The following is a 117500-nucleotide window of genomic DNA, read 5'->3' as shown; positions in this document are numbered from 1 at the left end:
GCATATAAAAAAGATAAGATAACACTTTCTTTATCATATGTAGTTTTATTCAATATATTTAATATAAAATATGTAAAAATATGGTTCCAGTTGGCTTTATCTGCTGAGAAACACAGACAAAATGGAGTGTTATTACTACTGAGAACTAGTGGTGTAACACTGGTAGAGACATCTAATTAGTTCAACTCACATCTGGTTTAGCTGAGGGGCGGCATGCTCTCTCCTGGACTCCACTCCACAGGTTGGTGCTGGCTTCATTTACTGAGAAATACAGGACAGAATCTCGCCGATTTCCGAGGTCGTTTTAAGCAAAAGTATTTGGCTATATGAGCTATAAACTTCACGGATGATAGCCAGGGGTGTTCTCTAAATTTCCTGAAAAGCACAAGTTGATAGGACACTCGTAGCCACTATGGCGAGTGTTTGTTTGACTGAAGTGGCTGGCGAATTCTCAAAATGGCTTCTGTGTTGATTAGGAAAGGAAAGGATTGATTCCAAATGAACCAGTAGCATGTGATTGGACGAACAAAATGTCAATCTTTCAGCCCTGGACACAATGCATGGTGAGGCCAGGCCTCCGTTGCCCACCCATTTTCAGTGATCTGGCCAATCACATATTGGCATGAAAAAGCATGCATTACATTGACTTCTATGAGAAGCTAATTTCCTAGGGGAGGCCTGGCCTCCCTTAATACAAACTGATAGGGAAATCTGGCCTGTTGCTTTACAATTGCAATATTGGGTTTTAGCCATGGGAACATTTAGATTTATGAACAAAACTAAAATAATATGAATATAAAAAATAAAAAATATGTTTTTTGTTAAAATAAATAAATAAAATAAATATATTTATTGTTTTTTTAAAATCTCTCTCTTCTCTCAAATTATTGGGGAGGCCAGGCCTCCTCCACCTCTATGGAGGAGCCTCCACTGCTTTAAAGCATAACCAAGCATGCATCTCTATAGCTCTTGTCTCAAAGTAGGTGTACTGTCACCACCTGTCACATCACCCTGTGACTTATTTGGAGTTTTTTTTTGCCGTTTTCCAGTGTGTAGTGTTTTAGTTCTTGTCTTGCGCTCCTATTTTGGTGTCTTTTTCTCTTGTTTTGGTATTTTCCTGTAGCAGTTTCATGTCTTCCTTTGAGCGATATTTCCCGCATCTGCTTTGTTTGAGCAATAAAGAATAATCCAGTTGTTTTTATCCTTCTTTGTGGGGACATTGTTGATTGTCATGTTCGGATGTACTTTGTCTTTGCTCCACAGTAAGTCTTTGCTGTCGTCCAGCATTCTGTTTTTAATTTGTAGCCAATTCAGTTTTAGTTTTGTTCTGCATAGTCTTTCCTAAGCTTCAATGCCATAGGGGCACTCACCTTTTGTTTATTTTTGGTTCAAGCATTAGACACCTTTTTTACCTGTACGCTGCCTCCCGCTGTTTCCGACATCTACCAAGCAATTAGCTACAAGCTGCCACCTACTGATATGGAAGAGTATTACACGGTTACTGTATTGCAGACTATAGTTACTGGTGTGCAAAAAATATTTTTAACCCTAATAGGTGAAATTAGATAATCTCCCACGGCACACCAGACTGTATCTCACGGCACACTAGTCTATAGGTCCCTAAGATATAAACAACATTAGATATCTATATGTTTCCAGTGAGGGTTGGACTCCGCCAAGGCTGCCCTTTGTCACAGATTCTGTTCATAACTTTTATGGACATAATTTCTAGGTGCAGTCAGGGCGTTAAGGGGATCCAGTTTGGTGGCTGCAGGATTAGGTCTCTGCTTTTTGCAGATGATGTGGTCCTGATGGCTTCATCCGGCCAGGATCTTCAGCTCTCACTGGATCGGTTCGCAGCCGAGTGTGAAGCGACTGGGATGAGAATGAGCATCTCCAAGACCAAGTCCATGGTTCTCGCCCGGAAAAGGGTGGAGTGCCATTTCCGGGTTGGGGAGGAGACCCTGCCCCAAGTGGAGGAGTTCAAGTACCTCGGAGTCTTGTTCACGAGTGAGGGAAGAGTGGATCGTGAAATCGACATGCGGATCGGTGCGGCGTCTTCAGTAATGCGGATGCTGTATCGATCCGTTGTGGTGAAGAAGGAGCTGAGCCGGAAGGCAAAGCTCTCAATTTACCGGTCGATCTACGCTCCCATCCTCACCTATGGTCATGAGCTTTGGGTTATGACCGAAAGGACAAGATCACGGGTACAAGCGGCCCAAATGAGTTTCCTCCGTCGGGTGGCGGGTCTCTCCTTTAGAGATAGGGTGAGAAGCTCTGTCATCCAGGAGGAACTTAAAGTAAAGCCGCTGCTCCTCCACATCGAGAGGAGCCAGATGAGGTGGTTCTGGCATCTGGTCACCTCCCTAGGGAGGTGTTTAGGGCACGTCCGAACGGTAGGAGGCCACGGGGAAGACCCAGGACACGTTGGGAAGACTATGTCTCCCGGCTGGCCTGGGAACGCCTCGGGATCCCCCGGGAAGAGCTGGAAGAAGTGGCTGGGGAGAGGGAAGTCTGGGCTTCTCCGCTTAGGCTGCTGCCCCCGCGACCCGACCTCGGATAAGCGGAAGAAGATGGATGGATGGATGGATGTTTATGTAGGATATACGCATGTATATATAACTTAATCATATTGTTTCTTGAACTTAAAAATAGCTGACTGTTTTTTCCCCCTTCTCTGGGATTATATTCCCAGTTTTGATCTCGGACGTCTGGTCACTTAGAATATTTTATTACTGTTAAGCAAACTATGAATAATAAAACATGTGTCCTTTATCATAGCTACACGTATGAGAAAAAAAGCGCGTGAAAATAAGCGGTATTCAGTGAGGTAAAATGAATTAAATGCGCTGACAGTTCATTGCTCCTGCCAAATGAATTGCACTGAGTGGAGCGGATCACCACTCCAAGATGGCGGCCCCGCGTCTTGTCAGCGCCAGTAGGTAGTAGCGCTCCATGCTGCGTACCCTTATAAGGTCAAGTGTCTTGTTTTGCTTCCGGCTAGTGCTATGTTGACGCATGCGCTCTAAAGCCCCGTGTTGAAGCATTCCGCATGGACGTGCCAGTGTTGCGCAGGGCGGTAGTTAGGTGACAGTCCGCTTACGTGAAGATGAGTAGCTCCATTTAACTAAACATGCTACATTGTTAAACATTTTTCTAAAACGTTGCTTGGTTCGTATATGTCATACGACATCACCCTCACATGCTATGTGTGCTCGCCGCTAAAAGCTAACGTTAGCTGCCATCACAACAACACTCGGTCTATCACAACAATACTCGGTCCGAATGGCGTTGTCCAAAAGTCAAAGTGCGGGTGATGAAGGTCATTTGGTTCCATCTGAAATGGAGATTGGCTACGGGGACGATGTGACGGAGGAGATTGGGGCCGCGGGGGATGCTGGAGATGTCTCCCTGAAAACATGCGTCCTGGAGGGCTTCAGTGAGAAGGACATGACCGCAGCTCTCATCGCCAGTCTGCCGGAGCTCCACGGGCAGCTGGCGAGCAGAGAGTCGGCCACGGAGAAGATCCTGGGTGAGGCCCGCTGATTATTAGGGCCTTCAAAACCACGCACTGACGTCATCTACGCCCCTGTCTTATAACTGCATTTCCATTTCCAGTGACACTCAACCAGTACAGAGACCAGCCACATCTTCTGGACCCACACTTGGGTATGTCATCATCTAAAGATCAACCTCATGTTTACGTCCTATTACCAGGCTTAGAACCATATTACCAGATGAGAACAAACCCACACTTGGGTATGTCCCCATCTAAAGATCAACCTCATGTTTACGTCCTATTACCAGGCTGAGAACCATATTACCAGATGAGAACAAACCCACACTTGGGTATGTTCTCATCTAAAGATCAACCTCATGTTTACGTCTCATTACCCATCATCTTTGCTTGATGTTTCAGAATGGATGGTCAATATGATACTGGAATATGTTCGGAATGAAGACTGCCCTTCTTCCCTGTTTCATTTGAGCTTCCAGTTTCTTTACATCATCTGTAAGGTCAGCAATTACTGCCATTTACCAAAAAAATGTTTATTGGAACTGAGCGGGTTGTTCCAAAATCTAGCATTATTGATGCTGTAATTTAGAGAGTGTAAAACACGGTTGTAAAACGTACGGCCCGAGGGCCAGATCAGATGAGTTTGCTAAATATAAAAATTAACCTGAAATTTTTGAATGAAAGAAACAGCTGTTCTAAATGTGTCCACTGGATGTCGCAATAGTAATTATTTGTAGATCAGTGTTTTTCAATCACTGTGGGAGATTATGTAATTTCACCTAGCTGGGTTAAAAGTAGTTTTTGCAAACCAGTAGTTATAATCCGCAAGTAATGTGCCGTTGTTGAGTGTCGGTGCTGTCTAGAGCTCGGCAGAGTAACCGTGTAATACTCTTCCATATCAGTAGGTGGCAGCAGGTAGCTAATTGCTTTGTAGGTCAGGAACGACGACGATGGTTTGTCGTGATAACCAATATGCAGACGACAGCGGGAGGCAGTGCCGCTAAGAAAAGGCATCGAAGCTTAGGGAAGGCTATGCAGAACGAAACTAAAAACTGAACTGGCTGCAAAGTAAACAAAAACAGAATGCTGGACGACAGCAAAGACTTACTGTGGAGCAAAGATGGTGTCTACAAAGTACATCCGAACATGACATGACAATCAACAATGTACCCACAGAGAAGGATAGCGTCCGCACAACTGAAATATTCTTGATTGCTAAAACAAAGCAGGTGTGGGGGGGAGGGGGGGTGCAACGATTCATTTTAACAACGATTCGATCAGGAATTTGTGGTTGCCGATACGATTCAGGGACAATGATATTATTTCAAAACGATCCGCAACGATTCGGTACGTTCAAATCGATTCAGTAACTTTTTAGCAAACAAAATTCAACTAGTGTGACTATGAAATAAATACTGGATACTGAACACCTAAGGCGAAGTTTCCTATATTCCTGTTATTTCCTGTAAGGTAATTATGTATGAATGAATTATGGATACAAAACAGCAAGTAAACAACAATTAATGGCCAATGCATTCACATCTTATTTGGATAAAGTGCAAACAACACTATCAGGCTGGATTAACAAGAGGAAACATTTTCTACTTTTTCAGCCATCTCTTGTATTTATTTATTTCTGATTAAATGACTTTTCCTTGGCTGTTATTTGCTGTGTTGTCACTACATGTGGTGTGCTAAAAGTGGGTGCGTGGTCGTAACTCGCTCCGCTGTCACTTCCGTTGTTTAGGTCTGATGGCTCAGACGGCCAGCCAGACTTAACGTTTAACATCTTTATCATTAAAAGTGCTAAACTTCCTATCAAGTCTGCCCGTCTTAAAGACAATATTTTCCTTTTTCTAGTATCAATAAAATCGACCAATTCCCTTTTTAAAACAATCTTAGAATGATAACTCTCGTCCGGAAGGCAAACCTGCAGAGTACAGATCCATGTAGTTAAATTTAAGGAATATAAATCGATATATCGATTAATCGTTGCATCCTTATTTTTTTACATATACTGTACACCAGTGTTTTTCAACCTTTTTTGAGCCAAGGCACATTTTTTTCATTGGAAAAATCCCGAGGCACGCCACTAGCGGAAAACATAAACAAATGAAACTCAGCAGCCGATATTGACAGTAAAAAGTCGTTCTCGCAATTGTTGGATATGAATTCAAACCATAAACAAGCATGCATCACTATAGTTCTTGTCTCAAAGTAGGTGTACTGTCATCACCTGTCACATCACGCCCTGACTTATTTTGACTTTTTTGGTATTTTCCTGTGTGTAGTGTTTCCTATTTTGTTGTTTATTGTCATGTCATTTACGGATGTACTTTGTGGACGCCGTCTTTGCTCCACACGCTGTAAGTCTTTGCTGTTGTCCAGCATTCTGCTTTTGTTTACTTTACATACCAGTTCAGTTTTAGTTTCGTTTTGCATAGCCTTCCCTAAGCTTCAATGCCTTTTCTTAGCGGCACTCGCCTTTTGTTTATTTTTGGTTTAAGCATTAGACACCTTTTTACCTGCACCCTGCCTCCCGCTGTTTCCGACATCTACAAAGCAATTAGCTACCGGCTGCCACCTACTGATATGGAAGAGTATTACACGGTTACTCTGCCGAGCTTTAGACAGCACAGACACTCAACAACAACACATCATTTGCAGACTATAATTACTGGTTGGCAAAAAATACTTTTAACCCAAATAAGTGAAATGACATCATCTCCCACGGCACACCAGACAATATCTCACGGTACACTAGTATGCCGCGGCACAGTGGTTGAAAAACACTGCTGTAACCTCTGATCTTGTCCATCATAATAGATACCAATGTAACATTAAGAAGTGGGACAGGAGGCACAAATGTGAGCAACACTAGCATAGCAATGTGAGCTACAGTACTAACATTTCACTCACATTTTAGTAGCAAGTTCATGCTAAGTTAGCCTACTTGCTGAAGATAAACAACATGATCAAACTTACAGCTCCCGTGTTTGTAACTGACAAACTGTTAGTCAGCTGAGCTCCAGGTTTTGTTTGAAGATAGTAGTGAAGCCTGCTTTTTAAATTTGAACCAAAATGTCCTTCATTAATGTGGAGGTTTGTCTTTCATGAAAACTGTGAACTTTAAACAAAATGACCCTTTTGATCAACTCTTGTCAAACGTCGAGCCAACAAGAGGGGAGATGATAGATGTTTCTCTTATTTGCTGCTGAAAAATGCTTTGGAACAGGGGTCTGCAGCATTTACTATCAAGAGAGACATTTTACTGCAATTTCAATTAAAGAAAAATAGGACAGAGACACAAAACGTAACACAGCTTATAAACTTTTAAACATTTTCATCTTTTACATTTTTATTTTACAGGAAATTAAACTCTTTTTCCTTTCTTTTTTGGAAAATATTCATGGTTAGCTTACCCAAACTGGAGAAGCTGAACTGAACACACAGGCTGATTGATTGATTGAGACTTTTATTAGTAGGTTGCACAGTGAAGTACATATTCCGTACAATTGACCACTAAATGGTAACACCCCAATACGTTTTTCAACTTGTTTAAGTCGGGGTCCACTTAAATTGATTCATGATACAGATATATACTATCATATATACCAGGGGTCACCAACGCGGTGCCCGCGGGCACCAGGTAGCCCGTAAGGACCAGATGAGTAGCCCGCTGGCCTGTTCTAAAAATAGCTCAAATAGCAGCACTTACCAGTGAGCTGTCTCTATTTTTTAAATTGTTTTTATTTACAAGCAAGCTGGTCTCGATTTGCGCGACATTTTTAATTCTAAGAGAGACAAAACTCAAATAGAATTTGAAAATCCAAGAAAATATTTTAAAGACTTGGTCTTCACTTGTTTAAATAAATTCATTAATTTTTTTTACTTTGCTTCTTATAACTTTCAGAAAGACAATTTTAGAGAAAAAACACATATACCTTTTTACCTTTTAAATTCCTTCCTCTTCTTTCTAAATCAATGCTCAAGTAAATTTATTTTTTTTATTGTAAAAATAAATTTTAATTTCATTCTTCATTTTAGCTTCTGTTTTTTCGACGAAGAATATTTGTGAAATATTTCTTCAAACTTATGATTAAAATTTTAAAAAAATATTCTGGCAAATCTAGAAAATCTGTAGAATCAAATTTAAATCTTATTTCAAAGTCTTTTGAATTTCTTTTAAAATTTTTGTTCTGGAAAATCTAGAAGATATAATGATGTGTCTCTGTTAGAAATATAGCTTGGTCCAATTTGTTATATATTCTAACAAAGTGCAGATTGGATTTTAACCTATTTAAAACATGTCATCAAAATTCTAAAATTAATCTTAATCAGGAAAAATTACTAATGATGTTCCATAAATTCTTTTTTTAATTTTTTGAAAAAGATTCGAATTAGCTAGTTTTTCTCTTCTTTTTTTCGGTTGAATTTTGAATTTTAAAGAGTCGAAATTGAAGATGAACTAGGTTTCAAAATTTAATTGTCATTTTTTCGTGTTTTCTCCTCTTTTAAACCGTTCAATTAAGTGTAAATATCATTAATTATTAATAATAACATAGAGTTAAAGGTAAATTGAGTAAATTGGCTATTTCTGGCAATTTATTTAAGTGTGTATCAAACTGGTAGCCCTTCGCATTAATCACTACCCAAGAAGTAGCTCTTGCTTTCAAAAAGGTTGGTGACCCCTGATATATACTATCATCATAATACAGTCATCACACAAGATAATCACAATGAATTATTTACATTATTTACAATCAGGGGTGTGGAGGGGGTGGGGGGGGGTTAGGATATGGACATCAAGTAGTGGACATAGAGAGAGAGAGAGAGAGAGATCAGAAGGCATAAGAAAAAGTATCTGCATTTGATTGTTTACATTTGATTGTTAGCAATCCGGGGAGGGTGTTAGTTTAGGGTTGTAGCTGCCTGGAGGTGAACTTTTATTGCGGTTTTGAAGGAGGATAGAGATGCCCTTTCTTTTATACCTGTTGGGAGTGCATTCCACATTGATGTGGCATAGAAAGAGAATGAGTTAAGACCTTTGTTAGTTCGGAATTTGGGTTTAACGTGGTTAGTGGAGCTCCCCCTGGTGTTGTGGTTATGGCGGTCATTTACGTTAAGGAAGTAGTTTGACATGTACTTCGGTATCAGGGAGGTGTCTCTCTTCCGGTCTCTTTTTCTTGCCTTTCTTGTGCCTCCGAACTCACTCTTTGCGAATTCACGGCCTGACAGACAGTCAGAAATTATAGATTTATTTCAAAATATGTCAACTTTGCTCACTATGGCGTTAAAAAAAAATCTGAGGGAGCCACCACAAGTTGTAGACCTCTGCTCTAGGAACAAATGGCCTAATAGGAGACCTCAAACATTGTCACCATGAAGTTGTTTGCATGTATGCAACAATCCTACGTACAAATACAAATGTGTACGTCTGCCCAGGTGAGAGGCTATAAAATCTTCATGCGGCGTTTCCCTCATGAGGTCGCTGACATCCAGCCGGTTTTGGATTTGCTGTCCAGGCAGGACCCGACAGACACAGAGGTATGATCAACACAAGAACAGCGTTGTAGTCTTGTTTATCAGTTGCTAAACAAGATAGTTGTTGCTTTGTAACCATGTTCTTATTCCAGACATGGGAGACACGCTACATGCTGTTACTGTGGCTGTCCATGACGTGCCTCACACCCTTTGACCTTTCTCGCCTCGATGGTCATTTGGAGTCTGAAGGTGGCCAAGCCAGAGAGCCTATCATGGACCGTATTCTGGCAATTACAAAGGCAAGTTGAACTGATCCATCCATTTTCTACCGCTTATTCCCTTTGGGGTCGCGGGGGGTGCTGGAGCCTATCTCAGCTACAATCGGGCGGAAGGCGGGGTACACCCCGGACAAGTCGCCACCTCATCGCAGGGCCAACACAGATAGACGGACAACATTCACACTAAGTTGAACTGATGCTAAATTTAAAAAATGAAGTGGAACCTTGAAGGTCGAATGTTTAACTAATTCAAGCAATTTCGATTTCCACCAACATTTTGTCAGCAAATATGCCGGCAATATTTTACCCGAGGAGGCGCGGCTATAGGATAGAGTTGCCAATTGGGAAACGTTTTCGGACTTCTTTGCATGCATGTTATAGAGTTTTACTTAACATTTTTAGTGTTACTAATAATAGTAAATTAACTACTGAAAAAACAAAAAATTATGTGGTACATTACATGGGACATGTAAGTGTCGAAAAGACAGCCAAAGTACTTTAGTAGATGAGAATAAATCTAAAGGTAAAATACAATATAGAGCAGGGGTCACCAACGTGGTGCCCGCGGGCACCACGTAGCCCGTAAGGACCAGATGAGTAGCCCGCTGGCCTGTTCTAAAAATAGCTCAAATAGCAGCACTTACCAGTGAGCTGCCTCTATTTTTTAAATTGTATTTATTTACTAGCAAGCTGGTCTCGCTTTGCCCGACATTTTTAATTCTAAGAGAGACAAAACTCAAATAGAATTTGAAAATCCAAGAAAATATTTTAAAGACTTGGTCTTCACTTGTTTAAATAAATAAATTAATTTTTTTACTTTGCTTCCTATAACTTTCAGAAAGACAATTTTAGAGAAAAAATACAACCTTAAAAATGATTTTAGGATTTTTAAACACATATACCTTTTTACCTTTTAAATTCCTTCCTCTTCTTTCCTGACAATTTAAATCAATGTTCAAGTAAATGTATTTTTTTTATTGTAAAGAATAATAAATACATTTTAATTTAATTCTTCATTTTAGCTTCTGTTTTTTCGACGAAGAATATTTGTGAAATATTTCTTCAAACTTATGATTAAAATACAAAAAAATTATTCTGGCAAATCTAGAAAATCTGTAGAATCAAATTTAAATCTTATTCCAAAGTCTTTTGAATTTTTTTTAAATTTTTGTTCTGGAAAATATAGAAGAAATAATGATTTCTCTTTGTTAGAAATATAGCTTGGTCCAATTTGTTATATTTTCTAACAAAGTGCAGATTGGATTTTCACCTATTTAAAACATGTCATCAAAATTCTAAAATTAATCTTAATCAGGAAAAATTACTAATGATGTTCCATAAATTATTTTTTATATTTTTTCAAAAAGATTCGAATTAGCTAGTTTTTCTCTTCTTTTTTTCCGTTGAATTTTAAAGAGTCGAAATTGAAGATAAACTATGTTTCAAAATTTAATTGTCATTTTTTTCGTGTTTTCTCCTCTTTTAAACCGTTCAATTAAGTGTAAATATCATTAATTATTAATAATAACATAGAGTTAAAGGTCAATTGAGGAAATTGGCTATTTCTGGCAATTTATTTAAGTGTGTATCAAACTGGTAGCCCTTCGCATTAATCACTACCCAAGAAGTAGCTCTTGGGTTCAAAAAGGTTGGTGACCCCTGGTATAGACAAATGCACCCAATTGCAGGAAATATAGTCTTGGTTTTCAAAACTTTCTTTCAGGGCTTGCATGGCAGCACTTTGTGCTGATAGAAATGTTCCTCTTTACTCAAAACTCAATTTAATACGTTTTAAAAATAAGCTTTTAATTTATCAATGCACTTATTTTATGCTAAGCTTTGGTCAGGTCAAAATAAATGTACTTTATTTTGGTCTTCTTTCCTGTGGTTGATGAATTTTTATACATGCAATGCATCTAAATGGGAATTTTTTGGAATTTTGCCTATCTTTCACAATCCTTTTCTAAGACAAGAACACATGCGTATTTTTTTGCATTGTAATTTGTAGGGTTGTAACAGGACACAAAAATTTCGGTTCGGTACGTACCTCGGTTTAGAGGTCACGGTTCGGTTCATTTTCGGTACAGTAAGAAAACAACAAAATATAAATTTTTTGGTTATTTATTTACCAAATTTGTAAACAATGGCTTTATCCTTTTAACATTGGGAACACTATAATAATTCTGCCCACGTTAATCAACATTAAACTGCCTCAAGTTGTTGCTCAGATTAAATAAAATGACACAACTTTTCTTCTACATATAAAAAGTGCAACATTAAACAGTTTCAAGTCATCTCATCATGCTTCATTTATTACAGCATTTGGGAAGCCTGTAGTTGATTTTTATTATGTAAATGTTATATTTTTATCAACATGTGACGGCAGGGACCCTGCCATTCAAACCCAGGCTGCTACATTACTAATGATTCATGTAACTATAGCTGAAAAAATAGTACAATAGCAATAGGAGAGACTATTCATCCCTGAACACCATGGAGTTCATGTAGACTTAATCATGCAGTTACATTACTATATCAACCGAAACCCCCGTACCAAAACGGTTCAATACAAATACGCGTACCGTTACACCCCTAGTAATTTGTAATAATCAGCTCTTTCTAGGTGGTTAGCTATGCAGCTAATGGGAGTAATCAATTCTACCTCTAAATCCCTCTAAAATGCTTTCAAAAACCGCCAACAATACTCCATTTAAGTCCCATGACCTGAATATTAAGAAAGTACCGTAATTTCCGGACTATAAGCCGCACCTGACTATAAGCCGCACCAGCTAAATTTAGGGGAAAATACAGATTGCTCCATATATAAGCCGCACCCGACTATAAGCCGCAGGGTTTTGATGTGTAATTAGCGTAGTATATAGGGGTTCCTGCTACCACGGAGGGGATTGTCGGGACAGAGATGACTGTTTGGGAATGCAAAGCGTCCCATTTATTAACTATAAATCTTTCAATCATTCAATCAAACTTTCACATCTTTGACATGGCGAACAGCATTCGTGCAGAGTACAAATAATACAACGGTGCAAAGTAATACAAAGTGCTCGCCTGTACGTTATCAAAATAACCAGCCTACCGGTATATGAAAAGTCAGTCTTTAATCATTGTGTCATCGTCTTCCTCCTGCGTACTAAAACCACCGAAATCCTCTTCGTCGGTGTCGGAGAAGAACAGGCCGTATATAAGCAGCACCCTTGTATAAGCCGCAGGGACCAGAACGAGGGGAAAAAGTAGCGGCTTATAGTCCGAAAATTACGGTATTACAAAACATTGTTATTGTAAGCATTTACGCAGACAAACTATGTTAGAGAGAACTTACTGGCTTGTTAGTTCTGAGTTGTTGAAAGTTAATTCTAGATGATAAACGATGCATCTCATCTGGATAATAGAAGGTTGTGCCCATAACCAAGAAGTTGGCCGTCTGTGACATTCAACTTATACCCGGAGATGGCGAGAAAGACATGAAAAGACACCGTGGATTATGATTAATTCTTCGTCTAAACGGGATTATATGAACAGCCAATCGGTCGCCATCCTAGTAAGAGCAGACATTGTACGGTAAGTGATTATTTTATTTTAGTTGTTTCTAATGAAGTCTGCTGAGTCGTTAAAAGAAAAGCGAACATTGTGATGCGCCTATGAAATGAATGTGCCGCTGTATGCTTAAAATAGGTAAATATTACATGTTATGAATGTGCATGTTACTACACTACATGTATACTTACAACATGTACAGTATATCAAACCTTAATGGAGGTGTTTGGATGTTTTAAAAAAAAAGCTTTATAGACAGAAGAGAGCGACTCCCATTGGCTAGATTGTTAACTCACTTTTATTTACGTTTACTTACTAGTTAGAATGCATACTAAAAAGAAAAAAACATGTTCTTACATGGGGATGGATGTTGAATAATAGGCAACATTCCAAAGCAAGTGTAGTTTCCCTTGAAGAAGATTGAAATGTTACTTCATGATGGGAACATTTTGACCCTGGAACTAATTATTTTTATTTTCATGGGGGAAAAAAAATCTACATTTACACGAATCAAAGTGTTGGACTTTAGTAGTTCAAATGTATGTGTAACTACTAAGCATCCAGTAGCAGTATTACTTGCATGATTTTTTTCATGGAGTGTCTTTATTTAACAATGTTTGAGTCAACAGTAGCGTTTTCTCTTTGCAGTCTTATCTGGCTGTCAGTGATAGTTCCAGGGATGCTGCATCCGTGTTGGTATCCAAGTAAGTCATATTACTGTTAAAAAAACACATTCATTCAATGCAAGCAACTCTTACAGTTTATTATTACACTTATTATTACACATATTATTGCACACTTAACCACAAATAGTGGACGCATTAGTCACACTTATAAAAAGCTCTAAAAATGCCCATTTTTGTTGCTCCAAACCCTATGATATGCCTCTCATGGTTATTTAAGACATTGTAAGTTTGGCTTTACATATTAAGAAACAATGACAGGCATACAGTGATACTGTACACTGTAACACTGTATAAGTGTACAGTATTGTACTTAAAAAACGTACAAAGTAAACCTAAAAGTCCTGCTGGAAAAAGTTGAGTGAACTGACTTGGGAGACAGCGCCCTCTGCTGGGTACATAGCTACATATTTTTTCCCCCACATTTAAATGGTGCCAACATGCAACTGTCCATTTAAGATAACATACAAATAATGTTGTGGATCGGAAATAAAATGAATGGTATTACTACATTTGACATTTTTTGTGGGAAAATTGACTTTTTACACTGAGTTTTTATACACCGAGTTTTTGTACATTAAATTTTAACATTTAATTTCTGTACACAGATTTTTTTCTGCACTGATTTTTTTACACATAATTTTTTTGAAACATAATTATTTTACACTGATTTCTTTTTTAACAAAAACATTTTTACTGAATTTTTCAAAATTAAAAGGTTTTATTCTGAAGGTTTGTACATAAAATTTTAAACATTAAACAAAAAAAATTTCTGCACTGAATTTTTTTACACAGATTTTTTTACACTGTACCTTTTTTAAACTGATTTTTTTACACTGATTTTTTTTTAAATATTTTTTTTTACACTGAATTGTTTTATTCAAATTTTTTTCACACTGAATTTTTTAAACTGAATTGTTGTATTCTGAATTTGTATACACAGATTTTTTGTGCATTCATTTTTTACACAGTTTTTTTTTTTTGCATTGAATGTTTTTTACACAGATTTTGTTTTTACACCAAACTTATTTTACACTGAATCTTATTTAAACAGATTTGTAAAAAATGTAATCGTTTTATTCTGAATTTTTATACACAAAATTTTTGTACATAAAGTTTTTACACAGAATATTTCTGCACTGAATTTCTTACACATATTTTTTTTTAACACCAAATTTATTTTACACTGAAGCTTTTTTAAACTGATTTTTTTACACAGATTTTTTTTACAGTGAGTTTTTTTTTTCACATAATTTTTTTCTAACAATTTTTTTACTCAGAATTTTTTTTAAACTGAATTTTTATGCACAGAATTTTTCTGTATTAATTACGCTGATTTTTTTTACACCCACTTTATGTTCGTGACTCATGTATAATTGTCGTTTACAGGTTCATGACACGTCCTGATGTGCAAAAGAAGTGCCTTAGACACTTTCTGGACTGGAGCCTTACCACTATATTCCGAACAAATGACCAGTCTGTGCACTCCATTATGTTGCTGGATGGAGCTCTCCAGTCCCTGGTAAACACCCACTCAGGTCACATGTGTACATTTTTGTAGTCTATATTTAAAGGAAATGTAATATCCAATGCTAAAGTACTGTGATTCAATTGAATTGAAGCCACATGACACGTCTGATGTTTTTGTTAAGATGGAGGTCAAATGACTTCCTTTTTAGCTAAGGTGATGTCAGCCAAGCAAGTCATTGTATTTGTGGCACTGTGACATGTGGTAAACCTGAAAAATGTGTTTCTATTTCATCTCCCCGTTTTCTTATCCACATTCAAATCGGAGGCCTGCCCACAGAAACAATGTGTTTTTTCATAGATCTAATAAGTGATATTAATGTAAGAAGAAGTTTGAACGTGTCTTATCTGCATCTTGTCTATGTTCCAACAGGCGACACTTTTTAAACACGGAAAACGTGATGACCTCTTACAGCACGGTAGGTTCTCCATAGTATATTTGACGGGAAACATTCAAGATGTGATTCAAGTGTCGACTTTCAGCATTTAAAACAGGCCTGGGCAATTATTTTGACTCGGTGGCCAAATTTAGAGAAAAAAATGTGTCTGGGGGCCGGTATATCTATTTTTTGGATATTTTTCACTAATACAAAACCTCACAATAATGTCTGATTGAATGCTAAAAACTTTATGACAGACCGCCTTAAAAAACGAAATCGAATTTAAGATTATTTTACTGAATGAGACACCCAGAATGTACATGAAAATAAAGAATGTGGGATTTACAATATTAACTACGAACGATAAAAAACTGAATATTGACAACATATGAACGTCACACACCCTCTCGGTCGACATATTTTACAATCAAGCAGAACAAAACAAAAAAACCCACCTACAATCTGATATATCTGATACATCACTAAGCTTTAGAACTTTGTTGTAAAAATATCCTTCCGCCTCTGTCCCTGACACCCACATTTCAGGCTAGCCACTCTGGAAACGCTCCCCACCCACACTGCTTGGTGCCTCGTCTGAGCTGCTGTGACCTAGATTACCATAGTAACTAATTAGATTACCATAGTAACTAGTATATCATGCAAAAGCGCAGATTCCAACCATTGAAATACTTTGTATAGTTGAAGACTTACGGCCATTTGAAAACATCACCGCACATCATAATGGCAGCTACACTTTCAATTTTAAAGATCTACAAAAATAATTTGGGAATGTCCAGCGGGCCAGATTGAAAAGCTTAACGGGCCGCATGCGGCGCCCGGGCCTTAGTTTGCCCAGGTCTGATTTAAAAGGTATCACCAAATCAGCCATTTGTGGTACAGTGGTACCTGGGTGTTTGTAATTTAACCCTCAATACCAAATCATACAAAAACCAAAGCAAATTTTCATGTAAGAAATCATGTATATCCAAAAATATTAACGCAACACATATAATAGAGAATAATACAATGTCAAGTAAAAAGAGCAGTGTAGCAGCAGATTCAGTGCAAATAATTGTTGAGGGCACAGATGGCCCTAGCAAAGAAACTCCCTGAGTGTAGATGTATTAAGTTAAAGTTAAAGTACCCATGATTGTCACACACACACTAGGTGTGGCGGAATTATTGTCTGCATTTGACATCACCCTTGATCACCCCCTGGGAGGTGAGGGGAGCAGTGGGCAGCATAGGTGGCCGCGCCCGGGAATAATTTTTGGTGATTTAACCCCCAATTCCAACCCTTAAAGGCCTACTGAAATTACATTTTGTTATTTAAACGGGGATAGCAGGTCCATTCTATGTGTCATATTTGATCATTTCGCGATATTGCCATATTTTTGCTGAAAGGATTTAGTGGAGAACATCGACGATAAAGTTTGGTCGCTGATAAAAAAGCCTTGCCTGTACCGGAAGTAGCGTGACGTCACTCCTCACATCTGCACATTGTTTACAATCATGGCCAGCAGCAGCGAGAGCGATTCGGACCGAGAAAGCGACGATTTCCCCATTAATTTGAGCGAGGATGAAAGATTCGTGGATGAGGAAAGTGAGAGTGAAGGATTAGAGGGCAGTGGAAGCGATTCAGATAGGGAAGATGCTGTGAGAGGCGGGTGGGACCTGATATTCAGCTGGGAATGACTAAAACAGTAAATAAACACAAATGGTAAATGGGTTATACTTATATAGCGCTTTTCTACCTTCAAGGTACTCAAAGCGCTTTGACACTTTCCACATTCACCCATTCACACACACATTCACACACTGATGGCGGGAGCTGCCATGCAAGGCCCTAACCACGACCCATCAGGAGCAAGGGTGAAGTGTCTTGCTCAAGGACACAACGGACGTGACGAGGTTGGTAGAAGGTGGGGATTGAACCAGGAACCCTCAGGTTGCTGGCACGGCCACTCTCCCAACTGCGCCACGCCGTCCACAAGACATATATATACTCTTATTAGCCACAACACAACCAGGCTTATATTTAATATGCCTCAAACACCTCCCGTCCATATAACCCACCAATACAAATCAAACACCCGCACAGCACACTCAATCCCACAGCCCAAAGTACCGTTCACCTCCGTAAAGTTCATACAGCACATATATTTCCCCAAAGTTACGTACGTGACATGCACATCGCGGCACGCACGTACGGGCAAGCGATCAAATGTTTGGAAGCCAAAGCTGCGTACTCACGGTAGCGCGTCTGCGTATCCAACTCAAAGTCCTCCTGGTTGTGTTGCTGCAGCCGGCCGCTAATACACCGATGCCACCTACAGCTTTCTTCTTTGCTGTCTCCATTGTTCATTAAACAAATTGCAAAAGATTCACCAACACAGATGTCCAGAATACTGTGGAATTTTGCGATGAAAACAGACGACTTAATAGCTGGCCACAATGCTGTCCCAATATGTCCGCACAATCCGTGACGTCACGCGCACCCGTCATCATACCGAGACGTTTTCAGCAGAATATTTCGCAGGAAATTTAAAATGTCACTTTACTAATCTAACCCGGCCGTATTGGCATGTGTTGCAATGTTAAGATTTCATCATTGATATATAAACTATCAGACTGCGTGGTCGCTAGTAGTGGCTTTCAGTAGGCCTTTAAAGCTGAGTGCCAAGCAGGGAGGTTTTTATAGTCTTTGGTATGTGATCTGACTGATCTGTAGTGCCTGCCAAAAGGCAACAGTTGGAACCAGTGGTTTCCCAGGTTAGAGGAGCTTGGAACATTGTTGCTCTACTGAGGTAGCGAGAGGCAGCAATATCTTTTTTTTTTTAGCTTCTCTCGCCACTCTATTCAGGGCTGTTTTGTCTGCTGCTGCAGTGTAATGTACTGAGATGCAGAAGATCAGGAGGGCTTCAGTGGCTACTCTGTGAAGGTCGTCCCCTCCACGCTGTTCATCCTATGCACTCTCAGGCCCTCTAACGGGCTTATTTCACCATAGCAGTGGTGTTGCTTGACCCGTAGAGGTCCTTGGACAGCTTTTGCCTGTAGTCACAAAGATTTGTGAATACAAATAATAGTGTCTTTGGCAGATGTTTGCATGCTAACAGATTAGGTGTCTCTCAAAAAAAAACAGATCCTTCCATTTCATAGAAATGTGCTTTTATCTATTCATGTTTATCATTAGGGTCCGCATGTACCCTGTATCAAGGACTCCCACAGGGAGTCCTTGATACAGGGACAAAGGACCCTATTGAATTTGTAAGGTTTTATTATTATTCTTTCTTTATTCTTCCGCACCGTTGCACACTACTTTGCCCCCCTTAACATGCTTCAAAACTCACCAAATTTGACACACACATAGAAAAACTGTGCCAGCACACTTTAGTAAAAAAACCAAACCCTAAAAATCAAAACTGCGCTCTAGCGCCCCCTAGGAAAAAACAAAAACAAACTGCCTGTAACTCCCACTAGGAAGGTCATAGAGACATGAAACAAAAACCTGTATGTAGGTCTTACTTATACCTACAACTCATAATGACACATCCTTGGGCAAAAACCAACAGGAAGTTGGCAATTTCCCATTTAAGACAAACATTTACTAAAAACACTCATTTTTGCCTCTTTGACCTCTAATTTGACCCCCTTAAAATACTTCAAAACTCACCAAAGTTCTCACACACATCTGGACTGGTGGAAATTGCAATCTAAAAAACAAACCGAACCCCAAAACTCAAAATTGCGCTCTAGAGCAATTTTTGAATAAAACAGAGAAAAAACTGCTCCTCAGAGGAAAACTCAGACAAAACTGCTTGTAACTTCTTGTAGGAACGTCTTAGAGACATGAAACAAAAACCTCTACGTAGGTCCCACCTAGACCTACATTTCTTAGATTGACATCCTTCAGCAAAAATCAACAGGAAGTTTGCTATCACTCCTTCAAGACAAAATTTTTGTTAAAACCGGTCACCAAACATCAAACATTATCTCCTCCGAGCGCGTTTGTCGTTTCGGCTTCAAACTGCTACAGGAGAGAGATTGAACCCTTCTGATTAAAAGTTACCGACGGCGTTTTATTGAGTGCTACCGTTTTGATTTTACGTGCCTTCAAAGACCCGCAGCACTGAAGCTGCTCCGCTGCTGTTGTTTTAAGATGGCTGCTTAAAAGCAGACAGCACCAGCGTGAGCACAGAACGCAGAGAAGGTAGGTACACTACACAACTTCCTCTAACTCCCAGTACGAATATCGTAGAGACACGAAACAAAAACCTCTATGTAGGTCTCACTCAGGACTACCACTGGACAAAAGTATTGGGACACCTAGGACTAGCACCTGCCAAAATGCGGACCCGACCAACGCTGCTTGCAGCTTTAATTATTTTAAGTGTTTTTTATTACCGTGAATGCTATTGTCATCCTACAGCTTCCACAGTTTTGCAGTGTCTGGAACAGAAACATTTGTCAGAGAGCAGCGAGGCCATGCTAAGGAAGCTCAATGTCAAACTCATTCAGAGACTGGGCCTCACCTACCTGAAGCCTTGCTTGGCCCATTGGAGGTCAGACACAAACCGGATATCTGTTCATTTAACATAAAACATGTGCCGCTAGTTAGCTTTAACATGACAGACTCGCTCCTCCGTGTGTGTTGATGTTTTTAGGTACCAGAGAGGAAGCAGGTCCATAGCATCCACCCTTTTGACCAACGCTCAGTCAACAGAGCCCGGTGGGACACAAGCGGAGGAGGATTACGACATTCCTGAAGAGTTAGAGACCGTTATTGGTGAGGTTCTAAATAATACCTACATCTGACTTTACCTTTACCTTGCCTCTGTAGAAGATAAACCAATCTGTTCTTGGATGTGTTGTTAGAGCATCTACTGGTGGGGCTTAAGGATAAGGAAACAATCGTGCGTTGGTCTGCAGCAAAAGGGTATCAATGTTCTTAATAGTAAAATATTCTTGCTACATTTGCATGTCTCTAATGATTAAATTGTGTGTTTCTAACCCGTTAAGTGTCGGGAGGGTGACTGGGAGGCTACCCAAGGAGCTGGCAGATGAGGTGGTCGCATCAGTCCTAGATTGCTTCAGGTACTTCACTGCTTTCATGCTGTGCTGTTAGTTGTTAATACAGGATGTGTGTTCATGTTGAAGCTTCCAGGAAACAGACAACACTTGGCATGGAGGATGTCTGGCTCTGGCGGAACTTGGACGGAGAGGCCTGCTGCTGCCTTCCAGATTGACAGATGGTATGTGGCCGGTATTTACAAATCAGTGCATGCGCCATTGATGTGAGTATGTGTATTTATTTTGCTTTTTTCAGTTTTTCTTCAAACGACGTCACAAAAAGTGCCCATATTTTAATATGAACGTACTCTATAAAGAATCCTTGTCACCAATATACATTATGAATCAAATACAAGACAGTATTTCCCCCGTGGAAAAAAAGTCTAAAAAAAAAAGGGTTGACTTATACTTAGGGACAACAGATGTATACAAACCAACAAATATATTTTTAATGGAGTCTGAGCTTTTCTTCCTGTCACTTACACACTCACCTGAAGAGACCTGACAGTTTCAAAGGTTTGTTAGCAATTCAGCAAATATTAGTTTTAAAACTGTCGAGCAGCCAAGAAATATGATGCAAAAAATATGGTACATATGTCAATACATTAAGATATTTGTGTCAATAATGCTCAATTTCGAGTTTGTTTATTAGAGTAAATGCATTTGGTAGACAGCATTTTCTCTACTCTTATGGTTAAATGGGGTTCCCACAATATTAGTTTAGTTTAGTCTTTATTTGAAGGGACAATGTACAGAAACATTAAGCTCAAAGACAGATATGTTCTGTACCAGATAATAGCTAAATAGCTAATTTCCATCTGCATTAGAGACAGCCCTTTAAAATACAACCACAAGAGCAAACATGTTCATAAGTCGGTCGCTCATATTATGCAGGTCTACCTAATGTTGTGTCCAGTGTGTGTACAATTACAACATAAAAACATATTTACATACTGTACATTACAGGCAGTGCTTTATTTACAGTCTTTCAGTGCTTCAGTGATGATGTTCCACAGTCTGATTAGATCAAAGCTTTTCGCCAATTAATACAAAATAATATTATATGTTTAGCTGCGGCGAGGCCTCCTCCTCACATTCCGCTTTGTCACTTTAGCTCTCTTGTTTGTTTTATTGTTTGTCTTAGCTTGGTGTGCTCGTTTCACACCTGTCATGGTCGCCCTGGTGGTACGTTTTGTCTTTTGGGGACTTTCGTCGTCTTCCTTGAGTCCCTCTGCCGGCTCAAAGTCACATAAAGAGGCAGCCGTGCTCGCTACGTAGAGCTGACAGAGCGCGAGCGCTGCATTCTGCCTCTGGTCAAAGGTTTCTTCATCCGCACTCATCTGAGGATCATCTGAAGAGCTAGCCTGAGAAGAACAAAGGGTGAGGTTCAGGGGTAACTCTGCCCCCTTTGGCTGGTCTCTGTGGTCGGCTGAAAATCTGTCTTTGTCTTGGGTTCTTGTTGAGAGATTTAGCGGTGCTGGATCGTCTCTGTTGTCCTCTTCTTCATGTTCGGATGTAGTTTCAGGACATGACTCAGACACGGCGGAATATCTGCTGTTCTCAGATGATCTGTAAAATAGATGAAGTTAGCGCTCCAATGATTAAAGTTATCATGTTCCCAAAAATGTTGCAGTACGTTGACTCCCAAAATGACGCTCTGAACAGAGAGTTGTTTGTTTGTTCTAATGAATGTATCAATAGAAATAATCGGCTTGAGGTTGGTATCTTCTACTGAATAATCAAGAATTCAGTGTTTCTCAAAACTGATTTAGCTCTGAATTTTGGGGCTTTTGTGCAGCAGCAAAATACTTGCATGAAAACCACAAATTCAAATGCGCTGTTGTTACTGCATACCACTTGATGGAGCCTGTGTACCACCGGTGGTTCTTGTACCACAAGGATTACTCAATCCTAAAAGTGGAGTGGAGTACTTCACGTCATCCAACAGAGGCTTTGTGGATGCTTAAGTCGTTTACAAACTTGAGCTACATCACATATGGCACACCTCATCTGGGCAGCACTATTCTGATGAATAATACACTGGAACATTTAGAGAGAGCTTTGTTGATGACATAAAAAGATACTAAACATTGGTCATTTGCTTACCCTCTATCTACAAGTAGAGTTCCTAGCTGCAGCAAGCTCTCCGCTGTATCTTTATGCCTGGCATTGGTCGGTATATGCTGAGCCACTGTCGATGGCAGCCGCTTGTCCACGTTGGTGTCCTGTGGCGCCTGCCCTACGTCCTTCTGGATGACCTGTGCATGACTTGGTCTGTCAGGGGATCCCAAAGCGGAACATCCCTCCTTGGGGCTCAGCCTGGTTGCCTTGTCTCCACTTTGCCTGTGTTCTAGCTGCTCTTGTTCGATGGCGTTGAAATGACAGGGATGGGGTTGTATGTATGAATTGTAATCTTTAGAGCTGAGAGTTTGCTGGTACCAGTCCAAGGGAATATATCTTGATGCTGTGATGGGCATGGAGATGTCGTGGGGTCTGTACAGGCCATAATGAAAGGGGTGGACTGGGTGGCAGTATCTGTATTGGTATGGTGGGAAGAGTGAAGCAGGAAGTGGCGAAGCAGTGCCATGTGGCATCACTGGCCTTTGGGGATTTGGGACCTCTAGCCGGAAAGAAGAATTGAGCTCATTTGCATTTTGGTTGGCAGGGTGGTAGTATTGCGTGGAGAGAGGTTGGTCAGGTAAGAGATAAGGAGAGTATTCTAGACCAATTGGAGTGGGGAATGGCTTAAACGTTATTGGAAATGCAGGACGGTTGAAATGAGGAATTTGTGGATGGTCTGACTGCTGCATGGGTGTGTTGAAGGCTTCGTCACGGTTGGGTGTGACCAGTGAGAAGGCAGATTGGCGGCGTGGCATTGACTTAGTGTCTTTGCTGTCCTGGTTTTCTACTGCTGGACGTTCCTCTTCCTTTCCTTTTCCCCTTTCGATTGGACTTTCACACCCAACATTGACCTCTTCACTTGCATCTCTCACCTCGTCTTTGTTCTCCTTAGCCTGCTGTTTGTCCTGATTGAGGGATGCACCGCCTGGCAAGTTTGGACTGTCCATTGACTTTACCAGGGTGGCCTTTGCTGCTGTCTTGTCCTGTCGGGCCGTTGGACCATTTTTCTGTGACATCAGAGAGATGGAGTTCTTACACAGGTTATATTTCATGTGGTTAAAGAGGTGGGACTTCTCATTGCAGGTAAATGGACACTGGAAACACTGGTACTTGAATGGTTTCCCAAGCGGTCGAGGAATGTAGTGAGGCCTTTTTGGCTTGCGTTCTTGAGCAGTGTCCATCTCTAGCTTGTCTATAAAAAAAAAACAGTGAACACATTACTAAGATAAAAGCTTTACCCTCAACAATGTCCACATGACAATGGCCTCTTAGTTTTTCAGCATGACTTTGTGGTCCACCCTATTGGTTGTGGGCAAAACACTTTGGAAGACATGCTAGCATATAGAGGTGGGGGAAATACAATAATCGATTTTTAGGTGCATCGCAATTCGGATTTGCACACATTTCCATGAATTTAATAAGAGTGATGGACATTTCTTATTGCACTGTTTTTAAAAGTTGCAAGTGATGAACGCTTATTTAGAAAGACAAAAAGAAATGTAAAACTGAGTCAATATAAATAAAATAAAGATGCATCAATAATTGATTTTTAATCAAATCATAGCTCCTGAATCGTAATCGATTCGTGAGGTGGCCAAAGATTCTCACCTCTACTGGCATACATGTAAATATATTTATCCTCAAAGTTTTATGATCTTTGGACAAATGGTCAGTGACTTTTAGGTAATTTTTTGCTAAGTCTGACTCGTGTTACTGCAAAGATGCTTGATGGCGGGCATGTTTTTCAATTAATCGTCCTCACATTTTATAGACATGTGCTTTTCATTCCCCTACATGTATGTGTGTACCAAATTTAGTGGTGATGTGGCGCAAAACCTTAAGGCTACAAGTGGGTGTTTTGTAAAAAAATATGGAGTCAATTTGACTTTAATACCAACACAGTCAGTAAGTTAGGTTTAAGAGTAGAAGAGTTACCTCACACTAACAACTATATGCAAATATGCAAAGACATGGCAGCATAACTGCTAACTTAAATTTGAGCTAATCTCAAGTAATTTCTGTAAAAAAGACAGTAATAGCAATTGTCTGATTCCGTGGCGACATTAAATTAAAAAAACAATCATACACTTGAAAGGAACCCAAAATGGAAATGTTTTTCAATTCGCAAATGCTGATTAATTTCCCCCTGGTTATACTTTTGCAAATACTGGTAGTTGTGTTAAATGAAATACCAGAAGGCATTGGGGAAATATAAGTTTTTGCAAATATTAGCGCAAAATCTCTATCTGTCCAAAACAGTGCACCCTAGGGCTAATGTATTTCTACAACTGTTCCTGCAAACTGGTTAGATAACAAACAAGACAGGGTTGAATATGCAAAACTTATGCAAATAAATGTGCATGCCGACGCTTTGTATGCTGTCTGCTTGGGGGTTTGGTTCATTAGCAGCTGCGTAAAATGCCGTCACCTGTATCCACCAAATATCACTCATCCTAAAGCCGCTACAACGCAGGTGTTGGTTTAACTTACTGACACGGACTTGCTGTAACTTGCTCCTTTCCCCGGCTCACTGCTAGCTGTGTGGGAACCTGGAGCCACCTGTTTCCCATGACTACACCTGCAGATGCATCACTGACGCTCGCTAACACATTCGAGGAAAAGCTTCTTTACGCCTCAAAAATCTTTCCCTTTATGTCAAAAAAGAAGTGTCCAGACTATGTGGCACCTTCCTTAGACGTGAAACATCACCTAAAGCTGTGTCGCTGTTCTGAGAAACCTGCTTGTCATGCGCTGTCGCAAGAAGTTGTCCCTCAAGTTTCTGCCACTCCCTTACAAAGAACTCCAATTAGCTCTAAAATAGTTTTTTTAGGTTAAATGTTTGCAGTATATTTATCTATTTCTATCATATTTAGATGAATCTTCCATGCTGGGGAAATTATACACACGTGAACATTAGTGAGCACAATCATCACCAGTGACACAAAAGTGTCAGAATATTCTAACATAGTGTATCTTTCTTTAGGAATTGTTAAAATAGCTTTTACCTGCTCTAAGTCCAACTGGTAGTCGTGTCTGACGAGCAGTTCCTCGGTCTGGTCGGGATAGTTGCTCCTAATATGACTTGAGAGCGTGTTTGTGTGTGACCCAGCATGTGTATTGATATTAGTTGTGTGGTGAGTTCCTCTTTCTGATGTGTTGTCTCACCCAGAGGGTGTGGCCTGAGCTCAAACAGCAGGGCCCTCAGGCAACATCAATGTTCCTGATATTAGTCAAGCCTCAAGCCACGCTTTGCATGATGCGCCAAGGTGGGCGCCTTCAGTCATCTGGTCTTGCTTCGGGTCACGCCGTGTCTTTTAGCGGGCTGCAGTTGTCGCCGCAGCCGCTGAATATTCAAATGTGGTTTCGAGAGGTGACCAGGGAGAGATGCATGTGTTATGGTATTTCACCAAAATGAGTATGCCCCTTACATTTCAACAAACATTTAATTGTATCTTCTCAATGGACATTACTATAAAACTGTGATTCTCAAACTGGTGCGTGTATCACTAGTCATCATCGTGTATGAAGAGAGTATGGTCAAATAAACAACAGACGCCATCTTTGCTACCAAAGCTGATTGATTGAGACTTTTATTAGTAAGTTGCACAGTGAAGTACATATTCCGTACAATTGACCACTAAACGGTAACACCCAAATACGTTTTTCAACTTGTTTAAGGCGGGGTCCACTTAAATTGATTCATGATACAGATATATACTATCAATTATCAATATATACTATCATCATAATACAGTCATCTCACAAGATAATCACATTGAATTATTTACATTATTTACAATCTGGGGTGTGGAGGGGACGGGGGACGGGGGGTTAGGTTTGGTTGTTATTATCAGTCATCAACAATTGAGAACAGAGAAATGGATATTGGAACAGTATAGGTCTGACTTGGTAGGATACGTACAGCAAGTAGTGGGTGGGGGGGGGAGAGAGAGAGAGAGAGAGAGATCGATCACAAGGCATAAGAAAAAGTATTTAAAAAAGTATCTGCATTTGATTGTTTACATTTGATTATTAACAATCCGGGGAAGGTGTTAGTTTAGGGTTGTAGCTGCCTGGAGGTGAACTTTTATTGCGGTTTTGAAGGAGGATAGAGATGCCCTTTCTTCTATGCCTGTTGGGAGTGCATTTCACATTGATGTGGCATAGAAAGAGAATGAGTTAAGACCTTTGTTAGTTCGGAATCTGGGTTTAACGTGGTTAGTGGAGCTCCCCCTGGTGTTGTGGTTATGGCGGTCATTTACGTTGAGGAAGTAGTTTGACATGTACTTCGGTATCAGGGAGGTGTAGCGGATTTTATAGACTAGGCTCAGTGCAAGTTGTTTAACTCTGTCCTCCACCCGAGCCAGCCCACTTTGGAGAAGTGGGTAGGAGTGAGGTGGGATCTGGGGTGGAGGTCTAGAAGTAATCTGACCAGCTTGTTCTGGGAGGTTTGGAGTTTAGATTTGAGGGTTTTGGAGGTGCTAGGGTACCAGGAGGTGCATGCGTAATTGAAAAAGGGTTGAACGAGAGTTCCCGCCAGAATCCTCAAGGTGCTTTTGTTGACCAGAGAGGAAATTCTGTAGAGAAATCTCGTTCGTTGCTATGCGTGACTGTGCCCCAAAGGATGCAATTGTTGTCATATTGAGGTTAGTTTTCCTGACAAAATACACCAAAATACACCAACTCAGTGGACTGGTGGTTAGAGTGTCCGCCCTGAGATAGGTTGTGAGTTCAAACCCCGGCCGAGTCATACCAAAGACTATAAAAATGGGAGCCATTACCTCCCTGCTTGGCACTCAGCATCAAGGCTTGGAATTGGGGGTCAAATCACCAAAAATGATTCCCGGGCGCGGCCACCGCTGCTGCTCACTGCTCCCCTCACCTTCCAGGGGGTGGAACAAGGGGATGGGTCAAATGCAGAGGACAAATTTCACCACACCTAGTGTGTGTGTGACAATCATTGCTACTTTAACTTTAATAATGTCTAAATATAGTTGTAAACATACCCCAGCTCATATATTACAATAAAGCAAGCTTTTATTTCGTCAAATAGTAATTTTGCGGCCGTATGTGACGCTGCTACATTCAAACAGTGTTTAGTGACCAGCAGGCTCTCCGCATAAAATGTAAAAGAATACATAGAGCGACCAAAAAAAAAAAGGTACTACCCCAACTTTGGCCAAAATCTTTATCAGCTTTGGATCAACAATCACGGATAAATTATGACTTTTTCCCCATATTTCTGCACAATAAAGTTAAAGTACCAATGATTGTCACACACACACTAGGTGTGGTGAAATTTGTCCTCTGCATTCGACCCATCCCCTTGATCACCCCCTGGGAGGTGAGGGGAGCAGTGGGCAGCAGCGTAGCCGCGCCCGGGAATCATTTTTGGTGATTTAACCCTCAATTCCAACCCTTGATGCTGAGTGCCAAGCAGGGAGGTAATGGCTCCCATTTTTATAGTCTTTGGTATGACTCAGCCGGGGTTTGAACTCACAACCTACCCATCTCAGGGCGGACACTCTAACCACTAGGCCACTGAGTAGGTTTTTAACTCAGATATGGTAACACTCCATATAACAGTAGAGAATATGGAGTGATTTTTGGTCCAGAACATATTTTGCTTTATTCATTATTGATGTATTTCTTGCCACTTTATGTTGTATATTTTTATATGAGATTTCCAGTTCATTGTATCATTCATTATTACACCTCCAATATGATTTGGTTTACTCTTTAAATGTCTGCACAGTCTATTTATATTTGTGTTTGACTTTCTCCCATGCTTTTTTTGATTGATTGATTGAGACTTTTATTAGTAGATTGCACAGTACAGTACATATTCCGTACAATTGACCACTAAATGGTAACACCCCAATAAGTTTTTCAACATGTTAATCAATTCATGGTGCTGTTACCGAACAGCATTATTTTAGTTTTACTGAGATTCAAGGATAGTTTATTTTAATATACATCTCTTAAATTAGTTCATTTCTTCTGTTTGTATTATCTTCTGTGTGTTCTGGCCTGGACAAAACGCAGACGTTGCGTCGTGTGTTTACTTCGCACAAGACTCTGTAGTTGGTGGTTTTCCAGTGTTGACGGCAAACCTTCACTTCCCATACCTTTTTCTAGGTTATTCACGCGGGTGGTACATCCCCGTGCTGCACAACATGGCATTTTTACACAACGGAAAAGCACCGCAAACATAGCATCACGTCAAAGTTGGTAGCAAACATGGCGCTCTGTAGTCGTGTGCGTGCCTTTTGACCAATCATTGAGGAGATCGCCTGAAACCGGGTTGGCCATACTCTCTCCATACACGGCTCTGCCTCTAGTGGTATGCGGGCTCCATCGAATGGTACACCAAAGAATCACTTAATCAAATATTCAAACATAGTGTAACTGTTCAAACTTTGTGTAGGCCAAAAGTATTAAATATGCTTGTCAAGTAAAACTTCTGCTTTGTTTTTAATGAATACTTAGGCCTGCTACGCTAATGTATTTTCATGTTGGTCATTATGGTGATACGTGGAGAGACAAGTTCTTTCTGAGGTGGTACTTGGTTAAAAAAAAAAAGTTTGAGAACCTCTGCTATAAATCTAAGCTTGGATATACTTTAGAACAGAGGTCTTCAACTGGGGGTCTGCAGGGGGCTCAGGACATTTTTGATTGAAAGTACAATTAACATTGATCCAACACACATAAATAGCGGCAGAAGACGTCTTTCAGACACACTGGTTTATCCACCTTTCCTTCCAACGAGGAGGACACTCCCCTATCACTGTTGTGTCTGTCACAAGACTCGCTCAGGTTTCCTGTGATTGGCCGAGAGCCCATTATTAGCCAGTAAGCTTCTTATGTTTAAGTGTTTGGATCGGAAAAATTGATCGTTTTGTAACGCAACAAAAAAAAAACCACAAGTATCTGAGGGATAAGCAAACCCTATCTCAGAAACCACAATCTAACAAGGTACTTTTATGACCAGTTTAATTTAAAACACAATTTCATACAAGATATATAGGCTAAGTAAGGGGTGCCCCGCTCACTACTTCCATCAATTTGGGGGAATATGGCCTGGAAAACGTTGAAAACCCCTGTTTTAGAGTAGTGTCCAGTTTGTACAGCGGTATAGATTTTCTATCCACTGAAAATGAGTCAACACACAACCATTATTGTCTGAACAGCTGGCAACAGTCGTAAGCTGCTGGTTTGTGCTCTAATCAGCAAATGACTCGGCAAGGCTCGGTTATTTATACTTTATTTAAATAATATTTGTTCAGTATCTAATAAATGTAAATGTATTATGTTTGCAGATGATACAAATGTATATTGTTGAGGAGAAGACTTGAAGAAAGTTTTGAGGATAATAGAGGTTGATTTGATTCAGCTAAAAAAAGGGTTTGATATTAATATGTTATCATTAAATGATAAGAAAACTACATTTATGGTGTTTAGTGGTGCAAGGACAAATTGTGAAGCAAAATTAAATCAAGTGGAAATTGATAGAGTATATGAAACTAAATTCTTGGGAATAATAATTGATCATAGATTATGTTGGAAACCGCATATTGAATATATAAAGGGAAAAATATCCAAATCCATTGCTATTCTGTATAAAGTAAAACACATGCTGAATAAGAAATGTCTGCATATGTTATATTATTCTTTTATTTTTCCATATCTAACATATTGTGTTGAGGTTTAGGGAAATGTTTATAAAACAAACATAGAGCCAATAATTAAACTTCAAAAAAGGGTCATTAGAATAATACACAAAGCGTGCTACTATGAACATACCAAGCCATTATTTAGAAGTTCTAATGTGTTCAAATGTTCAGATATTGTGTTTTTAAAAGCAGTTGAAATTATGTTTGGAGTAAAGAACAACAGCCTTTTAGCTTGTATTCTTAGCTTATTTACATTAAGAGGAGAAAACTATAATTTACGGGGATATTGATTTTTGAAATATGTAAAGTAAGAAGGAATATAAAATACAAATGTATTTCAGTTTTAGGAGTTAAATGGTGGAACAACCTCAGTGATAATAATAATAATAATGCGTTAGATTTTATATCGCGCTTTTCTATTATTAGATACTCAAAGCGCTCACAGAGAAGTGGGAACCCATCATTCATTCACACCTGGTGGTGGTAAGCTACATTTGTAGCCACAGCGTGATGAGTTGAAGACATGTAGCTCTTTGTTAAGGTTGAAGAAAACCTTGAAAGGTGAAATAATTGAAAATGATAAAATATAGCAACTTTCATCCCATTGATTTTTTTGAACGTTGATGTTCCAGGTAATCTTATTTTCAGTGAAGGTTTAGGATAGGCAAATATAAGCTTTGGCTTCAGCCTATTCCTTTTTCGGTCATTCTTTTTCTTTTCTTTTTGTGTGTAAATGTGTGTGATTGTTAAATATGTATAACCTGTACTGTTAAACTGGTCATACAAAATGGTTGATTGTTGATTATATGACCCAAATAAACTTATTTCATTTAAACTTATTTCATTCATTGAATGAACTGCAAAAACTTCCTCAGCCTTTTAATTTCTTAGTGTGAATTGAACTCCTGAACTCTTATAATTCGCACTATATTTTAATTTGAGATGCACCTCTATACTGTCACCAACTACTTTGAATTGTATCCAGTTTACTTTCCATACTCTTGTCCTTTAAAAAGATACAGTACACCAGGGGTCACCAACCTTTTTGAAACCAAGAGCTACTTCTTGGGTACTGATTAATGCGAAGGGCTACCAGTTTGATACACACTTAAATATATTGCCAGAAATAGCCAATTTGCTCAATTTACCCTTAACTCTGTTATTATTAATAATTAATGATATTTACACTTAATTGAATGGTTTAAAAGAGGAGAAAACACGAAAAAAATGACAATTAGAATTTTAAACATAGTTTATCTTCAATTTCGACTCTTTAAAATTCAAAATTCAACCGAAAAAAAGAAGAGAAAAACTAGCTATTTCGAATCTTTTTGAAAAAATTTAAAAAAGAATTTATGGAACATCATTAGTCATTTTTCCTGATTAAGATTAATTTTAGAATTTTGATGACATGTTTTAAATAGGTTAAAATCCAATCTACACTTTGTTAGAATATATAACAAATTGGACCAAGCTATATTTCTAACAAAGACAAATCATTATTTCTTCTAGAATTCCAGAACAAAAATTTTAAAATAAATTCAAAAGACTTTGAAATAAGATTTAAATTTGATTCTACAGATTTTCTACATTTGCCAGAATAATTTTTTTGAATTTTAATCATAATAAGTTTGAAGAAATATTTCACAAATATTCTTCGTCGAAAAAACAGAAGCTAAAATGAAGAATTAAATTAAAATGTATTTATTATTCTTTACAATAAAAATAAAAAATTTACTTGAACACTGATTTAAATTGTCAGGAAAGAAGAGGAAGGAATTTAAAAGGTAAAAAGGTATATGTGTTTAAAAGTCCTAAAATCATTTTTAAGGTTGTATTTTTTCTCTGAAATTGTCTTTCTGAAAGTTATAAGAAGCGAAGTAAAAAAATGAATGAATTTATTTAAACAAGTGAAGACCAAGTCTTTAAAATATTTTCTTGGATTTTCAAATTCTATTTGAGTTTTGTCTCTCTTAGAATTAAAAATGTCGGGCAAAGCTGGACCAGCTTGCTAGTAAATAAATACAATTTAAAAAATAGAGGCTGCTATTTGAGCTATTTTTAGAACAGGCCAGCGGGCTACTCATCTGGTCCTTACGGGCTACCTGGTGCCCGCGGGCACCGCGTTGGTGACCCCTGCAGTACACTGTAGTAATCACACACTAAGTTTGAATTATTGAGGGAATTAAACCGATGAATTATTTTCTCTTTTAGTTGTGCCACTCATCATCAGGTCCCTGACCTATGACGAGAAGAGGGGAGCATGCAGCATTGGCTCCAATGTCCGCGACGCAGCTTGCTACGTGTGCTGGTCCTTTGCCAGGGCGTATGATCCTAAAGAGCTCAAGCCATTTGTCAATCAAATTGCCAGGTAAGGTACATCCAGAAGCACAAAGTAAAACAAAAAAGACCAAATCAAATCTTACGCCTTAGGAGTGCAAATGCTGTTGACATGAAAAGACATTTAATTGATACTTGGTTAGCAGCTCGTCGTGTCTCAGCCGCGCTGCAATGACAATTAGGTGTAATCCGTAACTGGCACAGAGCTGAGCTGCAAAATGACGCCACACTGTTGCGTCAGTCTTTTTCTCAGGAGTGACTCGCCGGCAGTGCATGTACCGACCTGAACCCTGTGACTGTGCAGACCAGCTCTGCAGTGTCGGTTAGATCCGCTAGCGTCGCGACGACGACACCCTCCTTTGCCCTCGCCTACTGGATCGCCAGGTTTCGCCTGTTGCTGTAGGTTTCGGTCACTGCTTGGCAGCGGGGATTTTGGCAAGCTGGTTCCTGCGCCATTCAGCCTGATGACATTTGAAAAAGGACGCGGAACTGTGGGAACGACACATTTTTTTTCCCGTCTCACAGACTCTGTGTTTACTCATTAACAGAGGTGGGTAGAGTAGCCAGAAATGGTACTCAAGTAAGAGTACTGTTACTTTAGAGATGTATTACTCAAGTAAAAGTAAGGAGTAGTCACCCAAATATTTACTTGAGTATAAGTAAAAAGTATGTTGTGAAAAAACTACTCAAGTACTGAGTAACTGATGAGTAACCTGTTCGTTTAATGATGACGGCAACAAATAATGCACAAAAACATAAAAATAGCAATGAGCAAATTTAGAGCCAGGAATATCTCTTAAGCAACTAAAACAATAATACATATTAAATAATGATACATTAACATAAAAAAATGAAGGCAAATTGAGCCACAATAACTTAACAGCACCATAGGCTCAGTAGACAGAGATTACAAAGGAAAATAACAAGTTAGCCTTTACGCAAACCATAAACTGATAGGTGTGGGCTGCACCTGGGAACACACTGCACTTCTGATTGGTGTTTGTATGCATGTGTGTGTGCGTGTGTGTGTGTGTGTGTGTGTGTGTGTGTGTGTGTGTGTGTGTGTGTGTGTGTGTGTGTGTGTGTGTGTGCGTGTGTGTGTGTGTGTGTGTGTGTGTGTGTGTGTGTGTGTGTGTGTCTTTGTCTGTCTGTCTATGAGGCTGCAGCGCGTTAATAAATGTCCCCACACGATGTACATTTGACAGTGATTCATAGCAGGGAAGCTAACATCAGCCTACGGTGACAGCCAAAATATCTACTAACGTTACTTACCGCCATGTGCTTCCTCAAATTTGACGTTGAGTTCATGTAAGCTTAAGCTTGTTGTTGTTCTGCCGCTGAAACTTTATGTGACCACCTGGCTCTGTTTGATTGGTGAAACGAAGTCAAGCGTCACCAGTGACTGCATCTGATTGGTGAAACGGAGTCAAACGTCACTCGTGACTGCATTTGATTGGTGAAACAGAGTCAAACGTCACCAGTGACTGCATTTGATTGGTGAAACGGAGTTAAACGTCACCAGTGACTGCATTTGATTGGTGAAACGGAGTCAAACGTCACCAGTGACTGCATTTGATTGGTGAAACGGAGTCAAACGTCACCAGTGACTGCATTTGATTGGTGAAACGGAGTCAAACGTCACCAGTGACTGCATTTGATTGGTGAAACGGAGTTAAACGTCACCAGTGACTGCATTTGATTGGTGAAACGGAGTCAAACGTCACCAGTGACTGCATCTGATTGGTAAAACGAAGTCAAACGTCACCAGTGACTGCATTTGATTGGTGAAACGGAGTCAAACGGCACCAGTGACTGCATTTGATTGGTGAAACGAAGTCAAGCGTCACCAGTGACTGCATCTGATTGGTGAAACGGAGTCAAACGTCACTCGTGACTGCATTTGATTGGTGAAACAGAGTCAAACGTCACCAGTGACTGCATTTGATTGGTGAAACGGAGTTAAACGTCACCAGTGACTGCATTTGATTGGTGAAACGGAGTCAAACGTCACCAGTGACTGCATTTGATTGGTGAAACGGAGTCAAACGTCACCAGTGACTGCATTTGATTGGTGAAACGGAGTCAAACGTCACCAGTGACTGCATTTGATTGGTGAAACGGAGTTAAACGTCACCAGTGACTGCATTTGATTGGTGAAACGGAGTCAAACGTCACCAGTGACTGCATCTGATTGGTAAAACGAAGTCAAACGTCACCAGTGACTGCATTTGATTGGTGAAACGGAGTCAAACGTCACCAGTGACTGCATTTGATTGGTGAAACGGAGTCAAACGGCACCAGTGACTGCATTTGATTGGTGAAACGAAGTCAAGCGTCACCAGTGACTGCATCTGATTGGTGAAACGGAGTCAAACGTCACTCGTGACTGCATTTGATTGGTGAAACAGAGTCAAACGTCACCAGTGACTGCATTTGATTGGTGAAACGGAGTTAAACGTCACCAGTGACTGCATTTGATTGGTGAAACGGAGTCAAACGTCACCAGTGACTGCATTTGATTGGTGAAACGGAGTCAAACGTCACCAGTGACTGCATTTGATTGGTGAAACGGAGTCAAACGTCACCAGTGACTGCATTTGATTGGTGAAACGGAGTTAAACGTCACCAGTGACTGCATTTGATTGGTGAAACGGAGTCAAACGTCACCAGTGACTGCATCTGATTGGTAAAACGAAGTCAAACGTCACCAGTGACTGCATTTGATTGGTGAAACGGAGTTAAACGTCACCAGTGACTGCATTTGATTGGTGAAACGGAGTCAAACGTCACCAGTGACTGCATTTGATTGGTGAAACGGAGTCAAACGTCACCAGTGACTGCATTTGATTGGTGAAACGGAGTTAAACGTCACCAGTGACTGCATTTGATTGGTGAAACGGAGTTAAACGTCACCAGTGACTGCATTTGATTGGTGAAACGGAGTCAAACGTCACCAGTGACTGCATTTGATTGGTGAAACGGAGTCAAACGTCACCAGTGACTGAAGTGGACAAGGATTAAATAAGCTTTGCTTCTTCCTACTCCTTTCGGGCTTGTTTTAAAGAGAAATGGAATATATGTGATGTATTCTTTTTTTCCTTTCTTCTTTCTTTCGTTTATTTGGAACATGAACACACTTACAGCATAACACATCACACAATTTCATATCATTTCACTTTACATCATGTCCGAAAAGGAGTAGGAAGAAGCAAAGCTTATTTAATCCTACCCCTTTCCCACTTCAGAGGGTTTACATATATATATATATCAGTGTTTCCCATAAACTGCCAAGATACCTGTGGCGGTGGGGGCGTGGCTATGGGCGTGGTCACCATGACATCATCGAGTAATTTGCATAATTTACTACAATGATATGATTTTCTCTAAAAAGGCTCAAAAAATGTATACTTACTAATTAATAATAACAGTTTTGTTTTAAACGTCCATCCATCCATCCATTTTACAATATAATTACAACACTTTATGTACATATTTATATACAGATTTGAACAATAAGTTATTCACTGAAATATATTTATTAATTGTGGTTCTTACAAAAAATATATCTTATAAAAATATAAAAGCTAAAATGTCTCTTAAAGCTCTGCCCCTTTAATTAGTGCATACTAAATCATTTCACTTTAGCCTACTACTACAAGCATATTATTTACCAGCAACATAAAGTGAAACAGAGGCAGAGGTGTCCTGCCACAGTCAGTAACAAATAAACAGAAAACAGTAGTGGTGGTAGATAGACACAGAGCTTCATGAAACATCTGATCCACTGAACAAAGAGCTCCAAAAATCTTGATCCTACACTTCTCTTTTGTAAAGTAAATGTGAACAGCCGATATGGGCATCTACATCAACTATATGATTTGCCTGAGAAGCTGGACAGGACAAAAAAAAAAACAAAAAAAATTTTTTTTGTGGCGGCCTTAATTCTTTCGTGGCGGGCCGCCATAAATAAATTAATGTGTGGAAACACTGTATATACATTAATTTACTGACTTTTTTATAGTAAAATTACATCCGTGAATGAGTAATACAACAGTTTTGTAACATATAATGAAGTCGGTCATTATTAACATACTGAGATGAAGAATATCTTATTTTCAATAAGGTTGAAAGTATTTCTCATAATTCTTCTTTGTACTTTTTAAGCACTATTCATTTGAACAACCTCTTAAATTGGATCATATCAGTACAATGTTGAACTTCTTTACTTAATCCATTCCATCCTTTAATTCCACATACTGATGTTATGTTATGTTATGTTATTTTCATTTATTTTGCGCCCCCCAACCAAGTGTTACATCAGCCCGAGTGGAGAAACAAAAAAACAGAAACAGAGACTGAGACACACAAAGGAATCTAAACTAAACATTTAAGACTCACAATGAAAACATCAAGTAAAAGTCATCTGCGGTAAAAAGGTGAGTTTTAAGCCGTGCTCTAAAAAAGTCCAGAGTGGTGGCGGACTTTATACTCAGGGGGAGCTTATTCCACAACCTAGGTGCCATCACTGAGAAAGCACGGTCTCCCCTTGTCACTAGGTTTGACCGTGGGACCTTCAGGGTCATCTGGTTGTCAGATCTAAGGCAACGACCCAGCCTGGAGCTGGTGGGTTGGTCCAGGAGATCTTTAATATAAGCTGGGGCGAGACCATTAAGCGCTTTGAAGATGAACATGACGATCTTAAATTTCACTCTACGCTTCACTGGGAGCCAGTGAAGGGAGGAGAGGATGGGAGAAATATGTTCCCTCATTTTTGCGCCTGTCACCAGCCTGGCAGCCGCATTTTGTACTAGCTGCATGCTATGGATGGTCTTGTCGGTGACCCCAGCATAAAGGGCATTGCAATAGTCCAGTCTAGTAAAAATAAGCATCAACACGACCCTCCGTAGGTCACTGGGGGAGAGGAAAGACTTGATCTTGGCTATGGTGCGTAGTTGGAAAAAACAGGATTTCACCACAGATTTCACTTGTTTGTCAAACTTGAGGTCTGGGTCGAATATGACCCCAAGGTTTTTGACATGGTGTTTTTCAAGAGTGGCCAAACTTCCCAAATTCTTTCTGATCTGACTGACCGAGGTGGTCATACTGATATGCTAAATGTTCTAAGTGTTGTACGAGCATACAAATGTTTTAAATGAGATTTTCCTCTAAGGTTATATTTCTCCTCTTTAGTTGAGAAGAATTGTTGTACATTCTTTGGTAGCAGGTTATAGTTTGCTTTGTACATCATTTTAGCTGTTTGCAATTTTACCAAATCATCAAACTTTAATATTTTTGACTCAATAAATAAAGGGTTTATTACATGTATTAAATACATTTTCGAAATCAACTTCTACCAACCAACCAAATGAAGTGTCTAATGTGTATGTGCTTTTCCACAGCTCTTTGCAGATCACCACCGTGTTTGATCGAGATGTCAGCTGCCGCAGAGCTGCCTCTGTACGTATTTGGCATTCGTATCAATTATCATAACATATCAGTTGACTTGTGACAGAATTCAATTTGTTAATGTCTCACTTTGTCTCAGGCCGCTTTCCAGGAGAACGTCGGCAGACAGGTCTGTGATTACACGATTGTACTACTTCATATTACACCTTTACAGTGATTTCTTTATAAGCTTATTTGCTGTCAAATTAGTGTCTAGGTCTTCATGATACAACTTGTAGTGCTCATGAAAACGTTTGAAGCTGGAATAGCCTTCCAGTACAGCTTCAGGGCAGCAGCGAACTACAGTTCCTAACTGTCACCCAGCTCTAAATCACTCTTCAAGTGTGTGGCCACGTTCCTTTGTGCTGAATTGCCGTGTTTGTCTGTCAATCGATAGGGGACATTTCCACATGGCATTGACATTGCAACTGCAGCCGACTACCATGCAGTGGGAAATCGCAACAACTGCTATCTGAAGACCAGGTAGGAAAATACATGCAGTAATACCAATATTCACACAAATACAGTACACAGGGCTCTTAGTAGGAGACAAAGAACGACATTCTGATTGACACATTTTACATATACACTGTAACTCTGCACTTGTCCAATGTATAATGCAGTATAACACAAAGGTTAGCAACACCAGCTTAGCTATGTGACCTACATTGCAAACATTACAGTCATGTTTTTAACCGAACATCTTGCGAGATTAGCCTATTGTTGCTTAAGAAAAACACAACGATCAAACATGCAGCTCCTATATTTGATTGACAGATACCGTATTTTTCGGATTATAAATCGCAGTTGTTTTCATAGTTTGGTGCGATTTATACTCTGGAGCGACTTATGTGTGAAATTATTAACACATTACCGTAAAATATCAAATAATGTTATTTATATCATTCCCGTAACAGAAGAAGCAAATGTCCGCAATCGTCACGCACACGTCAACCAATAGAAATTCGGCGGGGGCGGGTCATGGCACAAGTGCATTGTGGGTCATGGGGGAAGTGTATTGTGAAAAAAAAGATGCTACCTGCTACTAGTTTAGTCTTTATTTGAAGGGACAATGTACAGAAACATTAAGCTCAAAGACAGATATGTTCTGTACCAGATTATAGCTAAATAGCTCGTTTCCATCTGCAGTCCCTGGCTACCTAAATTAAAGGGATACAAAAATCATGCAATAAAATTATGACAATAAAATCATACACAAGTATTAAGAAAAAAGTCATAAAATGCCCTTTCATGGACACATACTTAATATACAATACAACCACACCTCATTTACATCATCACACAAAGACAATACATGCTTTTGTTCACATCTGTCATCATTTGTAAAAACAACCATGATTTTAACAGACACACCTCACAATTTACAATAAAAAGGCTCTCATGGATAAATATAATACCCATTAGGTTGATGTGTCAAACATAATGCCCACCTTAGTGACCGTGTGAGCAGCTTTGATTGCTCCAAAGCCACTTTTTAACTTCAATTGTGAATGAAGAGTCATCTGTTAGACTTTTCAAGTTTGTTGTGAGGTCCTTCCATTCCTTTATGGCTTTATATGAAAAGGCTGATTGTGCAAAAGAGGTTTTACTACGTCCGTACCTTTTGAAAATGGATCATTTCAACATTGGCGGTAACTTATAAGAACTGAGAAGGGCTGAACAAAAATGGCGCCGAAAAAGGAAATCATATACTGCAGATTACAAGCTGGACGTAGTGAAATATGCAGCAGAAAACGGCGATCGAGCAGCAGAAAGAAAGGAAGCGGCGCATACCTTTTGGAGTTGGCAGAATTGTTTAGAAACGACAGAAACGAGGAAGAAGATTTCATGGGATTTAGCGATTAGGAGTGACAGATTGTTTGGTAAACGTATAGCATGTTCTATATGTTATAGTTATTTGAATGACTCTTACCATAATATGTTACGTTAACATACCAGTTGGTTATTTATGCCTCATATAACGTACACTTATTCAGCCTGTTGTTCACTATTCTTTAGACATTTTAAATTGACTTTCAAATGTCTATTCTTGCTGTTGGCTTTTATCAAATACATTTCCCCAAAAAATGCGACTTATACTCCAGTGCGACTTATATATGTTTTTTTCCCTTCTTTATTATGCATTTTCGGCCGGTGCGACTTATACTCCGGAGCGACTTATACCCCTCTGTCTTCCTTTTTTTCATCTTTCTATCCCCTCCTGCTCCGGCCCGGCTGCACCAAATGATAATATAAATACATTTAATAAAGTCAAATACAAATAAGGCAACAAGAGAAGTATCCTACACTTTTCTTTTGTAAAGTAAATGTGAACAGCCTATATGGGCGTCTACATCTACTATATGATTTGTCTAAGAAGCTGGACAGGAAAAAAATAAATAAATAAAAAAAAAAAGTGGAGCAGAAAAGTGTGTGAGATAGATTTTTCTTATGTTGGTGTTCATAAACAGTCTCTAGAGCAGGCGTGTCAAACTCATTTTAGCTCAGGGGCCGCATGGAGGAAAATCTATTCCGAAGTGGGCCGGAATGGTAAAATCATGGCATGATAACTTAAAAATACTCCAGGTTGTTTACTTTGGCCGAAAATAGAACAAGCACATTATGAAAACGTACAAATCCTCTGGACAAAACACTTCAAGTTTGTTGAAAATTCTGAGAAAATTGGTGCAGCTTCAAGAACACAATGAGTTTAGACTTGGTCTCAGTGTATCCACAAAGCCAGGATTAAACTTTAAGTCACAGTCTTTCTGGGATTGGACAAAAAACACAACATGTAAACTCTTCGAGGTATCAAACACCTCCTTTGTCATGTCCACGTATCAATCCAGAGCTAACTCAACAAACCGTAAGAGATTGAGGTCAAACTATTCAAAAGGGTTAAGTTTTCTCACTATATTTTCCTACCTTAGTTGGTGCCGGTCGTGGCGGTAATCCTAGAACACGTTGGTGGAACACCTTATTTCACCAGTTTGGTCCATGTCTCGCCTCTAATGGCTCTGATATTCCGAAGCGTTTTGGGTGTATAGAAAAGCGCTTTATCTATCTATCTATTATTATTACAGATGTCTGATAATGGCTTTTTAGCCGATATCCGATATTGTCCAACTCTTAATTACCGATTCCGATATCAAGCGATACCGATGTATACAGTCGTGGAATTAACACATTATTATGCCTAATTTTGTTGTGATGCCCCGCTGGATGCATTAAACAATGTAACAAGGTATTCCAAAATAAATCAACTCAAGTTATGGAAAAAAATGCCAACATGGCACTGCCATATTTATTATTGAAGTCACAAAGTGCATTATTTTTTTTAACATGCCTCAAAACAGCAGCTTGGAATTTGGGACATGCTCTCCCTGAGAGAGCATGAGGAGGTTGAGGTGGGCGGGGTTGAGGTAGCGGGGGGTGTACATTGTAGCGTCCTGGAAGAGTTAGTGCTGCAAGGGGTTCTGGGTATTTGTTCTTTTGTGTTTATGTTGTGTTACGGTGCGGATGTTCTCCCGAAATATGTTAGTCCTTCTTTTTTGGTGTGGGGTCACAGTGTGGCGCATATTTGTAACAATGTTAAAGTTGTTTATACGGCTACCCTCAGTGTGACCTGTATGGCTGTTGACCAAGTATGCCTTGCATTCACTTCTGTGTGTGGAAAAGCCGTAGATATTATGTGATTGGGCCGGCACGCAAAGGCAGTGTCTTTAAGGTTTATTGGCGCTCTGTACTTCTCCCTACGTCCGTGTACACAGCGGCGTTTTAAAAAGTCATACATTTTACTTTTTGAAACCGATACCAATAATTTTCAATATTACATTTTAAAGCATTTATCGGCCGATAATATCGGCAGTCCGATGTTATCGGATATCTCTAATTATTATTGATGTTATTATTATGAAAAAGGACGACAACGAGGCATCTTGCAATGGTAAAAGTTGATTTTGAAGACAAAAAATGATTTTCAAGGTAAAAGTTGATTATCCGAGTGCACAAGATATTACCGTCAGTGTTTCCCACACATTAATTTATTTGTGGCGGCCCGCCACGAAAGAATTACGTCCGCCACAAATAAAAAATTAAAAAAAATTAAAATGTAAAAAAAAAATTTTTTTTCTTTTTTTTTTGTCCTGTCCAGCTTCACAGGCAAATCATATAGTTGATGTAGATGCCCATATTGGCTGTTTGTATTAAATGTATTTATATTAGAAACACAACATGTGTATATAACAAAGGGTGCAAAGTCTGCAGGCAGTAGGAAACACATGGCTAAGTGTGGGGAGTAAAACTGATGGCAGTCTAAAGTTCAAGATTTTTGGAGCTCTTTGTTCAGTGGATCAGATGTTTGATGAAGCTCTGTGTCTATCTTTCACTTTATGTTGCTGGTAAATAATATGGTTGTAGTAGTAGGCTAAAGTTAAATTATTTAGTATGCACTAATTAAAGGGGCAGAGCTTTAAGAGACATTTTAGCTTTTATATTTTATAAGATATATTTTTTGTAAGAACCACAATTAATAAATATATATCAGTGAATAACTTATTGTTCAAATCTGTATATAAATATGTACATAAAGTGTTGTAATTATATTGTAAAATGGATGGACGTTTAAAACAAAACTGTTATTATTAATTAGTAAGTATACCTTTTTTTAGCCTTTTTAGAGAATATCATATCATTGTAGTAAATTATGCAAAATACTTGATGATGGCCACGCCCCCACCGCCACAGGTATCTTGGCAGTTTATGGGAAACACTGACCGTCTATTCTTAAAACCCACACAAAGACATTATTGGGGAGTAAGGGTGCCAAATAACGATGTGTTTGAAGCAGAAGACATAAAACGGCAGGTTTTTAAGTTTCCACGCTTTACTTTGTATCTCTTGCTAGTCCTAACAGAATTGCTATTGTGACATCCAGTGGACACATTCAGAACAGCAGTTTCTTTCATTTAAAAAAAAAAATGCAGCTCATTTTAATACTTGGCAAACTCATCAGGCGGGCCGGATAAAACCTGTTGGCGGGCCTGATCCGGCCCACGGGCCGTATGTTTGACACCTCAGCTTTAGAGAGACATATTACTGTACATTATTAAAAAGTTAGTCTTGCATTGTCAAGTCCTACCACCACCACATTTTTAAAACGATAATCCAATTCCGGTGTTTTAATGTTCAGTTTCTTGTTTTGTTGTTTCTTTTTTCAGTGTTTACATTTCCAGTTTTCCAGAGTACACCAATGCAATGATTGACCACTTGGTAGCAATGAAGATCAACCACTGGGACAGGTAAGTACTTCTATACCAGGGGTCGGCAACCCGCGGCTCCAGAGCCGCATGCGGCTCTTTGACCACTCTGATGCGGCTCAGCTGCATACTTGCCGACCCTCCCGGTTTTCCCAGTATACTTAACGACCCCCCCGATTTTCCCAGGAGACTGCTTCTCCCAGAAATCTCCCAGGGCAAATATTATCCCATTTTCACTCTAATGACTTAAACAAGGGCGTGCCCTAATGGCACTGTATTAATTGTACCCTATAGCATTTACAAACAGCGTGCCAGCTCGGCCACATGTTATATGTTGCTTTTACTTGTACACGTAGGAGACAGCAAAGCATACTTGTTCAACAGCCACACAGCTTACACTGACGGTAGTCATACAAAAACAACTTTAACACTGTTACGTTACAAATATGCGCCACATTGTGAACCCACACCAAAAAAGAATGACAAACACATTTCTGGAGAACATCCGCACCGTAACACAACACAACAAATACCCAGAATCCCATGCAGCCCTAACTCTTCCGGTCTACATTATACACCCCCGCTACCACCAAACCCCCCCACACATCAACCCCACCCCCTCTCCGTGCGTCGGTTGAGCGGAAGAGTTAGGGCTGCATGGGATTCTGGGTATTTGTTGTGTTGTGTTTATGTTGTGTTACAGTGCAGATGTTCTCCAGAAATGTGTTTGTCATTCTTTTTTGGTGTGGGTTCAAAGTGTGGCGCTTATTTGTAACGTAACAGTGTTAAAGTTGTTTTTGTACGACTACCGTCAGTGTAAGCTGTGTGGCTGTTGAACAAGTATGCCTTGCTGTCACTTACGTGGGCAAGCAAAAGCTGCATTCTACATGTGGCCAAGCAGGTACGCTGTTTGGGCAGGCTGTAGAGGGCGCTAAAAGCAGTGCCATCACGCCCCGATATTCGGGGGTCTCCCGGAAAAAATGAGAGGGTTGGCAAGAAAGACGCTATCAAGCGCCATTCAATTAAAAGTCGCGGGCCGCACTAACATTAAATTTCCATATTGAGATGCGTGCCGGTGCGTGTGTCAGAGACCCCTGGTTAACATAGCGCAAAGCAATTTAAGCTTTGTATGCGGTGTTTTTCCATTTTAAATTTTCAAATTTTTTTTGTGGGTCCCATTGTTTTCTTTAATTTGTGAAACTTTCCAAAATGGCTCTTTGAGTGGTAAAGGTTGCCGACCCCTGTTCTATACCTACTGTGCATTTTTTTAAATTTTTTTTTAGATAATTTTTTATGTTTTTTTCTTTTCTTTTTCAGTTCCATTCGAGAGCTCACATCCAAAGCCCTCCACAACCTGACGCCTCAAGCCCCTGATTACATGGCGACTTCAGGTAAGCAATGTCACCATACCCGTTTACTTGAAAGTTAAATTCCCCAGGAAGCACATCTTTTACTGAACCCTAGAATTATTGAAAACAAATTGCGCTTTCTGTCTTGTTTGTTTGTAGTTTTGCCGCAGCTGTTGCTCATGGCAGTGGCTCCCGACCTTCACGGTCGCCACGGCGCCATCTTGGCGTGCGCTGAGGTCGTACACGCGCTCTACAAACTGGGCCTGCACACCAGCAGGTAAATGTTTTGTAGAGGACACTGCTCACAGCCACAGATGCATCACTTCAAAGCAAACTCCATTCCTAAACAGGACCGTAGTAGACATAATTCCCTCACAATGTGTGGAGGCGCTGAAAGATATTCATCAGAAGGTAATGCAAGCTCCACAAGGTATAAAACTGGGCTCAATAACTCACACTTTTGCTAAATACCATGTGTTGACCTACTTTCAGCTACAAGACAGGAAACAGTACAGGTAGGACGAAAAAAATCTAACATTCCTAACCTTTTATAGTAAGAAAACATAACTATTGTTTTTCCAATGTTGTGCAGGGGTTTTGGTGGAGAGCTGATGAGGCCAGCGAGTGAGTGAATCTTCAAAAAAATTAAATTCAACAACATTGAATTTTATGAGTTATGGTTTTTGCAGTGTGCAGACTTATAGAAAAGCTTTCACTGTCCAAAATGCCCTTCAAGACGGATCCAGTCATCAGTGAGTCACGTAGTTAAATGACAGGCTTGTATGTGCCACTGACCGAGTGTACTGGCTTGCAGCTGGCTGGCAGTGGCTTATTGACGACACCATCAAGACTCTGCATCTCGTCTCCAGCAGCGCCAAGGACGGCATTGTGGTAGGACCAAACATTACGGAATTTTATTCAGCATCTTTTTTCTTGATAAATAATTTGCCTTTGCAAAGTCAACAATGCTCAGTTGTTAGTGTAGGCAGGTCTAATGTGGAGCACGACTGTGACAATTGTATTTACTATTGTATGGGGGTGTAACGGTACACAAACATTTCGGTTCGGTACGTACCTCGGTTTAGAGGTCACGGTTCAGTTTATTTTCGGTACAGTAAGAAAACAACAAAATATACATTTTTGGGTTATTTATAGGGATGTCCGATAATATCGGCCTGCCGATATTATCGGCCGATAAATGCGTTAAAATGTAATATCGGAAATTATCGGTATCGGTTTTTTTATTATCTGTATCTGTTTTTTATTTTTTTATTTTTATTTTTTTTATTAAATCAACATAAAAATCACAAGATACACTTACAATTAGTGCACCAACCCAAAAAACCTCCCTCCCCCCATTTCTTTCTGTTATCAATATTCTGGTTCCTACATTATATATCAATATATATCAATACAGTCTGCAAGGGATACAGTCCGTAAGCACACATGATTGTGCGTGCTGCTGCTCCACTAATAGTACTAACCTTTAACAGTTAATTTTACTCATTTTCATTAATTACTAGTTTCTATGTAACTGTTTTTATATTGTTTTACTTTCTTTTTTATTCAAGAAAATGTTTTTAATTTAGTTATCTTATTTTATAATTTTTTTTAAAAAGTACCTTATCTTCACCATACCTAGTTGTCCAAATTAGGCATAATAATGTGTTAATTCCACGACTGCATATATCGGTTGATATCGGTTGATATCGGTATCGGTAATTAAAGAGTTGGACAATATCGGAATATCGGATATCGGCAAAAAGCCATTATCGGACATCCCTAGTTATTTATTTACCAAATTTGCAAAATCTTCCACCAAAACTATTTTTCTTAGTGTAATATTTGATGTGAAGTAATGGGAACCTTGGATAGGTCAATAATTCATAATAACATTGATTTTGATTCAATATTATGTTTTGAGCAATGACAGTTTGAGAGAAAAAAAAACAGCTTTGTTTTATTAGTCAACATTGCAACTTTTTCTAAATAACATTTAACCTTTAAGCTTTTTTATTTCACTTTTTTTATGTTTTTGTTGATTTGAATAGTATTTTTAGAATGTGCCGTGGGCCTTTAAAACATTAGCTGTGGGCCGCAAATGGCCTCCGGGGCACACTTTTGACACCCCTGCTACAGATAATAAAAAATTAAATGTGATAAATCTATGGATAAAAAGCAGAGCCTGGCGACGCATGCGCGTTTATCATAACTCTCTCTCTGTCTCTGCCCCTCCCTCACCAATGCTGCTGTTTGTTTTGTTTTTAACCCCTTCTTAACCCTGAACGTACATTGAAAATACACGCAACCCTAACTCAAAATGCCGGACATTTGAGGCATTTAAGAAACTCCGCCCTGACAGCTCCGCAAAAGAGGACATGTCCGGTGAAAAGAGGACGTATGGTCAGTCTATCCTAGCCCGTTAGCTGCTAGCATGCCGTGTGTTGTGCCTCGGTGTGCATTGTTTACACAACGTGCGTTACGCTACTTAATATGTCCGTGTGGAAACTCGTTCGGTACACCTCCGAACCAAACCGGAACCCCCGTACCGAAACGGTTCAATACAAATACACGTACCGTTACACCCCTACTATTGTAGCTTTTGTGTGCCGGCAGGCTGCTGTGGTTTGTGCCCTGACGGCCTTGTGTGAGGAGTACTACCAGGCCCAGACCGGCCAGGCTGATTCTGAGAAGCAGGGTGTGTTCTTTTTGCTTTACTACTGTACATTTAAATACAATTCCCTACATTTTTAAAGGGGGGGATGTCATTAAATTGGTTTCAGGGTCAGAATTTAGGAAATTCTGTGAAGGATCTGGTTCAAACATATCTGAATAATGTTATTATAATTCAAACAATACAAAGTATTAGGACCACAGTTAGAGATGTCCGATAATATCGGGCTGCCGATATTATCGTCCAATAAATGCTTTAAAATGTAATATCGGAAATGATCGGTATCTGTTTCAAAAAGTAAAATGTATGACTTTTTAAAAGGCCGCTGTGTACACGGACGTAGGGAGAAGTACAGAGCGCCAATAAACCTTAAAGGCACCGCCTTTGCGTGCCGGCCCAGTCACATAATATCTACGGCTTTTCACACACAAGTTAATGCATTGCATACTTGGTCAACAGCCATACAGGTCACACTTTGGGCGGCCGTATAAACAAGTTTAACACTGTTACAAATATGCGCCACACTGTGAACCCACACCAAACAAGAATGACAAACACATTTTGGGAGAACATCCGCACCGTAACACAACATAAACACAACAGAACAAATACCCAGAACCCCTTGCAGCACTAACCTCAACCTCCTCATGCTCTCTCAGGGAGAGCATGTCCCAAATTCCAAGCTGCTGTTTTGAGGTATGTTAAAAAAAAAAGCACTTTGTGACTTTAATAATAAATATGGCAGCGCCATGTTGGCATTTTTTTCCATAACTTGAGTTGATTTATTTTGGAAAACCTTGTTACATTGTTTAATGCATCCAGCGGGGCATCACAACAAAATTAGGCATAATAATGTGTTAATTCCACGACTGTATATATCGGTATCGCTAATTAAGAGTTGGACAATATCGGAATATCTGCAAAAAAGCCATTATCGGACATCTCTAACCACAATGAACGCAACAAAAAACTGACACAATACTACAGTGGTGGAAGGATTATTAAAAAAAACATTACAGGAAAAAAAAAAGTTTTAAGAGAATAAAATCATAATATTCTGAGATGTATTTTTTTTAATGAAAAGAAAGTCAAACATTTTAGAAAAACAAATACTTATGTATCAAGCATGGAAGTTGTAATTTAATGGGAATAAAGTTGTAATATTCATTGGGATTTTTTTTTTTTATGACAATAGAAACAAAATAGTGAAACCAATGCATTTCGATTCAACTGACGTATGACATACAGTACAGCCCAAAAAGGTGAAATAACTGAAAACATGTTTTATATTCTAGTTTCTTCAAAATAGCCACCTTTTGCTCTGATTACTTTTTTGCACACTCTTGGCATTCTCTCCATGAGCTTCAAGAGGTAGTCACCTGAAATGGTTTTCCCTTCACAGGTGTGCTTGAAGCTCACGGAGAGAATGCCAAGAGTGTGCAAAGCAGTAATCAGAGCAAAGGGTGGCTATTTTGAAGAAACTAGAATACGAAACATGTTTTCAGTTATTTCACCTTTTTTTGTTGAGTACATAACTCTGCATGTGTTCATTCATAGTTTGGATGTGACAATCTACAATGTAAATAGTCATGAAAATAAAGAAAAGGCATTGAATGAGGAGAAGGTGTGTCCAAACTTTTGGCCTGTCTGTATATGCGCCATAATTAAGCGCTAAATGTCCTAAAAAATATATATTTTTAAATCCATTCTTGAAGATTTTGAATAGATTCAGAATCGTAATTAATGTGAATTTATTTTTTACAGCCCCAATAATAAATAATAACACACATTTTATGAAAACAAAGCCATAATATTAACTGAAATTTAAAGAAACTTAATAGGAAATGTAAAAGATTGAAGTTGTAGTATTTTGATAAGACAATTTTATGACAATGAAGTCGTAATATTTATTGAATAAAAAAAAAAAAAAATTTCTGACAATAGAGTCAAAATATTCAGAGCAAAACAGTATTAAGAGGAATGACGTACACATTTCATGAGGGTAAAGTTGTAATATTAAGATATGTTTTTAAAGATAGAGAAGAGAAAATCATGTACCGTAATTTCCGGACTATAAGCCGCTACTTTTTCCCCTCGTTCTGGTCCCTGCGGCTTATACAAGGGTGCGGCTTATATACGGCCTGTTCTTCTCCGACACCGACGAAGAGGATTTCGGTGGTTTTAGTACGCAGGAAGACGATGACACAATGATTAAAGACTGACTTTTCATATACCGGTAGGCTGGTTATTTTGATAACGTACAGGCGAGCACTTTGTATTACTTTGCAGCGTTGTATTATTTGTACTCTGCACGAATGCTGTTCGCCATGTTAAAGATGTGAAAGTTTGATTGAAAGATTTATAGTTAATAAATGGGACGCTTTGCGTTCCCAAACAGTCATCTCTGTCCCGACAATCCCCTCCGTGGTAGCAGGAACCCCTATATACTACGCTAATTACACATCAAAACCCTGCGGCTTATAGTCGGGTGCGGCTTATATATGGAGCAATCTGTATTTTCCCCTAAATTTAGCTGGTGCCGCTTATAGTCAGGTGCGGCTTATAGTCCGGAAATTACGGTACATTTAAGAAAATAAAGTAGTACTACTGTTAGGAACTACTAATTGCATGAGAATAAAGTGGTAATAGTCTAAGGAAAAACTTAAGCAAATAAAGTGGAACCTAAACGGCTGCATTAAAGTGACAACTGTCAAGGATGTTATCAAGTTAGACAAACATTGAACAAGTAAATGTTTTGTCACGTGAACAATAGATGTATATTCTGTACTCTGTACAATAATAATGTATTTAATGATAATACCTAATTAATATGACTGTTGAGAAAAAGAGTGTGGTTGATGGTCTTTTTTTTAAATTATGAACATATTCTTGTAATATTATGAGTTATTTTGTTCTTTAAACATGTGTCCCCATACTGTAGTTATTCTCTTAACATTACAACTTATTTTGTGCTAAATTAAAATGTTTCCCCCAATTTACTACTAATCCTAATTTGGTACTGTACTTCTTTCTACTTTCACATTCAACCTTATTGTTCACCCCTTTGTGCTTAAAATAAACACTCCATCAGCCCTTAGGCAATTCTAGGCAGCAGTGTGATAAGCATTACAGACAAAGGTGACCTTCTAAATGAATGTGTGTTTAGGCGTCATAATGACTCAGTACATCGACGAGCTGAAGAGCCCGCAGATGCTCACCCGTTGCGGCTCTGCCCTGGCCCTCGGCTGTCTGCCAAGCTTCATGATCCACGGCAAACTGAAGCAGGTGCGCCTAAAGTCAACACAAGTCGTTGACATTCTCGTCACTGCAGTGTATCGATGTCAACTTATTGTCTACTGTATGCTTCTCATTAGATCCTAGAGGGTCTTGGGCAGATGCATGGCGCCTGCTTGAGAGAAGGGCGTTTCCCAGAGGCCAGGAGGGATGCGGTCCGAGCCGTGGCACAGTGAGCTTTTTCTCCTTGTGTATAGTTGTGATTTGTTTTTTCAAGTGTATTTCTCACAAACCCTTTTGTGTCACACTACCTGATGTGTGCAAGCTTCAGTCAGGCTGACTGACAATACCTGCAGGACCTGAATGACGTGTCAGTCCAATTGTACCCTACTCCTCACACCTCCTATTTAGTCACATCAGATTACTAAATATACTTTTTTTTTACTAACTCAAGAGTTTTGCTTTAGGCTCTCTTTAATGTTTTAAAACATGCTTTACATAATAAATATATACATATTTTAAATAATGTTTTTTACTGCAAATTGTGCTATCTTTTTGATTGATTGATTGAGAAGTTTATTGACATCTCAAAGAAGGTAATCCATGTAATGCTTTAAAAAGGCAAATGGATGGCACACAAAGCCAAAAGGCTTGTTTCCATTGTGATCCATTAAATATTCATCACATTTGATACATTCAATAATAAAAGACATATAAGCTGTAACATGTATATAAAAAAATATGTTTAAAAAAGGGATAAATTATGTACATATACACAGTATACATGTCAGGTGATTTGAAAAACAATATCTGACCTAATAGTGAGCTTGTTTTTTAAGGACAAATAAAATGGATACGCTATAGTAAGTAAAAACTACGGAGCCCCTAAAGGGACATGGGAATTTTTTTTTTTAGACATGTATCTCGTGCGCACGAGAAAGTATCTCGTGGCCACGAGAAACATTCTCGTGCACACAAAAAACTTTTTATAAAAATTAAAAAATTTTATTTTTTATTTTTATTTTTTTATAAAAAGTTTCTCGTGCGCACGAGAAACTTATTTAAAAAAAAAAAATATATATATTTTTTTTATTTATTTTTTATAAAAAGTTTCTCATGCGCACGAGAAACTTTTTATAAAAAATAAAAAAGTTTGCACGAGAAACTATTTATTAAAAAATATATATATATATATATTTATATATATATATATATATATATATATATATATATATATATATATATATATATATATATATAATTTTTTTTTTTAATAAAAAGTTTCTCGTGCACACGAGAAACTTTTTATTTAAAAAAATTATTTTTTATTTTTTTATAAAAAATTTCTCGTGCGCACGAGAATTTTTCTCGTGGCCACGAGATACTTTCTCGTGTGCACGAGAAACTTTTTATTAAAAAAAAAATATATATATATATATATATATTTTTTTTTTTTTATTTTTATTTTTTTTTAATAAAAAGTTTCTCGTGGCCACGAGTACAGTAGGTACTTGATGTTGATATGTAATGCACATAAGTGTATTCTAGTCAGATGTGCGTGTGTAAATATGCGATGTGTAAATATCAAAATATTACGTCGAATCACTTTTTGTCAGGCAATATTACATTTAATGACAATTTTACATAAATGAATACATCCAAACACGTTGTACATATTTATTATGTGCAGGAAGAAATAGCAGTTACAATTGTGAGTGTATCTTCCAAACAAGAAAGAAGTTTGATCACATCAACATGGGACTAACTGGCACACTCCGCTTCGCAGCAGGTCCGCAAGCCACGCCCACCCCCCACAGCCACAGAAGAGGAAAACTGGCATGATAAAGTCTTAAATAATGTCAAACACGTAGCGTTACAATAACCAGGAAGATAAAGTGTTTGTCTCACACCTACTAATCAAGCATTCACATTTTACCACAACACACATGGGGGAAAGTCCTAGTTGGAAATACAGCCAAACTAACTCCTAAACTGCCATTTTAACACACACCTCAAACCATGCGCACGCATCCAATGCTTTCTCGTGGCCACAAGAAACTTTCTCGTGCGCACGAGATACATGTCTAAAAAAAAATAAATTCCCATGTCCCTTTAGGGGCTCTGTAAAAAACAGTTATAGCAAAATTAATTACATTTTAAAAAGTAATGTAAGTAAACAAGTTAAATTATTATTTTATTTATGTACAGATCCTTGCTTAAATTTTAAAAACATGTTTTTTGTGCGGCAAATACTGTAGGTAGCTGGAAATTGCGTGGCACACAGAACATCAAATTCCACACTTCTATTAGCCCCGGGTCCAGTGGACATCTACATGTGTATGGTGTGTGGTCATTAAATATGTATTCTGATATAAGTTCTTCACAGAAAATGAGCCAAAGTCAGTGAGTCTCAGTTTGAAAAATGTATTAATTGTATCATTTTTCTTTGAATAAAGACCCGAACACCACAAGCACATCTTGTTTTTAGCATAAACTATGCTTGTTTTGTGTGTTTGTTTATATATACAGTATATTGATGTAAATATGTGATTAAGTACAGTACAGTACAGTGCTACACGACATTGACAAGCATTACACTTGTCTTTGCTTTATGACCCTTGTAATCAAACTCAATCATATGTGTTTTCTTCCTACATTAGAGTGTGTCTGAAGGCCGGCGTCTGTGCCAGCGGACCCCCCGACTCCGTTCTCTGCTCAGACAACATAGCTGAAGTGTACGCCGTCCTGCTGGACAGCATGAATGACTACAGCATGGACAGCAGGGGTGACGTGGGGGCATGGTGAGTCAATCCTACCAGGTCGTTTTCTATTGGCCTTAGGTATTGAGAATGTTCTCCTCCCTTAGGCCTTTCTAGTGTCTTCTTTTCCTTCCACCCTGGGACACACACACAATGATCTTAGCAGTAGCCTGAGGGGATGCTTACCTTCTCAGCAGGAATGCCACCAGGCTTGTTACTTGTGTCCCTCCTTGATACATGGGATGGGCTCATCATTTTGCTCTTTTATTTACGTAGAGATATACTGGAGCTATACATTATAAAATCTATCTACAGTACTGAAAAGCAAACACAACTAAATCTAACAAGGACCAAAGCATTTGTGTCCCATAAGAAATAATGTAAATCCAATGAATCTGTTCCAGACACCCAAACAATATGAACTATTGACTATTTTATTGATTATGGGACAAGCAGTAGAAAATGGATGGATGGTACTTTTTCGTCACTTATTGTTTGTCTTTGGTACACTAATGTGTATATTTTAGGCCATTTTATTTTTGCAAAAACATATATATCTATTTTTATCTTTGGTATGAACATTATTATATAAACTCAAAGTTGTTGTTTTTTTTTTGGTTCTTTGTTGTTGCTATTTTTGTATTACAACGTTTTATTATTTGATCGTGTTGTACTGCATTATAATCTTTTGTTTTGTGATTGTGTGATGTTTTTTGCCTGCACCTCAGGAAGAATAGTCTCCACTGCGGTGTAGACTAATGGGGATCCTTAATAAACTAAACTAAACACCAAACACATTTTATAGAGAATGGTTATAAATGTATGTGATAAATGGATAAGCGAACATTTGACATTTTATTTACCTTGATTGAAGACAGCGATGAGCGAGGAGGTGTGGGACACCCATGCAGACACACCTTAGTTCTTTTTTTAAAATTCAGTACTGTTTCTCACTTTCTTTATCAAAGTTGGGCGTAGGAAGGTACCACTGTAATGGAAATACAAAATAATCTGTTCCTGGGTCAAGCCGTCACCATCATCAAACGTTTAAGTACACCGCCAACATTTTGAAGTTCAATTTTACCATTCGTAGTTGTCGTACAAGTGTAAAAATAAGTTAAGCACAATGAAAGGTAAAAACAAAGCGAAACTCAAACGCCTTAAGAATGTTTGACGAAAGGATTTGGACTCAGCTTGACTCTTACCCCGGGGCGGCGTGCCAGCAACTTGAGGGTTCCGGGTTCGATCCCCGCTTCTGCCATCCTAGTCACAGGTGTTGTGTCCTTGGGCAAGACACGTCACCCACCTGCTCCCAGTGCCACCCACACTGCTTTAAATGGAACTTAGATAATGGCTTTCACTATGTAAAGGGCTTTGAGTCACTAGAGAAAAGTGCTATATAAATATATTTCACTTCATATTTCACGTCACCTTGGATTTCCACGACATGCATAAGGTCTGTGGAACATCTCCGCACTTTATGACATTTGCGTAAAAGAACTATCTGCCTTGAGTATTTTATTTTGAAAATAAACCCTGTGTTTTGTTTTGTGTCTGTGCACGACTTTTGTACCACACCAGCTGATTTTTTCTGAATTTATTCAAATTCAGCTGGGATAGGCTCCAGCCAGCCACGTGACCCAGAGAGATGCAAGTGGTACAAAATGGATGGATGGTTGTTTAATTTTACCCTCAACTCGGGATGTGGTGGATTGGTGGAGGGAATACTTCAAGAGGGGGGGAAGACCCCCTCAGTCCCACGTACACGTCTTCCTATGAAGAAGCAGTCCCGGGGGAATCTGTGGTAGACTCTCCTATTTCTGGGGTTGAGGTTGACGAGCTCCTCAATGGCAGAGCCCCAAGGGTGGATGAGATCCGCCCAGAGTTCCTTAAGGCTCTGGATGCTGTGGGACTGTTTTGGTTGACACGACTCTGCAGCATTGCCTGGACATTGAAGGCGGGGCCTCTGGATTGGCAGACCATGGTGGTGGTTCCTCTCTTTAAGAAGGGGAACTGGGGGGGTGTGTTCCAACTATCGTGGGATCACACTCCTCAGCTTTCCCAGTAAGGTCTACTAAGTTGTACTAGAGAGGAGGCGACGCCGTATAGTCGAACCTCCGATTCAGAAGGAGCAGTGTGTTTTGTGTTTTTTGTCTTGGTCGTGGAACTGTGGACCAGCTCCATACTCTTGGCAGGATCCTCGAGGGTGCATGGGAGTTTGCTCAACCAGTCTACATGTGCTTTGTGGACTTGGATAAGGCATTCAGCCGTGTCCCTTCGGGAAGTCCTGAGGGGAGTTCTCAAAAAGTATGGGGTATCGGACCGCCTGATTGTGGCGTATGATCGGTGTCGAGCTTGGTCCGCATTGCCGGCAGTAAATTGGACCCGTTTCCAGACAGTGTTGGACTCCGCCAGGGCTGCCCTTTGACACGAGTTCTGTTCATCACTTTTATGGACAGAATTTATAGACGCAGTCAGGGCGTTAAGGGGATCCGGTTTGGTGGCAGCAGGATTAAGTCTCGGCTTTTTGCAGATGATGTGGTGCTGATAGCTTCATCTGGCCAGGATCTTGTGCTCTCACTGGATTGGTTCGCAGCCAAGAGTGAAGCAACTGGGATGAGAATCAGCACCTCCAAGTCCAAATCCATGGTTCTCGTCTGTAAAGGGTGGAGTTGGGGAGGAGATCTTGCCCCAAGTGAAGGAGTTCAAGTACCTCGGAGTCTTGTTCACAAGTGAAGGAAGAGTGGATCGTGAGATCGGTGCGGCGTCTGCATTGATGCCGACCCTGTATCGATCTGTCGTGGTGAAGAAAGAGCTGATCTGGAAGGCAAAGATTTCAATTTTCCGGTTGATCTACGTTCCCATCCTTACCTATGGTCATGAGCTTTGGATCTCCCGGGAGGAGCTGGGCAATGTGGCTGGGGAGAGGGAAGTCTGGGCTTCTCTGCTTAGGCTGCTGCCCCTGCAACCCAACCTCTAATAAGCAGAAGAAGATGGCTGATTTGCTATCCTCCGGCGTCTGCCAAAAATAGAATCTGCATATACTGTATATGGCAGAGGGCTCTGGACTGGCAATGCTGTGCCGGTACCTTGACTAGAATGGAAACGCTTTGGCTGCATTCAACAGACATCATGCTTGCGGTAAAAAAAACAAGGTTAGGTTGAATCCCGATACTCCAGCTTTCGGACTAAATGTTGTAAACCGCAAAATACACACCCAGCGTTCAATTTTTGATCCTTGCCAAGCTGAGCTCTGGGGTGGAACCTTGTTGAAGAGTTTGAAGATGACGTGGACATTGGCTTCTTATTCAATCCTCCACAGGGTGAGGGAGGCAGCCATGAGTAGCCTGAAGGATGTGACTATCCTGGTGACCAAAACCGCTCCAGGAATTCTCCTACCAGACCAGTGAGTAGATGTTCCTCACACATTACTGTCTTGCTTAGTTGCTTCAAAGAAGGAGCAAGGTGTCTTGGCGATGATTACACATGATCTGCACTGCATCCGTCCTCCTTTAAGGGTGAAGAGCATGATGTGCGGCCTGGCCCGACAGGCAGCAGAGAAGATCGACCGCTACAGAGCGCATGCTGGCAACGTCTTCACGCAGCTTCTCCACTGCTCTGACCCTGCAGTACCGCACATCCCCCACCGAGAGGAGCTGCTGAGCATCTTCCCTCCGTGAGCATCTCCTGTGTCCTCTGCCACCTGTTTGTCACCTCATATTCACCTGTCAATTTCCTTGCCTTTCTAGGGAAGTCCAAACCAGTCTGAACTGGAACGCCCCGTCCCAAGCCTTCCCCTATATAACCCGATTACTAGGGCTGCCGGAATACCAGTATCATACCCTCCTAGGCCTCACAGTGTCAGTGGGAGGCATGACCCAATCCACTGTAAGTGGCTAACAGACACACACACTCATAGACGAGCTTGTGTTTTTGAAGATTTTAGAATGTGCCCCTGACCCATTTGGAGATTTGACCCCAAAATTAGGAAACTCTTTTAATGAATGAGTCATATTATGTTCCTATTTTTTTATTTTGACATTTTGTTAATAAGCCTTTTCCATGAATTACTTTCCTCATGCTCCTAAATTGGCTAAAATACAGATACAAAGATTAAAAAAAAGGTACAAAAAATAGGGCCATCTGGTTGGATAAACTTTGCATCTTTCCTGTATTTTTAAAGTATTATTTAAGGTTGTTTTTTGTCAGCATGCATCTCCAATATTTATTTACAAACCTATGTGTGACAAAAACCGGCCAACAGAGGGAGCCATGTAACTATTGAAGCCAATTCCACCCACTCATCCTGAGTCCATAGTCTTGTCTCTTGAGAGCACTTCACCTCATTTTCTCCCCTCGGCCTTTTGGGAGCTGATAAAAAACAAGCTAAAAACTGCACAGACGAGGTCAGTAAAAATCAAGTTCCTGTTTCAGTGGAGTGAATCAACACATTGAAAGGAAAGAGGCTGGCTTTTCCACACGTGCATTCTTAGATTGATATGTTTGCTCAGGTTTGAATGTAAAATGAACCAGAGCCGAATCAATACACGGGCCAACATCAGCATTCCCACACCACAGGCACACACACACACACACACACACACACACACACACCCACACACACACACACACACACACACACACACAGATTGTGTTAAAGCATCAAATAGCCTTCCAGGAACCGTCCATTCACAGCTCCCGTGGGCATATGAGGACATGTTCAGAGACCTATAAAAGTGGTTTACTTAACAAGATTTTAATCAGCAAGCGTGTGTGTCTATTTATAAAACAATTTGTTGTAGTGTAGATCAGTCATTGTCATTTAATCATGCTCTTTTAATGCAGATGAGGACTTAAAGGGGAACTGCACTTTTTTTGGGATATAATTATTATTTTTTGCATTTGAAATATTAAATAAATACGATCAAAAGTTTGCTTGCTATGGAGCCTATGGGAGCCGCGTAATACCGCCTATAAGGCCCTTAAAAAACATCCAGACACCTCCATTTAGGTTTTATATTCATGATGTAACTAGATCCACTATGTTAGATCCACTATGGACTGAACTCTCACTATTATGTTAGATCCACTATGGACTGGACTCTCACTATTATGTTAGATCCACTATGGACTGGACTCTCACTATTATGTTAGATCCACTATGGACTGGACTCTCACTATTATGTTAGATCCACTATGGACTGAACTCTCACTATTATGTTAGATCCACTATAGACTGGACTCTCACTATTATGTTAGATCCACTATGGACTGGACTCTCACTATTATGTTAGATCCACTATGGACTGGACTCTCACTATTATGTTAGATCCACTATGGACTGAACTCTCACTATTATGTTAGATCCACTATGGACTGGACTCTCACTATTATGTTAGATCCACTATGGACTGGACTCTCACTATTATGTTAGATCCACTATGGACTGGACTCTCACACTATTATGTTAGATCCACTATGGACTGGACTCTCACTATTATGTTAGATCCACTATGGACTGGACTCTCACTATTATGTTAAATCCACTATGGACTGGACTCTCACACTAATATGTTAGATCCACTATGGACTGGACTCTCACACTATGTTAGATCCACTATGGACTGGACTCTCACACTATTATGTTAGATCCACTATGGACTGGACTCTCACTATTATGTTAGATCCACTATGGACTGGACTCTCACACTATTATGTTAGATCCACTATGGACTGGACTCTCACACTATTATGTTAGATCCACTATGGACTGGACTCTCACTATTATGTTAGATCCACTATGGACTGAACTCTCACTATTATGTTAGATCCACTATGGACTGGACTCTCACACTATTATGTTAGATCCACTATGGACTGGACTCTCACAATATTATGTTAGATCCACTATGGACTGGACTCTCACTATTATGTTAGATCCACTATGGACTGGACCCTCACACTATTATGTTAGATCCACTATGGACTGGACTCTCACACTATTATGTTAGATCCACTATGGACTGGACTCTCACTATTATGTTAGATCCACTATGGACTGGACTCTCACACTATTATGTTAAGATCCACTATGGACTGGACTCTCACACTATTATGTTAGATCCACTATGGGCTGGACTCTCACACTATTATGTTAGATCCACTATGGGCTGGACTCACACACTATTATGTTAGATCCACTCGACGTCCATTACACCCCACATCTGCGGTCCCCTCCAAGGTTTCTCATTGTCCCAAGTGTCACATTGTCTCACAAGTGTCTCAAAGGGCTGCACAAGCCACAACGACATCCTGGACTCAGATCACACATCAGGGCAAGGAAAAACTCAAACCAATGGGATGACAATGAGAAACCTCGGAGGGGACCGCAGATGTTTCTCATGTTTCTCAATAAAACATCACTTACTATACAAGGTCTGCTGTCATTGGGTTGCAGACTGCTGGGATGTTTATATATTCCCATTTAGATGAAGAATGACCATAGTCCTCTCAAAGAAAAGGGGGGGGGGGCACCAAGCATCTTTTAGAGTCCTCCTCGCCAGTTTCGGGCCCTAAAGGGCTGTACCAACTTGTCGCAATACCTACTGAAGACGCCTTCTGTCCAGGTGAGGTGCATGATATATGATCTAGAAATAAACGTACAGGGAGCAGGGAAGCGAGGAAGCAGCAGACCACTTGATGATGTAAACATAGGCACACACGGAAGTGATCACGTCGCCGCTATAAATAGTTTGTCTGCGTTAGCGCTTATAATAACAATATCAATAATACTTGGTTAATAATCAAGTCACGAAATGTATTGTTGGTTGTTTTTGAATGGTTATTTATTGGATTTTATGGGCGAAATAGAGGAGCTCCCATTGGCTCCGCTGTAAGCCGACTTTTATTTGCAAGATAGAATGCATTCAAAAAATCCATCCGTCCTCATATTTGTTGTAATGATTGTGAACGACAGGCAGAATTACCCAAAAAAGAGTAGTTCCCTTTTCAGACACTCAAGAAAGCTACAACAAAGTAGCTAACGGTGTTGCATTATGGTCACGTTCATTGAGCTTGTCAATTCTGACGTATGTCTCTCCTCTCCAGGTGCACTCCTCGTCCCAGTCTACGTTTGAATTCCTGCGGGGGATCCAGGACGACCACGCCGCCCTACAACACTTTAGAGACACGTTGCTGAGAATCTTTAGGGACAATGCTTGCAACGACAGGTACGAACTTTCTGCTGTCACCTAACTCAACAACAAGCATACACTTGTTTCACCCTGGATTGTTTTCAATCATCTTCTGAAACTCAAACTGCCTTCAAATGCGGACACTGAGCAGACATTTGATGAGGCACATGTACTATCAAATGACATTAAAGGCCTACTGAAATTGTTTTTTTAAATTTAAACGGGAATAGCAGATCCATTCTATGTGTCATACTTGATCATTTCGCGATATTGCCATATTTTTGCTGAAAGGATTTAGTAGAGAAAATCGACGATAAAGTTCGCAACTTTTGCTCGCTGATAAAAAAAAGCCTTGCCTGTAGCGGAAGTAGCGTGACGTCACAGGAGCTAGTATTCCTCACAATTCCCCGTTGTTTACAATGGAGCGAGAGAGATTCGGACCGAGAAATTGACGATTACCCCATTAATTTGAGCGAGGATGAAAGATTCGTAGATGAGGAACGTTACAGTGAAGGACTTGAGAGGCAGTGCAGGACGTATCTTTTTTCGCTCTGACCGTAACTTAGGTACAAGCTGGCTCATTGGATTCCACACTCTCCTTTTTCTATTTTGGATCACGGATTTGTATTTTAAACCACCTGGGATACTATATCCTCTTGAAAATGAGAGTCCAGAACACGAAATGGACATTCAGTGCCTTTTATCTCCACGACAATACATCGGCGAAATGCTTTAGCTACGAGCTAACGTGATAGCATCGTGCTTTAACTGCATATAGAAACAAAAAAATAAACCCCTGACTGGAAGGATAGATAGAAAATCAACAATACTATTAAACCGTGGACATGTAAATACACGGTTAATGCTTTCCAGGCTGGCGAAGGTTAACAATGCTGTGCTAACGACGCCATTGAAGCTAACTTAGCAACTTAGCAACGGGACCTCGCAGAGCTATGCTAAAAACATTAGCTCTCCACCTACGCCAGCCAGCCCTCATCTACTCATCAACACCCGTGCTCACCTGCGTTCCAGCGATCGGCAGAAGGACGAAGGACTTCACCCGATGCGTTTGGCGGCCCGGAGACGTAGGAAGTCAAGGTGAGGTCGGCGGCTAGCGCGGCTAGTGCGGCTAGCGCGGCTAGCGCTCCAATAAAGTCCTCCTGGTTGTGTTGCTGTAGTCCGCTGCTAATACACCGATCCCACCTACAACTGTCTTCTTTGCAGCCTTCATTGTTCATTAAACAAATTGCAAAAGATGTCCAGAATACTGTGAAATTATGAAATGAAAACAGAGCTTTTTGTATAGGATTCTACGGGGTACCATAACTTCCGTTACTCTGACTTCGTCACGCGCATACGTCATCATACCGCGACGTTTCAGCCGGATATTTCCCGGGAAGTTTTAAATGTCACTTTATAAGTTAACCCGGCCGTATTGGCATGTGTTGCAATGTTAAGATTTCATCATTGATATATAAACTATCAGACTGCGTGGTGCTAGTAGTGGCTTTCAGTAGGCCTTTAAATACAAATAGAATGGACTGGAACTGTCGAGAGGCACTGCGTGACCATGATTGTGTAAGCCAGTGCTTGTCAATCAATTATTCTCTGTCATGCCCCCCCTGCCCAATACTGAAAGTACCCCCTGCCTTCCATCCAACACTTTACCACGCCCTCTCAGTCAGTGGGTACCACCCCATTATTTGAGAAGTACTAACTCTTCTACTGCTGAACTGCTGTACACAAAAGAAACATTTTGCCAAAACATGCGCCCCTACTATTTTCCTGACAAATAACCATTATTAAACCTGATCATTCAAACCCCAGATTGACTAGAAGTTTCTCATATGTGCTTTAAAAACATCCACTATACTATAACTGTAGGGCAGTGCCTCGCAATAATTTTCTGTTACGCACCCCCTGGGAAGAAGAAAACATTCCGCCCCCACTCTCTGCTGTGACTATAAACAGTATCATTTGTCTATAGGTATACATTTGCGTAACATTGTATCCTTATAACATTAACGAAAACAAAGAAAATTAGATCAACTTACAACAAAGAATAACTTTATTAACATTGTTTTTTAGTCTGCAATAGAAACGACTTAACCTCTTAAGGCCCAAGCTGTTTGTTTACATGCTTTTTTTTTTATTTCTCTTTGCTATTTGGGCTTATTGGACCCTAATTAGAATAAAAACTAAGAATCATCTTTTGATATGATGTACTTAGTCCATAAGTAACAAAAGTGTACTTCATGTTTAGTGACATGCTAATTGTAACCAATCCGTGCTACAATCAATGCAATAAATATGGGGTTTTATGGGCTAGGAACAAAAGACTAGGGATTCGACTTGGAGAGAGAAGGCAAAGCTCAAATTGCAGGTTGGTTAACACCGTGTATTAAACCATTTGTGAGGGACAGCAGATATATACACACAATACGTTGAATGGCCATTCAACAGGAAAGTAATCTGGAAAACAACAGTGACTATATACATATATACGCAATTCAAATTTCATTAATTAATGTCTCTGGATCTGAATAAATCTCAGTTCAGACTTAGAGTTCGTGGGGGAAAAAAAGGATGGCAGTACAATCCATGTACTGCTGGTTAAAGATGGGAAAAAAAATGTAAAGGGTCGGCTCGAGAGCCTCCTACCCACCCAGACAGAACAGGTGGTGGTTCCTGGCTGGAATCTTCCAAAACCAGTCCTTGGACTAGATTCTTCTTTCTTTAGCTCGCCATCAAAAAAAAGAAGAAGCCTGGCCTGTGTAAGAGCCAGGAACATTCTTATAAATCCATGTGTACACAAAATATCTTCTTTAAATAACACTAATTGTATTATAAAGTATCCAGAATATGTTCTAGTTCTTTGCTCAATATTGTGCAATATAAATCACTACATGTCAGAATCACAATATGCAATAAAATGCCAAAATAACTATTAGCAGCATAAATATGACCTATACAAAACAATCAGTGCACTAAACGTGCTTATTATCAAAACGCATTTAATAGTACATTAAATACACAGATAGTTATCAAAGGTTTAAATCATTAACCTTGTATATGGACGATTGAGAATATGCTGCAAAGACTGCTGCAATGAAAACAATCGAAGAAACATACATGCTAAAGGTGCTATGTTGATAAATATGGACTCACCAACTCTTCTACCGTCACACACAGCTTAATGAGAAAAAAAAACTCCGGCGCTGGTAGTCGGCTCTATAAAGTTACAAAGTAGGCATTTTAGTTTATACTCAGTCAGCACAATATTACAGGTGAAACTAGAATAAAAACCCTACCTCGAGCATACAATCGGTCTGTCTGCTGGCCACTTCCTGGTACCGGCTTATAAGCCCAGCTAATTGGACCGCGGCGGTCACGTGACCCGGAAGCACGCACAGCACTCAAAGAGTAACTAGCAGGCAAGATCATACCAGTCCAATTCAAAAAGGTATGAATTTGACACCTGCGTTACATAATTCTTATTATTACACTTTTTTTTCTCCAAATACCATTGTATGTTATACTCTTCTGACACCACCAGATGGCAGTATAAGTGTCCATAAGACCCCAATTCAGTAGTGTACACAATTTTGGAAAAGGTGCTGTCCACGCATGTGGCCACTAAGCCTTTAGAGTTAAAGTGCATCAATTTGCCTGTAATTTAAAAAAATCCTTACTGAAACTATAACCATTTTTTGGACCGACTTGGACCATTTGATACTGTAAACTAAAATTTAATTGCAACATTAACCCAGGAGCAGAATATATAAAACACTAACCTACAAAACAAAAATAATAAAACAATTGTTTTTTTAATCAAAACGTGGAACTTGTTGTAGTGCACGGCTTTTCAAAAGCGGGGTTTGAAGTGTTGTGGTCACACGCACCCCACCTGGCATCCCACTGCACACCCCAGGGGGGCCTGCCCCACTATGTGCTCATGGGGGTTTTGCTGAAGAACAACACAATCATCTTGACAGAGGTTGCAAACTGTCTAGAAGTCATTAACATTGTGTGTAATGCATTGACAACACCTGTATTACATGTATGCTAGCATGTCCTCCAAATCATTTTGACCACTCGTCAAAGAAGGTGTAATCATGTAGAAACACTATTGTATACCATATGTTTATTTTTGTGCAGTTTGCAGTACTATAGATCTGTACTGCATCATACTGGGTGTTGTTTTTAACCATATGTAGGAATATGATTTGCTTTAATCAAATGTTTATTTTCTGTGTATTTGTGTAGGATTGCCCTCCCTTTCCTCAAGATGCTCAATCAGATGTTGTCTAACAGCTCCTTTGAGATCTTTACAACAGAAGAAAAGTGAGTGTCACTGCAACACTTTTCATATTTCAATACAGTGGTACCTCGGGTTTTGTTATTAATCTGGTCCAAAGGGACAGTCGACAACCGAAACGTACGGAAGCCAAAGCAAATGTTGCCCATAAGAAATAATGTCGAAAGTTACCACTGTATGAGTTAAAGGCCTACTGAAATGAATTTTTTTTATTTAAACGGGAATAGCAGATCCATTCTATGTGTCATACTTGATCATTTTGCGATATTGCCATAATTTTGCTGAAAGGATTTAGTAGAGAACATCGACAATAAAGTTCGCAACTTTTGGTCGCTGATAAAAAAAGCCTTGCCTGTAGCGGAAGTAGCGTGACGTCACAGGTTGAAAGGCTCCTCACATTTCCCCATTGTTTACACCAGCAGCGAGAGAGATTCGGACCGAGAAAGCGACGATTACCCCATTAATTTGAGCCAGGATGAAAGATTTGTGGATGAGGAACGTCAGAGTAAAGGACTAGAGTGCAGTGCAGGACGCATCTTTTTTCTTAGGTACAAGCTGGCTCATTGGATTCCACACTCGCTCCTTTTTCTATTGTGGATCACGGATTTGTATTTTAAACCACCTGGGATACTATATCCTCTTGAAAATGAGAGTCGAGAACGCCAAATGGACATTCACAGAGACTTTTATCTCCACGACAATACATCGGCGAAGCACTTTAGCTACGGAGCTAACGTGATAGCATCGGGCTTAACTGCAGATAGAAACAAAATAAATAAACCCCTGACTGGAAGGATAGACAGAAAATCAACAATACTATTAAACCATGGACATGTAACTACACGGCTAATGCTTTCCAGCCCGGCGAAGCTTAACAATGCTGTTACTAACGACGCCATTGAAGCTAACTTAGCTACGGGACCTCACAGAGCTATGCTAAAAACATTAGCTATCCACCTACGCCAGCCAGCCCTCTTCTGCTCATCAACACCCGTGCTCACCTGCATTCCAGCGATCGACGGAGCGACGAAGGACTTCACCCGATCATAGATGCGGTCGGCGGCTAGCGTCGGATAGCGCGTCTGCTATCCAAGTCAAAGTCCTCCTGGTTGTGTTGCTGCAGCCAGCCGCTAATACACCGATCCCACCTGCAACTTTCTTCTTTGCAGTCTTCATTGTTCATTAAACAAATTGCAAAAGATTCACCAACACAGATGTCCAGAATACTGTGGAGTTGTGAGATGAAAACAGAGCTTTTTGTATTGGATACAATGTGTCCGAATACTTCCGTTTCAACCATTGACGTCACGCGCATACGTCATCATACATAGACGTTTTCAACCGGAAGTTTCGCGGGAAATTTAAAATGGCACTTTATAAGTTAACCCGGCCGTATTGGCATGTGTTGCAATTAGGGATGTCCGATAATGGCTTTTTGCCGATATCCTATATTCCGATATTGTCCAACTCTTTAATTACCGATACCGATATCAACCGATATATGCAGTCGTGGAATTAACACATTATTATGCCTAATTTGGACAACCAGGTATGGTGAAGATAAGGTACTTTTTAAAAATAATAATAAAATAAGATAACTAAATTAAAAACATTTTCTTGAATAAAAAAGAAAGTAAAACAATATAAAAACAGTTACATAGAAACTAGTAATGAATGAAAATGAGTAAAATGAAGTGTTAAAGGTTAGTACTATTAGTGGAGCAGCAGCATGCACAATCATGTGTGCTTACGGACTGTATCCCTTGCAGACTGTATTGATATATATTGATATATAATGTAGGAACCAGAATATTGATAACAGAAAGAAATGGGGGGAGGGAGGTTTTTTGGGTTGGTGCACTAATTGTAAGTGTATCTTGTGTTTTTTATGTTGATTTAATAAAAAAAAATTTAAAAACGATACAGATAATAAAAAAAACGATACCGATAATTTCCGATATTACATTTTAACGCATTTATCGGCCGATAATATCGGTAGGCCGATATTATCGGACATCCCTAGTTGCAATGTTAAGATTTCATCATTGATATATAAACTATCAGACCGCGTGGTCGCTAGTAGTGGCTTTCAGTAGGCCTTTAAAGTGGTGGACTACTTTGTCAGCGTATGTTCTACGTTGCCAGTCACCAGTTCTGCATGGACCTCCTGGCTCTGTGTGAAGGCATCAGGAGATGCAGAGATATCTCCAAGCTCCGTGCCTGCATCGCCGTGTGAGTTTCATTGCCACTTGATAAGACGTGTGCCCTGCTTCCTGTCTTGGAGAGTCAACATCCATGTTTACTTGTACCAACCACTCCATTGCCAGATACTGTGGCCTCATCCAGTTCCAGGGTGACGTCAGGAAGAAGATCCTCTTCCAGCTGATGCTGTTGCTCTGCCATTCGTTCCTCGTGGTACGTCCCCAAGTTAACACAAAAAGGAATGATCTTATTTCCTCGTGGAACGGTCATGCAACGTTTCTTCTGCAGATAAGGACAACCACTGCAAGCCAGATGTACGAGATGCTGCTGACCTACGATGACGTTGTTGATCCCGAGGTTTTGGATGATGTCATGACTCTGCTGAGTGACACTAACTGGTAAAAAGCCACATTCCATCATTTCATGCAGTTCTTTCGTAGATTGTGGAAATGTCAACGTTTGCTTCCTGGGTCCAGGGAGAGTGACCCTGCCATACTGCGGGACCCCAGAAATCAGCTTTGTGATTGGCTGGGAGTCCCCAGGCCACGGCTGATTGCTAAGGTATAACACATCTATCCCATGTGATGACATCCAAGTAAGAGCCTAAAATGTAGCTGCAAAGAGGACGTTGTGTTGATTGGAAACAGGCGATAAATGGCAAAAAAGAATCATTGCTGTAATGAAGGAAAGAGCAAACTGCTTACCGTATTTTTCGGACTATAAGTGGCAGTTTTTTTCATAGTTTGGCCAGGGGTGCGACTTATACTCAGGAGCGACTTATGTGTGAAATGATTAACACATTAGCGTAAAATATCAAATAATATTATTGATCTCATTCACGTAAGAGACTAGACCAGGGGTGGGCAATTAATTTTTACCGGGGGCCGCATGAGCAACCCGAGCACTGCTGGAGGGCCACATCGACAATATTTCAATTAAATTTTGCTCAATATTATTTTTTATGTATACCGTAAGATAAATAATAATAATTAATAATAATAGTAATACTTCAACATAGTGTGTGTAACAGCATTCCATGACTAATATAAATAAATTAACATTAATAATAAATGACAGTAAAATAAGCACACGTATGACTGAGGAGTCATAGTGTAACTTTGTGTGGTGTTTGAGTTGTCCGACTTTTTGTGTGGCCATAAACGCACCAGTGGTTTAGTGCTATGCGTGTTGGTGACAGATGACAAGTTGCTTTTGGCCTGGTTTGTACGGCAGAAAATGACTAGTTTTTCCAGATAGAAGTGTTTTACTCATGTTTTTGGTGTGGTTATGTCCGAATATAAACAGTTTTGTTCAATAAAGTGATCGATATAATTCCTGTCCTCGAAGCATCTCGATAGACGTTACAATAATTGAACGGTGTTCAATTGAACGGTGTTGACGAACACCGTTAGGGCCGCTTATGGTCACTGTCACTCAAAGTTGCATTGCAAAATTCCATAGAATAAATATGTTTATTTTGTTTAGAATTCAGATGGGATTTGATTTGGTGCGCGGCATATATTTGCTGCGCGCAGAGGACGCTTGAGCAGTGCGCAATTGCGCAGGCACGCACCTTAGAGGGAACGTTGCTTGGCAGTCCATGTCTTGTTGAAAACACGCCATTCTTCATCAACTTTTCTCTTTTTAGCGTCTCGGGTGTAAACCGTGCATCACTTGTCGCTGCATGTGCACCTTCACTCGCAGGTTACACACGGACACACGCCCATAAATAATACCTTTCAAAATAAAAGCAGCACAGTTGTATTGCGCGCACGACATAGATGTTTTTTCAACTTTATTTTGTAATTAATGATTGCAGCTGTTCACATTCACTCACAATCACGCACACGCATACGTCCATACGGAATAAATACAAATAACGATTTTCAAAACAAAAGCAGCACCGATGTATTGCACACTCGACATAGATACTTTTTAAAATGTATTTTGTAATTTATAATTGGCCTCACGCGGGCCGGACAGGGACGCACAAATGGCCGGATGCGGCCCGCGGGCCGCAGAATGCCCAGGTCTGGACTAGACGTATAAGATTTCATGCGATTTAGCGATTAGGAGTGACAGATTGTTTGGTAAACGTATAGCATGTTCTATATGTTATAGTTATTTGAATGACTCTTACCATAATATGTTACGTTAACATACCAGTTGGTTATTTATGCCTCATATAACGTACACTTATTCAGCCTGTTGTTCACTATTCTTTAGACATTTTAAATTGCCTTTCAAATGTCTATTCTTGGTGTTGGCTTTTATCAAATACATTTCCTCCAAAAATGCGACTTATACTCCAGTGCGACTTATATATGTTTTTTTCCTTCTTTATTATGCATTTTCGGCCGGTGCGACTTACACTCCGAAAAGTACGGTAGTTTGAATTAATACCGCTGATGAGTTCATCAGTAGGGATGATGTTTGATAAGAAATTATCGAGTTCGAGCCTGTTATCGAATCCTCTTATCGAACCGATTCCTTATCGATTCTCTTATGGAGTCCAGATAGGTTGTTGTATATGGAAAAAAAACACACAATATTTGGTTTAACAAAAGCTCACTTTTATTATATAAGAAAAAAATAAAATCTAATAAATAAATAAATATTGACTGTTACCCACCTAAAAAAAATAAAATAAAATAAATAAATATTGACTATTGTTACCCAAAGTATATTAAGTGGGATTTTTCAGAGAAACAAATATATACAGTAACACAAAAACAAGCTGTCTCTGTGATCACTATAGGTGTATAAATAATAATATAGTGTTAAATAAAATCAGTCCCTTGGGCACAAAACTGAAAATAATACAGCTCTCCAAAAAGTGCACTTCTGCTGCTATTGGAACATAACTGTTTGTTATGATGCTTTGACATTTTTGCACTTTATTTCTTTATTGACAGAAAATTCTATGAAGAGAAAAGTTGTTTGCAAATGTGGTTACAATGCTAAAAAATGAAAAGTTAAAGCTAAAAAAAGAAATACACTTTGAGTTAACATTATTTCCTTATATGGGGAAAGATGTTATGAGCTAGGGAATATAACAACTACACTACCCAGCATGCAACGGGAGTGACGAGCATGCGCGGTAGCCCCGAAAAGTGTTGTTGCATGTCGCCACCCGGCAGCTAAGAATGAGCACGCTGTGAAAGTAAACGTCAAGAACTCAGCCAACACGCCTCGTCTGCATTATTTATAATTAGACAGACAACACATCTACAGTGTGATTTTGTAACGTTTACAAGGAAAGAAAAACAAAAGTTAAAAAAGGGAGATATGTTGTATATATATGTATGTGCTGCGGTTGTTTTAAGAACGTTGTGACAGCTCCCGTAAAGGAGGTGCGTTGCTAGCCTGGTTGCTATGTTTCCGGTTGGTGGTAAAAGTGTTGGTCATGTGTTTTACCCTGTTAAAATCTCTCAGTAAAGTTATTCGATGGATTATAGCTTTTGTTTTTAACTTTATTACACCTTGGAGCGCTTTTTCCCGTCCATTGTTTTCCTGCTTTCGCTATCTGCGCCTAATGACTGAGCTACGTGACGTCATTTCTTGTGATGTCCCACGGAGCATTTCTGGTCGGGACGGGATTCGAATAAAGAATCAACTCTTTTCCTTTACTATAGTGGTCTCGATAACGGGTACCGGTTCTCAAAAAGGGATTCGAGTCCGAGGACTCGGTTCTTTTCTTATCAAACAACCGAGAAAACCGGTTTCGAGTATCATCCCTATTCATCATAAGTACAGTACGGCAAGTGTCAACGCACAACTTTCACAACAACAAGCAACACTTAAGGGCACGTGCGGAGGGAGATAAAGTTGCAAGATTTTCATAATATTGCAAAGGCAGCCATTTATACTACAAAACCCAAAAGCAGTGAAGTTGTCACGTTGTGTAAATGGTAAATAAAAAGAGAATACAACAAATCCTTTTCAACTTATATTCAATTGAATAGCCTGCAAAGACAAGATACTTAACGTTCCAACTGGTAAACTATGTTATTTTTTGTAAACATTAGCTCATTTGGAATTTGATGCCTGCAAATGGTGTATTAGTGGCCAAGACATGGGTAACTTACACATCTGTGAAAGGTAAATACAGCTTTTGGAGCAACATATGTTGCCATCCAAGCAACGTTATCATGGACGCCCCTGCTTATTTCAGCAAGACGATGCCAAGCCACGTGTTACAACAGCGTGGCTTCGTAGTAAAAGAGTGCGGGTACTAGACTGGCCTGCCTGTAGTCCAGACCTGTCTCCCATTGAAAATGTGTGAAGGCTAAAATATGAGAAGGGAGACTGTTGAACAACTTAAGCTGTACATCAAGCAAGAATGGGAAAGAATTCCACTTAAAAAATGTGTCTCCTCAGTTCCCAAACCTTTACTGAGTGTTGTTAAAAGGAAAGGCCATGTAACACACTGGTAAAAATGCCTTGTTTGCAATGTGTTGCTGCCATTAAATTCTAAGTTCATGATTATTTGAAAAGTGTGAACATGAAATATCTTGTCTTTGCAGTCTATTCAATTGAATATAAGTTGAAAAGGATTTGCAAATCATTGTATTCTCTTTTTATTTACAAATTATTTTGTGCCAACTTTACTGCTTTTGGCTTTTGTAGTTGAATAGATGTTTTTATTTGGAACATTTATGGTCAGATTAGCGTAATTATCTCATTCGATTTCGTTGCTGTTCCTAAAGTTGTGACCGCTCAGCGCACTGCTTTGACCCAATTTGTGCATGAACTATAACTGTTTTGTATTAACCATCTTGTTTTGAACTAGTGTCTCTTTTTGCCAACAGAAACCTGGCTGACATTCCTGAACGTGTGCTTAAAGCAAGGTAGAAAATAATGACTGAATGACATCATGCATGGTTTACGCTGCTCGAAATCATGTTTTTACATGATAATAAATAGTAACAAAAATCCCCCGCGTGGACTATTTTGTTCCAATTGAAAGTCGTCTGTCCGCGTTATTGTGTGTGCATGTCAAATTAGAGCTCCCCTGGCAGGTAAAACCCTCCACAATTGAAGCATTTTAGCACTCACACCCTTCTTTGCTTATCGGCGTACGAGACAGAAGCCATTGTGTTGCTCATAGTGTCCACTTTGTCCTCGGCCTGGCTCTTGACAGAGCTGCGATTGTTGCGTCTTGGTCTTGGACTAAGAATCTTGGGCATATTGCAATACATTCTTTGGTAATATGATTACTTTAACAAGGATTGTTTCTTCATTTGTCCTGTGGGGAAGGCACACTTAATCCCTGAATGAGCGGCTTGTGCTTGTGTTGATAGTTAGCTAGTTGTGTTGATAGTTAGCTAGTTGTGTTGACAGTTAGCTAGTTGTGTTGATAGTTAGCTAGTTGTGTTGACAGTTAGCTAGTTGTGTTGATAGTTAGCTAGTTGTGTTGACAGTTAGCTAGTTGTGTTGACAGTTAGCTAGTTGTGTTGACAGTTAGCTAGTTGTGTTGATAGTTAGCTAGTTGTGTTGACAGTTAGCTAGTTTTGTTGACAGTTAGCTAGTTGTGTTGATAGTTAGCTAGTTGTGTTGACAGTTAGCTAGTTGTGTTGATAGTTAGCTAGTTGTGCCCAAGTCATTTTTTAGCAAGCAGGGACAAACCGTCAACATACTTTAAAGGCCTACTGAAAGCCACTACTAGCGACCACGCAGTCTGATAGTTTATATATCAATGATGAAATCTTAACATTGCAACACATGCCAATACGGCCGGGTTAACTTATAAAGTGACATTTTAAATTTCCCGCTAAACTTCCGGTTGAAAACGTCTATGTATGATGACGTATGCGCGTGACGTCAATAGATAAACGGAAGTATCGGTACCCCATTGAATCCAATACAAAAAAGCTCTGTTTTCATCTCAAAATTCCACAGTATTCTGGACATCTGTGTTGGTGAATCTTTTGCAATTTGTTTAATTAACAATGGAGGCTGCAAAGAAGAACGTTGTAGGTGGGATCTGTGTATTAGCGGCTGGCTGCAGCAACACAACCAGGAGGACTTTGAGATGGATAGCAGACGCGCTAGCCAACGCTAGCCGCCGACCGCACGGATGATCGGGTGAAGTCCTTCGTCGCGCCGTCGATCGCTGGAACGCAGGTGAGCACGGGTGTTGATGAGCAGATGAGGGCTGGCTGGCGTAGGTGGAGCGCTAATGTTTTTAGCATAGCTCTGTGAGGTCCCGTTGCTAAGTTAGCTTCAATGGCGTCGTTAGCAACAGCATTGTTAAGCTTCACCAGGCTGGAAAGCATTAACCGTGTATTTACATGTCCATGGTTTAATAGTATTGTTGATCTTCTGTCTATCCTTCCAGTCAGGGGTTTATTTCTTTTATTTCTATCTGCATTTGAGCCCGATGCTATCACGTTAGCTCCGTAGCTAAAGAGCTTCGCCGATGTATTGTCGTGGAGATAAAAGTCACTGTGAATGTCCATTTCGCGAGGATATAGTATCCGAGGTGGTTTAAAATACAAATCCGTGATCCACAATAGAAAAAGGAGAAAGTGTGGAATCCAATGAACCCTTGTACCTAAGTTACGGTCAGAGCGAAAAAAGATACATCCTGCACTGCCTCTCTAGTCCTTCACTCTCACTTTCCTCATCCACAAATCTTTCATCTTCGCTCAAATTAATGGGGTAATCGTCGCTTTCTCGGTCCGAATCTCTCTCGCTCTATTGAAAACAATGGTAGAATATGAGGAGTCCTTCCTCTGGTGACGTCACGCTACTTCCGGTACAGGCAAGGCTTTTTTTTATCAGCGAGCAAAAGTTGCAAACTTTATCGTCGATTTTCTCTACTAAATCCTTTCATCAAAAATATGGCAATATCGCGAAATGATCAAGTATGACACATAGAATGGATCTGCTATTCCCGTTTAAATAAATAAAAATTCATTTCAGTAGGCCTTTAAAAGCAGTGTTTCTTAGCCATAGGGCCGGTTGTTGTTGGGCCAAGAGCGCCCCCTAGAGTGGGTTTTTCCAACCTTTTCTGGCCAAGGCACATTGTATTCATTGAAAAAAATCCAGAGGTACACAACCAGGAGAAATCATTGAAAAATCAGCAGCCAATATTGGACAATAAAAAGTAGTTTTCGCAATTGTTGGATATGAATTCAAAGCATAACCAAGCATGCTTCACTATAACTCTTGTCTCAAAGTAGGTGTACTGTCACGACGTGTCACATCACGTCGTGACTTATTTTGAGGTCTTTGATGTTTTCCTGTGTGTCGGGTTTTAGTTCTTGTCTTTCGCTCCTATTTCGGTGGCTTTTCCTGTTTTGTTGGTATTTTCCTGTAGCACTTCTAGGGCTGGGCGATATGGCCTTTTATTAATATGTGGATATGTTTAGTCCATGTCACGATACACCATATATATGTGGATATGTTTAGTCCATGTCACGATACACCATATATATGTGGATATGTTTAGTCCATGTCACGATACACCATATATATGTGGATATGTTTAGTCCATGTCACGATACACCATATATATGTGGATATGTTTAGTCCATGTCACCATACACCATATATATGTGGATATGTTTAGTCCATGTCACGATACACCATATATATGTGGATATGTTTAGTCCATGTCACGATACACCATATATATGTGGATATGTTTAGTCCATGTCACGATACACCATATATATGTGGATATGTTTAGTCCTTGTCACGATACACCATATATATGTGGATATGTTTAGTCCATGTCACGATACACCATATATATGTGGATATGTTTAGTCCATGTCACCATACACCATATATATGTGGATATGTTTAGTCCATGTCACGATACACCATATATATGTGGATATGTTTAGTCCATGTCACGATACACCATATATATGTGGATATGTTTAGTCCATGTCACGATACACCATATATATGTGGATATGTTTAGTCCTTGTCACGATACACCATATATATGTGGATATGTTTAGTCCATGTCACGATACACCATATATATGTGGATATGTTTAGTCCATGTCACCATACACCATATATATGTGGATATGTTTAGTCCATGTCACGATACACCATATATATGTGGATATGTTTAGTCCATGTCACGATACACCATATATATGTGGATATGTTTAGTCCATGTCACCATACACCATATATATGTGGATATGTTTAGGCCATGTCACGATACACCATATATATGTGGATATGTTTAGTCCATGTCACCATACACCATATATATGTGGATATGTTTAGTCCATGTCACGATACACCATATATATGTGGATATGTTTAGTCCATGTCACGATACACCATATATATGTGGATATGTTTAGTCCATGTCACGATACACCATATATATGTGGATATGTTTAGTCCATGTCACGATACACCATATATATGTGGATATGTTTAGTCCATGTCACGATACACCATATATATGTGGATATGTTTAGTCCATGTCACGATACACCATATATATGTGGATATGTTTAGTCCATGTCACGATACACCATATATATGTGGATATGTTTAGTCCATGTCACGATACACCATATATATGTGGATATGTTTAGTCCATGTCACGATACACCATATATATGTGGATATGTTTAGTCCATGTCACGATACAACATATATATGTGGATATGTTTAGTCCATGTCACGATACACCATATATATGTGGATATGTTTAGTCCATGTCACGATACACCATATATATGTGTATATGTTTAGTCCATGTCACGATACACCATATATATGTGGATATGTTTAGTCCATGTCACCATACACCATATATATGTGGATATGTTTAGTCCATGTCACGATACACCATATATATGTGGATATGTTTAGTCCATGTCACGATACACCATATATATGTGGATATGTTTAGTCCATGTCACGATACACCATATATATGTGGATATGTTTAGTCCTTGTCACGATACACCATATATATGTGGATATGTTTAGTCCATGTCACCATACACCATATATATGTGGATATGTTTAGTCCTTGTCACGATACACCATATATATGTGGATATGTTTAGTCCATGTCACGATACACCATATATATGTGGATATGTTTAGTCCATGTCACGATACACCATATATATGTGGATATGTTTAGTCCATGTCACGATACACCATATATATGTGGATATGTTTAGTCCTTGTCACGATACACCATATATATGTGGATATGTTTAGTCCATGTCACGATACACCATATATATGTGGATATGTTTAGTCCATGTCACGATACACCATATATATGTGGATATGTTTAGTCCATGTCACGATACACCATATATATGTGGATATGTTTAGTCCATGTCACCATACACCATATATATGTGGATATGTTTAGTCCATGTCACGATACACCATATATATGTGGATATGTTTAGTCCATGTCACGATACACCATATATATGTGGATATGTTTAGTCCATGTCACGATACAACATATATATGTGGATATGTTTAGTCCATGTCACGATACACCATATATATGTGCATATTGATGTTGCACGCGTGACAGTATGTGATGTATGTAAGAAGGTGCGCTTGTTTTATGTCTCTGTGAGAAGGAGAGACAAGAAAGAGAGTGAGAAGAGCCTGTAGTGTAATGCCCGCAGCTAAAAGAAGGTATACTCCAATATAGGGATGATGTTTGATAAGAAATTATCGAGTTTGAGCCTATTATCGAATCCTCTTATCGAACCGATTCCTTATCGATTCTCTTATGGAGTCCAGATAGGTTGTTGTATATGGAAAAAAACACAATATTTGGTTTAACAAAAGCTCACTTTTATTATATAATAAAAAAATAAAATCTAATAATTAAATAAAAATGGACTGTTACCCACCTAAAAAAATAAAATAAAATAAAAAAATATTGACTGTTGTTATATTAAGTGGGATTTTTCAGAAAAACAAATATATACAGTAACACAAAAACAAGCTGTCTCTGTGATCACTATAGGTGTATAAATAATAATATAGTGTTAAATAAAATCAGTCCCTTGGGCACAAAACTGAAAATAATACAGCTCTCCAAAAAGTGCACTTCTGCTGCTATTGGAACATAACTGTTTGTTATGATGCTTTGACATTTTTGCACTTTATTTCTTTATTGAAAGAACATTCTATGAAGAGAAAAATTGTTTGCAAATGTGGTTACAATGCTAAAAAATGAAAAGTTAAAGCTAAAAAAAGAAATACACTTTATTGAGCTAAAATCTTTCTTTTTAGGGGGAAAGATGTGATGTTATGAGTTAGGGAATATAACAACTACACTACCCAGCATGCAACGGGAATGACGAGCATGCGCGGTAGCCCCGAAAAGTGTTGTTGCATATTGCAGCTAAGAATGAGCACGCTGTGAAAGTAAACGTCAAGAACTCAGCCAACACGCCTCGTCTGCATTATTTATAATTAGACAGACAACACATCTACAGTGTGATTTTGTAACGTTTACAAGGAAAGAAAAACAAAAGTTCAAAAAGGGAGATATGTTGTATATATATGTATGTGCTGCGGTTGTTTTAAGAACGTTGCGACAGCTGCCGTAAAGGAGGTGCGTTGCTAGCCTGGTTGCTATGTTTCCGGTTGGTGGTAAAAGTGTTGGTCATGTGTTTTACCCTGCTAAAATCTCTCAGTAAAGTTATTCATTGGATTATACCTTTTGTTTTGAACTTTATTAAACTTTGGAGCGCTTTTTCCCGTCCATTGTTTTCCTGCTTTCGCTATCTGCGCCTAATGACTGAGCTACGTGACGTCATTTCTTGTGATGTCCCACGGAGCATTTCTGGTCGGGACGGGATTCCAGGGATTCGAATAAAGAACCAACTCTTTTTCTTTACTATAGTGCAGTGTTTTTCAACCACTGTGCCGTGAGATACAGTCTGGTGTGCCGTGGGAGATGATCTAATTTCACATATTTGGGTTAAAACATTTTTTGCAAAGCAGTAATTATAGTCTGCAAATGATGTGTTGTTTTTGTTGAGTGTCGGTGCTGTCTAGAGCTCGGCAGAGTAACCGTGTAATACTCTTCCATATCAGTAGGTGGCAGCCGGTAGCCAAATGCTTTGTAAATGCAGGTAAAAAGGTGTCTTATGCTTAAACCAAAAATAAACAAAAGGTGAGTGCCCCTAAGAAAAGGCATTGAAGTTTAGGGAAGGCTATGCAGAATGAAACTAAAACTGAACTGGCTACAAAGTAAACAAAAACAGAATGCTGGATAACAGCAAAAACTTACTGTGGAGCAAAGACGGCGTCCATAATGTACATCCGAACATGACGTGACAATCTACAATGTCCCCACAAAGAAAGATAAAAACAACTGAAATATTCTTGATTGCTAAAATAAAGTAGATGCGGGAAATATCGCTCAAAGGAAGACATGAAACTGCTACAGGAAAATACCAAAAAAAGAGACACCAAAATAGGAGCGCAAGACAAGAAGTAAAACACTACACACAGGAAAACAGCAAAAAAGTCCAAATAAGTCACAGTGTGATGTGACAGGTGGTGACAGTACACCTACTTTGAGACAAGAGCTATAGTGATGCATGCTTGCTTATGCTTTAAAGTCATATCCAACAATTGCGACAACAACTTTTTACTGTCAACTGAATTTATGATTTCTGCTGGTGGTGTACCTCCGGATTTTTTCAACGCAAAAAATGTGCCTTGGCTCAAAAAAGGTTGAAAAACACTGCTATAGTGGTCTCGATAACGGGTACCGGTTTCGAGTATCATCCCTACTCCAATATCACCATCTAGTCATTTTCTACATGGCACAGAGACAAACCCGTGATATATGGAGTATATTCCATACATGGCCCAGCCCTAGTTGTATGTACAGTAATCACTTGGTAATGTTGTCATGTGAAGGTTCCTGGATAGTCTCCACAAGGCTGTATTGTGGCTAAGATATGCAGTGATAGCATTGTTTATTGTGTCACATTCACTCCTGCCAACTGCAGGCCTTCTTATATATTTGTCTGCTGCAGTCTTAATATTGCCCTGGCCACATAATTCCACTTTAATTAATTCCCAGCCCAGATGGAAATTCCTCAAGTGGTATTTTTTTGTCTATAAAACAGGGTGGTGGTGTTTTCCCCCCCTGCAGGCTGGGGGCAGTTTGACGGTAAAGTGAGCAAACCAAACACTTTCTATACACTTCTCAAGGCTGAGATGATGAATTGTTGTAAAGGCTTACAGTCGGCTGCCAGTCGCCATGGCGATCCCTTACTTATACAAAAGCAGCCTTGTGGAGGAGTGGAGTGGGCTCGGGGTGTCCCCCTCATCCACTCTGTGCTATTTGTAGTCCGCTCCTTGCACTTTGCACTCTTTAAGTGTTATTGGTAATTGCTGATGACCTGAATAGAGGCTGGCATGAAGACATTCAGCATTCTTGTCCATCGGGAAAAATGAAAATAACCTGTCAAACTATGGGCCTCAATATCTTTACTGACTTTACTGCTAATATTTTAAGTAATGTTTTAACACGCCAAGAGTAACACAAGCGTAAAAAGAAGTTGAGTATTATTGAAATGTAAATACAATACAACACACGTTAGGTAAGGATAGAAATATGTTAGCCACAATTCAATTCTCTATGTATACATACATATATATATGTATGTGTGTGTGTATATATATATATATATATATATATATATATATATATATATATATATATATATATATATATATATATATATATATATATACACACACTACCGTTCAAAAGTTTGGGGTCACATGTAAATGTCCTTATTTTAGAAGGAAAAGCACTGTACTTTTCAATGAAGATAACTTTAAACTAGTCTTAACTTGAAAGAAATACACTCTATACATTGCTAATGTGGTAAATGACTATTCTAGCTGCAAATGTCTGGTTTTTGGTGCAATATCTACATAGGTGTATAGAGGCCCATTTCCAGCAACTATCACTCCAGTGTTCTAATGGTACAATGTGTTTGCTCATTGGCTCAGAAGGCTAATTGGTGATTAGAAAACCCTTGTGCAATCATGTTCACACATCTGAAAACACTTTAGCTCGTTACAGAAGCTACAAAACTGACCTTCCTTTGAGCAGATTGAGTTTCTGGAGCATCACATTTGTGGGGTCAATTAAATGCTCAAAATGGCCAGAAAAAGAGAACTTTCATCTGAAACTCGACAGTCTATTCTTGTTCTTAGAAATGAAGGCTATTACACTAAATTGTTTGGGTGACCCCAAACTTTTGAACGGTAGTGTTCACAGTACAAATCTGGGATCTCAGTTAGAATTTTACAGCGTTTTTTTTTTTTTTTACTGTAAATATAAAACTGCATTTTATAGTAAAATTCTAGCAATTTATTTTACAGTAAAAACGACAACTGTAGATTTTACCGTGTACTATTGTGAGTAGCAAAACTGTACCACCGTTTTTTACAGTAAAAACCTGCCAGCATTTTATGGTCAAATTTTTAATGTACAGTAAAATGCTGAAAAACCACAGTAAATGTTGTTAAAGTCACTGTAAAATCTTTTGATTAAATTTGACAATTTGATGAATAACTTGTTTAGAAATCATAAGTCAAGCAGATACAAAGTATTTATTTCTAGTTGAACAAAAAACATTGTTTGAATGTATGATCATATATTTTTTACATTATAATATTTATGTTGGAAAAATATTTATTAAAAAATGTAAAACAATATTCTAATTTTTTTTTTTTTTTTATATTTACTTAAAAATATTTATTTATTTATAAAATGTATGAAATATTTATTAAATTTGACAATTTGATGAATAACTTGCTTAGAAATCATAAGTCAAGCATATAAAAAGTATTTATTTCTAGTTGAACAAAAACATTGTTTGAATCTATGATCATATATTTGTTACATTATAATATTTATGTTGGAAAAATATTTATTAAAACATTTTTTAAAAATTACAATTAATTTTTTTTTTTTAAATTAACATTTAACATTTTTTACAAATATTTATATAAAAATGTATTTAAAAATATTTATTAAATTTGACAATTTGATGAATAACTCGCTTAGAAATCATAAGTCAAGCAGATAAAAAGTATTTATTTCTAGTTTAACAAAAACATTGTTTGAATCTATGATCATATATTTGTTACATTATAATATTTATGTTGGATATTTTTTTATTAAAAATAATATAATCATTTTTACAAATATTTATTTAAAAATGTATTTAAAAATATTTATTAAATTTGACAATTTGGTGAATAACTTGCTTAGAAATCATAAGTCAAGCAGATAAAAAGTATATATTTCTAGTTGAACAAAAACATTGTTTTAATCTATGATCATATATTTGTTACATTATAATATTTATGTTGGAAAAATATTTATTAAAAAATGTAAAAAAAAAATTTAAATGTAAAAAATTTAAAAAATGTTATTTAAAAATGTATTTAAAAATATTTATTAAATTTGACAATTTGATGAATAACTTGCTTAGAAATCATAAGTCAAGCAGATAAAAAGTATTTATTTCTAGTTGAACAAAAACGTTGTTTGAATCTATGATCATATATTTGTTACATTATAATATTTATGTTGGAAAAGTATTTATTAAAAAAAATTTTTTTTTTTACAAATATTTATTTAAAAATGTATTTTAAAAATCTTTATTAAATTTGACAATTTGGTGAATAACTTTCTTAGAAATCATAAGTCAAGCAGATAAAAAGTATTTATTTCTAGTTGAACAAAAACATTGTTTGAATCTATGATCATATATTTGTTACATTATAATATTTATGTTGAAAAAATATTTGTTAACAATTTTTAAAAACATTAAAAACATTTTTTTTGTTGAATATTTATTAAAAAATGTATTTAAAAATATTTATTAAATTTGACAATTTGTTGAATAACTTGCTTAGAAATAAGTCAAGCAAATAAAAAGTATTTATTTCTAGTTGAACAAAAACATTGTTTGAATCTATGATCATATATTTGTTACATTATAATATTTATGTTGGAAAAATATGCGATTGCATTGAGTACATGTATTTTTTTCTGTCAAAATGTTAAAAAAATAATACATTTATTAAGAAGATATAAAATACTTTAATGATGCATATTATTTCCAGGCTTCCGAGGGCCAAATAAGATGATGTAGCAGGCCAGATCTGGCCCCCGGACCTTGAGTTTGACACCTGTGGGCTAAATAATTGAGTCTGGGAGACACAGCTGCATGTTTTATGTACAAATTACTTTAAAGAATATGATTGAAAATAAAATAGCAGCAAAACTGTGACAGTCTGTCACATTCACGTCAGCTTGTGTTTCCTTGGTTGGTGTTTATTTCCTGTCAGCGCTCTTATTTTGGTTCCATTTCCTGCTTGTCTCCCTGAGCGCTGTTTCCCCTCACCTGCCGCTGATTGTCAGCCTGGCCACACCTGTTGTCAATCAGCTGGCTGCTATTTAAGCCTGCCTCGCCCTCCAGTCAGGGCTCGATGATTGCTTTCCTGTCTCCGGTCATCCTATTAAACTCATATTTTCCTGCGCTACGCCTGCCATCTCTGCATCTTGGCCTTCGCCTCCAACACATTATGACAAAAACTTTAGCAAAGTTGCTAAGCTAACAAAATTGATGAATAACTTGAATAATTTAAATAAATAAAAAAAATATTTGCAATACATTTTCCAGAGAAAAGAAGCTTACACACCTGTGAAGGCACCATTAATGCTGAAAGGTACATACAGCTTTTGGAGCAACATATGTTGTTATCATGGACGCCCCTGCTTATTTCAGCAGGACAATGCCAAGCCACGCTGTTAGAATAATTGTGAGGTATCACAAAAAACTTTGTGTTGAAATGAGTTCCAGGCAAAAGGACAGGTGCTGTCTTTGAAACCTACCAAGAAGAATGCCTGTAAAACTCCTCTGTGTAAGGGGGTAAGCCACATGAAGGCTTTTCTGTTTTCTCTCATGTATGGTAATCACCAGAAGGATGTTCTGGCCCAAGGACCTCTTTTTGAACTATTTTATGTATGTACAAACACCCAAAAGCAGTGAAGTTGTCACGTTGTGTAAATGGTAAATAAAAAGAGAATACAATGATTTGCAAATCCTTTTCAACTTATATTCAATTGAATAGACTGAAAAGACAAGATACTTAACGTTCACACTGGAAAACTTTATATTTTGCAAATATTTGCATCTGTGTGTGAATGTGGAAATAGTGTCAAAGTGCTTTGAGTACCTTGAAGGTAGAAAAGCGCTACACAAGTATAACCCATTTACCATTTACATTGTGGATGCTGTCTTTGCTCCACAGTAAGTCTTTGCTGTCGTCCAGCATTCTGTTTTTGTTTACTTTGTGGCCAGTTCAGTTTTAGTTTTGTTCCCTAAACTTCAATGCCTTTTCTTAGGGGCACTCACCTTTTGTTTATTTTTGGTTTAAGCATTAAACACCTTTTTACCTGCATGCTGCCTCCCGCTGTTTCCGACATCTACAAAGCAATTAGCTACTGGCTGCCACCTACTTATATGGAAGAGTATTACACGGTTACTCTGCCGAGCTCCAGACAGCACTGACACTCAACAACAACACATCATTTGCAGACTATAATTACTGCTTTGCAAAACATATTTTTACCCCAAATAGGTGAAATGAGATCATCTCCCACGGCACACCAGACTGTATCTCACGGCCGCGGCACCTACCAAGAAGAATGCTGGTAAAACTCCTCTGTGTAAGGGGGTAAGCCACATGAAGGCTTTTCTGTTTTCTCTCATGTATGGTAATCAACAGAAGGATGTTGTTCTGGCCCAAGGACTTCAAAGTGGAGAGATGACAGGATCTGCCCAATTTCCAGACGAATTCTTTCTGAACTATTTTATGGACCTCTTTTTGAACTATTTTACAAACTCTTTTTGAACTGACCTTTCCTGTGAATTGTTTACGACCTTTTCTGTGGACTTTTTGCGACCTCTGTCCTCTGGAAACAAAGGTGGCCATGTGGTCGGGTGGGAGGGTCCAAAATAAAAGAAGTGTCATGTCTGTGATCATGTTTTGTTTAAGTTATGTTCTGTTTGGGTTTTGCACACTTATTTCCTGCTTTTTCACTCCCTTGTTTTGTCACCATAGCAACCATTAGTTTCACCTGTTTCACATTTTGAGTCACGCACCTGTTTTCACTAATCATGTCGGTATTATTTAAGCTTCTCGTTGCCAGGCAGTCCGCCTGGCGACATCACCCTCGACACACCCTTGTTATCCATGCTGGTGATCCATGCTGCTCTTTTTCATGCTCTTTTCTCCTTCCAAGTAAGTTTTCTTTATTCATGCCATAGTTTGCAAGTTTTGTTTTATTAGCCAAGTTTGTTCCCCGCTTTGTGCGCGCCTTTTGTTTTCACCTTTTGATAGAAAAATTAAAAGACGTCATTACCTTCACGTCGTGTCCGGCAGGGCCGGCCCGTGGCATAGGCCGTATAGGCAAATGCTAAGGGCGCCGTCCATCAGGGGGCGCCACGCCAGTGCCACAAATGTTGGAGGAAAAAAAATAAAGTTGGTACTATTATTTCTAAATACAAAAAATAATCCCACGTTAATTAAAATGCAAAGTAAAGCCTATTTAATAGAAATATTATTTGTTGCACGGTGCGCCCCCCCCCCCCCCTCCCTCCCACCTTCCCCTATCATGACTCTTTTTGGACGTCACCACATAAAAAAATCAACATAAGATGTCAAAACGGCCAAAACTGTCAGGTGCCCAGGGGAGAAAAGAAGAGGAGAAACGAGAAAAAGACAGGTAGCAGGTAGGTAACGTTAGCCTACATGAAATTATTTGTCTTGTTACAGAATGTGATAGTAACCTGTCTTTTTAGCATTAAGCTAATGTTACATGATTCGGCAATTGATAATCAATAAATAGCTAGTTCTGTTTTAACGTCGGGTTAATATTGTGGAGGGGGCTAAATTGTTATGGAAAATAATAATGTAACGTTAGGTAATTACAGTACTCCCTGGTGTACAGTAATTTGTAAGTCATTCTAGTTAATGCAATATTAAAAAGCACAAATAGAGAACTCTGTAGGATCCCCTTTTTTTGTAATATAGTTGTTAAAGTCATACTGGTTTGACATCTTGTTTTGTGCAGTGCCTTATTTATATTGTATTTTTAATTTATTTTATGCAACTTGTTGACACGTTTTATTTTGTGTTTATGCATGTAAAAAATATTGTATTTCATATATTCATTTTTTGTTTATTTATTTATCCATGTTTTTTTTAATCTTGTTAACTTCTGATTATTAATTTGCTGTCTTTAAGTAAAAAAAAAGGTCAAAGACAAAGCTATTCGGTTTCTTGTGAGTATATACACTTCACTGCCACCTAAAATCTTGCCTAGGGCGCCAGATTGGTTAGGGCCGGGCCTGGTGTCTGGTCAAGTCGCTTTGCACCACGGGAAAACAAAGCGCACCATAGTCCACGCCTTGACAAGAAGGAGGCATGCAATGTTTTGGCAGAGCGTGCTGAGATACTGTACAAGGGTACATACAGTGTGTCCAGGCGTGTCTCCTCAATTGAGTCCAAATTGAATTCTGTCTCTGTTTAATTCTTTGCCTCTTGTCTTGTTTAATAGATGTCATCAGTGTTTGAACCAGACACACGCGTTACAACAGCGTGGCTTCGTAGTAAAAGAGTGCGGGTACTAGACTGGCCTGCCTGTAGTCCAGACCTGTCTCCCATTGAAAATATGAAGGCTAAAATATGAGAAGGGAGACTGTTGAACAACTTTAAAGGCCTACTGAAAGCCACTACTAGCGACCACGCAGTCTGATAGTTTATATATCAATGATGAAATCTTAACATTGCAACACATGCCAATACGGCCGGGTTAAATTATAAAGTGACATTTTAAAATTCCCGCCACACTTCCGGTTGAAAAACTCCTTTGGATATGATTTATGCGCGTGACGTCACAAAATCCCTGGAAGTGGTTGGACCCCGTCGAACCCGATACAGAAACCTCTTGTTTTCTTCGTCAAAATTCCACAGTATTCTGGACATCTGTGTTGGTGAATCTTTTGCAATTTGCTTAATGAACAATGGAGGCTGCAAAGAAGAACGTTGTAGGTGGGATTGGTGTATTAGCGGCTAAGTACAATACTTACAGCAACACAACAAGGACTACTTACTACGCCTAGCCCAGGGGTCGGCAACCCGCGGCTCTTTAGCGCCGCCCTAGTGGCTCTCTGGAGCTTTTTCAAACATGTATGAAAAATGGAAAAAGATGAGGGGAAAAAAATATTTTTTTTGTTTTAATATGGTTTCTGTAGGAGGACAAACATGACGCAAACCTCCCTAATTGTTATAAAGCACACTGTTTATATTAAACATGCTTCACTGATTCGAGTATTTGGCGAGCGCCGTTTTGTCCTACTAATTTTGGCGGTCCTTGAACTCACCGTAGTTTGTTTACATGTATAACTTTCTCCGACTTTCTAGGACGTGTTTTATGCCACTTCTTTTTCGGTCTCATTTTGTCCACCAACATTTTAACGTTGTGCATGAATGCACAAAGGTGAGTTTTGTTGATGATATTGACTTGTGTGGAGTGCTAATCAGACATATTTGGTCACTGCATGACTGCAAGCTAATCGATGCTAACATGCTATTTAGGCTAGCTATATGTACATATTGCATCATTATGCCTCATTAGTAGCTATATTTGAGCTCATTTAGTTTCCTTTAAGTCCTCTTAATTCAATGTATATCTCATGACACACTATCTGTATGTAATATGGCTTTTAATTTGTTGCGGCTCCAGACAAATTAGTTTTTATATTTTTGGTCCAATATGGCTCTTTCAACATTTTGGGTTGCCGACCCCTGGCCTAGCCGATGCTTGCCGCCAAACCCACGGATGAAGTCCTTCGTCGCGCCGTCGATCGCTGGAACGCAGGTGAGCACGGCTGTTGATGGGAAGATGAGGGCTGGCTGGCGTAGGTGGAGCGCTAATGTTTTTATCATAGTTCTGTGAGGTCCGGTTGCTAAGTTGCTAAATTAGCCTTAGCGTCGTTAGCAACAGCATTGTTAAGCCTTACCAGGCTGAGAATTTTTAACCGTGTAGTTACATGTACATGGTTTAATAGTATTGTTGATCTTCTGTCTATCCTTCCAGTCAGGGGTTTATTTATTTTGTTTCTATCTTCATTTGAGAACGATGCTATCACGTTAGCTCAGTAGCTAAGTGTGTCACCGATGTATTGTCGTGGAGATAAAAGTCACTGTGAATGTCCATTTGGCGTTCTCGACTCTCATTTTCAAGAGGATATAGTATCCGAGGTGGTTTAAAATACAAATCCGTGATCCACAATAGAAAAAGGAGAGAGTGTGGAATCCAATGAGCCAGCTTGTACCTAAGTTACGGTCAGAGCGAAAAAAGATACGTCCATCACTGCCTCTCAAGTCCTTCACTGTAACGTTCCTCATCTACGAATCTTTCATCCTCGCTCAAATTAATGGGGTAATCACCACTTTCTCGGTCCGAATCTCTCTCACTCCATTGTAAACAACGGGGAATTGTGAGGAATACTAGCTCCTGTGACGTCACGCTACTTCCGCTACAGGCAAGGCTTTTTTTATCAGCGAGCAAAAGTTGCGAACTTTATCGTCGATGTTCTCTACTAAATCCTTTCAGCAAAAATATGGCAATATCGTGAAATGATCAAGTATGACACATAGAATGGATCTGCTATTCCCGTTTCAATAAAAAAAAATCATTTCAGTAGGCTTTTAAGCTGTACATCAAGCAAGAATGGGAATTCCCCCTTCAAAAATGTGTCTCCTCAGTTCCCAAACTGTGTTGTTAAAAGGAAAGGCCATGTAACACACTGGTAAAAATGCCTTTTTTGCAATGTGTTGCTGCCATTAAATTATAAATTGATGATTATTTGCAAAAAAAAAAGTATTTAAAATTATTTGAAAAAATTTGAAATAAATTTGAAATAAAATAAAATAAAATAAATAAATTAAATAAAATAATAAAAATAAATAAATAATAAACATAAATAATAATAATAAATAATAAAAAAATAAAAATAAAAATAATAATAAAATAAAATAAATAAATAATAAAATAAAATAAATAAATTTGAAATAAAAAATTATTTAAAATTATTAAATTAAATTAAATTAAAATTATTAAATTATTATTAAAAAATAATAATAATAAAATAAATAAATAATAAAATAAAATAAATACATTTGAAATAAAAAATTATTTAAAATTATTTGAAAAAAAACAAAACAAGTTTCTCAGTGTGAACAGGAAATATCTGGTCTTTGCAGTCTATTCCATTTTCCAGAGAAAAGACGCAACAAAACGGTTTGATTAGAAGCAAAACTCTGACAATATCAGAATCTGTCATCACTCGTTGCTGTTGATGCTCCCAGTTCTGGGCAAAGCATGTGAGCGTGAGGCCAGCTAAAGGTCGCCATCTCCTCTTCCTCCCCCCATCCGACTAATACTTGGAATCTGTTATCCTAACATCAGCAGTTCTTCCAAAAGCAAAATAATAAAATAACAGGGTGTTGCGTTGGAAGTGAGGATGTGCTGATGTCACGGTGTGCAGCCTCAAGGAGGTCCGTGCATTGTAGCAGAAGAAATGTCAACTTGGCGTCTAAAAGTTAGAAAAGAGTGTGACGAGCATCATGGGACTGGGAGATGATCACATGACTTTCATCTTCTCAGCCTTTTCTAGTGTCTGCACATCAGTGTGACTAATTCATCACATACTATTACTCGCCGCAACTAAACAATGCACTTGCTTCAAGTCTTTTGCCAAAGTTGGAGACACTTTCTGGCTCAAAAGCATGTGCAAATATGCACTATATTGTATACTGAAGTGTATATTGTACAGTATATATAGTCTCAATGTATACTAGTATGTAAAATATGCACTATATTGTATACTGAAGTGTATATTGTACATCATATATAGCCTCAATGTATACTAGTATGTAAAATATGCACTATATTGTATACTGACGTGTATATTGTACATCATATATAGTCTCAATGTACACTAGTATGTAAAATATGCACCATATTGTATACTGACGTGTATATTGTACATCATATGTAGTCTCAATGTATACTAGTATGTAAAATATGCACTATATTGTATACTGACGTGTATATTGTACATCATATATAGTCTCAATGTATACTAGTATGTAAAATATGCACTATATTGTATACTGAAGTGTATATTGTACAGTATATATAGTCTCAATGTATACTATTGTGTAAAATATGCACTATATTGTATGCTGAAGTGTATATTGTACATCATATATAGTCTCAATGTATACTAGTATGTAAAATATGCACTATATTGTATACTGAAGTGTATATTGTACATCATATATAGTCTCAATGTATACTAGTATGTAAAATATGCACTATATTGTATACTGAAGTATATATTGTACATCATATATAGTCTCAATGTATACTAGTATGTAAAATATGCACTATATTGTATACTGAAGTGTATATTGTACATCATATATAGTCTCAATGTATACTAGTATGTAAAATATGCACTATATTGTATACTGAAGTGTATATTGTACATCATATATAGTCTCAATGTATACTAGTATGTAAAATATGCACTATATTGTATGCTGACGTGTATATTGTACATCATATATAGTCTCAATGTATACTAGTATGTAAAATATGCACTATATTGTATGCTGACGTGTATATTGTACATCATATGTAGTCTCAATGTATACTAGTATGTAAAATATGCACTATATTGTATGCTGAAGTGTATATTGTACATCATATATAGTCTCAATGTATACTAGTATGTAAAATATGCACTATATTGTATACTGAAGTGTATATTGTACAGTATATATAGTCTCAATGTATACTAGTATGTAAAATATGCACTATATTGTATACTGAAGTGTATATTGTACATCATATATAGTCTCAATGTATACTAGTATGTAAAATATGCACTATATTGTATGCTGAAGTGTATATTGTACATCATATGTAGTCTCAATGTATACTAGTATGTAAAATATGCACTATATTGTATACTGAAGTGTATATTGTACATCATATATAGTCTCAATGTATACTAGTATGTAAAATATGCACTATATTGTATACTGAAGTGTATATTGTACATCATATGTAGTCTCAATGTATACTAGTATGTAAAATATGCACTATATTGTATACTGAAGTGTATATTGTACATCATATATAGTCTCAATGTATACTAGTATGTAAAATATGCACTATATTGTATGCTGAAGTGTATATTGTACATCATATATAGTCTCAATGTATACTAGTATGTAAAATATGCACTATATTGTATACTGAAGTGTATATTGTACATCATATATAGTCTCAATGTATACTAGTATGTAAAATATGCACTATATTGTATGCTGAAGTGTATATTGTACATCATATATAGTCTCAATGTATACTAGTATGTAAAATATGCACTATATTGTATGCTGACGTGTATATTGTACATCATATATAGTCTCAATGTGTACTAGTATGTAAAATATGCACTATATTGTATGCTGAAGTGTATATTGTACATCATATGTAGTCTCAATGTATACTAGTATGTAAAATATGCACTATATTGTATACTGAAGTGTATATTGTACATCATATATAGTCTCAATGTATACTAGTATGTAAAATATGCACTATATTGTATACTGAAGTGTATATTGTACATCATATATAGTCTCAATGTATACTAGTATGTAAAATATGCACTATATTGTATACTGAAGTGTATATTGTACATCATATATAGTCTCAATGTATACTAGTATGTAAAATATGCACTATATTGTATGCTGAAGTGTATATTGTACATCATATATAGTCTCAATGTATACTAGTATGTAAAATATGCACTATATTGTATACTGAAGTGTATATTGTACATCATATATAGTCTCAATGTATACTAGTGTCATGACGTGGAGTTTTACGCAGCTTACTGCGAGGATTGTTCTCCCAGGACGCAAACGGACTACTCTGGACAAGACGTGCAGGTAAGAACGTGATTTAATCTCGACTCAAAAACTCAACAAAGTACAAAACAAAAAGGCGCACAAGGCGAAGGCACAACTTAACGAAGGAAGCAAAAAAACTGTAAACACTTAAGCCTGAAGTATGGACATAAACAAACAAATTCAAATGAAATAAACAAATGAGCTGTGGTATCTCATGAAAACAAGTAGTAACAGAGCAATGTCGCCACGACGACTAACTGGCGCAACAGGCTTAAATAATAGTCTCTGATTAGAGCAGGTGTGTGAGCCCAACACATGAGACAGGTGAAACTAATCAGTCGTCATGGAAACTAAAACAAAAAAGGGAGCGCAAACAGGAACTAGTGGGGTCTTAAACAGAAAATAACAGAAAACATGATCCAGACCACAGATCTTGACAACTAGTACGTACAATAGCACTAAATGTCCTTTACTAAGATTAGATTGAAGGGGATATAATAAATGTTATTACCCATTTCTTTCCGTTTGAGTGTAGCATCATGCTAATGTACCTGCAGGCCAACCTCATTGGTCACTTCCAGCTGTCAACCAATCACAGGCTTCAGGGTTCAATCAAGTTATACGCACTGTATGAATGTTTACAACGCGTCAATGTACCTATTTTACTTCCTTTCACCTCATTTGTCGGTATAATAGGAACTAATAATGCTATTTAAATGCTGGATTGTGTTTCATTGTATCCGCACACAACACACGTGCACATACACACTCATTCAATCAGGGCCTGTAGTGTTGTTGGCAGGGTATACTTCCAGCCCAATGGGTGAGCTATTATGAGCACAGCATCCTCCCTGGAGAGCAGTAGCATTATTACACCACTTTGCACTCCACCACCTCCACTCTACACCACCTCTGTCTGCATGTGTGTGTGTGGAATGTGAAACACCACCTGTGGGGGGGGGGGGGGGGGGGGGCTGCTGGTTCTGTCATTAGTTCGCCTTCCAGGATGGTCCCCCCTCCGCCCTCCCCTTCCCTCCCCTCCCCTCCCCACTATTCCCACCTACTTCCTCCACTGTCTGTCACTCATGTTTTTTTTTATCCCACATCTCATTTGACTTGTCACATATTAAATAAGAAATAAATTCCCCCCTCCAACCCACAGCTGGTCCAGGAATGCAAGCCCCCCCCCCCCACACACCCCCTTCAAGTCTCCAAGACTTCATCACTCCCCCTTTCCTTTTTAGCTCCCGTCTTTTCCCTGGTATGACATCTGTGAAGTGCGGCCCTGCCAAAGCCGACAGACGGACGGCTGCACATCAGCAGGGTTGCCATGGAGACGGACGTGTGGAGTGGTGAGTCAACTCACCCAAACCATTCAGCCTGAAAAGTAATGAAGATGGAGTTGAATCAGAAGAATTGTTGGCTCCCTTTAAGTCCTTTTTAAGTCATTCAACCTTTTTAAGTCAGTGTTGTTCAACCTTTATAAGTCAGTGTTGTTCAACCTTTATAAGTCAGTTTTGTTCAACCTTTTTTCAGCCCAGGCCCATTTTTTTTCGTAAAAAACAATCCAGAGGCACACCACCAGCATTGGTTAAAAAATTAAACTCCAGAATTGTGAGACGACACACAAATGTGACACAAAACAATCTAAAAGCAGTCAAACAAAAATGAATATTATCAACAACAGTATCAATATTAGTAACAATTTCAACATAGCAGTGATTAGAAATCCCTCATTGACATGAATAAAAAATAAAAACATTAAAATAATCCCAAAAAATGTCAGAATAATTGTATCTAAGTTATCACAAAACTTTGTGTCGCCATGAGTTCCAGGCCAGGTGACAAAAGCTGTCTTTGATCTTACCAAGCAGAAAGCTTGTAAAACTCCACTGTGTAGGATGGGAAGCGACATGAAGGTGGCACTTTCTTTGATGTACTGTGATCCACAGGAAGATTTTGTCTTGACCCGAGATCTACAAAGCGGAGCGAAAGCAGGGCCTGACTCCCCTCCAGGCACCTTTTCTTTGAACTGTTTTGTAACCAAAGGCAGCGGCTGTTTACGACCCCCTCTCCCCTTTAGAAACAGCTGTTGCTGTTGTAATCAGGGAAAGTCCAAATAAAATCAGAGCGTGGTGGGACTCTACAAAGAGTACAGTCCGGACGTTTTCTCCTCAATTGAGCCAAATTGAATTCTGTCTCTGTTTAATTCCTTGCTTCTTGTCTTGTTTAATAAAAATAAAAAAACCTCTGGAATAAATTGCCTATCTGGACGCCTGTGAGAGATTCACGGACGACGGCTCGCTTTCATTTTTCCACTCACTGGACCCGCGGGAACAAAGGGAGCGTTGTTAAAGACACAGGGGCCGGAGTGGAAACAGGTTTATGTCATCATCTCCAGGCGTACTTTTAACGTTAAAAGATTGTTATCCAGCATTTTTTTTTTTTTTTATCAAACTGCACCATCTTGCCCTCTTTTACGGCTGCATGTTTCACAGTAAATCATGTTATGAAGGACCCCTCTAGCCTCCTTGGTGTGCACTCCTGGGTATGCAAATAGTCCTTCTTCATCGTCCTAACACACAGCGCTGCATGAATAACTAATTACTCACAAAAGGAAAGCATGGCGGTCACACCCATGATTCATCAAGACCGAAGGAGGTTGCATGCAGCAGCAGAGTGGAAGCGCTTGTTGACGCTCACGCTAAAGTGGAGCAGATGTAGCTCAGGGGATGTCTGGCATGTCCAGTTTGTTCTTCAACTGCTGGATCACCAGCCAGCTCTCAACTGAGTCAGCAACGCAGGTGTGTGTGCAAGTGTGTGTGCAGGTGTGTGTGCAGGTGTGTGTGCAGGTGTGTGTGCAGGTGTGTGTGCAGGTGTGTGTGCAGGTGTGTGTGCAGGCGTGCAGGATGTAGCTGCTGCATGGGCTGCTTGTCAGGCAGTGAACATCACATTCACTCTACATGCATGTCAGAGCAGTGTCAGGTTCAAACACCAAACTATTTATTAAACAGACAAGAAGGAAGGAATCAAGCAGAGACAGAGTTGAATTTTGCTCATGAGGAGAGACGTATTGGGCTGTACACTCAGTTACAGTTTCCCACTACGCTCTAAGGCAGTGGTCCCCAACCACACGGTTGGTACCGGGCCACACAAGAAATTAAAAATAAATAAATAATAATAATTATTATTATTTATTTATAAATAATAATAATTATTATTATTTATTATAATTATTTAATTATTATTATTTATTTATTAAATCAACATAAAAAACGCAAGATACACTTACAATGAGTGCACCAAACCCAAAAAACCTGCAAGTAACCCCCAGTAGACACAATACATGATTATTCATAATGGAAATGTGCTGACACTTGTGATATCGCCCTGTCTCTGCTTTGTCTGCGTTGAGGTACTCGATGTCCGTCCTTGGCTGTCAGCGGGCCGGGTCTGGAACCAAACTGCCGACAAGAGAAAACTCGCAAAGCAAGACCACAAGTTGTTGTCTTTGCACAGATACAAAAGTACAACTTCAGCACAATTGATAATAACTATAGCAACGGCCTTTAAGCATACGAGTTGTGTGATAACGTACACATGATTATTCTAACAAGCAGCAACACTTTGAATTGAATTGAATTATATTTATATAGCGCTTTTCTCTAGTGACTCAAAGCGCTTTACACAGTGGAACCCAATATCTAAGTTACATTTAAAGCAGTGTGGGTGGCACTGGGAGCAGGTGGGTGAAGTGTCTTGCCCAAGGACACAACGACAGTGACTAGGATGGCAGAAGCGGGGATCGAACCTGGAACCCTCGGGTTGCTAGCATGGCTGCTCTACCAACCGAGCTACACCTAGTGTGTGTGTGTGACAACCGTTGGGACTTTAACTTTATTGCCATCATATTGCAGGATACACGTATCTCTTATGTTTGACTGCCATCTACTGGTCACATCTACTGGATTTTAAGTGCGCCTTATAGAGCCACGGTTGAAACTGCAACATTTACTTTTTAAACTCTCATCACACGACTCATTTTGTGGCAGCAAATCTGTTGTTTGAGCCTTGTCAGCCTACTCCCAGTTGAACGTACCAGGACCACTATTTAGCATACCGTGTTTGAACGTACCAGGACCACTATTTAGCATACCGTGTTTGAACGTACCAGGACCACTATTTAGCATACCGTGTTTGAACGTACCAGACCACTATTTAGCATACCGTGTTTGAACGTACCAGATCACTATTTAGCATACCGTGTTTGAACGTACCAGATCACTATTTAGCATACCGTGTTTGAACGTACCAGGACCCCTATTTAGCATACCGTGTTTGAACGTACCAGATCACTATTTAGCATACCGTGTTTGAACGTACCAGATCACTATTTAGTATACCGTGTTTGAACGTACCAGATCACTATTTAGCATACTGTGTTTGAACGTACCAGATCACTATTTAGCATACCGTGTTTGAACGTACCAGATCACTATTTAGCATACCGTGTTTGAACGTACCAGATCACTATTTAGCATACCGTGTTTGAACGTACCAGATCACTATTTAGCATACCGTGTTTGAACGTACCAGATCACTATTTAGCATACCGTGTTGGGCCTGACTCGCCATGTTGAGCGCTGTCATTTCAGATCTTCTGTCAACTCATCTTTCACATGAAGAACGTGCAGATTCCCTTCTAAAGTACACAATACATTGGGGGGGTCCCAGACCATTGTCAGTGGGGGGGGGGCAGACTTTGACACATGAGCGCTGGATCAGATTGCTTTTGTTGGGCCGGGCTTAGGTCCTGGCTCTCCTGGCCACTTCAAAGTCCACGTCAGTGCACGTTAGCATCCGCTAGCAGTCTTGTCTCAACAGGCCAGGCAGTCATGCGGTCGGGGGGAGTGGGGGAGGGGCGAGGGGGGGCAAAGCTCCATGGGACATGAGTGACAGGTGAGGAGAAACTAGGTGGATGGGGACATTGTTGAGAGGAATGTTTTGACGGTGGAACGGTTGAAAGGTGGTTGAAAAATGTGGGAGGAGTTGTAGCCAGAAAAAATGGTCAAAAAAGGGTTGGAAAAAAACGGGAATTCCTGGAAAAAAAATTTTACTTGAAAAAATGATAGTTTCAATGTCCAGGATGAGTGGAATGTGTTGAAGGTGGAATGAATGAGGTTTGAATCGGTTGAAAAATGTTGGAAGTGTGAAAAATAGATAATTCATTGGGAATGGGGAAAATGTCCCTAAAAACGGAGAATTCTTGGAAATCCGGGAATTTCTTTTTTTTACAGTTTTTGAAAGGGAGCACACAATTCTTGAACTGGCTGAATATTTTGAAGTTGGAACGGTTTGAGTGGGAGTTGTGGAACTTTGAAAAATGTCCCATTCTTTTCAATGGGAATTTCATGGAAATTTGGGGATTTCGGAAAAAGAGGGAATTTTTTAGAAAATGCAAAAAAAACCATTTGAATGTTCTGAATGAGTTGAAATGGTTGGTGTTGGAATTTTTCAAATCGGTGGAGAAATGTTGAAGTAGTAACATTTTTAATTGAGAAATGGTATTAAGGAATTTCGGGAAAACTGGGAATTTTTCCAGTTCGAAAAACAACTTTGTTTTTTGTCCCAATTAAGAGGAATGTTTTGACGGTTGAACAGTGAAATGGGTTGAAAAATGTGGGAGGAGTAGTCGCCAGAAAAAAGGGTGAAAAAAGGGTTGGAAAAAACGGGAATTCCTGGAAAAAACAATTTAACTTGAAAAAATGATAGTTTCAATGTCCAGGATGAGTGGAATGTGTTGAAGGTGGAATGAATGAGGTTTGAATCGCTTGAAAAATGTTGGAAGTGTGAATGGATAATTCATTGGGGATGGGGAAAATGTCCCTAAAAACTGAGAATTCTTGGAAATCCGGGAATTTCTTTTTTTTTTTTTACACTTTTTGAAAGGGAGCACACAATTCTTGAACAGGCTGAATATTTTGAAGTTGGAACGGTTTGAGTGGGAGTTGTGGAACTTTGAAAAATGTCCCATTCTTTTCAATGGGAATTTCATGGAAATTTGGGGATTTTGGAAAAAGAGGGAATTTTTTGTAAAATGCAAAAAAAAGATTAATGAGTTGAAATGGTTGGTGTTGGAATTTTTCAAATTGGTGGAGAAATGTTGAAGTAGTAACATTTTTAATTGTGAAATGGTATTAAGGAATTTCGGGAAAACTGGGAATTTTTCAAGTTCGAAAAACAAATTTGTTTTTTGTCCCAATTAAGAGGAATGTTTTGATGGTGGAACAGTTGAAATGGGTTGAAAAATGTGTGAGGAGTAGTCGCCAGAAAAAATGGTCAAACAAGGGTTTGAAAAAAACGGGAATTCCTGGAATTTTTTTTTTAACTTGGAAACAATGATAGTTTCAATGTCCAGGATGAGTGGAATGTGTTGAAGGTGGAATGAATGAGGTTTGAATCGCTTGAAAAATGTTGGTAGTGTGAAAAATGGATAATTCATTGGGAATGGGGAAAATGTCCCTAAAAACGGAGAATTCTTGGAAATCCGGGAATTTCTTTTTTTGATAGTTTTTGAAAGGGAGCACACAATTCTTGAACTGGCTGAATATTTTGAAGTTGGAACGGTTTGAGTGGGAGTTGTGTAACTTTGAAAAATGTCCCATTCTTTTCAATGGAAATTTCATGGAAATTTGGGGATTTCGGGAAAAACAGGGAATTTTTTGTAAAATGCAAAAAAAAATTTGAATGAGTTGAAATGGTTGGTGTTGAAATTTTTCAAATTGGTCGAGAAATGTTGAAGTAGTAACATTTTTAATTGGTATTAAGGAATTTCGGGAAAACTGGGAATTTTTCCAGTTCAAAAAACAACTTTGTTTTTTTGTCCCAATTAAGAAGAATGTTTAGACGGTTGAACGGTTGAAAATGTGGGAGGAGTAGTCGCCAGAAGAAATGGTCAAAAAAGGGTTGGAAAAAAACGGGAATTCCTGGAATTTTTTTTTAACTTGAAAAAATGATAGTTTCAATGTCCAGGATGAGTGGAATGTGTTGAAGGTGGAATGAATGAGGTTTGAATCGCTTGAAAAATGTTGGAAGTGTGAAAAATGGATAATTCATTGGGAATGGGGAAAATGTCCCTAAAAACTGAGAATTCTTGGAAATCCGGGAATTTTTTTTTTTTTACAGTTTTTGAAAGGGAGCACACAATTCTTGAACAGGCTGAATATTTTGAAGTTGGAACGGTTTGAGTGGGAGTTGTGGAACTTTGAAAAATGTCCCATTCTTTTCAATGGGAATTTCCTGGAAATTTAGGGATTTCGGAAAAAGAGGGAATTTTTTAGAAAATGCAAAAAAAAAAATTTGAATGTTCTGAATGAGTTGAAATGGTTGTTGTTGAAATTTTTCAAATCGGTGGAGAAATGTTGAAGTTGTAACATTTTTAATTGAGAAATGGTATTAAGGAATTTCGGGAAAACTGGGAATTTTTCCAGTTCGAAAAACAACTTTGTTTTTTGTCCTGATTAAGAGGAATGTTTTGACGGTTGAACAGTTGAAATGGGTTGAAAAATGTGGGAGGAGTAGTCGCCAGAAAAAATGGTCAAAAAAGGGTTGGGAAAAAAACGGGAATTCCTGGAAATTTTTTTAAACTTGAAAAAATGATAGTTTCAATGTCCAGGATGAGTGGAATGTGTTGAAGGTGGAATGAATGAGGTTTGAATCGCTTGAAAAATGTTGCAAGTGTGAAAAATGGATAATTCATTGGGAATGGGGAAAATGTCCCTAAAAACTGAGAATTCTTGAAAATCCGGGAATTTCTTTTTTGTACAGTTTTTGAAAGGGAGCACACAATTCTTGAACTGGCTGAATATTTTGAAGTTGGAACGGTTTGAGTGGGAGTTGTGGAACTTTGAAAAATGTCCCATTCTTTTCAATGGGAATTTCATAGAAATTTGGGGATTTCGGGAAAAAGAGGGAATTTTTTGTAAAATGCAAAAAAAATTTTGAATGAGTTGAAATGGTTGGTGTTGGAATTTTTCAAATCGGTCGAGAAATGTTGTAGTAACATTTTTAATTGGTATTAAGGAATTTCGTGAAAACTGGGAATTTTTCCAGTTCGAAAAACAACTTTGTTTTTTTGTCCCAATTAAGAGGAATGTTTTGACGGTGGAACAGAAAAAAAACGGGAATTCCTGGAATTTTTTTTTTACTTGAAAAAATGATAGTTTCAATGTCCAGGATGAGTGGAATGTGTTGAAGGTGGAATGGATAAAGTTTGAATAGGTTGAAAAATGTTGGAAGTGTGAAAAATTGATAATTCATTGGGAATGGGGAAAATGTCCCTAAAAACTGAGAATTCTTGGAAATCTGGGAATTTCTTTTTTTTTTTTTACAGTTTTTGAAAGGGAGCACACAATTCTTGAACTGGCTGAATATTTTGAAGTTGGAACGGTTTGAGTGGGAGTTGTGGAACTTTGAAAAATGTCCCATTCTTTTCAATGGAAATTTCATGGAAATTTGGGGATTTCGGGAAAAAGAGGGAATTTTTTGTAAAATGCAAAAAAAAAATTGAATGAGTTGAAATGGTTGGTGTTGGAATTTTTCAAATCGGTCGAGAAATGTTGTAGTAACATTTTTAATTGGTATTAAGGAATTTCGTGAAAACTGGGAATTTTTCCAGTTCGAAAAATAACTTAGTTTTTTGTCCCAATTAAGAGGAATGTTTTGACGGTGGAACAGAAAAAAAACGGGAATTCCTGGAAAAAAATTTTAACTTGAAAAAATGATAGTTTCAATGTCCAGGATGAGTGGAATGTGTTGAAGGTGGAATGAATGAGGTTTGAATCGGTTGAAAAATGTTGGAAGTGTAAATGGATAATTCATTGGGAATGGGGAAAATGTCCCTAAAAACTGAGAATTCTTGGAAATCCGGGAATTTTTTTTTTTTTTACACTTTTTGAAAGGGAGCACACAATTCTTGAACTGGCTGAATATTTTGAAGTTGGAACGGTTTGAGTGGGAGTTGTGGAACTTTGAAAAATGTCCCATTCTTTTCAATGGGAATTTCATGGAAATTTGGGGATTTCGGAAAAAGAGGGAATTTTTTGGAAAATGCAAAAAAAAAATTTGAATGTTCTGAATGAGTTGAAATGGTTGTTGTTGGAATTTTTCAAATCGGTGGAGAAATGTTGAAGTTGTAACATTTTTAATTGAGAAATGGTATTAAGGAATTTCGGGAAAACTGGGAATTTTTCCAGTTCGAAAAACAACTTTGTTTTTTGTCCTGATTAAGAGGAATGTTTTGACGGTTGAACAGTTGAAATGGGTTGAAAAATGTGGGAGGAGTAGTCGCCAGAAAAAATGGTCAAAAAAGGGTTGGGAAAAAAACGGGAATTCCTGGAAATTTTTTTAAACTTGAAAAAATTATAGTTTCAATGTCCAGGATGAGTGGAATGTGTTGAAGGTGGAATGAATGAGGTTTGAATCGCTTGAAAAATGTTGGAAGTGTGAAAAATGGATAATTCATTGGGAATGGGGAAAATGTCCCTAAAAACTGAGAATTCTTGAAAATCCGGGAATTTCTTTTTTGTACAGTTTTTGAAAGGGAGCACACAATTCTTGAACTGGCTGAATATTTTGAAGTTGGAACGGTTTGAGTGGGAGTTGTGGAACTTTGAAAAATGTCCCATTCTTTTCAATGGGAATTTCATAGAAATTTGGGGATTTCGGGAAAAAGAGGGAATTTTTTGTAAAATGCAAAAAAATTTTTGAATGAGTTGAAATGGTTGGTGTTGGAATTTTTCAAATCGGTCGAGAAATGTTGTAGTAACATTTTTAATTGGTATTAAGGAATTTCGGGAAAACTGGGAATTTTTCCAGTTCGAAAAACAACTTTGTTTTTTTGTCCCAATTAAGAGGAATGTTTTGACGGTGGAACAGAAAAAAAACGGGAATTCCTGGAATTTTTTTTTTACTTGAAAAAATGATAGTTTCAATGTCCAGGATGAGTGGAATGTGTTGAAGGTGGAATGGATAAAGTTTGAATAGGTTGAAAAATGTTGGAAGTGTGAAAAATTGATAATTCATTGGGAATGGGGAAAATGTCCCTAAAAACTGAGAATTCTTGGAAATCTGGGAATTTCTTTTTTTTTTTTTTACAGTTTTTGAAAGGGAGCACACAATTCTTGAACTGGCTGAATATTTTGAAGTTGGAACGGTTTGAGTGGGAGTTGTGGAACTTTGAAAAATGTCCTATTCTTTTCAATGGAAATTTCATGGAAATTTGGGGATTTCGGGAAAAAGAGGGAATTTTTTGTAAAATGCAAAAAAAAAAATTGAATGAGTTGAAATGGTTGGTGTTGGAATTTTTCAAATCGGTCGAGAAATGTTGTAGTAACATTTTTAATTGGTATTAAGGAATTTCGTGAAAACTGGGAATTTTTCCAGTTCGAAAAATAACTTAGTTTTTTGTCCCAATTAAGAGGAATGTTTTGACGGTGGAACAGAAAAAAAACGGGAATTCTTGGAAAAAAAATTTAACTTGAAAAAATGATAGTTTCAATGTCCAGGATGAGTGGAATGTGTTGAAGGTGGAATGGATAAAGTTTGAATCGGTTGAAAAATGTTGGAAGTGTGAAAAATTGATAATTAATTGGGAATGGGGAAAATGTCCCTAAAAACGGAGAATTCTTGGAAATCCGGGAATTTCTTTTTTTTTTACAGTTTTTGAAAGGGAGCACACAATTCTTGAACTGGCTGAATATTTTGAAGTTGGAACGGTTTGAGTGGGAGTTGTGGAACTTTGAAAAATGTCCCATTCTTTTCAATGGGAATTTCATGGAAATTTGGGGATTTCGGAAAAAGAGGGAATTTTTTAGAAAATGCAAAAAAAACCATTTGAATGTTCTGAATGAGTTGAAATGGTTGTTGTTGGAATTTTTCAAATCGGTGGAGAAATGTTGAAGTAGTAACATTTTTAATTGGTATTAAGGAATTTCGTGAAAACTGGGAATTTTTCCAGTTCGAAAAACAACTTTGTTTTTTTGTCCCAATTAAGAGGAATGTTTTGACGGTGGAACAGAAAAAAAACGGGAATTCCTGGAAAAAAAATTTTACTTGAAAAAATGATAGTTTCAATGTCCAGGATGAGTGGAATGTGTTGAAGGTGGAATGGATAAAGTTTGAATAGGTTGAAAAATGTTGGAAGTGTGAAAAATTGATAATTCATTGGGAATGGGGAAAATGTCCCTAAAAACTGAGAATTCTTGGAAATCTGGGAATTTCTTTTTTTTTTTTTACAGTTTTTGAAAGGGAGCACACAATTCTTGAACTGGCTGAATATTTTGAAGTTGGAACGGTTTGAGTGGGAGTTGTGGAACTTTGAAAAATGTCCCATTCTTTTCAATGGAAATTTCATGGAAATTTGGGGATTTCGGGAAAAAGAGGGAATTTTTTGTAAAATGCAAAAAAAAAATTGAATGAGTTGAAATGGTTGGTGTTGGAATTTTTCAAATCGGTCGAGAAATGTTGTAGTAACATTTTTAATTGGTATTAAGGAATTTCGTGAAAACTGGGAATTTTTCCAGTTCGAAAAATAACGTTGTTTTTTGTCCCAATTAAGAGGAATGTTTTGACGGTGGAACAGAAAAAAAACGGGAATTCCTGGAATTTTTTTTTTACTTGAAAAAATGATAGTTTCAATGTCCAGGATGAGTGGAATGTGTTGAAGGTGGAATGAATAAAGTTTGAATCGGTTGAAAAATGTTGGAAGTGTGAAAAATTGATAATTAATTGGGAAAAGGGCAAATGTCCCTAAAAACGGAGAATTCTTGGAAATCCGGGAATTTCTTTTTTTTTTACAGTTTTTGAAAGGGAGCACACAATTCTTGAACTGGCTGAATATTTTGAAGTTGGAACGGTTTGAGTGGGAGTTGTGGAACTTTGAAAAATGTCCCATTCTTTTCAATGGGAATTTCATGGAAATTTGGGGATTTCGGAAAAAGAGGGAATTTTTTGGAAAATGCAAAAAAAAAATTTGAATGTTCTGAATGAGTTGAAATGGTTGTTGTTGGAATTTTTCAAATCGGTGGAGAAATGTTGAAGTTGTAACATTTTTAATTGAGAAATGGTATTAAGGAATTTCGGGAAAACTGGGAATTTTTCCAGTTCGAAAAACAACTTTGTTTTTTGTCCTGATTAAGAGGAATGTTTTGACGGTTGAACAGTTGAAATGGGTTGAAAAATGTGGGAGGAGTAGTCGCCAGAAAAAATGGTCAAAAAAGGGTTGGGAAAAAAACGGGAATTCCTGGAAAAATTTTTAAACTTGAAAAAATGATAGTTTCAATGTCCAGGATGAGTGGAATGTGTTGAAGGTGGAATGAATGAGGTTTGAATCGCTTGAAAAATGTTGGAAGTGTGAAAAATGGATAATTCATTGGGAATGGGGAAAATGTCCCTAAAAACTGAGAATTCTTGAAAATCCGGGAATTTCTTTTTTGTACAGTTTTTGAAAGGGAGCACACAATTCTTGAACTGGCTGAATATTTTGAAGTTGGAACGGTTTGAGTGGGAGTTGTGGAACTTTGAAAAATGTCCCATTCTTTTCAATGGGAATTTCATAGAAATTTGGGGATTTCGGGAAAAAGAGGGAATTTTTTGTAAAATGCAAAAAAATTTTTGAATGAGTTGAAATGGTTGGTGTTGGAATTTTTCAAATCGGTCGAGAAATGTTGTAGTAACATTTTTAATTGGTATTAAGGAATTTCGTGAAAACTGGGAATTTTTCCAGTTCGAAAAACAACTTTGTTTTTTTGTCCCAATTAAGAGGAATGTTTTGACGGTGGAACAGAAAAAAACCGGGAATTCCTGGAATTTTTTTTTTACTTGAAAAAATGATAGTTTCAATGTCCAGGATGAGTGGAATGTGTTGAAGGTGGAATGGATAAAGTTTGAATAGGTTGAAAAATTTTGGAAGTGTGAAAAATTGATAATTCATTGGGAATGGGGAAAATGTCCCTAAAAACTGAGAATTCTTGGAAATCTGGGAATTTCTTTTTTTTTTTTTACAGTTTTTGAAAGGGAGCACACAATTCTTGAACTGGCTGAATATTTTGAAGTTGGAACGGTTTGAGTGGGAGTTGTGGAACTTTGAAAAATGTCCCATTCTTTTCAAGGGAAATTTCATGGAAATTTGGGGATTTCGGGAAAAAGAGGGAATTTTTTGTAAAATGAAAAAAAAAAATTGAATGAGTTGAAATGGTTGGTGTTGGAATTTTTCAAATCGGTCAAGAAATGTTGTAGTAACATTTTTAATTGGTATTAAGGAATTTCGTGAAAACTGTGAATTTTTCCAGTTCGAAAAATAACTTTGTTTTTTGTCCCAATTAAGAGGAATGTTTTGACGGTGGAACAGAAAAAAAACGGGAATTCCTGGAATTTTTTTTTAACTTGAAAAAATGATAGTTTCAATGTCCAGGATGAGTGGAATGTGTTGAAGGTGGAATGAATAAAGTTTGAATCGGTTGAAAAATGTTGGAAGTGTGAAAAATTGATAATTAATTGGGGAAAGGGCAAATGTCCCTAAAAAGGGAGAATTCTTGGAAATCCGGGAATTTCTTTTTTTTTTACACTTTTTGAAAGGGAGCACACAATTCTTGAACTAGCTGAATATTTTGAAGTTGGAACGGTTTGAGTGGGAGTTGTGGAACTTTGAAAAATGTCCCATTCTTTTCAATGGGAATTTCATGGAAATTTGGGGATTTCGGAAAAAGAGGGAATTTTTTGGAAAATGCAAAAAAAAAATTTGAATGTTCTGAATGAGTTGAAATGGTTGGTGTTGGAATTTTTCAAATCGGTGGAGAAATGTTGAAGTTGTAACATTTTTAATTGAGAAATGGTATTAAGGAATTTCGGGAAAACTGGGAATTTTTCCAGTTCGAAAAACAACTTTGTTTTTTGTCCCAATTAAGAGGAATGCTTTGATGGTGAAACGGTTGAAATGGGTTGAAAAATGTGGGAGGAGTAGTCGCCAGAAAAAATGGTCAAAAAAGGGTTGGGAAAAAAACGGGAATTCCTGGAAATTTTTTTAAACTTGAAAAAATGATAGTTTCAATGTCCAGGATGAGTGGAATGTGTTGAAGGTGGAATGAATGAGGTTTGAATCGCTTGAAAAATGTTGGAAGTGTGAAAAATGGATAATTCATTGGGAATGGGGAAAATGTCCCTAAAAACTGAGAATTCTTGAAAATCCGGGAATTTCTTTTTTGTACAGTTTTTGAAAGGGAGCACACAATTCTTGAACTGGCTGAATATTTAGAAGTTGGAACGGTTTGAGTGGGAGTTGTGGAACTTTGAAAAATGTCCCATTCTTTTCAATGGGAATTTCATAGAAATTTGGGGATTTCGGGAAAAAGAGGGAATTTTTTGTAAAATGCAAAAAAAATTTTGAATGAGTTGAAATGGTTGGTGTTGGAATTTTTCAAATCGGTCGAGAAATGTTGTAGTAACATTTTTAATTGGTATTAAGGAATTTCGGGAAAACTGGGAATTTTTCCAGTTCGAAAAACAACTTTGTTTTTTGTCCCAATTAAGAGGAATGTTTTGACGGTTGAACAGTGAAATGGGTTGAAAAATGTGGGAGGAGTAGTCGCCAGAAAAAAGGGTGAAAAAAGGGTTGGAAAAAACGGGAATTCCTGGAAAAAAAAATTTAACTTGAAAAAATGATAGTTTCAATGTCCAGGATGAGTGGAATGTGTTGAAGGTGGAATGAATGAGGTTTGAATCGGTTGAAAAATATTGGAAGTGTGAATGGATAATTCATTGGGAATGGGGAAAATGTCCCTAAAAACTGAGAATTCTTGGAAATCCGGGAATTTCTTTTTTTTTTTTACACTTTTTGAAAGGGAGCACACAATTCTTGAACAGGCTGAATATTTTGAAGTTGGAACGGTTTGAGTGGGAGTTGTGGAACTTTGAAAAATGTCCCATTCTTTTCAATGGGAATTTCATGGAAATTTGGGGATTTTGGAAAAAGAGGGAATTTTTTGTAAAATGCAAAAAAAAAATTAATGAGTTGAAATGGTTGGTGTTGGAATTTTTCAAATTGGTGGAGAAATGTTGAAGTAGTAACATTTTTAATTGAGAAATGGTATTAAGGAATTTCGGGAAAACTGGGAATTTTTCAAGTTCGAAAAACAAATTTGTTTTTTGTCCCAATTAAGAGGAATGTTTTGATGGTGGAACAGTTGAAATGGGTTGAAAAATGTGGGAGGAGTAGTCGCCAGAAAAAATGGTCAAACAAGGGTTTGAAAAAAACGGGAATTCCTGGAATTTTTTTTTTTAACTTGGAAACAATGATAGTTTCAATGTCCAGGATGAGTGGAATGTGTTGAAGGTGGAATGAATTAAGTTTGAATAGGTTGAAAAATGTTGGAAGTGTGAAAAATGGATAATTCATTGGGAATGGGGAAAATGTCCCTAAAAACGGAGAATTCTTGGAAATCCGGGAATTTCTTTTTTTGATAGTTTTTGAAAGGGAGCACACAATTCTTGAACTGGCTGAATATTTTGAAGTTGGAACGGTTTGAGTGGGAGTTGTGGAACTTTGAAAAATGTCCCATTCTTTTCAATGGAAATTTCATGGAAATTTGGGGATTTCGGGAAAAACAGGGAATTTTTTGTAAAATGCAAAAAAAAATTTGAATGAGTTGAAATGGTTGGTGTTGAAATTTTTCAAATTGGTCGAGAAATGTTGAAGTAGTAACATTTTTAATTGGTATTAAGGAATTTCGGGAAAACTGGGAATTTTTCCAGTTCAAAAAACAACTTAGTTTTTTTTGTCCCAATTAAGAGGAATGTTTAGACGGTTGAACGGTTGAAAATGTGGGAGGAGTAGTCGCCAGAAGAAATGGTCAAAAAAGGGTTGGAAAAAAACGGGAATTCCTGGAATTTTTTTTTAACTTGAAAAAATGATAGTTTCAATGTCCAGGATGAGTGGAATGTGTTGAAGGTGGAATGAATGAGGTTTGAATCGCTTGAAAAATGTTGGAAGTGTGAAAAATGGATAATTCATTGGGAATGGGGAAAATGTCCCTAAAAACTGAGAATTCTTGGAAATCCGGGAATTTTTTTTTTTTACAGTTTTTGAAAGGGAGCACACAATTCTTGAACAGGCTGAATATTTTGAAGTTGGAACGGTTTGAGTGGGAGTTGTGGAACTTTGAAAAATGTCCCATTCTTTTCAATGGGAATTTCCTGGAAATTTGGGGATTTCGGAAAAAGAGGGAATTTTTTAGAAAATGCAAAAAAAAAAATTTGAATGTTCTGAATGAGTTGAAATGGTTGGTGTTGGAATTTTTCAAATCGGTTGAGAAATGTTGAAGTAGTAACATTTTTAATTGAGAAATGGTATTAAGGAATTTCGGGAAAACTGGGAATTTTTCCAGTTCGAAAAACAACTTTGTTTTTTGTCCCACTTAAGAGGAATGTTTTGACGGTTGAACAGTGAAATGGGTTGAAAAATGTGGGAGGAGTAGTCGCCAGAAAAAAGGGTGAAAAAAGGGTTGGAAAAAACGGGAATTCCTGGAAAAAAAAATTTAACTTGAAAAAATGATAGTTTCAATGTCCAGGATGAGTGGAATGTGTTGAAGGTGGAATGAATGAGGTTTGAATCGGTTGAAAAATGTTGGAAGTGTGAATGGATAATTCATTGGGAATGGGGAAAATGTCCCTAAAAACTGAGAATTCTTGGAAATCCGGGAATTTTTTTTTTTTTTTACACTTTTTGAAAGGGAGCACACAATTCTTGAACTAGCTGAATATTTTGAAGTTGGAACGGTTTGAGTGGGAGTTGTGGAACTTTGAAAAATGTCCCATTCTTTTCAATGGGAATTTCATGGAAATTTGGGGATTTCGGAAAAAGAGGGAATTTTTTGGAAAATGCAAAAAAAAAATTTGAATGTTCTGAATGAGTTGAAATGGTTGGTGTTGGAATTTTTCAAATCGGTGGAGAAATGTTGAAGTTGTAACATTTTTAATTGAGAAATGGTATTAAGGAATTTCGGGAAAACTGGGAATTTTTCCAGTTCGAAAAACAACTTTGTTTTTTGTCCCAATTAAGAGGAATGCTTTGATGGTGAAACGGTTGAAATGGGTTGAAAAATGTGGGAGGAGTAGTCGCCAGAAAAAATGGTCAAAAAAGGGTTGGGAAAAAAACGGGAATTCCTGGAAATGTTTTTAAACTTGAAAAAATGATAGTTTCAATGTCCAGGATGACTGGAATGTGTTGAAGGTGGAATGAATGAGGTTTGAATCGCTTGAAAAATGTTGGAAGTGTGAAAAATGGATAATTCATTGGGAATGGGGAAAATGTCCCTAAAAACTGAGAATTCTTGAAAATCCGGGAATTTCTTTTTTGTACAGTTTTTGAAAGGGAGCACACAATTCTTGAACAGGCTGAATATTTAGAAGTTGGAACGGTTTGAGTGGGAGTTGTGGAACTTTGAAAAATGTCCCATTCTTTTCAATGGGAATTTCATAGAAATTTGGGGATTTCGGGAAAAAGAGGGAATTTTTTGTAAAATGCAAAAAAAATTTTGAATGAGTTGAAATGGTTGGTGTTGGAATTTTTCAAATCGGTCGAGAAATGTTGTAGTAACATTTTTAATTGGTATTAAGGAATTTCGGGAAAACTGGGAATTTTTCCAGTTCGAAAAACAACTTTGTTTTTTCGTCCCAATTAAGAGGAATGTTTTGACGGTGGAACAGAAAAAAAACGTGAATTCCTGGAAAAAAAATTTTACTTGAAAAAATGATAGTTTCAATGTCCAGGATGAGTGGAATGTGTTGAAGGTGGAATGAATGAGGTTTGAATCGGTTGAAAAATGTTGGAAGTGTGAAAAATAGATAATTCATTGGGAAAAGGGCAAATGTCCCTAAAAACGGAGAATTCTTGGAAATCCGGGAATTTCTTTTTTTTACAGTTTTTGAAAGGGAGCACACAATTCTTGAACAGGCTGAATATTTTGAAGTTGGAACGGTTTGAGTGGGAGTTGTGGAATTTTGAAAAATGTCCCATTCTTTTCAATGGGAATTTCATGGAAATTTGGGGATTTCGGAAAAAAAGGGAATTTTTTGGAAAATGCAAAAAAAAAAATTGAATGTTCTGAATGAGTTGAAATGGTTGGTGTTGGAATTTTTCAAATCGGTGGAGAAATGTTGAAGTAGTAACATTTTTAATTGAGAAATGGTATTAAGGAATTTCGGGAAAACTGGGAATTTTTCCAGTTCCAAAAACAACTTTGTTTTTTGTCCCAATTAAGAGGAATGCTTTGATGGTGAAACGGTTGAAATGGGTTGAAAAATGTGGGAGGAGTAGTCGCCAGAAAAAATGGTCAAAAAAGGGTTGGGAAAAAAACGGGAATTCCTGGAAAAAAAATTTAACTTGAAAAAATGATGGTTTCAATGTCCAGGATGAGTGGAATGTGTTGAAGGTGGAATGGATAAAGTTTGAATAGGTTGAAAAATGTTGGAAGTGTGAAAAATTGATAATTCATTGGGAATGGGGAAAATGTCCCTAAAAACTGAGAATTCTTGGAAATCTGGGAATTTCTTTTTTTTTTTTACAGTTTTTGAAAGGGAGCACACAATTCTTGAACAGGCTGAATATTTTGAAGTTGGAACGGTTTGAGTGGGAGTTGTGGAACTTTGAAAAATGTCCCATTCTTTTCAATGGAAATTTCATGGAAATTTGGGGATTTCGGGAAAAAGAGGGAATTTTTTGTAAAATGCAAAAAAAAAATTGAATGAGTTGAAATGGTTGGTGTTGGAATTTTTCAAATCGGTCGAGAAATGTTGTAGTAACATTTTTAATTGGTATTAAGGAATTTCGTGAAAACTGGGGATTTTTCCAGTTCGAAAAATAACTTTGTTTTTTGTCCCAATTAAGAGGAATGTTTTGACGGTGGAACAGAAAAAAAACGGGAATTCCTGGAAAAAATTTTTAACTTGAAAAAATGATAGTTTCAATGTCCAGGATGAGTGGAATGTGTTGAAGGTGGAATGAATGAGGTTTGAATCGGTTGAAAAATGTTGGAAGTGTGAAAAATTGATAATTAATTGGGAAAAGGGCAAATGTCCCTAAAAACGGAGAATTCTTGGAAATCCGGGAATTTCTTTTTTTTTTACAGTTTTTGAAAGGGAGCACACAATTCTTGAACTGGCTGAATATTTTGAAGTTGGAACGGTTTGAGTGGGAGTTGTGGAACTTTGAAAAATGTCCCATTCTTTTCAATGGGAATTTCATGGAAATTTGGTGATTTCGGAAAAAGAGGGAATTTTTTTGGAAAATTCCCCCCAAAAAATGAATGTTCTGAATGAGTTGAAATGGTTGTTGTTGGAATTTTTCAAATCGGTCGAGAAATGTTGAAGTAGTAACATTTTTAATTGAGAAATGGTATTATGGAATTTCGGGAAAACTGGAAATTTTTCCAGTTCGAAAAATAACTTTGTTTTTCTGTCCCAATTAAGAGGAATGTTTTGACGGTTGAACGGTTGAAAATGTGGGAGGAGTAGTCGCCAGAAGAAATGGTCAAAAAAGGGTTGGAAAAAAATGGGAATTCCTGGAAAAAAAATTTAACTTGAAAAAATGATAGTTTCAATGTCCAGGATGAGTGGAATGTGTTGAAGGTGGAATGAATGAGGTTTGAATCGCTTGAAAAATGTTGGAAGTGTGAAAAATTGATAATTCATAGGGAATGGGGAAAATGTCCCTAAAAACTGAGGATTCTTGGAAATCCGGGAATTTTTCTTTTTTCTTATACAGTTTTTGAAAGGGAGCACACAATTCTTGAACTGGCTGAATATTTTGAAGTTGGAACGGTTTGAGTGGGAGTTGTGGAACTTTGAAAAATGTCCCATTCTTTTCAATGGGAATTTCATGGAAATTTGGTGATTTCGGAAAAAGAGGGAATTTTTTTGGAAAATTCCCCCCAAAAAATGAATGTTCTGAATGAGTTGAAATGGTTGTTGTTGGAATTTTTCAAATCGGTCGAGAAATGTTGAAGTAGTAACATTTTTAATTGAGAAATGGTATTATGGAATTTCGGGAAAACTGGAAATTTTTCCAGTTCGAAAAATAACTTTGTTTTTCTGTCCCAATTAAGAGGAATGTTTTGACGGTTGAACGGTTGAAAATGTGGGAGGAGTAGTCGCCAGAAGAAATGGTCAAAAAAGGGTTGGAAAAAAATGGGAATTCCTGGAAAAAAAATTTAACTTGAAAAAATGATAGTTTCAATGTCCAGGATGAGTGGAATGTGTTGAAGGTGGAATGAATGAGGTTTGAATCGCTTGAAAAATGTTGGAAGTGTGAAAAATTGATAATTCATAGGGAATGGGGAAAATGTCCCTAAAAACTGAGGATTCTTGGAAATCCGGGAATTTTTCTTTTTTCTTATACAGTTTTTGAAAGGGAGCACACAATTCTTGAACTGGCTGAATATTTTGAAGTTGGAACGGTTTGAGTGGGAGTTGTGGAACTTTGAAAAATGTCCCATTCTTTTCAATGGGAATTTCATGGAAATTTGGGGATTTCGAGAAAAAGAGGGAATTTTTTGTAAAATGCAAAAAAAAGTTTGAATGAGTTGAAATGGTTGGTGTTGGAATTTTTCAAATCGGTTGAGAAATTTTGAAGTAGTAACATTTTTAATTGGTATTAAGGAATTTCGGGAAAACTGGAAATGTTTCCAGTTCGAAAAACAACTTTGTTTTTTTGTCCCAATTAAGAGGAATGTTTAGACGGTTGAATGGTTGAAAATGTGGGAGGAGTAGTCGCCAGAAGAAATGGTCAAAAAAGGGTTGGAAAAAAACGGGAATTCCTGGAAAAAAACGGGAATTCCTGGAAAAAAAATTTAACTTGAAAAAATTATAGTTTCAATGTCCAGGATGAGTGGAATGTGTTGAAGGTGGAATGAATGAGGTTTGAATCGCTTGAAAAATGTTGGAAGTGTGAAAAATGGATAATTCATTGGGAATGGGGAAAATGTCCCTAAAAACTGAGAATTTTTGGAAATCCGGGAATTTTTTTTACAGTTTTTGAAAGGGAGCACACAATTCTTGAACTGGCTGAATATTTTGAAGTTGGAACGGTTTGAGTGGGAGTTGTGGAACTTTGAAAAATGTCCCATTCTTTTCAATGGGAATTTCATGGAAATTTGGGGATTTCGGAAAAAGAGGGAATTTTTTGGAAAATGCAAACATTTTTTTAGATACACGTGTAGACTGCAATATGACTCAAGTAAACAACACCAAAACTTTAAATGTTCCATTGAAAATATAGAACATTACACACGGCGCTCAAAAATCCGTCAAAATGTTTTAGTAGGACTTTGGTAAGCTATGAAGCCACACCACTTGATGGATTGTACTGTGCTTCAACATAGGAGTATTATTATGGTATGACGTTAAAGTGCACCCGGCAGTGAAGGCTCCTCTATGGGGTCTTGGGGCACTAGGAGGTTAACCCCTTTACTACTGTCACCCCAGGGGGTCCTTGGCAAAGGCCTAGTACCTGACTGTCCCCTAGCCAGGGATACGGTGAAGACCTCAACGGTGGAAGACGATAGATGTAAGAACTAAAAATCTAATTTTCACCTAGGTGTGGATACTGTAATTTACATGTATTGTAAAAACAAAAACCAATCCAAGGGCTCATTGGAAGGTTAGTTAAAATATGACATCATCCTGATCTGTGCATAGAAATATTATACAGTAAGTGGCCTAGTTGCAGAGACACTAAGATGTGGTTTTTGGGAGTGTCAGGGAGGATGTTTTGCCTCCTGTGCAGTGACCTTTGACCCCCGTCATCCTTCCCCCTCCACCTGACTCACCCCGACTCCCTCTTATCAACCACTGACATGTTCATAACATACACTATGTGACTCCCTCTTATCAACCACTGACATGTTCATAACATACACTGTGACTCCCTCTTATCAACCACTGACATGTTCATAACATACACTATGTGACTCCCTCTTATCAACCACTGACATGTTCATAACATACACTGTGACTCCCTCTTATCAACCACTGACATGTTCATAACATACACTATGTGACTCCCTCTTATCAACCACTGACATGTTCATAACATACACTGTGACTCCCTCTTATCAACCACTGACATGTTCATAACATACACTATGTGACTCCCTCTTATCAACCACTGACATGTTCATAACATACACTATGTGACTCTCTCTTATCAACCACTGACATGTTCATAACAAACACTATGTGACTCCCTCTTATCAACCACTGACATGTTCATAACATACACTATGTGACTCCCTCTTATCAACCACTGACATGTTCATAACATACACTATGTGACTCTCTCTTATCAACCACTGATATGTTCATAACATACACTATGTGACTCCCTCTTATCAACCACTGACATGTTCATAACAAACACTATGTGACTCTCTCTTATCAACCACTGACATGTTCATAACATACACTATGTGACTCCCTCTTATCAACCACTGACATGTTCATAACATACACTATGTGACTCCCTCTTATCAACCACTGACATGTTCATAACATACACTATGTGACTCCCTCTTATCAACCACTGACATGTTCATAACATACACTATGTGACTCCCTCTTATCAACCACTGACATGTTCATAACATACACTATGTGACTCCCTCTTATCAACCACTGACATGTTCATAACATACAGTATGTGACTCCCTCTTATCAACCACTGACATGTTCATAACAAACACTATGTGACTCCCTCTTATCAACCACTGACATGTTCATAACATACACTATGTGACTTCCTCTTATCAACCACTGACATGTTCATAACATACACTATGTGACTCCCTCTTATCAACCACTGACATGTTCATAACATACACTATGTGACTCCCTCTTATCAACCACTGACATGTTCATAACATACACTATGTGACTTCTGCTCATGGGTTACTGTCTCTTTAAAGGCCTACTGAAAGCCACTACTAGCGACCACGCAGTCTGATAGTTTATATATCAATGATGAAATGTTAACATTGCAACACATGCCAATACGGCCGGGTTAACTTATAAAGTGACATTTTAAATTTCCCGGGGAACTTCCGGTTCAAAACGCCTTTGAGGATGACGTATGCGCGTGACGTAGCCAGTAGAACACAGGTATGGCTCCCCCGTTGAAGCCAATATGAAATAGCTCTGTTTTCATGTCATAATTCCACAGTATTCTGGACATCTGTGTTGGTGAATCTGTTGCAATTTGTTCATTGCATTATGGAGAAAGAAGCTGAGCAAGCAAAGAAGAAAGTCGGTGCGAAGCGGAGTATTTTGCGAGGGAAGTCAGCAACACAACACAGTCGGTGTTTCATTGTTTACATTCCCGAAAGATGCAGTCAAGATCGAAGAACTCGGACAACAGAGACTCTTACCAGGAGGACTTTGACTTCGTTAACAGACGCAGACGCGATACCGTGAGTACGCTTCCATGCAGGATTAATTTGTGGCATATTAAATATAAGCCTGGTTGTGTTGTGGCTAATAGAGTATATATATGTCTTGTGTTTATTTACTGTTGTAGTCATTCCCAGCTGAATATCAGGTCACCCCCGCGCGCTTCCAAACATTTGATTGCTTGCCCGTACGTGCGTGTCACGTACGTAACTTTGGTTAAATATATAAGCTTTATGAACCTTGGGTTAGGTGAACAGTCCTTTGGGCTGAGTGAGTGTGTGTGTTGTGCAGGTGTTTGAATTGTATTGGCGGGTTATATAGACGGGATCCCGTCCATATTAGCTCGAGCTAGGAGCTAGCATAACAAACACCTAGGTGTTTTTATGCGGGATTAATTTGTGGCATATTAAATATAAGCCTGGTTGTGTTGTGGCTAATAGAGTATATATATGTCTTGTGTTTATTTACTGTTGTAGTCATTCCCAGCTGAATATCAGGTCCCACCCGCCTCTCACAGCATCTTCCCTATCTGAATCGCTTCCATTGCCCTCTAGTCCTTCACTCTCACTTTCCTCATCCACAAATCTTTCATCCTCACTCAAACTAATGGGGAAATTGTCGCTTTCTCAGTCCGAATCTCTCTCATTTCATGCGGCCATCATTGTAAACAATAGGGAACTTTGCGTATATGTTCAACTGACTACGTCACGCTACTTCCGGTAGGTGCAAGCCTTTTTTTTAATCAGATACCAAAAGTTGCGATCTTTATCGTCGTTGTTCTCTACTAAATCCTTTCAGCAAAAATATGGCAATATCGCGAAATGATCAAGTATGACACATAGAATAGATCTGCTATCCCCGTTTAAATAAAAAAAATCATTTCAGTAGGCCTTTAAGGGTCAGTGTGACAGTTTGAGTAATAAGTGACAGTTGAATAAAGTGTGTTACTAAACAACACTCTGCTGTTATTGGGCCGCACAAACACAACAACTTCCGTCGTGATACGGAATATATAAATGCAACGGTTTTATATTTGCTCCCATTTTATATTACCATATTTTCCAGACCATAGGACGCATTAAAGGAGTCATATTATTATGATTATTTTCTAAAAGTAAAAGACTTCCTTGTGGTCTACATCAGTGGTCCCCAACCTTTTTGTAGCTGGGGACCGGTCAACGCTTGAAAATTTGTCCCACGGACCGGGAGGGGGGGGGATTTTATTTTTTTATTTTATTTTTTTCCATAAAGAAATACAATCATGTGTGCTTACGGACTGTATACCTGCAGACTGTATTGATCTATATTGACATACACATACACAATATGTATATATAGTGTTTTTATGTTGATTTAATTTAAAATAAAATAAAAAAAAATTTTTAATTTTATTTAGTTTTTTTTATTTTATTTTTTTTATTTCTTGCGCGGCCCGGTACCAATCGGTGGGGGACCACTGGTCTACATAACATGTAATGGTGGTTCTCTGCTCAAAATGTTGCATAGATGATGTTTTACACATCATCTTCAAGTCACTTTCTGACAGTCTCTTCAGGATGCGCCGTTTTGTGGGCGGGTCTTATGTACGTGCCTCCACTTGGACAGCGTCTTCTCCCCGTCATCTTTGTTGTAGCGGTGTAGCGTGCAAGGACGGGAGTGGAAGAAGTGTCAAAAGATGGCGCTAACTGTTTTAATGACTTTCACACTTTACTTCCATCAAAAAAAGGGACAAGCGGTAGAAAATGGATGGATGAATGGAATAACGGAGCAGCATCCCCTCATCCGTGGCTCACTAGTGCAACAACAACGCCCGAAATGTGTCCCGTGAAAAACTGTCCCACCGGAACTCTCTAATAACTAAAGTTCCTTGGGTGAATAATGTACAGTCACTACACCGGTATGTTTTAGTGCTGGCAGGAACGTGTGGTGATGTCAAAGCCTGAACGACTTTTAGCTTCCGTCATTTATTGTTTGGACAGCAAGGTTCATCGTCGCACAATACCATTCTTGGAAGACACACGCACACACACACACACACACACACACACACACACACACACACACACACACACACACACACACACACACACACACACACACACACACACACACGCACACACACACACACACACACACACACACAGTTTAATTCAAGCAGCGCATTAATCCAGATGTTTCCTAAGCGGATGAAAGGCGGGGAAGCGGCTCACAGAGTCCAAATAGACTCAACTAAGAGTTGGATGCAGACCAGCTGGAAGTAGCAAGACCTCCATGATGCTTCCTGCGTGGACAGGAACCAGGCGCAGGCGTTGTAGCCGCCATTTATCTCCCCAGGATGTGTGTGGGGAGGACAGGGGGGCTGACATGGCTGTCATCACACACACACCCCGTGATAAGGTGGGAGAGAAAACAAACACATTTACTGTGTTTCTATTGCCAAAAGTATTTGGCCAGCCATTCAAATGATGACAATCAGGTGTTCTAACCACTTGGCCCGCTTTATTATAAGAAAATGGAAGATTTCAGGAACAACAGCAACTCAGCCACCAAGTGGTAGGCCAGGTGAACTGACAGAGAGGTCAGCATAGTGCAAAGACTTTCTGCACAGTCAGTTGCTACAGAGCTCCAAACGTCATGTGACCTTCCAATTAGCCCACGTACAGTACGCAGAGAGCTTCATGGAATGGGTTTCCATGGCCGAGCAGCTGCATCTAAGCCATACATCGCCAAGTCCAATGCAAAGCGTGGGATGCAGTGGTGTAAAGCAGTGGTCCCCAACCTTTTTGTAACTGCGGACTGGTCAACGCTTGAAAATTTGTCCCACGGACCGGTGAGGGGGGGGGGGGGGGGGGGGAATGGTATA

The 117500-nt window shown here is 38.4% G+C and overlaps 2 protein-coding genes across 2 annotated transcripts; one reads left to right on the top strand and one right to left on the bottom strand.

Annotated features, from left to right (window-relative positions):
* The first annotated feature begins 3015 nt into the window (after nt 1–3015).
* Nucleotides 3016–71992, top strand: tbcd (tubulin folding cofactor D). The gene is made up of 39 exons (XM_062036502.1): nt 3016–3532; nt 3619–3669; nt 3920–4017; nt 8963–9064; nt 9154–9300; nt 13480–13535; nt 14904–15036; nt 15415–15460; nt 19851–19983; nt 20086–20207; nt 20297–20357; nt 20441–20515; nt 20579–20673; nt 32500–32656; nt 38025–38082; nt 38171–38200; nt 38468–38553; nt 43290–43370; nt 44646–44719; nt 44837–44954; nt 45028–45088; nt 45170–45192; nt 45270–45301; nt 45367–45429; nt 45492–45568; nt 47294–47375; nt 50518–50636; nt 50726–50817; nt 53246–53386; nt 56667–56750; nt 56862–57020; nt 57094–57232; nt 60452–60573; nt 64804–64881; nt 67001–67087; nt 67183–67270; nt 67346–67455; nt 67534–67618; nt 71869–71992. Exons 1-39 carry the CDS (start codon nt 3286–3288, stop codon nt 71878–71880), a joined length of 3624 nt encoding a protein of 1207 aa, XP_061892486.1. The 5' UTR covers nt 3016–3285; the 3' UTR covers nt 71881–71992.
* Nucleotides 21063–25735, bottom strand: znf750 (zinc finger protein 750). The gene is made up of 3 exons (XM_062036507.1): nt 25618–25735; nt 22598–23804; nt 21063–22060 (listed from the first exon to the last, which is right to left on the bottom strand). Exons 2-3 carry the CDS (start codon nt 23791–23793, stop codon nt 21559–21561), a joined length of 1698 nt encoding a protein of 565 aa, XP_061892491.1. The 5' UTR covers nt 23794–23804; nt 25618–25735; the 3' UTR covers nt 21063–21558.
* Nucleotides 71993–117500: the final 45508 nt, after the last annotated feature.

Source organism: Entelurus aequoreus, linkage group LG25 (genome assembly GCF_033978785.1).
Source record: "Entelurus aequoreus isolate RoL-2023_Sb linkage group LG25, RoL_Eaeq_v1.1, whole genome shotgun sequence".
NCBI lineage: Eukaryota > Metazoa > Chordata > Actinopteri > Syngnathiformes > Syngnathidae > Entelurus > Entelurus aequoreus.
Note: the sequence above shows the minus strand (reverse complement) of the source record. Positions and strands in the feature narration are given on the sequence as shown.

What these genes read in the sequence shown, in the direction of transcription:
- tbcd (XM_062036502.1), top strand. Translation starts at nt 3,286, where the DNA reads ATGGCGTTGTCCAAAAGTCAAAGTGCGGGTGATGAAGGTCATTTGGTT. An exon ending in GCTGCCGCAGAGCTGCCTCT is followed by an intron (nt 38,083 to 38,170) that starts GTACGTATTTGG and finishes ACTTTGTCTCAG; the next exon opens with GCCGCTTTCCAGGAGAACGT. An exon ending in TGATTACATGGCGACTTCAG is followed by an intron (nt 44,720 to 44,836) that starts GTAAGCAATGTC and finishes GTTTGTTTGTAG; the next exon opens with TTTTGCCGCAGCTGTTGCTC.
- znf750 (XM_062036507.1), bottom strand. Translation starts at nt 23,793, where the DNA reads ATGGACACTGCTCAAGAACGCAAGCCAAAAAGGCCTCACTACATTCCT. An exon ending in ACTCTACTTGTAGATAGAGG is followed by an intron (nt 22,061 to 22,597) that starts GTAAGCAAATGA and finishes TCTATTTTACAG; the next exon opens with ATCATCTGAGAACAGCAGAT.